This window comes from Coturnix japonica, chromosome Z (assembly GCF_054131305.1).
Source record: "Coturnix japonica strain WE chromosome Z, WE-NBRP24, whole genome shotgun sequence".
NCBI lineage: Eukaryota > Metazoa > Chordata > Aves > Galliformes > Phasianidae > Coturnix > Coturnix japonica.
This window is the reverse complement of record NC_140702.1, coordinates 3318305-3434830: the sequence shown is the minus strand read 5'-3', so window position 1 is coordinate 3434830 and position 116526 is coordinate 3318305. Positions and strand designations below refer to the sequence as shown.

At 46.1% G+C, this 116526-nt stretch overlaps 10 protein-coding genes and 4 long non-coding RNA genes across 21 annotated transcripts; 5 read left to right on the top strand and 9 right to left on the bottom strand.

The window, feature by feature from the left end:
* Positions 1–7688: 7688 nt before the first annotated feature.
* On the bottom strand, positions 7689–24224 carry LOC146753533 (uncharacterized). Of its 5 annotated transcripts, none has more exons than XM_085530595.1 (25): positions 23968–24224; positions 21870–22136; positions 20956–21225; positions 20072–20319; positions 19181–19442; positions 16319–16473; positions 14630–14736; positions 13493–13565; positions 13245–13365; positions 12980–13059; positions 12649–12774; positions 12299–12378; positions 11920–12031; positions 11520–11609; positions 11166–11270; positions 10830–10982; positions 10521–10672; positions 10106–10253; positions 9803–9940; positions 9507–9683; positions 9095–9250; positions 8842–8943; positions 8622–8724; positions 8324–8383; positions 7689–8057 (listed from the first exon to the last, which is right to left on the bottom strand). In XM_085530595.1, exons 9-25 carry the CDS (start codon positions 13345–13347, stop codon positions 7909–7911), a joined length of 2034 nt encoding a protein of 677 aa, XP_085386721.1. In that variant the 5' UTR covers positions 13348–13365; positions 13493–13565; positions 14630–14736; positions 16319–16473; positions 19181–19442; positions 20072–20319; positions 20956–21225; positions 21870–22136; positions 23968–24224; the 3' UTR covers positions 7689–7908. The 5 variants fall into 5 exon arrangements, with proteins under 5 accessions (XP_085386721.1, XP_085386720.1, XP_085386722.1 ...); XM_085530594.1 differs by having other exon boundaries at positions 21057–21225; XM_085530596.1 differs by lacking the exon at positions 16319–16473 and having other exon boundaries at positions 21057–21225.
* Positions 24225–25103: 879 nt separating this feature from the next.
* LOC146753532 (obscurin-like protein 1) lies at positions 25104–32089 on the bottom strand. 2 transcript variants are annotated; one of them, XM_085528144.1, is made up of 8 exons: positions 31804–32089; positions 31293–31555; positions 30785–31070; positions 29053–29319; positions 28617–28729; positions 27742–27895; positions 25869–26030; positions 25104–25244 (listed from the first exon to the last, which is right to left on the bottom strand). In XM_085528144.1, the coding sequence occupies exons 4-8, from the start codon at positions 29309–29311 to the stop codon at positions 25108–25110; spliced, it is 825 nt and encodes a 274-aa protein (XP_085384270.1). In that variant the 5' UTR covers positions 29312–29319; positions 30785–31070; positions 31293–31555; positions 31804–32089; the 3' UTR covers positions 25104–25107. The 2 variants fall into 2 exon arrangements, 1 of the variants encoding a protein (XP_085384270.1); XR_014939137.1 differs by lacking the exon at positions 25104–25244 and having other exon boundaries at positions 25868–26030; positions 27653–27895.
* On the bottom strand, positions 30354–38360 carry LOC146753531 (obscurin-like). The gene is made up of 9 exons (XM_085529380.1): positions 38063–38360; positions 37397–37663; positions 36424–36699; positions 34235–34510; positions 33078–33353; positions 32120–32138; positions 31403–31555; positions 30785–31022; positions 30354–30371 (listed from the first exon to the last, which is right to left on the bottom strand). The coding sequence occupies exons 1-9, from the start codon at positions 38271–38273 to the stop codon at positions 30354–30356; spliced, it is 1734 nt and encodes a 577-aa protein (XP_085385506.1). The 5' UTR covers positions 38274–38360.
* A 1587-nt stretch (positions 38361–39947) lies between these two features.
* LOC146753530 (uncharacterized) lies at positions 39948–46960 on the bottom strand. Its single transcript, XR_014940031.1, has 3 exons — positions 46607–46960; positions 45943–46109; positions 39948–40267 (listed from the first exon to the last, which is right to left on the bottom strand). It is a non-coding gene; the product is annotated as an uncharacterized LOC146753530 (long non-coding RNA).
* Positions 46961–48709: 1749 nt separating this feature from the next.
* Positions 48710–53886, bottom strand: LOC146753529 (rho GTPase-activating protein 32-like). The gene is made up of 12 exons (XM_085530593.1): positions 53768–53886; positions 53578–53655; positions 53313–53394; positions 52899–53042; positions 52723–52825; positions 52430–52562; positions 51854–51933; positions 51639–51746; positions 51234–51373; positions 50556–50757; positions 50049–50194; positions 48710–49717 (listed from the first exon to the last, which is right to left on the bottom strand). The coding sequence occupies exons 1-12, from the start codon at positions 53879–53881 to the stop codon at positions 49293–49295; spliced, it is 1755 nt and encodes a 584-aa protein (XP_085386719.1). The 5' UTR covers positions 53882–53886; the 3' UTR covers positions 48710–49292.
* Positions 53887–56525: 2639 nt separating this feature from the next.
* On the bottom strand, positions 56526–62103 carry LOC146753528 (obscurin-like). Its single transcript, XM_085530592.1, has 5 exons — positions 60561–62103; positions 60089–60350; positions 58830–59099; positions 57927–58193; positions 56526–56870 (listed from the first exon to the last, which is right to left on the bottom strand). Exons 1-2 carry the CDS (start codon positions 60892–60894, stop codon positions 60208–60210), a joined length of 477 nt encoding a protein of 158 aa, XP_085386718.1. The 5' UTR covers positions 60895–62103; the 3' UTR covers positions 56526–56870; positions 57927–58193; positions 58830–59099; positions 60089–60207.
* A 1629-nt stretch (positions 62104–63732) lies between these two features.
* Positions 63733–77845, bottom strand: LOC146753526 (obscurin-like protein 1). 2 transcript variants are annotated; one of them, XM_085530590.1, is made up of 7 exons: positions 76591–77845; positions 73588–73672; positions 72978–73105; positions 70738–71004; positions 65729–65995; positions 65292–65404; positions 63733–64576 (listed from the first exon to the last, which is right to left on the bottom strand). In XM_085530590.1, the coding sequence occupies exons 5-7, from the start codon at positions 65985–65987 to the stop codon at positions 64409–64411; spliced, it is 540 nt and encodes a 179-aa protein (XP_085386716.1). In that variant the 5' UTR covers positions 65988–65995; positions 70738–71004; positions 72978–73105; positions 73588–73672; positions 76591–77845; the 3' UTR covers positions 63733–64408. The 2 variants fall into 2 exon arrangements, with proteins under 2 accessions (XP_085386716.1, XP_085386717.1); XM_085530591.1 differs by lacking the exons at positions 72978–73105; positions 73588–73672; positions 76591–77845 and adding an exon at positions 71746–71906.
* LOC146753527 (shugoshin 2-like) lies at positions 68294–69221 on the top strand. The gene is given in 2 exon segments (XM_085530589.1): positions 68294–69019; positions 69022–69221. Coding segments are annotated over 2 exon segments (690 nt in total). The 5' UTR covers positions 68294–68379; the 3' UTR covers positions 69072–69221.
* Positions 77846–79434: 1589 nt separating the features above from the next.
* On the bottom strand, positions 79435–85200 carry LOC146753525 (rho GTPase-activating protein 32-like). Its single transcript, XM_085530588.1, has 12 exons — positions 85069–85200; positions 84881–84958; positions 84626–84707; positions 84212–84355; positions 83688–83790; positions 83395–83527; positions 82819–82898; positions 82352–82459; positions 81953–82092; positions 81267–81468; positions 80760–80905; positions 79435–80433 (listed from the first exon to the last, which is right to left on the bottom strand). The coding sequence occupies exons 1-12, from the start codon at positions 85180–85182 to the stop codon at positions 80009–80011; spliced, it is 1755 nt and encodes a 584-aa protein (XP_085386714.1). The 5' UTR covers positions 85183–85200; the 3' UTR covers positions 79435–80008.
* Positions 85201–90477: 5277 nt separating this feature from the next.
* On the bottom strand, positions 90478–94591 carry LOC146753524 (obscurin-like protein 1). Its single transcript, XM_085528877.1, has 3 exons — positions 93260–94591; positions 92597–92860; positions 90478–90681 (listed from the first exon to the last, which is right to left on the bottom strand). The coding sequence occupies exons 1-2, from the start codon at positions 93492–93494 to the stop codon at positions 92631–92633; spliced, it is 465 nt and encodes a 154-aa protein (XP_085385003.1). The 5' UTR covers positions 93495–94591; the 3' UTR covers positions 90478–90681; positions 92597–92630.
* A 5552-nt stretch (positions 94592–100143) lies between these two features.
* Positions 100144–104466, top strand: LOC146753523 (uncharacterized). 2 transcript variants are annotated; one of them, XR_014940030.1, is made up of 3 exons: positions 100144–100529; positions 101246–101392; positions 104027–104466. It is a non-coding gene; the product is annotated as an uncharacterized LOC146753523 (long non-coding RNA). The 2 variants fall into 2 exon arrangements; XR_014940029.1 differs by having other exon boundaries at positions 101246–101399.
* Positions 104467–104991: 525 nt separating this feature from the next.
* LOC146753522 (uncharacterized) lies at positions 104992–107365 on the top strand. Its single transcript, XR_014940028.1, has 3 exons — positions 104992–105232; positions 105443–105709; positions 106360–107365. It is a non-coding gene; the product is annotated as an uncharacterized LOC146753522 (long non-coding RNA).
* Positions 107366–107398: 33 nt separating this feature from the next.
* LOC146753521 (uncharacterized) lies at positions 107399–111184 on the top strand. Its single transcript, XR_014940027.1, has 4 exons — positions 107399–108356; positions 109684–109790; positions 110912–110984; positions 111112–111184. It is a non-coding gene; the product is annotated as an uncharacterized LOC146753521 (long non-coding RNA).
* Positions 111185–111531: 347 nt separating this feature from the next.
* On the top strand, positions 111532–113826 carry LOC146753520 (uncharacterized). Its single transcript, XM_085530587.1, has 6 exons — positions 111532–111650; positions 111914–111991; positions 112175–112256; positions 112527–112653; positions 112851–112996; positions 113316–113826. The coding sequence occupies exons 1-6, from the start codon at positions 111537–111539 to the stop codon at positions 113738–113740; spliced, it is 972 nt and encodes a 323-aa protein (XP_085386713.1). The 5' UTR covers positions 111532–111536; the 3' UTR covers positions 113741–113826.
* Positions 113827–116526: the final 2700 nt, after the last annotated feature.

Below are 116526 nucleotides of genomic sequence, written 5' to 3'. Positions count from 1 at the left end.
ACTGTTGGAAACATTGCCCTGCTCTGTCCGCAGAAAAGTACAAGGCAGACCTAAAAACAAGAGGTTGGTAACTGACCTATATATTAGGTCAATTCAATTTCAATATATGGAAAGGAATCCTAGCAACAGTCTGGAGGACTATGGCACAAGGCCATATTATATCAGGCTCTAGCAAATTTACAGGCAGTCACTGCACGAAGAGGTAGATTTGAGTTGCACATTATATGATTCCCACAAAGATTAAGGAAATCTGAAGCTTTCAATATATTTTTTTTTTAATTCTTTTTTCATTTCATTTTTTAAACACCTGACCCAGACCACAACCCTCACAGGAGCTGTAAAGACAACAGCATTAACCCGCAATGTAACTCTAATCCTAACCCTTACCCTGATTCTAAAATCGTCTCTAACTCCAAATGCAACAACAAAAATGATGCTACAAGTTTGTAGCAAAAGGAGCCTTAACCCTGATCATAATCCAAAAAACAATCATTAAGGTAACAATAATCTTTACCTTAAAAGTAATATTAATCAGAGCCCAGATGATGCCTGCATCCAATCAGAAGCATGCTTTGCATTATTTAAGAGTTGTATTTTTTCCAATGAACTCTCTCTATTATCACGTTTATAAAGTAACAGAGTCTGTTCTTTTTCTCCTGACACTGTGCCTTACTCCAGACATCCCCTGGAAATGACCCAGATAGGGCACCATCAAAGTAATGCTAATAGTAATGTCAGTCCTAAGGGTATCTCTAGCCTCAGTGTTAATGGGACGCTAACAACACGGACATCAATTCAATTATTTATTTATTGACAGACATTCACGTTTGCTACGTTTGGAGAAGTTTTTGTTTGTTTGCTGTGGTTTGATTTTTTTCTTTTTTTCCCCTTCCTTCCTCTTCCATCTTTGTACTCTTCCCCAACAAGTAGAACAACTGAGCGCACCACTGCTTGTGATGAAAAGTTGGAGAACTTTGCTTTTACCATAATATGCCTTGAAAGTGTTTGCAGCCTCATGATCTTTCTGGCTCTGCACAAACCTGCCTTCTCCAAGAGATTTTACTTTGAGATGTTGATGGCAGCTTGTAGTTTCCCCTTTTGGGAACCCTACTTGTCCTGGGCATCCTGATGTCTGAGTGGAGTCAGTCCTTGCTCTACAGCATCTTTCAACACCAAATATGCTGACCCCACTGCCAAGAGAACATTTCCTTGTAAAAAGCAACACAAAGAATTGAAGTCAGGGGTCATATTTGATATGGTCAATAAATCCATCCCTGGCTGACTTTCTTTATTAAGTTTCAGGCATTTTTAGTGAAAGAGTTATAATGTCTGCAATAAATTTTCTCTTGGTTTTCTATGTATTCAGATCTCAGTCTATGAAGAAGTAAAAGTGAATACAACTGAATTTACCATTGAATTGTAATATTTATTTCTTCTTCTGGTAGTATCTCTACTACCAGAGAATGATAAACAATAAATACTAAAATGAGAAAGCTGTAGCAATGATTCACTCAGATTTGTCATTCCAGGTTTTTGTCACTGATAGCTTTAAATTTCAGACCATTTCTTCCACTAATAATTTTGTACAATGAGTGTTATAATATCTCTTTTTGTTTAAACTCCATTCTTCTATTTTTTTATATGTATTTTATCACAATTCGTCTTTTCCAAAGTAAATCCATAGTTGAAGTCCTTCCTTATTCTCTTCTTATTCCCAGTACCTGGGTTCAGTCTTGAATTTCCTTTTTTTTTTTTTTTTTCAGGTCTGATCCCACATTTGATCTGTTTCTACTATTGTGCTGTGCCATTCTTGAGGAACCCCTGACTCTATTAAAAGTGTTCTTGATCCCTCTGGCTTCAGAACTCAACACCGTGTATTCTGTTATTGGTAAAAAATGGTAACTCTTATCTATTCAGCTACTTCACTGCTATGTGCATGTAAACAAATTGTAGGATTCCAGGAGTCTGGAATATTAGAATCTGATTTTGTGTATATACCCAATGATGCATTTATTTTGATCAAGACATTATTGTGACAATGTCCCTTGATAACGTGTTCTCCTGTTAATGAGATCACCTGGGCCAGTGATGGTAGAGATGACAGCTGTGCATTCCTTTCTAGGCTGTTCAGATGTTCCCTGCCTCATGTGCTGCCTCCAGTCACAAAGTCAAAGTAAACATCCATCAGCCCAGCAGCACTTCTCTGACTTTGCCCTTAGAATCACACTTGATTTACATTGGTGAATGGCATCAAACAAGACAAGACGAGGAAAAAAAGAATCATAGAATCATGGAAACATTAAGGTTGGAAAAGAGCACTAAGATATCTCTTGCAGCTGTTAACCCATCACCACCATGCCCACTAAGCCATGTCAGTGCCACATCTCCATGTTTCTTGAATGCCTTTGGGATCAGTGACTCCACTACCTCCCTCAAAGGCATCGTGGCTTTAGTAGAGGTACTCCAGCTACAACTGGAGACAGCTGGGACATTCTGCAACAGGATCAGGTTTCCTAAATTACAAGAGAGCTGAAAGAATCCTGAAAATGTGCTGAGAAGTTTCAGTGAACTTTATTCATACCCAGAAAAATCTTGTGTGTGAATGAGGGAAGATGTTTAGAGAGGTTATTCTGAATGGTCACGTTCAGGTGGGGGAGCATTATTGGATTGTTTCCTTGGATCCCAATGCAACGGCATCCCACAGAGAAATCCAAAGCAGCAGCTAGGAAAGGAAGCAATACAATTTCACTTCACTTTGTCTTGTTTTTCATGTTTCTCCTGTTTGTTTTCTGGTTTTGGAACAATGTTCCTAGAGTTTTGTTTGGCAGATAAATCTTTTACCTTCTTTATATTTGTCTGCTGTCGGAAACAACCTCAGGGGAATCCAACCAGCTCGGGGTCCCTCATTTCTTCAGAAGATGAAATAAGAAAACAAACAACAACAAAACAAATCTTCATAAGAGGTCTCTTCCATCCCTTTCTGCTGGGATATGTTTGAGGGCTGACAAAATTTGTGGAGAAATGGTCATCACTGAATATAGACCACTGGCTGTTGCAGGCAAGACAGCTCTCATTTCCAAGTAAACACATAAACTATAAAAAAATATTTTAATCCCTCTTTCCCATTTTTAACAAATTTCATGGCCTCTCACTTTTTATTCTGAAGGAATGTTTCATAGATCCTCACCTTTTGTTTTGAAGGAGACTGTTTTCCTTCTGGTTCTATGAACTGAGCCCTGCACTCAATTGTTTCATCCAATACTTAAGCTCACTCTTTTATTTGTATTTCTTTCTCCTTTCCCCTGTTAAGGATTTCATGGCTGCTCTCAGGTCACCTTGGAGCCTTTTGTACTCCAGGCTGAACAGCCCCAGCTCTTTCAGCCTGTCCTCATAGGAGAGGTGTTCCAGCCCTTGAATCAGTTCTATGGCATGTATCAGTGACCTGTCCATGCTCCAACAGGTCCATGTCTCTCCTGTACTGAGGACTCTGCATCTGGATGCAGTACTCCAGATGAGGCCTCATCAGCACAGAGTAGAGGGGCAGGATCGCCTCCTTTGCCCTGCTGGCCGTGCTTCTTTTGATGCAGCCCAGGATATGGTTAACTTTCTGTGCTGTGAGAGCACACTGCTGGCTCATGTTCAGCTTCCCACCAACAGGAACCCCAGGGATTTTTCGCCAGGACTTTGCTCAATCCTTTCAGGCATTTCCCTTCCACTGAAAGCTTGATCCAGGATCTGGCCTTGTTCATGTGCACGGTGCTTTCTCACTTCATTGTGTGCACGGTGATTTCCCAAATAAGTCCAGATTTGCAGCATTTCCTTTCCAAAAAGAACTGAAGGTGGGGAATAAAGTGGGGAGGAGAGAGATAGATTCCAGCTGTATCTGCTGATCCATCTTTGCCTCATAGCAGGAAATAATCAAACACCTGTCTTAGTTCCTGGTGCTGTGCAAAGAGGAGCTCCTCATGAAAGATGAATTTCTTCCTCAAGTTCTATTGATCACAATACCGGTCTGTTTATCAGCTTTCTGTTTTGGACCCCTCACTATAAGAAAGATATTGAGGCCTTAAATCTTGTCCAGTGAAAGGCAACAAAGCAGTGAAGGATCTGGAGCAAAATTAAGCTGGGCAGTTCTTTTTTTTTTTTTTTTTGAGAACCAAAGCAATGATATTTTTATTTTATTTCTTTATTTATTGCTTACATCCCACTGAATGCAGCAAGAATATTCAGAAATATAAGTGTGAGGTGCCACTTCTCTCTTGCTGGTGCAAAAGCAGATCAAACCTCTGCACATCAGGAACAAAAAGAGACAGATTTTGCAGAGCACTCCATAGCTGGGACTGCAGGAGGGCTCAGCCTGCTGTGCATAGCAAAGTTTCTCTTGTGTGCCTTGTCTCACTGCAGCTTTAAGGAATTCCCGAGGGGAGCTGCCTTAATAGCAAGTTGTACCACTTTTAAAGCTACATTTGTATCGCTCACACAGCAAGAGCTCTTGTCACATGGAAGCCATCGAATGAAAACACTGACATGGCAAGAGAATAAGGCGAGATAATGAGAAATTAAGAGCATGAAAAGTAAATGCTCTAGAAAAGCTGACACTTCATAACACTTCAAGTGAACACTTACCTGAATTTCAAAGTCGACCAATAAAAAAATATTTGCTTTTCTTATGTAACAGAAATAGATAAAGAATTCTGTTTGGATAGGAAAAGATTCCACTAGGCTGCAATTTACGTATGGATGCTCAATATTTAAGGAAATTGATTCTTTTACTTTGTAAAAGTGCTGTGCGTCACAGGGCAACCATGGGTCCTGTGATCCATCCTGCCCAGCCCCACAGCACGGGGCTCAGCTGTGACCCAGGAGCAGCCACCATCCTGTCCATGGCAGGGTGACCCTGCGCATGCCATCGTGCCCTCCACCAGGCCATGGAAACTGCATTTTCTTCTTCCCCCCCCCATCCCCAGAATGATAAAAGACAGACTCCATCAAGTCAATAGAGATGCTCCTGTTTCATGGTGTGCAGAAATTCCCACCCTGCAGTGGTTTGAACAAGGACTGGTGACACGAAACAAACGGGGCTGCAGAAAGCAGAAAGAAATTGCTCTGTGCTTTATGGGGCACATCCTGGAGCTCCTCTGAGATCCGAGTTCAGCACCAATGGGATCATGCAGAGAAATCCTTAAGTCCGAGTTCAAAAGTCGTTTCTTCAGTGACCAAAGGGAAGTGAGAGCGCATAAGGAGAGAATACCACTCCCAGGGCTCAACGCAGCCATTCCCCTGCAGCATTTGAAGCACGGACTCAGATGTGAATGATCCAAATCCTTTATTACAAGTTCTCACATCCATTATAAACCTTCACAAGTTTTTTTTTTTTCTAACATATCCAATCAGAGCCGTGAGTCCCTTCTTCTCCTTCCAGAGGTGTCCTTGGTTCTCAGGCTGTTGATCTGACTCCACAGCTGCTGCTCTGAACAGCTTTTCTTGTATTCCCACATTCCCCCACGAGCCCAGCGCGGGGCAGGGCAGGATGGAGCAGGGGATGCTCCAAGGGACCACAGGAGAGGTAGAAGAAAGCTCCAGTGTGAGACCAGGGCCTCGTCGGCCCCCTGAGCAGAGAAACATGAGCAGGGCAGCTGGAGAGGCTGCGTCCTCATTGACACTCCTGGGCTGAGCCTTCAGCCTTCTGAAGGGCTCCAGCCATGCACCATCGTTCTCTGTAGGATTGTCCTTCAGGTGTGCAGCCGTGGGGGAGTCGTGCAGGATCAGGGTCCAACCCGTCCACACTCCGCTCCTGGCACAACCATCTCCATCCTCACCCATCTGCAGCCCTTCCCCACCCCACTGCAGAGCAAAGTGGGTACCCAGGGAAGAGCAGAGGGTCAGCAGACGTTGCAGTTGGGATTCAGAGATCTCTGCAGGGAAGCTCAGGGTGAGCCAGGTCAGATGCGCAGCTCCGGCTGCTGCACAAACAAAAGAGAGTGGATTTCAGAGTCTTGCTGCCAAAATGCTCCCCAAGAACAGCAGGGGATGCCCAGCGCCAGGGAAGAGGGGACCCTGCATGGGGATATCCCAGAGAGCGGGCAGGGGACAGACTAAGACAGCAAGGTGAGAGGAAGGCACTGAGGGACCAGAAAGCTGCAAGATCCCCTCTGCCCTCTTCGCCCTCCAGGCTCCTGGCCCCACTCAGTGCAAACCCACCCAGGCCCAGGGATGACAAGTCAACACAGGGCACTCTCACCTCCTGCAGGATCTGGGGAGCACCAAGCCCGAGGCTCACCTGGAGGCAGTGAAGATGTGCTTGGAGTTGGTGCAGATGGCGTTGATGGGGCTGCCCTTTGAGCTCCCCAACTGGGCCGAAGTTATCCATGTTCCAGACTTTGATCACGCCTCCTTGGTACGCACTCAACAACATGGGGCAGCCAGGGATGAAGGCCAGGGTACAGACCCAATCTTTGTGTGCTCTTGGGATTTGCTGTAGGTACATGGCAGAGCAGAGATCACAATCAGCCTCATGCACTCAGCTGCAGGGCTGCAGATCATCCACTGCTGCCCCAGAGTCAATCCAAATCACCAAGCTGGACGCAAGACTTGGGGCCTGAATCCTCTTCTCAGAGAGTAACATAGCAACTGATGCTCCAAGCCTATGTCCCAAGGGGAAGTGGCAGTTCTGGGTGCCCTTCAGTACACACCCATAGGCACACAGAGCCACTTGGCACACACACTGCCAGATCCCCAGGCTGCCTTTCCAGGATAGCAGGACCTAGACCAGGTCCCTCAGCCTTCCTCCTTCCACACTTCCACATACCCTCGATCACAATTCCACATACCCTCTATTACACTTCCACATACCCTCAGTTACACTTTCTTATACCATCAGAACAGTTTGTCCCATTCAAACACCTTTAATACCATATAACGTTCCCTTAGCAATCCGTATTGTTCAGTTATAAAGTTACTTTCTCTTTAACCCTTTTTCCTTTGTACATGATTCCACTATTTATACCCTCAATCAATGATTCATACTGCATGTGATGTTATGATGTGGAATATGGACAGCAACAGCACAAAACCATGACACAGTGTTACCGACCCAACAGGCTCCGACCTTAGAGCCGCTCAGGGCTTTGCTAGCAGATCTCAGCAAGGAGGCTCCCACCTCCGTCTTCGGCACTCCATGGGAAGATTGTCGGGGTCACTGAGCTGCAGCAATACAACAGGGCTGGCAAAAATGTTCTTGGTTGGTGTGAGAGAACCTGAGCTGGGGCTCATCCAAGGAGATTCAGCGATCACAGCTTCTAGTCCTGCACTTCACACATAGCTCCAGGCAACAGCAAATTAACTGTCCCTAAACACTGCAAAAAGAGGATGGATCCAATTGGATGGCCCCTGAGATAGACAAAACTCACCACCTAACACAAAACACAGTCCTCTCACCTGCTGGTCAGCAAACAACAGAGCACAACACACACCAGCATCCAGGACTCGTGCAAAAAAAGAAGAAAAAGAAAAAGAAATTGCTAGATGGTGTTTCTCAGAAACACAGAAGCACAAGTCAACAAGAAGATAGCTGCAATTATTCTTGAAAACAATGTCCTTTGTTATCTTGATGTGGCCAGTGTTGAGCGAAGCAAACAAAGTCAACCCGATTTTCTTACATTCAGATTAATCTGCAAGGCACAAAGTAATAAAGGAATGATTTTTATTAATAAACTGAGTGTTAGCAGCTGTCAGAAGAATGAATGTGTCACACACAGAGGTAAATTCCCACAGCAAAACTAGATGTAACATTTCCTATCCGTGTTTCATCCTCACAGGAAAAGCCTTTCTTCGCAAGATCTTCTGGAAGAGAGATGGTAAGAGACATGAAAACTGAAGGATCCAACGTTAATGAACAAGAATTATCCCTCAGAAGGCTATGCAGGACCAGTGGAAAAGTGCTGGGAGCCTTCTCCGTGCTGGTGCCGCCTTCTGCCTTTGGTGTCTCAGCTTCTGGATGGTCTCAGATGCCACAGAACGGACTGTCAGATGGGGGTCATCTTCCAAAGGCTGAAGGGCTGCAACAGAAGGAAACAGAGCAGAGATGGGACCCCCAGTCTACAGAGAGCCACCAGCTTCCCCTCTGGGCCTTGCCAGCCCCACTCCTTGCTTTTCCTGGCCAGGAGGAGTACGGGAGACTGACGGGTCAGTGGAAGACACTGCTCAGGACTGCCATGAATGCTCCTCTGCCCCTGCAGCATTTCCTTGCAGCAGGGCAAAGCACAGCTGCATGCTGCCCAGCTCTGCCCCCAGCCCCAACACACACAGCACTGCCCTCACTCACCACTGCAGAGTTCATTCAGCATCTCCTCACTCTGCTCCCTGGCGTGCTTCCCAATCAGCCCTAGGGAAAGAGCTCTGTCAGACACCCACTCCCCAACATGCTGCCAGAAGCTCAGACCCCAACCCCGCCAGCCCAGCTGCTTCCCCTTCCATGCTGCAGGCAGGGACGACACCCGAGGGGGGACCTGAGCAAGGCACCCACTGTGGCTACCGGCATGGGCAGGCTGTACCTGGGGGCATCAGGGCTGTGCCTTCCTGCCAGGGCAGGGCCCAAAGAGGGACGCAGGGGTTGGGCTCACCAATGAATCTGACAGCCTCGCATCGCAAGGAGGCCTGAGAATCCTCCAGGTATGGCAGGCTCTGCTGCAGGTGGCCTTCCACTCCCTTTCTGTCCTGTTGCAGCTGAAGAAGAGCACAAGAGCATGGGGCTTGCAGAGCAGCCACAGCTGCTGCTGCAACCCCTCCTCCAGCATCCCCTTTCCCCCAGCAAAAAGGTGGGGGCTGTGAGATTGTCCTCACCAAACACTTCATGATCCCCACTGTGTTCTTCTGCCGGACCTGCTGCTTGAGCTCCTTCCACTTCAGGAACTTTGCACAGGACACAAGGGCTTCCCCAGATGCCTGCAGAACAACAGATGCAGGGACATGGCACCACACACACAGACACACTTCCCAGTGACTGAATGCTTGTTCAACTTGCTCTCAATTGCACATCACTGCTCAGCTGTCAGCACACCACTGCCTGCACAGTGCTCAGCTCTGAAATTCGTACCTGTGCTACGCTCGGGGTCTCGTCACTCATGTGAAAGAGCAGAGGGAGCAGGGCCCTGCGCACGGTCTTCTTCATGCTTCCCTTCTGAGACCACAGCACAGCGTCCATCACATCCCTGAAGAGGCGGATGGAACCTTCTCGCACTTCAGATGACGCCTGAGGGAGAACAGGAGGACGTCAGACCTCAGTAGCACACTCTCACTGCCCATGGTGAGCATGAGTGTAGGCTGAGCCCCAGCACAGGGGCCTGACATCACCAAGAACAACCAAGCTGCACTAGCAGGGACACGGCCAGCAGTGCTACAGAGCCCACAGGACATCTCATTCCTGAGAGCCCAGAGAAGGAAAGAAAGGAGAAGACGCTCCTGTCAAGCACCCACCCGCAGAGCTCAGCCTCCCACAACAGACTTACGTGATTAAAAAGAGGCAGGATCTTCTCAGCCAGCTCCAGAGCAAACGGACTGGCGTGCCTCTTCCCCAGATGGTGCATTGCATTCCTGAAGATATTCAGCACCTTCACAGTAATGGCTGTGTTGGCAAACAGCAGGTTCTCCATGACGCCTGGAAGCAGGGCCCGGATTTCAATTGCCTGTACAAAACACACAATTTCCTTTCCATCAGGAGGACAGATGCCAAGGGACAGTGTTGCCTATTGCCCCAGCGCCAGGCTGTCAACATGAGGCCTTCGTTTGACAAGGTCCTGCTCACCATCTCAGGTCTATCCGACAGCAGCACGAGACGTCTGAGCACCAGCCAGAGCACTGGCAGGCTTTCCACATTCAGAAGCTTCTGGAGCAGTGCTGGCTTACACAGCTCCTTCAACAGCTCTTCAGTGGGAGGCATCGCCTGAAACCAACACAGCAGTGAGAGGCAGGCAGAGGCAGCAGGACATCCTGCACCCTGCAGCTCCTGGCTGCTTTGGCAGCTCAAGGCAGGGCACTAGGGAGACACAGCCCAGCCTGAGCTACCAGTGCTCTGTAGGAGAGCACAGTGCATTGTCCAGTAACTCACAGTCAAGCGAAGGAGGCCCAACTCCTCTGTGCTGATGCTCAATATCTCACACAGCTGTTGGTCCTGTAGAACACTGCTGAGCTCATCCCAGATCCGCTTGGATGCTTCCAGCAGGGTCAGCACACTCTTCAGTATGTCCAGGGTAGTGCTATAAACAGAGAGCAATGCTGTGTCAGCAGGGCTGCCTTAGCCACAGCACCACGGCTCAGGCAGGAGCCTGATGGGGGACTCTGGGCTGCCATGGTTGGTATTGGCTGCTGCAGCCCTGAGCTGCCCACCAGCACTGGAAAGCACAGTGGGATGGAGGGCCTGCTCCTCGGGATGTCCTGCAGCTTTCCTTGGCTCTGGCACCCAGACCATTTCTGAGCCCTGCTCTTCACATGGAACAAACGTGTGGGGCTGTCTGGGCTGATACCTGTCATTCTGTGGGAGGTCGGTCAACACACTCCTCAGCACATCCCTGGGAAACTGGAAGGTCAGCACATCGAGCACTGAGAGCAGGATCTGCTGGACTGATGTGCTCTGGATCTTCAGGTTGGCGTGGATGAATCCCAGAATCTCTGGCACCTGTTGTGAGAACACAGGGAGACTGCTGCTGCCACTGGACTGCAGCCATTTGCCTCCCAGGCTGTGTTATTACTGCCCTTCCCACAGCTCTTTGCTGCCTTCAAATGGCTTCAGTTCCCAAGAGCTGTGGCAGGCAGGGTCGCCTCACTCTGCTTACATCCATCAGCCAGGTGCCAGGGTTTCTCCGAAGCACATCCAGCATAGTCTCAGCCCACTTCTTCTCATCAAAACCATAGTCCCCAATGATCTTCTCCAGGGTTACAAGGGCAATGTCTGTCCTCTGAGAAGGGGCAAGATTTTTTCCAAGGGGCTGCAGTAAGAAGGAAAAAAGGAGGGAAGGCATGTTAAACAGAATGAGAGAATAGCATCTGGAGCAGGATGAGCACAGGCCAAAGGAAGGATAAAGACCCTCCCTTCATGTCAAAAGCATTCTGAGGGTTCACACCTGAGCCGCAGCTTTTCTCACAGGTACACAATTTTCATGTCTCCTTACCTGCTGCCAGAAACTGCTGGTCATGAAGCCACTAAGCTTCCAGATGCGCCCCAAAGCCCTCTCACACACAGCCTGTGTCTTGGAGATGCTGAAAGGCAGCAGCACCTGTGAGGAGAGGAGCTGCTGGTTAGCCTGGGAGCTGCTGATGCCCACTGCAGGAGAAGCAGGTCTGCTGAGCTCCTGGCTGGAATCACAGCATCCATCCAGGCTTCCCCTGAGCTTAAGCCAAGCCCATCATGGGGCTACTGCCGCCAGGGTCCCTTGCCGGCTCCAGCTGCTGCCAGTGCCGTTTCCATGGAGTGGGATAAACTACTAGAAGGGAGCTCTGGGGGCAGAACTTCACAATAGACAGACCTCCAAGATTCCCTGCAGCCGACTCTTGACAGTGGCAATGGGACAGACATCTAGTACAGTCTGCAGCATGTCGTCCATAGCTTCCAGGGTCTGTAAAGAGAACAGTGGGTTGTGGAAGTCTTTCAGGGTTCCCTTTCATACCAAGGAGACTGCTGTGAACCGCTCTGGCTGCCAAGGAAGGATACCCACAGATCTGTGCACAGGGGCACCCTGCAAGGCTGCTGCACTCAGACCAGGCTACAACACAGGCTGTTTGCCAAGCCTAAGGCAAGAGTGAGAGGGGTGAGGGCAAGCAAGGCTGCCAATTCATCCCACAAACATCTTGATAGATCTCTGGACACAAGTAATGCAAGCGGCAGCCCAGAGGCATGGGGTCAACAGTAGATTGCCCAGTACATACCTGACTGTAGAGGGAAATGTTCAAGGCCCTGGCTGGAGGAAGATAGAAGACGATGCTGCAGCACACCTTGAAGAGATGGAGTATTTCTTCCTCCGTAACTGCATTCACAGTGCTGCAATTAGAGAGACACTGATGCTAGGAGAGGTGCCTGGGTGCTGAGGCAGGGGTGGAACAGGTCCTCCCCTGGGCAAGGCTCCCTGAGAGGGATGGGGAGCCCTGCCAGGAGGTGCCTCCTCCCCCACGGGGCTGCTCTGGGTCAGAGGACAGTCCTGATGTCACCAGCTTTGGGGCGAGGGCCAAGACTTAGCGGGGAGCTGCGTCAGGGCCACCAGGATGGTGCCCGGTGTTGTGCTGGCAAAAGCAGAGGCTGGGCAGGTACCTCAAGGCAGCAATGGTGTTCATGCAGCAGTATCTCAGGCCGGTGCTCAGCTGCTCCATGGGCTCCTCACACAACAGAACCTGCAAAGCACAATCAGGATGGCACCTGGCAGCTGCCAGCACCCAGCAACAGCAAACCTGCCACCGGCCGCTAGGGCCTGAGTCGCCCCAGTGGCCCTTGACAAACACTGGCACACTGGTGCTGCTGTCCACCTCCACTGCTGAGCTCTCAGCAGCACCTGGAGTCCCATCTGGGGCACTTGGGTGTCTGTGCATCATTTGCCTGCCTCCCTCTCCCCCTGTCCTGTCCTTCTCACAGGGTGCAGCTACCTGGGTGCCATGTCCCCTCACCTCAATCTTCTTGCACTGATTTTTCAGCAAGCAGAAGATATCATGGCTCAGTGTGAGGCCCTCCTGTCCAGCGGTGCTGCACAGTATGCAAATGCTGTTGAGGAACCGCAGCTTCTGCACCAGATCCTGGCAAGCACACAGAGACCGAGGAGAGTGAGTGGGGACAACCATGGCCAGGGGGACCAGGCGTTGCGGGGTGTGGAGCAGCACAGGACAGCTGCAGGACAGCAGCAGCTCTGCCCAGCCATCAGCCCTCCTGCAGCCTGAAGGCAGAGCCAGAGGGACCGTCTGGAGATGCAGGTATAGCCACGATGGAGATGGCTGCTCTTACCATTTCCTTGCTGATGCTGTTGGCTTGGATGAAATCCGCTGCCTCCTGTTCCACATCAGATAGAGGCAGCAATTCAGCATCTGAGCAAGGAGAGAGAGCAGTGCTATAGAGGGGCCAAAGGCAGGCAGGAGCAGAAGGAGCTCTGCCCTCTCCGGCCCTGGGCTCGCTCCCATGGCAAAGTCTGCCCGTGACAAGGGGTCCTGGTGTGGAGCAGGGGGCACTCGCTGCCCCAGCCCTGCCCACCCCGCTTTAGACCCTCACTCACCAGCATGCAGAGGGATGACCTCGGTCACTTGGTAGGGCTCCGCTGGAGATCTTCTGTCCTGGGGAGCCCCACTCTCCTCCCCGGCCATGCACGCGACGTCCATCACAGCAGCTGTGACGTGCTGGAACAGAACGGAAACACATTTCTGTTTTCTCTATTCACACAGCACAGTATGGGTACAATTCGTCAGAACTACCCTCGCATACCCTGCAGCAAAACGATGTGCGGGGACAAAATGTGGCACGTACCTGGCAATGAGATCACCTCAAGCTATCTGCAGCAGTTCCTTGTCGCTTTGCTGAGATGGAATGAGAGCAAAAGCTGCACCAAGGCAGTGGGCGGAGGGTGAGGAGAGGAGAGAGAAAGAGCAGGTCAGTGAGCAGGGCTAAGACAGTCATGGAATAAAACAAACAGCACAACCGTCCCATCCACTTGCTGCAAGACATGCTGAGTCTCAGGCTACGTGATGCCTGTCCGCCCAGCAACTTTACAATGCTTCCACTACTGAGCAAAGACAATGGAAGAAGCACGGGACAGGTGCCAACTTTACTGATACCCCCTTTGGAGCGTGTGTACCAGGGGAAAATTACGTCTGATGGTCAAGAGGAAGCAATACGGTGCTGTGAGCTCAAACAGCCAGCAGTTCTCAACACCTCACTGCCCACCCATCCATCCCACACCAGCTCAGCTTACCTACAAGCTGCTGCGCACGATGGTGTGAAGAAAAAAACACTAAAGGGACTAACTAAAGGCACTAACTAACTAACGGAACTAACTAACTAAAGTCACTAACTAACTAATGTCACTAACTAACTAAAGTCACTAACTAACAAACAAACAGAACTAACTAACAAACAGAACTAACTAACAAACAGAACTAACTAACTAACAGCACTAAAGGCACACGAACAACAAGACAACCAACCACTCCGACCACTAGCTCACCCACAAAGGAACACAGAACGCACCGCTCCTCCCCTCATTCCAGCCGCTTATGACATCACCAACGGCCAACAGCCTGGTCCACCATGACCCCCCACAAGGCGGGGAGCCAAGACCACGTGGTCACATCTGATTCCAACACGGCACCACAACATTCCAGGACTCAGTGTGGGCTTGGAATTCTATCCTGGTGTGGCAGCGCAATGGGAGGTGTTAGGGCACAGCTGAAGAGCTGACAGACAACGGACGTTTCCAAAGGAGGGTGCCAGATTAACTCTCAGCATTCTCTTGCGGGGCTCTTAGGGATGCTTCAAACCCATTTTCACTGCCTAGCTCATTTCTAGAAAGTCCAGTTGAGAAATGCTCACTTTGTCTGGGGAACGCCTCTATGCATCATGAATGAAAAATAAAATAAAATGGGCACGCGACCCTATGAAACTTACCTCTCTGCTCTTGCTGTCAGCCAGACACCTCAGATGAGCATGACGTGTCCCTGCTCCTGAATGAAGATCCACCCAAGTCTGTGTTCCTCTCTGCTCCATCTCTGGGTCTAAAAGAAACACAGACAGAGATGATTACAAGATCCTTTGTGCAGACGAAAGACAAGGGTGCACACGAATTCTGTTTAGAAAGAAATACTACAGTCCCAATGGACTGCTGTGGTAGTACTTGAATCCTCATTTGGGGCTGGAGCTCAACAGGTCAACACATCAGAAATAACACAAAGTGCATCTGGAAGACGTGTCCCAAAGCCCAAAAAATCCAACACGGGAGGGGGCTGGACAGTGGACCACAAGTGTCCATTTCCATTGCAGCACCCTGTAGAGAACAGCACCAATCAGCAGGCGTGACTCAATTCATTCACAAGCTGCACAATGACTCTGTTCCTTACATGATAAAGAAACACACAGGCCTGCAGGACCTTCCTCCACAAACCCCATTTGCAGGCCTTGCTCCGTGAGGATTGCCACCTGCCCTCCTGAGCAAAAACAAGCACTAAGAACGAGAGCAAAGCACACTGGATTCGTCCTGGCCTGGCCCAAGCCCCAGTCCTACCAGACAGACCCTGGGATGAAAACTACTCCACAAACACCAGATGGACACCAGCAAACAAGAAGTTGATCAGATCCAACCCCAAGCAAGCACCAAGCCTCCCCAGGAAGCTCTTTGCCATCTGCTTTGTCATCACTTTTCCTTTTCCTTTTCCTTTCCCTTTCCCTTTCCGTTTTCCCTTCCCTTCCCTTTCCTCCACACCTCAATCCCAAAGTTGTTTCCACACCTGCCAGCACGTGTTACCTCCCACCTTCTCATCTCACAGTGCTTCAAGAGCACCAAATTTGCTTCCGGGGCCCTCCTTCAACTCACTCTGCTAACACTCATGATTCAAATTACACAGAAATCCTAGCAGAAGTTCTCAGTGAGAACTGCACCTAACATTCCTCCTTCTACAAGCAAACAGGCCCAACACGTGGTCATAACAATGCCTGCATAAAGGAAGCAGAGATGGCACGGCAGGGCAGACGTACTCGGTGTGCACGTCTGAAGCCATTTGAGAACCTAGTCGCTCTTGCTGCATGACCCCTGACTTCTGTTAAAAGCTGAACGGTCCCCAGAGCACCTGTTTCCATCAGCTGCCACCATCCAAAGCAGCCAGCCTTCTTGCAGTCACCTGGCCCAAACATCCCTTTTGCTCTACACTTGATTCCAGCAAGAGATGGGAGCTCAGCACGCACACCATCCTTCCAACACCCCATCCCAGCAGCAAGGGATCACAGCGCTGGCACAGCTGAAACAAAAAGGGTGTGCGAGTTTCCTGTTAGCACTCAGTGTGAACAAATTTACCACTGAGCAACACCGTGAGCCCCCACTCACCTCAGCACAGGTCAACCTGCAACCCCAGCCATCCCCTATCCATGTGCACACGCACACCCGTGTGCCACCCTGCCTGCTTTGCACACCCCCATGCACGCACCCCATTGTGTGCCCTCCATTCCATTCACAGACATGTGCAAACCATTCCTGGTTACACGTACATGCCTACATCTTCCACAAACACCCCTTTGTGTGCACCTGTGTGCAACCCAACTCCTCAGCACACGCACACGTTTGTGCCACCATATCCACGCACTCACCACGTGCCCTCCAGCATCACTGCTGCCTCCTCTGGTACTGGACCCGCAGATGCTTCAGAGCTCATTAGCATGGACTTCCTTCCTCCCCTCAGCAGCTGCTCCTGCACTCACCTTCATTCCTACTCAGATACCAGCCGCTTCCAGCACCAGCTGACCTGCAAGACACAGAAAGGAAAGGTGGGAGTCATGCAAACGCACACCTCAAGGCTGCGTCACCACCACGTATGGCAGCCTCGGGAAGTCAGCTGCAACTACAGCCTTTGTCAGAATGGAAACAGGCACCGGCAATTAAGTGTGACCTCTGAACTCATTGACACCATCAGAAATAGGCAATGAAATTGCTCATTTTTCTGCAGGTGGTTACTTCCATATTCTTTCGCTTTTGGGAAATGATGGACATGGTATTGATGGACTCCAGCAAAATGACATCTACTTCATTGTAGGTGGCACAGGTGGGTGAGTGACACAAAAGATCTGTCCTTGGTTCCCAGCCCCTTTACTGGTTATCTCGGTGGCTTGCAGCAACTGGAACTTTCCCCCTTTTGGAAGTGTTCACCTTGGTGGCTGTTTTGCATTGTAATTCTTTCACTTGTGCCTGATGTAGATGATTCCACGGTGGTACCAGATGATGGAGACCAGGATTCCCACGATTGCCAATTGAGAAAGCTAAACAACCTGAGTTCCTCCCGACCCATATCATCGAAAATCTCAACCATAAAAAAGAGACGTCCTTGTATTCAAGCAAATGACTATGACTACTAATAAGACCATGCGTGTTGTTTTGTTGTATTTCCTGTGTAATCATGGGGAGGATATGAAGAAGTGGTGTAATTCATCCACTTCTGCACTTCAGGCACGAGTGAAATAGAGTGGCCCTGACCCCAGCCAGGGCAGGGAAAGGGACAATAGAGTATACTGGACTGTGCGGATTAGGTGGCCTGGCACATCACAATCACAGAAATATAAAGCCTTGTGGACACTGCTGCACAATGCACCTTAATGCCCTCAAGTCACCAAGGGACACAACCAATAGATATCCATGGAGTGACTGGGGGTTCCCAAGAATTGACTATGTTGGAGGCCAAAATAAGCCTCACTGGTAAAAACTGGCAAAAATACCCTATTGTGACTGGTCCAGAGGCTCCATGTATTTTGGGTATCGATTACCTTAGGATGGGGATATTTTAAGGATCCCAAGGGGTATCAATGGGTCTTTGGGATAGATCCTGTTTACACAAACGGTGTTAAGCAGCTGTCAGCTTTACCTGGTCTGTCAGATGATTCTTCTGCTGTGGGGTTGCTCCAGGTAAAAGACCAAGTGGTACCAATTGCCACCAAAGTGGTTCACAGATGGCAGTACTGCACCAATAGGGACTCATTGCTCCCCATTCACAAGCTATGGCCAATTAGAGAATCAGGGAATGATTAGCAAAACTCACTCACCTTTTAACAGCCCCATATGGCCAGTGCGTAAAGCCAGTGAAGAATGGAGGCTGACACTGGATTACCGTGGCCTGAATGAAGTCACACCTCCACTGAGTGCTGCTGTACCAGATATGATAGAACTCCAGTATGAACTGGAGTCAAAAGAAGCTAGGTGGTATGCCACCATTGACATTGCTAATGCCTTCTTTTCCATCCCATTGGCTGCAAAATGTAGGTCACAGTTTGCTTTTACCTGGAGAGCTGTTCAGTATACCTAGAACCGTTTACCTCAAGGGTGGAAGCGCAGCCCAACCATTTCCATTGGTTGATCCAAGCTGTCTTGGAACAGGGTAATGTTCCTGAACACTTGCAGTATATTGATGATATTGTCGTGTGGAGCCATACAGCAGCAGAGGTTCTCAAGAAAGTAAAACAGGTAATCCAAATTCTTTTGCAAGCTGGTTTTGCCATTAAGCGCAGCAAGGTGAAGGGGCCTGCCCAGGAAATCCAGTTCTTAGGTGTAAAACGGCAAGATGGGCATCGACACATCCCAGCAGATGTGATTGACAAAATCACTGCTATGTCTCCACCCACCAACAAGACAGAGACCCAATCTTTTCTGGGAGTAGTGGGCTTTTGGAGAATGCATGTCCCAAACTACAGCCACATAGTGAGCCCCCTCTATCAGGTAACACGGAAGAAGAATAATTTCTCATGGGGTCCTGAGCAGCAGCAGGCTTTTGAGCAGATAAAACAAGAGATAGCCCGTACCGTGGCCTTGGGGCCAGTACGGATGGGACAGGATGTAAAGAACATGCTCTACACTGCTGCTGGAGAGAAAGGTCCCACTTGGAGTTTGTGGCAAAGAGCCTCAGGAGAGACCCAAGGCCGACCCCTGGGATTTTGGAGTCGAGCATATAAAGGGTCTGAGGAGCGCTACACTCCAACTGAGAAGGAGATCTTAGCCGTGTATGAGGGGGTTCGGGCTGCTTCTGAAGTAGTTGGGACAGAGGTTCAGCTCCTTCTAGCACCTCGCTTGCCTGCAGCCCCCCCTGTCATGGACACAGGTAGATTTTTGTTTAAACCGTGACAACTACCCAGAATGCAGCATCAGGGAATTTTTGCCTAGAACTTTAGAGAACTATTTTTAACTCAGAAAGGTCAGAGATAGAAAGTTCACACTGATTTCTGGGTCACCAGCCTCACCGTACATCAGCATTTTTGGTTTTTAAATGATACATAAACTTCTCAATGGCACTGCTCTAGCTGGTAGTTCTTTCCCTTTCCATGCAGCTCGCTCTGTGCATGGCTCGTGAACCGCTATTCAGGCCAGACAGCTGCAGCCCCAAAGACCTGCCATAAATGTACAAATTCTACCAGGATAATGTCTTGGTAGTGGAGAAACAGGATGCGCAGTCACATGGCTCTCACACATACCTTGTACAACCAGCTTGGCTCTGGACTGGGCATCACCAATGTCACAGGTGTACACGTCACTGTCACTTTTCTCCAGATTTCTTATGGTCAGCTGCAGGTCTCGTCCTTTCAGTGCCATCTCGTATTTCCTGCCAGGCCTGAGCTCAGCAATGCCTTTCCTCCATATGACAGAGGATGAGCCTTTCTCGCTCTGACATGTAAAAACTGCAGTTCCACGTTCTTCAATTTGCAGATCTGAAAGTTCCTTAATAATTAGCATTTTCTGGAAGGAAAAAAGGGGAATGAGGGTGTAGGACAAAGGGATTTGTTACCACAACAAGTCCCAAGCATACAGAGGTGTCCTGAATCTCCTTTGCCCTCACTTCTAGAACATCACATAGAGATGAAAAGAGTCCAAGAAGACCACAGAGTCCACCCATTTACATAGGCTTGATCATTCCAGAAGATATCTGGAAAGTTTCATACCATTATACATGCGCTGGTAGGATCTCATCTGATCAACTGCATATAGTTTTGATTACACATATTCAATACAGACTAATTCAGATTGCCATCTTTTCTTGGCTCAATTAGACCCAAGATCATAGATTCATAGAATGATCACAGAATCATAGAGTGACCTGGGTTGAAAAGGACCTCAAAGATCATCTAGTTTCAAACCCCCTGCCAAGGGGCCACCAACCACCAGACCAGGCTGCCCAGATCCACATCACACTGGAGAATCATTCAGTTTCCAGATTATTTTAAGGAAAAGATTTTAATCCATCATATTTTCTGAAAACTAAGAATTGATCCCGCTCAAGGAAACAGAAGAGAAAAACACCACCCACAGGCTGCAGATATTTACCTCGACTTCTCTACATGCTATCCCCAGTGTGCTTTTCAACTCACCTTGCACAGTGACCCTGGCTTTTGTTTCAGAGTCCTCTGTCTCACAGGTGTACTCCCAGCTATCCTTGGCAGTAGAGTCATGGATGATCAGAATGGCCCCAGTTCCCTCCTGCTGCAAGTCGTACTTCTGGCTATTTCTGATTGCTTTGCCATCCTTGTACCACATCATGTTCACATCAGGTTTCGACAGCTCACAGCTGCTACTGCTGTCTTATCCTCCAGCTGTTTTGTTACCTCAGTAGGTTTTTCTGAAAGAAAACATGCTTTTTGAGTAACATACACTTAGGGTAGGATGCCTCTCTCAAAATACACGCATCTACATGCTGGAGATAAGTTAGAGAGGCACTTGCAACAGAGGCCATCCTACAGCCAGCAGTAATCTGCAAAGTACAGACAATAGAATTCCAGGCACCATTAATTCTCTCTTAAATCTACCCCATTGAGGATGATGAACCATGTCTGAAAACTGCCTCTTCCTTCTCTCCACTGATCACCCTGGGAGCCTCAGATGATGCTCTCAGATGCACATGTTCTAGATAGGAATTTGTTGTACAGCTAGATGATGTGAAGGCCATCCCTTCAGCTTATACTTAGAGGATATTTGCTCCCACCGTTCCCTCAACAGATCATTCCTGAATTACTGGTAATGGAACAAGGTGTAGTGAGATGCCCATTTCCAACACTACCCCAGTGTTTTGGGTAGTTCTCACATTTGTGTAAAATGGTTCCTCCTCTTACTTATTTTTAAGAGAAATTCTCAGTGCTTCAAGGTTCAAGTAGAAGGTTGCTATTCACTTTAACCATATTATGAGTTAGCTCTCACGACAATCTTATCAGAAGACAGCTGAAGGAATCAGACCTAAGAATCTCTCCCATCTCATTACCTTTCACAGACAGAGAGGCTTTGGAGGTTAGACCACGGGCAGTAAAATCGACTTCCCCAGCGTCAGTAGGAGTCACACTTTTGATAAGGAGAGTCTCTTACCAACCCACGTTAAAAGCTTTAAATCGTCCACCACTTTCCACTCTGCTTCCATTCAGTGTCCACATGAACTCATCAATGCTTTCATGGGACAGAATGCATTCAAAAGTGCAATCTTCTCCCTCCGGGATTTCAGTGTTTTTCAGCCATTTGGTAATGCCAATATTCAGCTCTGGAAGATAAGAGATGGGTTAGTATGAGGTTTATATGGAGAAAAGGCATTTGTGATTGATGTGAGTAGCAGTACTGGTGTTTTAACTCAGGATTTGCAGATCATGGCTGCGTTCCTCACTGATGTATTCTCTAAGACATTCTCCACTCAGAATTACCAGAAAGCTATAAAAAAAAAGAGACGTGAATCTCTTGGCTTTGCTCTGGAAGAACTACAAGGCGAGCAGCTCAGTCCATGGAGCACAATGAAGATTCAATGAGCTACAGAGGGAAAAACCTAACAGAGAGGACAACTCTAGGATGCTGCGTGAGAAAAAGGGTTTTGCCTATGACAAGAAATTAAATGTTTCTATTAGCTCATTTGTTACCATCCTACCCCTACTGGTGTTCAAACCATTTCTCCATTTTAGGGATGTTTAGAAAGGAAACATTTCCAGGACATTCTTGATGTGTTTGGTGATTTTCATGGCAAAAGGAGATACATTTACATCAAAAGCAATGGGAATTCTGCAGACATCACTGTGCTAAATTGCAGAAATACAGTTCTATTGTAGAAACTATTAAAGCTCATCGGGGAATAGGTGTAAGACATAGTGACCACACTGAATGTGCTTTCAGCACTCCTTTACTTTCCACAGTACTTACCCTGAACGCCGACCTTTGACTTGGCAACATCTGTGCCAATATCACGGGTATAGAATCCTGCATCTGACTTCTCGAGGTCATGGATAAGGGGACATAGGGTCTTCCCAGACTGTACCAGCTCATACTTGTTGCCAGAAGTGAGCACAACACCGTCCTTTTTCCACATTGGTTTGACCTTCTCTTTAGAGACTTCGCATTCCAATTTAGTCGCACCCCGCTCCTCATAAAAAACATCATTCAAACACTTCATGAAGACAGCAGGCTTCTCTGCAATTAAACAGGCAAAACAGAACAACGTGATACAAAAGTTGAGACATTTCCAGTTGCTTTCAGATTTTTAAAGAGGGATCAATAAATCTTTACCAGTACTGACGACACCAATGTAGAACCTAAAGCGGTTTCATGTCTGTTGACTGAATATGCTTTATGGAATTCTGAACTAATCAGTAAGAGAATACAGGGAACAGGAGGGACAGCCTGCATTGCCATGGGTGGGACTGATAGCATATGAAGTAATTGGGATGCAGCTCTTCTAAAGCTGGAGAGCTGGCATCGCCCTCACATGGAGCAGAGCTCATACAGCAGAGCTCAGTATTAAGAGGATAAGCTGCTAAACACTTTTGATTTTCCTGTTTTATTGACTCCCTTTATCTATCTTCTATTTCACACATCAGGTGTTTATACTGGGAAAAAAAACATCCACCAAATGCAAAAGAAAGGAGAAAGAGGAAAAACTTCAAACTCTGAGTGCATAGAGTAAAAGAGCTTAATTGCTGGGGAGAGCAGATTAGAATCAAAGTATCCTTAGAATTGGAACAGACCCTTAAAGGCCATCTAGCCCAGCTCCCCTGCAATAAACAGGGACATTCACAGCTAGATTGGGTTGCTCACAGCCTGGTCATTAGTCATTCCAGAGGCAAAACACACACTCTGAATGATCTCTCCCTGCAGTCATAAATCCTTGGAGACAACAGAACTGACACTGCATGTTACTGAAGCAGTAAAAGAAATTGCTCTTGTAACTCTCCTTGTGTTAAGTAAAATGATGATAAAAAGCAATGGAATGCTTTGGCAGGACACCAAAACCATCCTCCTTCGTTGATATCTGCTGCAATGGAACCTTCCACTGGAAGAAAGCCCCTGATGATTTGTCACCCCAGAGAGGTGAGCTTTAGAAGCAGGATTGCTGCACAATAGAATGAACTGGAGCTCCTTAGCATCTCTTACATCCAGGAGGGCTGTGATCAGACCCACCTATCACCTTCAGGCACGCGCTTTCTGACACCTTGTCTGACTTCACTGTCACTGTGCCAGCATCCTCAGGCTTAACCTGCTTCATTGTCAGTGTGCAGCAATTGCCAACATTCTTGATGTCATTGTAATTGTTGGTGTAAAGGAGGTTGCCATTCAGGAACCATTCAGAAGAAAGGATGAGGACAATTGGAAGAAGAGGAAAGTGTCTTGCGTCTATTCCATTCCAATTAATGTCATGTTCACAATGGTTCTTTGAACCACTCTAAAGATAAAACAAATGATTGTCTATAGGGAATGCCATTGACTACATTTCTATAAAGTAATACTGTATATTATCTACCAAATGCAAGGTCCAGCTCTTGTTCTGTGCTTATTAAATTGCTCCCAGTTGAGGCTTTTATTCAAGTAAGAGTGAGTTGAAAATATAACAAGTACTTTAGGATGTGAATGGAGACTCTTACGCTGGGGACAACAGCAGATAAAAAGCCTGGAAGTTTCTTTCAGATGAAATCAATGACAATGACAAACTGCATCAAATTTAGGTGCTACCAAACTTCAACTTGTCTAGTTCAGAAATACAATTAATTTCACCTGATTTGACTTCTTTGCTATAGCTAAGGACAAAACCTCAGCTCTGTAGATCTGAATAGTAAGCACATTACAAATATACAAGCAGATCTTTTACTGAGATGCAGCTGTCTCATTTAGTGTCCAACGACTTTGAACTGGAAATGGAGCAGACCCTCCAGACACACACACAATATTTCAAAGACCCCAGTGAAGGAAGACTGGACATTAATTAATTCTCCATCTTCATGATGTAAACCAAGCCAGGATATGTTACCTCTGACGAGCAGATTGGCTGTGGATTTGGATTTGCCAATTGAGAACTGAATGGTGCCTGTCATATCAGTGGTGGTTTTCGGTATGGTCAGCCGGTGGATGGTGCCTTCTTGCTGCATAATCAAGTTTCTGCCAGCCTGTAAGACTTCCCCACGTAGACACCACTTGGGAGGTTTCACAGAAGGAATGGATATCTCGCATTCAAATTTGGCTTCTTCAAGCTCAGTCACATCTTCATCACACAGCTCCTTTACTAGACTAATGCTCTTTAAGAAGGATGGAACAAGAGAAAGCAGAGATTTAGAAGGAATGTAAAAAACCCTTACATTATCACCCTACTTACTCACGTCAGCATTACTGCACATGAACACTACACCTATCAGCTCAAAATGCCTTAAAACATCATTAAACAAAGAATAGAAAGGAATGTTGTTATGAAGTCAGACAGTAAGACTGACAACCTGAAGAGAGCCCAGATCTTCTGATTCCCAGTCCAACATCCAAATCAAACCATGACCTTCCCATCCCGATATCAAACTCCTCACATTACAAGATGGAATAGAGCATCAGTGAAACACGGACATTCATAATTACTTTGATTAAATACAGCAACTTAGCTCGTAAAAACAAGTTTTCACCTAGTAAAGGTCTCTGTAGCTCAAATGTAATGACTCAACTTAGTAGAAATTCATCTTCTAGGATGTTCTTGCCCTTATAATTATAACAGTGGCAAAGCTGGGGACTGAACTCTTGAGCACTGTGCTAACTCAAATGTCTCCCTTTTCTTTATCACACTTAACATCATATATATACCCTAACATTGTATTTTAAAAAAACAAACAAACAAACAAAAAAAACTGTGCTCTTTTCGAACAGCAAGAGAAAGTGAAGAAGAAGTCAAGCTATATTTTTTATCCCTCAACGTTCAAACACAAATCTGAAGTCTAAAGGTAGAAAATCAACTTCCTAGGAAAATAATCTGTTTTACTTAGCAAAAGTAAATCCCAAAAGACAAGCTGGATATTTTGTGGGCAGAAAGGCAGGTAGGTAGGAGTTTTTATTTCTGTGAAAGGTCCTGGTGGTGTTTAACTTCCTTGACATTCGAGCAAAGGATGTTAGCTGGTTTATAACATAAGGTAATTTAAGCAAAATCGTCATCAGAAGCACAATTACCTTTAACTGTAAGATGGGCACGAGATTCTGCCTTTTCTGATACAGATTTTAATTCTGCTGCATCCTTGACTTGGACACGTGTGTAAGTCAGAGAGCAGGTCTTTCCTGAAGCAGAGAACCACAGAGTCACTAAGGCTGGAAAAGACCAATAAGGTCATCTAGTCCAACTGCCAACTCATTCCTACCAAACTGTGCTCTTGAGAGCAAACCCACAACTACACTTGGCTTCCTTGAGCAAAGAGCTCTGAGGCACATGGCCAGGCTGAGCATCATCCATCTGGTTTCACAGCATCAGTACCTGTTCTCTCATGTCAATTAAACCACCCATTCCCTTACATCCACATCCCCACCAAAGCGGAATCTAAACATGGCTTCTACAAGGACTAAACAAATGCGGCCACCGTCACCTTCAAAGTACCTGATACAGAAGGATCACACTCACTGTCAGACAAAACCTCTTTGGAGAGGTGAAGTGACTGACCTGTTCACCCCCACTTTGGAAAGAACTGCATTCATTTCCTACCTGCTCCTGGCAGTGTGGGATGGTGGGATAGCATCACACTTCCCACACTAAGCTTCCCACCATGTCACTTGTTCCACCCTAACCTCAGTCCCAAAACAAAAGGGGAACTCCCTTCTGAACCCTCTTCACTTCATTTCAGATGTCCTTTCTGCTTGATCTCCAACCCACCACCCACTCAGGAGAAAGATCCCCCTCTTACACCCTACCATCTTGTTGCATTCTGATGTTGTCATCAGCCTTCCGCTTGTTGTCATCTTTGTACCACTGGCTCTGAACCTCATCGTGTGAAATCTCACAGACAAAAGATGCACTCCCATATTCATTCACTTCCACATCTTCCAGTGGTTTAACAATCTTGATATCTCCAGCTGTGAAACAGTAGAGATATATTTGTCAGGGTATTTCCAGAAATGAGTCAAGCATCTTTTCCTTACACATATTTGCATAGAAAATAAGTAGGATTTTGTTTTATTCTAAACCATCATCCATTCCTGCGTCATTTCTGTCTTCAACACAGTAAATGCATTATTGCCCTTGAACTTAAACATAGACTTACTAGCTACAATGGAGCTCCCTGCAAACAGTTTTCATGGAAACCAGAATCTCATTTATTCTAAAACCTTTCAAGCAAAATTAAGGGTAGAAAAACAATAGAATTGAATGAATCTTTAAGGTCATTTAGTTCCAATCCCACTGCTATAGGCAGGGACACCTCCCTCCAGACCAACTCTTCTCCTCAGGGTCAAGGCTTCTCTCAAATCATTCTCCTCTAAGCCTGTACCTGTGCTTGGCATTGCCCTGACCCAGGTGCAGGGCCTTGTACTTGGCCACACTCAAGTTCATGAGGCTGCCAAGGGCCCACCTCTCCAGCCTGTCCAGGTCCCTCTGGGTAGCATCCCTTCCCTCTAGCACATCAACAGCACCGCTCAGCTTGGCGTCATCTGCAAACTTGCTGAGGCTGCATTTGATTCCACTGGCCATGTTGCCTACAAAAATGTTAAAGAACACTGGTAACAACACCACCCTCCACCTGGACACTCAGCTATTGACTGCAACTCTCTGAGTGTGACCATCCAGACAGTTCCCTATCCTGCAACTGGTCCATCCATCAAAACCATTTTTCTCCACTTTGGTGACCAGGATGTCATGCAGGACGGGATCAAATGCTCTGCACAAGTCCAAGTAGATGATGTCAGTTGCTCTCCCATTATCCACTGATGCTGTTACTCCATCATGAAAGGCCACCAAGTTTGTCAGGCATGGCTTGACCTTGATGAAGCCATATTGGTTACCACCAATCACCTCATCTTTATTTTCCAAACTATGCCAAGGAGAACTAGACAGAACTCTACAATGTCGTGTCACTACAAACCTGTCTGAACCATTGGCTTCTCTGCATGCTCATCACTAGTCTCTCCTTAGCTTGTGTGCCCACAATGTATGGGGAATGTCAGCAACAAATCTTACTTAGGGGACATCTTTTCTTCAAAATCCCTTGAACATCACACAATCCCTTTTAACTCTCCAGGTCTGCACTTACTTATGTCAGAATCAGCTCATATTTCTGTGCTACTGTTTCCCTTTCCTTCTGAAGGGCTTGGATACAACTTGGATTAACCTCAGGAGCAGAGTTCCTGCATAAAACAGCCAGTACTGAAACAGCAACCCAACCTGGCTGCAGTCTGAGAGAGAAAATGAGAGTTCACCAAACTCATGGGACAGGACAGATGTTCATGTTCATGCTAACACTGAACCCAAGTGGCCACATGAGGACAGCATCTAGTAGGAAATCAGAAAAAAGCATCCTTTCAGACGTCCCTTTGGAAGGTGGCATCTACCAGGGCACAGCAGACCCGTGTGTTCAGTAACCAGTCTGATACATCAGAGCCCCGTGATGAGCTACAAACTGGGGTTTAACTAGTGCAACACACGGAGGGAAAATCTGTCATAAGCATAAAGAAAAAAGAGAAAGGTATCCAAAATGACTAACCAAGAAATGCCCAAACTGCCCATGAAGCATTTCTTCCTGTGGTACAAAACACCACAAGAGGATTTATTTGCTCTTTCAGTTAAATATACCATGAATCTTTAGGGTAACTGACGTCTTGTCTTCGTCTGCTTTGCACGAGTATGTTCCCTGATCTTCATATTCACACTTGTGAAAAATGAGGCTTCTCTTATTTCCCTGGGAAGAAATGCCCACTTTTTTACTTTGACGCAGCGCCTTCCATTCCTAGAAGGGAAAATACCAAGTCAGATCTCCATTAGTCCTTCCATCTCTGCACTGAGCATAGGCAGCCTTCAGATCTATGCTTAATTCACCCGCTTCCCTAGAATTAATGGAACTGTGCTTACTGGAACATATGCTGAAGCTTAAGCACAGTGCAGTGTTTTCAACATGTAGGAATGGCTATAGAACATGCATAAATTCTGGCTGACCTATGACAGCTTAAAGCACTGTGGAAAACTGTCAACAAGCCCGTTTGGACATCACCTTGAATAAATGACGTTATCCCCAAGTAAGGGAAGGAACAGCTGAGCACCGCGGAGGTACACAAAGTGCCAGAGCAAATTCTCACACTGTCAGGTGCAAAGAAAACTCAGATTTCACCCTAAAACCCAGTTCACAACAAGGCTACAAAATCCTGGCTGAGAATTTCTGTGTTAGAGTTGAAGCTCAGCAATGTACTGTACTCCAACCAACAATATTTTGTGCAGCAAGACCTCAGGAGTTCACAAGAAACACAAAACAAACTTTCATTTCAACTTGATAAATGAACTCAGGACATAATAACAAAGAGTGCTGATCTGGGCAAGCAAAAGAGCATAAAGAAAAGGGAGCAGTGCAAAAGCTATCAAGCAAAAGCTCAGACTCGCATCCCTTGGAAGTGAAATTAAAGGCTCTCATTCATTTCCAGAGAAGTCAGAAAGGAAAATACCATTACATGCCATACCTTGAACCACTTGATGTCCACGTTGGGCCTGGACAGCTCACACTCAAATGTGACCTTGTCCTTCTGAGTGACGCTAATGTCTGCCAATGGTTTGCTGATTTTCACAGGCAGTTCTGAGAAGGAGAAAGAAGGATGTGGATTTAGTTGGGAATGAGGTCTCTAGGGGCATCTGGCATAAGGAATAATGAAAGGCAGTGCCTACTCTCCATGCTTACTAGAACTTGTCATTAACAACAAAAAAACCTATTGTTTTGAGCACATTATCATTACTTGTGCTAGGGACAACAATGTTACAACAATCCTCTTGATATTTCAGGGATACTCTGGTGGCAATGGCCCAGTGCAAAACATTCTTTGCAGCTGGAAGGAAAGCTGGTTCTGCTGTTCAAGTAATCTGGGACAGGAGCAGATAAGCACACCTTGCACCAACCAATACCTGTCACAGTGAGCCTCCCCGATGAATTCATGCCTTCTGCTTTAAAGGAAATGAGTCCTGCATCTTCAAGGCTCAGAGAAGAAAGTGTCAAGGAATGTTTCTTCCCCTGGACACCCATCGTGATATTTGGTGCAGGCTTCAGCCGCACGCCGTCCTTCTGCCAAGTCCCTTCCACATCCTCATGGGACACCTCCACCGAAAAGGTGACAGTTCCCTTCTCAGGGAATTCCAGGGGCTGCAGACCTTTCACCAGCTTCATCTGCCGCACTGAAAGACAACGGGGACAGGTTGGAGATCTCACACAAGCAGCTGAGAAATAGAATCATCAAAGGAATCAGACAAAGGTTTAGGTTGGAAGGGACGTTTGAGAAAAAAAAAGCCACCCAACCAACCTAGTCTTCACTCATCTCACCCTTCCCATCCAGCTGCTGCCTCACAAAAGGGGTAAAATAAAAACTCTCTTGGACTAGCAGAGAGATTTGCAATGAAGTAACTTAAGTAAGGATGGGAGACTGAAGGTGTTGGGGAAGACATCCAGGCTTTAGCTACAGGGCATGCACGCTGAATCACAAAACAAAGGCCAGTCAGAGAAATCAGAGCTTTGTCAGAATTAATGGGGTTGTTTCTACATGCCCACCCTATCTGCCAGTGTAAACCCTTCCAGTGAAAAAAAAGAAAGCTACATATAGGTGGGGAGAAATGTTGGTGAAATTATTTGTGATATTTTTGCTAATAATATGCTCAAAATCCTGGAGCAAGACTTCAAGTTAAGCAACTCAGTCTGTGTAAGTAGACTTACAGAAGGGAACCATAAAGCTTATGGAAGGGAACTGTCAAGCTAATCCACAGCTAAAACAGAGTAGAGACGAATTGCAGGAGCTTGTTTACTTTGCAGAAGTGTGAGCTTTAACCACTGCTGAGCTCCTAGTACAAAAGTCTGAACCAATGCAACAAACCAACCCGTCCATGTTGCACGAAAGAATGTACTGACACCACCAGAACACAAAATTCTATGGCTGAAAATACCCGCAAAAATCATCCAGCCCTTCTCCATTGCTCCAGGACATGCTCAGCTCTTTGTGCCCCAGATATTTCACTAACCTTTCCTGAAACCCACAGTGAAGGCTTCAAAGCCCCTCCAAATGACTTATCCAGTCATCCAACCATTAAAAAGCTTTTTTGTTGTATAACTTGCATCTTTATCATTGCAATTTAGGTCTATTATTTCTGCACAGAGAACAGATTGTTTGCTTCCACTTTCTAAGAGCCTTTTATGTACTCAAAGCCTGCTATCAAGCCTTTCAGTACCTGTTGATGACCTACACAGCAGCAATTGGTGGCAGGGGCTTTGTAGACAAAAATCAGATAGACCTTCAATTCTGTCCTTGTCCATTCCGTAGCAAACATGACAAAAGGATGCAGGAAATAGGACAGAAGTACAGGGCTACAGCTGAGACACCGTTAGCTTACTTGAAAGGAAAGCATCCATAGATAGATGCACTCTTGTGTTTTTATTTTTATTTTTTCTTTTAGCTCTGACTGCTTATAAAGATTATAAAGAGGGTTAGTGGTAAGACTGCCCTCTCTTTCACCTTCTTTCAAGCATTACAATGGTGTCCAAGCCCAGGGCTGTGTCTCCCTGCCCCCATGGCAAGTAGGGCTGGCAGTAGCCACTGTGATCATAGAGAAGACCTGAAACCAAGTTCAAATCACATCCAGTGTCTTTACAGACCTTGCAATCATTCCACTTGCTTTCCATATTGATCTTGGCTTGGCTCTTGTCGTCAGGACTCTCGCAGCAGTAAAAGTCCCTGTCTGCAAAGGAGATGTCCTTAACTATCAAGATATACTTTGTTCCCTCAGCTTTGATCTCTGTTTTTTCACTGGCCTTCAATACAATGCTGTTCCTCATCCACTTGACTTCTGCAGGCTTGGTCAGCTCTACCTCCAGGGTCACTGTGTCTCTCTCTCTTCAACAGTTTTAGGCTCCAGTTTCTTCTTGAATGAGACTGAGGCCTCTGATCAGTGAGAAAAAATAACAGTAAGAACACAGTGAATCCACCAAACAGTTTTTTTAGAAAGAATATAAACAGTGGTTCCAGTCCCAGTGCATTCAGGGGAACCCTATTTAAGGAAGCAAAATTCCATATCGTCACCATAATCAGAGGAAAGGCAACATGTGAAACCCACAAACCACAGCACCAGTGACAGCCTATCAATGGGGCATTACAGCCCCTTACCTCGGACTCTGAGATTGGCTGTGCTTTCTACGCCCTCAGCACTGGCAGAGATTTCAGCTGCATCTTCCAGTGTCAGATCGGTGATGGTGAGGCTGTGGTTGGTGTCCTACTGTGAGATCATGAGTTTCTTACTGGCTTCAATCTTGACGCCATTCCTGAACCAGGGGACCACAGCATCACTAGGAGAAACAGTGCACTTGAACACAGCCTCTTTGCCTTCTTCAGAAGCCACGTGGTTGAGACGCGTAACAAATTTCACCACCCTGTGAGATGATGGAGAAGAAGAAACCACTTAGCAGCACATAAAAGATGTGTCCCTAAGTGTATGAGCTCCTTTAAGTTTGAGCACCTTCAAAGAGCCAACAGAGTCCATGATTTTATTGGAAGCATCAGATTTTATGACTCGCAGTAAGTGATCACCATAACTCACACTCACATCTCCTGCCTGTAGAGGAGATCCTCCTTGCATCTACAAAGATGCAAAGAAGGAATAAAAAAATTCCCATCTCACCAGTTGTTTCCAACTTGAAGGTCATCTTCTGGCCAGCAGCCTCGCAGATGTATTCTCCAGCATCATTCTTCTCCAGCTGCTCCACAACCAGACGCCATGTTTTGCCCACAGATTCCATTCTGAACTTTCTGGAGGAGGCAAGCAGTCTTCCATCCTTGTACCATTTTACTCCAGTTGGATCTTGTGCTACTTCACAGCTGAGGCAGGCACTTGCTGTCAGGGCAGCACTCACCTCTTTCTGCACCTGCTCCTGGTTTATAAACACAGGTTTTGGCTCTGAAGGAAGAAAAGAAAAAGTATTGACTGAGGGACTGACATGTGAGCATCTTGCAGGTCTTTATATACAGGTTGGAACAGGTTTAGGTTACCACTTGTGCCCAAACTAATAGCCTTCACCAGAGAATATCAGCTCTTCTGTTGAAACTAAGTGTCAAATCTAGGCAAGAAAGAACCTAGGAACTGAAGGAACCAAGAGGGTCCTTGAACACCAGTCCCATGGTTGCAAGTCACTATGCAAACATATTGAACCCAAAAGAACATCTGTCCTGCAGGCAACCAAAACCTGAGTTCCTTTTACTTAAGACCCACTGTGAAACATCAAAACACATAAACATGTGATAGTCAAACCACTGGCTGCCTTTTCATGACCCAGAACAGTACTCCTGGCTTCCTGAACAGACTCCTCATGGCCTCTACCATTGCCACAACTGTGACTGTCAAAGGCACAAAGGAAATATGCTCACCAAAGCAGTCCTTTCTTCTTTGTGTGTGATTTGCAGATATCTATTTTACTTTGAGCTCTGGGAATAGTCAGCTCTACCAAGTCTCTTACTGTGAGTAGCAGACTCACCTATCCAGATGCAGCCTCCAACATAAAGGCATAGTAAAAAGGCAGTGTACTACTAGGAGAAGTTCCTGCTTCTCCTGCCATGAAAGGCTGCACGTACAACATGCACTCCAGCCTCACTGCACATACTTATCTTAGTCAAATGTTTCGGTGAACAAGAATTACAGTTTGGGATCACAGGCACAGGAGAGATTTGAATAATATCTTGAATATTGCTTCCACTGTACATATATCAGTAATTATTATTCTACAGACAGACTGAAACAGGTCTTTGTGCCATACTAAAACCAAATACTTTCTACAAACCCAGGCAATCAAGTATACGGAAAAATCCTCAGCACAGACTACTGCAACTGGATCACTGTATAATAGAAACTAGATTTTACTTGACTGTTCTCTGCTGTATTTCAGACAACACCTGTCTTACCTGTGACATGAATCTTGAAGGTGAGTTTCTGGCCAGCAGCCTCGCAGCTGTACTCCCCTGCATCTTTCTTCTCCACCTGGCTCACCACCAGCCGACGCTGTTTGCCCTCTGACTCCACCTTGAACTTCTTGCTCCAGGTGATCAGTTTCCCCTCCTTGTACCACTTCACCTCCGTCTTCTTCTGGGCCACCTCGCAGCTCAGCGTGGCATTTTCTGTTGGTGCAGCCTTCACCTCCTTGTCTACCTTGTCCTTGTTTGTAAACACGTCTTCTTTCTCTGCAGGGACATCACAACAGTCACACCGTTTTGCTGTAGTCTGTGGCAGAGCTTACTCCAGTTCCCTGTTTTCACTATACTTGCCCTTCACAGGGAGCATCGTGATGCCTCATTAAGAAAGGAAAATACCTTCCCTTCTATTTTGCCTTGGGAAATGATAGGCATATCATATCATATCATATCATTTCATATCATATTACATCATATCACAAAGCTAAACATTTCGCAGTCTGATAGCAGATTTGGACATGAGATTTAGAACACCTGCATGCACTGCTGAACCTCCTCCCTTCTCTTTTTTTCTTCTCATATCTCTCTACATTTCCAGTAAATCAGAAGGGAACGGCCCTCTAGAACAGGTTGCCCAAGGAGACTGTGGATGCTCCATCCCTGCAGGCATTCAAGGCCAGGCTGGATGTGGTTCTGGGCAGCCTGGGCTGCTGCTTGGCAACCCTGCACATGGGAAGAAGGGGGTTGGAACTGGATGAGCACTGTGGGCCTTTGCAACCCAGGCCATTTATCAGTCTGATTATTGGCATTTTCCACCTCATTGTGTCCTTCAAATTTTGTAACCAGATCTCTTCAAACACCTCCCCTTTTCTCACTCCTTGCATGCCCGGTGTGCGCTTGCACTGTAACCCTGCAGACACCAGCTGACTACAAGAGCTGCACAAGTTACCCTCCTTGCCTATGGTTTGTTGCAGTAATTCATTCCTGGATGGAAAAGCACATGTAGAAAAGTGTTGCTATGACACTAGATGACAAAGAAAGTCCTATAGCCAAAATGTTTTGCACCAGAGAGGCTGTCAGTTGATCCTCCAAATGCAAGACACACCAAATGAAGCGTTCCTTTATCTCTGGGATTCCAAGCATTTTCTCACCTCTGACTTTCACTTGGAATGTTGCTTTGTCATCTTTTGTTTCACAGCTGTAGCTCCCTTGGTCTTTCAGGGTCACATTTTTGACCATGAGCTTGCGCTGCGTCCCCTGGGAGATGATGGTTGTCCTCTGGTCCTGCTTCACCTCTGTTTGATCTTTCTTCCATACGACAGCTTCACTTGCAGCTGACACCTCACACACCAGCTCCAGGTCTTCAGAAGGACTGATGGATATTTCTGGAGTCGTTTTGGGCTTGTTGACAAAATTAATGGATTCATCTGAAGAGAAAAAGAGAAAGTGGTTTACATCCTGACTCAGGCTTATTCAGCACAGCATGAAGATACAGTTAGAACTGATTGTAATGTCTATGCTCATTACATCTGGGGGATCGAGTTTCACCTCTGGAGGTACTCACATACAAACATCTGCTTGATTCTCCTGTGTAAGGAAAGAGTAAGTTCTATGCAGACAGTTCTTATTTCTTCTAATCAATTCAGTATTCTGCACATGTTCTTCTGAAGCTAAAATGAAGGCAGCTAAGTAACGTGTTTGCAATGCATGAACAAACCTATTCAACACCTTGTCTCTAAGCTAACAAGCAGCGTTTGATGAGCACATCAGTATTTCATGCCCTTCATTCCATCCAGACACAACCTGCCTGAGGAGCAAGCTGATGGCTGTCAGCTACAGGCAGACCTAGCTTAGTATTGCATTTCTTAGAGCAACAACTGTTGCTTTCAGTCACTGAATATACCAAGGCCAATTGCTATGCCAGGCACATTTATGGCAGCAGTGAACAAATAATGAGTTAAAAATTGTAATAGACAGGAGCCATCTATTCTTTTAAAACTAGGTGACCAAAGAAGAACAGTCCCTCTAGAGTCAAGCTGTTAAGAACTAATAGCATCAATCAATAACACATAGATAGATAACTTCCCTGCCCTAAGACAGGTGCTGCCTGTGACCATTAGGTGCTCCTAATTAAGCCCTCTTGATGGCTTTTTTGTCTGAGCCATGTGACATTTTGTGATAGGAGTTACTGCTAGTGTTCCCTTCACCCTACACCAAAGTAGGAGGTATCCATTCTCAGGGAATCATGCAGGCTTCCTCTGGATTTGATGCTCAGAGACAGCCCCAGAACTTTTAAAATCTTAGCTTAGCTCTCATGCAATAATGTTCATCAAACAGTGCAACATGCCCCCTGGTAAAATCCATCAGGGCCACATCTCCACAGTTCCTGAACATCTTCAGGGATCCCACCACCTCCCTGGGCAGCCTGTGCCAGTTAATTCTGTGGGCAGACCTGCCAGTATGAAATATTATGCTAACATGACAAACAGAGAGAAGAAAAGCAAAATTCAGACTAGCTGACAAGCCTTGGCAGGAAGTTCTGCTCTCCATCAATTTAGTCCCATTATTCAGTTCTCTTTGGAGCTGTCTCCATGCCTCTCTGGAGTTTGTTCTTTGAGAAGAAGCAATTAAGTAAGCTCTCCAATGCCAAAGTGCATACACTACTCTAGGGCTTTGTTGTTTCTCCATGGATCAACAAGGGAGACAAGCCAGCAGAATATGATGAAGAGCCTCATGCATACTCAGTGTAAAAGAAAAAAAGGCAACTGTTGCTGGGAAGAAGGTGCATTTGCATTTGTGTCATCTGCAGAGGGTACTGCAGAAATGGAAAGTCTTCCACTGGAGCAAACAAAGGGCTCTCATTTATTGCAATCAAGGCCCAGCGTGTGGATCTCAGAGATCAGACCTAAACCCTGCAGCAAAACAGAGACCTGCGTGGGAAAGTTCAGTTTCTCTCTACATCTGTGTCAGAAAAAGCCCACCATGGAATGACAGCTAAGTGAACATCCCTGTGACTCTTCACAGGTCTCTTCTACATTTGGGATCACTGCTACAAAAGAGCTGTTTACATCATGTCTCGTGGCCACCCTGAGAGAAGAGCAGGAAGGCTGGGATGCTCTTTTTCCTATCTTTCCCTTGATTTCCTCTATATCTTATGGACGAATCACAGGACAGAACACAGAAATCAAATGGCTCTACAAAGCAGATTGGCCAGTTCAAGTCAAAACAGCCACTGAAAACACCCCAGATGCTGTCTGACAACAGCTGGACTGTCGGGGAGTCAGGTGAATGCAGTCTGCTGGCCCTGGGCAGGAAGAGGACAGCCCAGACTGTCACATACCTTTCACTGAAAGCTGATAGAGCATTTTATCCCCCTCACAGATGCACTGACAACTTCCAGCATCATCCATTGAGACGCTGTGAATTTTCAGGGTGTGCTTCTTCCCCACATTTTGCAATTCATATTTTTCACTGGCCTTGAGCTCCTTCCCATCCTTCATCCACTCCACAGTAGCGCCTGTGTCTGAAAGCTCAGCCTGCAGTTTGGCTTCCTCACGCAGCCGAGCGGAGATCTTTTCTACATCTTTGCTCTTATTGGTAAATCTCACTGCAGCACCTGTCAGGAGCAAAGGCCTCGTTATTTCAATTGATATCAGGCTAACGTGGTCAATGTTTGCTGCAACATCTCTGAAAAAGTATCACCTTCTGTTCCTGCACTCATCATTGTGTCAGTGCTGAGCAATTCAAGATATTTCATTTGGTCTTCTTGCCGGATTTACTAAGTAAAATTCAACCAAACATCTCCTTCTACTGATTAAGAATGCTCTAAACATGCTTCTGCAGAGGTTTCCACCCAATGACAAACAGCTCCTCCCATACTGAATGTTTATTTGTTCTATTTTGTCATGCAAAGCTGATTGATAGAGATATTATTGGCATGATTGCTCACCTACTTCTAAACTATTCCAGTGCAATCAGAAAGGCTGTCTGAACCTGGAGCTGAAAGTACTGCTCTATGGTGATGCAGTGGTAAACCTGGTGACTGAATGCACTGGCCAATAGCTGTGAACTGCAGACATTCATCAGCTGGCATGAAGCAATCTGGTTCAGATACCAAGCAGCTGGGTAGATTGGCTTACCCTACACTCAGTGCTATCATGTTTAGGTCATTACCAGGACTCACGTCAGTCCATGGGATGCAATTTCAGGTATTTGGTACAGTCAGTGAATGCCTGCAGCCCCAGTTCTAATCATCAGATCACAGCAACTATGCCTTGACTGTAAGAGGAAAGGAGAAGGATCAAAGCAAATACCTCTCACTCTCATCTTGCTGCTGACATCAACATTTTTGGCAACAAATTTCACTTCTGCTCCACCATCATTCTTGGTGATGTTCTTTATGATTAGGCTGTGAGTAGTTTGGGTTCTCTTGATGATGCAGGTCTCGCTTTCCTGTAAGACTTTACCACTGAGGTACCAAGTGCCGCAACACATTGTTGTAAGGTCAATAGTAAACATGGCATCCCCTCCAGGAACAGCTTCACCAGTTGTTAGGGGGGATTTCACAGCCAGGACTGGTTCTGAGGAAGAACAACATGTATGTCTTAATGCTCTTGAGATGCAAGTCTGGTATCTCATTTAGAGATGGAAGATTAAATCATAGGGACATTTTTACTTCTCCCTTTGCATGAGTGCTGGAAGAAGCACTTCTATGCTTCAAATCTGTTACAGAAACTTCTGCCTCTGGTACACGTGAGATATCAAAAGATAATAATATTCATGTCTCTGTCACAGAAACAGAACTTGTATCACATTCGTGGTAGCTGGAGGCTGGTAGGAGATAGGAGAACTAGGAATAAAGGAAAGCCTTTGGTGTGTTAATGCACTACTATCCTTAAAGTCAAAGGAAACATCTTTAGGGAACCAACACAGCTGCTCAGCACTCACTGACCCATTTCCATTGGGGTTTTTGTGCTTACCAAGGTGCACGCTCCCTGGGAATTCCAGAGACGGGCTCTGTCCATGCGCATTGACTGCAGACACTCGGAACTGATCATCAGCCTCTTCAGACAGATTGCTCACCGTGAACTCTGGGACGGGGACATGAGACTCGTGGCACCTCACCCAGGTGAAGCCAGTTAGTTTCTTGCATTCCACAATGTAGCCATCGATTGGAATGGGGAGGTGCATCTTCGGAGGGGACCATGCCAGCGTCACTGAGGTTTCTGTTTTATTTTTCACCACGGGGTCAACTGGGGGCTGGGTGGGAGGTTTTCTGGGAGCTGAACAGAAATAAATACAGAAATATTAGCATAAGGTCATTTGGACTGGAAAAGACCTTCACGATCAGCAGACTCAACTTTCAGCATGACCTACTGAGTCCCACCATTAACTACTGTGGTACCTGAGGACATACATGACAAGCTTATTCCTGCAGGTATTTGCATAGTGAATATATTCACCCTCTGGTTGCTTTGGAACATTTTAGAGGTTAAAATCCCATCAGACCTTTTCACTGTGTGCAGCCACTGATACAGGCAGGAGGCTGGGAATTACCTGATGGGCTCTAGTTACAGACTACTGACACAGTAAAGGATTGAGTTCATTTCATTTTGGCCATCAGAAAGATTGATGTCTGGTTTAAGTCACCCAATTATAATTTAAGACTCCAATTACAATCATATTGAGAACAGCACATTCAGGAGAACTCATCTCATCTTAATAAACCTGAATGAAATCACAGAATCATAGGATCACAGGAGGGCTTGGGTTGGAAGAAACCTTCAAGATCATCCAGTTCTAAACACCCTGCCATGGGCTGGCTGCCCACTAACCAGCTCAGGCTGCCCATCACCCATCCAACCTTGCCTTCAACACCAAGGACAGGCATCCACAGCTTCTCTGGGCAGCCTGGAATGGAAGCAATGAGCCACATGTTGAAGATACTCAAATATTCATGACTGTAAAGAGAGCCAAATACTCCATACATATTGCCTGCCATATCACCTCCTGGTCTGGACAAATCACACAGGTTTGACTCCATGTTTTACATAGTTAGCATTTTATATTTGTTCCAGTATGGAACTGTACAGCCATAGAATGGCCTGGGTTGAAAAGGATCTCAAAGATCATCCAGTTCCAACCCCCTGCTATGTGCAGGGTCGCCAGCCACCAGACCAGGCTGCCCAGAGCCACATCCAGCCTGGCCTTGAATGCCTGCAGGGATGGGGCATCCACAGCCTCCTTGGGCAACCTGTTCCAGTGCGTCACCACCCTCTGAGCGAAAAACATCTTCCTAAGATCCAACCTAAACCTCCCCTGTCTCAGTTTAAAACCATTCCCCCTTGTCCTATCACTATCCACCCTCATACACAGTCATTCCCCCTCCTGTTTATACGCTCTCTTTCATACTGCATACTGTTATCATTTTCATGACTTTTTATTGTGCAGCACCTTGCACAATGTGGTCTTAATTATATGTGTCCATACAGATAATGTTGCTAGTGCTGATAATCAGTGTTTATGTTTGTTGTTTCCTACCCTAGAGCAGGATCACATAGCACACTGCACTGTTCAGCTAGATCTTGTGTTGGGCTATTTTCAACTCTGTTTACCTATTTTTAGATTCTCATGGTGTGCTTCTACCTACACCAGTTTCTTTCTTTCTCAAGCCGATAGGCTTGCTTTTCTCAATAAATAAATAAATAAATAAATAAAAATAAAAAATTCTTGAAGTCAGCTCAGCCTCAAAAACAAGCATTAACAGGTGTTACAGATGGTAGGAAAATAAACATTTTTCCAAGGCTGTACAGGAGGACTTCTGAGGCAAAATTCAGCTCATATGTGTATTATCAAAGCTATGTGTTCCAGTTTTAAAAGGGCATTTTTAGAAGCCTGGTGAGTTATTTTACATTTTATCCTTTGTACCATATTCCTTCTCCCCAGAGCAAAATATTACCTGAACATATAAAAGATCTGTTATTTTTTAAAAACAAAAGCATTTTGTTCTTCTGGATTACTAGTTAATCTGTTTACTTGTTTCTCTACTGAAAGAATCTGGATGTTGCTCGCCTTCATTCTTTGTGACAGCATCGATAACGGCAGGATGGTTGGACTTAGAAGATCTTGTAGGTCCTTTCCAACATAGTGATTCTATGATTCATGACTGGCATTGGCAAGACTATCTGCATGGAGCAAAAAAGAATAATCAGTTGTGTCATTGACAAAGCATAAAAAGGTGTAGGAGGCATCTCTTGTAATGCACAGAGTGATGACATGTACCAAAACTGAATTTTGAGGTTCTTTTGGACCTTACACAAAGTACAGAACAAAATTGGTCTTATCTATTTTGAAAAATTACAAAACAGCAAGGTTCATGACAGAAGTTGACTGCATTGGTATTAAAATAAACACGAAGTCATTATAACTCAGTCTTAAAGTATTACTCTTTCTCCCCCCGTAATTATTTATCAAATTAAGTAGGTGCAAATATTCTTTCCTCATTCCACAATTTCTTATAAAACACACTCTCAAATTGTCTTCTGCCAGAGACATACAAACAGAACTAAGAGAGAATGGCATGTACTCTACAGAATTTGGGGGGCAAAGGAAGGAAAGATCTTTCAGCTGAGACCATATCCATCTTGTAAGGAAGTCCCTTGAATGGAAGAGTTCCATTTAAAAAAGTCCCTTCCCATCTTTCCTTTAGATCCCCATCAGGTGCTGGAAGATTCCCCCTGAGATATCTCTTCCCCAGGCTCAAGATCCCCAACTATCTAAGCCTATCCTCTTAGGGATGGTGTTCCAGCCCTCTTACCCTCTCTGCAGCCCTCCTCAGCACCTGCTCCAACACCTTAGTGTCCTTTTGTTGAGAACCCGCAAGTATCCCAGGTGGTGTCTCACAAGAGCAGAGCAGAGGGGCAGAATCACCTCCCTTGACCTGCTGGCCACACTTCTTTGATGCAAGCCAGGTATGGCATATCATTGATCTTCTGGGCTGCAAGTACACACTGATGGTCGTGTTGAGTCTTTTATCCACCAGCATTCCTAAATCCTCCTTCTCAGGGCTGATTTCAAGCCATTCACCATCCAACCTACATCTTTGGGATTGCCCCCAGCTCATGTGCAGGACTTCCTAATTGGTCTTGTTGAATCACAGAATCACAGAATCACAGAATTATCCAGGTTGGAAGGGACCTCAAGGATCATGTAGTTCCAACCCCCCTGCCTAGCAGGGCCACCAAACATACACATTTACTAGATCAGATTGCCCAGGGCCTCATCCAACCTGATCTTGAACATCTCCAAGGACGGGGCATCCACAACCTCACTGGGCAGCCTGTTCCAGGGCCTAACCACTCTTCTAGTAAAGAACTTTCCCCTAACATCCAACCTAAATCTTCCCTCCTTCAACTTAAAACCATTTCCCCTAGTCCTGCTATTGTCAGCCCTTTCAAAGAGTTTACTCCCCTCCTGGGAGTAAGTTCCCTTCAGGTACTGAAAGGCTGCAATGAGGTCACCCCGCAACCTTCTCTTCTCCAGGCTGAACAAACCCAACTCCCTCAGCCTGTCCTCATAGGGGAGGTGCTCCAGCCCCCTGATCATCTTCGTGGCCCTCCTCTGGACCCTTTCCAAAATCTCCATATCTTTTTTGTACTGAGGGCTCCACACCTGAATCTCACGAGGTTGGCATGGCTCACCTTTTAAGCCTGCCTGTGTCCTACTGGATGGGATCCCTTTGCTCTTGTAAGTCAACCACACCACTCAGTTTTCCCTTCAGGGTGCTGACTAGTGTTGAACTGTTGAACATGGCTCTGTAGGCATAGGCATGTTGCAATGATTCGTGTCTCTCTAGAAATGCCAGAGTGGCAGCATACATTTTCCAAATATTTTACTAGTTTCTCAGGATTTTGTTCTAGGTGCCTGCCTATACCATCTCAAACTCCTTGCCACTCATAAATATCTAGCTACAGGGCAGATTCCTAGAAGAGATTTGTTAATAGTTGTTTAATCTTATGCAAATTCTGAAACACATTTAGTAGGCATAGAAACATTAGTGTACTGGCTTGAACACTCCTGTTCATCACTCCCACACCCTGCTACAAGATTCCTCAAGCCTGAAGATGACTGCAATACTAAATACTAACACCAGACTAGCTTCATGGTCAGTGTTATACCATGCAGAAAAATGATAACCTTAATTTATCTCTCAGAAATAATACATAATGCAGCAGGGATCATATATATAGTGAGTAAGGTATCAAATAACAGGTTTCCATGAAAGAGCTCTGACTGATCTCTGAAAATGAAAAATGTAACATTGTGACCAGTAACTATTAAACTAATACAACTCTTATAGCAATTTACTTTTAACACATTCTGACCAGATCTCAACCCCTCCAGCCCCAAAAGGACTGTCATGACTCAGCCTAGCCAGGCAGCCATTCACTTACTCCCCAGCAAGTGGCTTGAGAGAGAAAGCTGAAACTATTCACTAAGTCAGAAAAGGAGAATGGAAACAAAAATTTATATATACACATGAATATATATATATACATACATATATATATATATACACACAAACCAACTGTACAATTACTCACCATCCTCTGACCAGCACCCAGTTAACGATATAACTTTTTGCAGACCAACACCCCATTGGTGATGCAAAGTCTTACCATCCACCAAGCACTTCCCAGTGAACTCCTCCACAGATTTATAGCCTTCTGCATGCTGTCATGTAGTATCAAATAACTCCCTGCTTAATTGAGGCCAGCTGTCTTGGCTCTACCCTAACCCCTGCCCTGTACTGTAAAGGCAGCAGCTCTTCCCCTGTAAGAAGACTGGCTTGGTCCCAAGAGCTCTCCCAACACTTAGCATTAACAAAAACATCACTGTGCTATCAACAGCTGAAACCAGAACACAGAACTAACAGCACTCGTCTGAAAAGCTATACTTGGGAAGTACAAAGCAAGATAGCCACTCAGAACTGACTGTAATTCTCTGGTTTCTGGACAATTTTCATTTAACCTTATCTTACAGTTTGCTGTAATTATAACGATGAAGTTCAGAGGTACAGACAAACACATAACTGGTAGCACCTCTGGAGTCCATACAGGAAAATGTTGGACAGAATTAACTGTAAGTTTAAAGAGGTACCAAAGGCAAGAAGTCATCTAGCATGGGCACCTCAGGCAAGAATGAACTCACTAGGACAAAACCACATCCAGTTTACTGATGCTACGACTACTTCAGCTTCAACTGTGGGGTGCACATGGAGAAAAGATATCAGAAATGCAAGGAAACGTTTTGTGTTTTTGTGGGCACTGTTTAACTAAGTGTACCTGTATTAAATCATGTTTCTCACCATGAAAACTGAGCTTTAGAATTGCTTTCACAGTAAGACTTTGCCTTTGGTTTGGATGAAATATGTTCTCACCTATTTCTGCAACTTAGATTCCTAATATTCAGATTTTAAAAGTAAGCTATTTTACTGTAATCTTAACATCATACTCAGTATTATGGACACATTGTGGAACACACTAGTACTCCTTAGGTCATTTGTGCTGATAATGCATAATTGATAACACAAGTAGATTGAAGTGGCAGGAATTTCAAATGATTTTTCAGTGCAAAATGTTTCCTGACACTACTTCTGTTCAAAAATAATCCATGCAAGCTGGAAAAAAATTCTATGCATGTAGAATTAAATTGCCAAGAAACTTCAAGACAAAGTAAAATAACTTTTTTAAATTATGCAAGCCCATAAAAGATATAATCAGCTGATGTCTTAAGATCAGTAAAAGTTATAATTTCAGAGCTTTGGTGATCACTTAAATAGTATCTGTTTTCTCACTTTCATTTATTTATTTGTTTGTTTGTTTTGGACTGGGAAATCCCAACTGGCAAAAATCTTGCCTACAGCTGATTTAACTTAGCAAATGTCTTTGAGCATTAACTATTTTATAATAAATAACAAAGGAGTTGCAAAAAGGACAGAGAAGTGTGAACATACATCTCTTCAAGAAAGGTGTGCTTAATTTTTCTGCATGTGCTGAATTTCCTAAGAACTTTCTTCCAGTCTTTCTCTGTACTTGACAAAGAATAAAATTATCGTTTCTGACCCCCCACTGTAGGTACTTCAAAGGAGATAAAAGAATTTTGTCAAAAATGGCTGCTCCTTCTTGTGAACAAATTGCACCACCTCCTTCCACAGGTCTCACTAAATCCTTCTGGAAACACAGTCCGAAGTCTCATACAACATTGCCATCTAGTGATGAAGTACTTGACTTACACTAAAAGAATATTAGACAGTCTTTGTGAAAAGAAAACTAATCAGGTTGTCTATCTTACCCACTCGGGACTACCTTTGAGAACTCTGTAAGCAACAAAGAAGTGATGAGTGTCACTTTTCTTCCCTGCATTCTTTGTACCACCCACTGCAATGAAAATGTGTTTTGAGATTAAAAATGTGTGTTCACACTCTGGAAATCTGCATCTATGTCTGCGTTATCATGCATAGAGTAATCTTCATCAGAGCGGAGGTAGAAGCTGCAGTATACAGGTTCAGAAGAAATAACCATGACTTGTACAAGAATTTTACCAGTGAGGTAGAAAAAAGGAAGTATTATCTTAAGAGATAAGGAAAAAGAAATTCCATTGATCTTGAAATAGAAGAGTTACTAGAGGCCAAAAAATAAATGAATCATTATATCTAACTCAAAATATTTTTGCATGTATATCTTAGTGTTATTAGGCCACTGTATTGCAAAATACAAGGTTAAATTTTTTTCCCCTCCAAATATATTTGAATGCAAATGAATGTTATTAAAGAAATATCAATAGCTTCCCAAACCCTCAATTAGATTTGTTACATACAAGAAACAAACTGCACAAATATGGTACCAAATTTGTAGAAGGCATTCATGCAGTACGAAATTATTTTCAGAAATAACTGAGAAAAAAAGCATAAAAAATTGCACCTTTTTATTTTCTTTTTAAATCTAATGTTGGTGTTTTTCTTTGATCCGATAAGGGGATTAGGCTCATTTCTGCCAGTGACTTCCCTGTAACCTTGGAATAACGTAAACTACTCTTGATGGACTCAGAAATAAGCAAGCTCCTGCAAATCAAAGACAAAGGTCTTCTACAGGAACGGCACACCTATTTCCTAACACTATATATTTTGTTTATTGACAGACAACAAGCTAAGATATCAGCACGAACAGATTGTGTAAAATACCCAACGCACTCGAAAGAGCATTCCAAAAGTGATGAACACAGAATGGAGAAAGAGGAGATGTTGTGAGAGTAAGCTAAGAGGACAAGCCCATAGCAACCTTCAGTCCTCGGGTCAGCTGACAGGCTTTGTAATATTTCTGTTAATACAGAAAGAGTAATAATTAAGTAAATTTTAGATGAGGAACCTTTCTGGCCTCAAGACAGTCACACAACTCTTCCAGTGGTGGAAAATGAGTTTATTTTATGGTCCAGTATAGAGAAAACGATTACTCTTGGAGGTCTTTACATTCCCTGGTTTTGTCAGTTAACCTCACTTGTTCAGCTTCTCAGAGAAGAAACTTACTAATTTTCTTTGCCACCAAGAAGTCAAAAACAATTATCAGGACTTGGGACACATGCATTATTCAGCTCATCAAATAAAAAAATAATCAGGATTTTAAAAATAATAAAAATAATTAAATATAAAAAATCAAAAGCTGACCTGGAGTACTTTTTGAAGGGTACCATTGTGAATAGTATATGCATAGAACTACATGGAAACCTTGCAGCAGGCAAGCTTCTGAGAGCTACCAAGCAATGCAACCTAGCAGAATTCAGAAGGGAAACCAAGAGAGCCTACCTGAGCTCCACTGCCTTGAAATGCTCTGTGCAGAGGGAAGGGAAAGAGGGGAAAACAAACACCGCTCTACATCCCTCTGAGCCAATAGACGCTTTGCCCTGGATTAGCTCTGGTGCTGCATAAGCTGGGCTTCCACAGCATGTGTTCAGGCGGTAATCAAGGCCTCCCTGGAAGAACAAAAAAAGAGAGAGAAACGTTTGCTTTAACAGAGTTTATGTCTTCTGGTCATAACACTTCAGAAGCCTCAGAGGCTTCTTCTCCTGTGTATATTTTCATTCATCTTAGATTTTGCTTTCATTCAATGTGACCTCACTAAGCAAATATTGTTTAAGACCACGAGTATCACATGTATGTGCAGATCTCAAGCTGCTCACTTATCTAGTACCCTTGGCATGATGCTTTATTTTCCTCAGCTGATCATCTAGATTGTGCCTGTTGATTCTGCAACAACAGCCTGTTGGTCTCGATTACCTGTGAGAGGCTCTAACTTTGGCCAGGAATAATCATTTGAGGATAAGTAATTCTCTTGGAATCAGTAAGGCAGTCTTCCCATTCTTTCTTACCATCACCCATCTTACATGTTAATAAAGGCTTCTGGAAATCAGTTTTAAGATCAAGGAACAATTCAGTTCAAGCATATGCAATCATAGGATCCGTACATCACCTGCAAAAGTCATTTTATTCTATCCAAAGGAAACATATTTTCTCTTCTCTTATTTCTTGCTGTGGACAGTGGTTCCCAGTCTACTCAAAGCTCGCTCGCTCTCGCTGTCTCAGAGATCTTCACTGACTGCTGGCAAGTTCCCATCTTCCAATATCCCAGGTGGGAAATACTAGCTTGTATCTGTTGGAAAGGACCTGGGGACTAGGAGGACAAGTGGTGAGAGACCACAGGCTGAATGCAAGCCAGCAGTGTGCTCTGACAGAAAAGAAGTACAACAAGATCATCAGCTGCATTAAAAAGCAGCACAACCAGACCAGGACAAGTCATTCCTGCTTCAACACTCACTGGACCACATCTACAATACTGTATCTGTTTTTGGCCAGGAAGGATAACAACCTGAAGCAAGTTCTGTGGATGACCTCCAGCCTGTGCAGGGGGCTGAAGCTCCCACTCAGAGAAGAGAAGCTGGGGAGAAAGATGTTTGTTCAGAGTGCAGAAGAACCTCATGGCAGCTTCTCAATGCCTACGGGGTGGGGAGAGGGGGTGCGTATGAAGATTGACTGAGGCTCTGGCCAGCAGGTCACGATGGGATAGTGACAGGAAACAGTCATACACCTAAACAGCAGACTAGATAGAAGGAAATAGCTTTCCAAGCACTGAAGTTATTACCCAGAGAGAACATGCAGCCTCATCCCTCGCAGAAGGTGATGATGAGAGTGGGAAAAGCTCTTGAGAAACTTGGTCTCACGATTCCCAGAGCAGCAGGTTCAGGCACAAATCTCTACAAGTCACCTCCACACCCAGTTCCTGTCCAAGCCCATAAATCCATCAGCTTCTCAGATGGAAGCCAGTTGCTTCTAAAACATACAGACAATGATTCATTTTTCAGAGGGGAAAGGTTCCTTAGATAGAGGGATTTCATAAGATGCCTAGGAAAATGCTCGTGCTGTAATTATTTGCTTTACTGAGAGATACCAGCAGCTTTAAAAATGCCATGCTCTAACCTATTGGTGAGGAAATATTCAAGCCTTCCAGTACCTAACCTGTGCTTCAAGACTTCAGTGACAGAAAATCCATTGGATGGGGCCAGAGGAATGCATCTCACCCCATACCCTCTGTACAGCCACCATTTGTTTAAAGGATCACTCTTCGTTGAGGCACAAAACTAGAGCAGGTTACACAACAGACTGACACCACAAGGGCTTCTCTCTAGATACAAACTGCAGCAAAGAGCATCACAAAAATGTGAAACCAACACTCAGATCAGATCTGTGTCTCTGCTCCGCTCATTAGGAGCATCATGTTTTACTCCCCTTTCAGAGGAAGATACTTCTTCAAGGATAACAAAATCCAACTCAGCTACAGAATACAGTACCACATAGCAATAAATATCTAACATTTCCTGTAAAGAAAGAATCCTAAGCACAAGACAATGAAGGATATCTGAGTTTCAGCTGGGACTGAATTATTTTTTTCAGTATCTGATATAATACTACATTTTCATTCTAGAGAAACAATGGAGATAGCGCAGTGATGCTTACAGTTGCTGCCAGGCAGCGTTGTACAGAGCCACAGTCAATCTCAGCTGAGAGCCCAAGGAAGTGAGAAGGAACAGAACTAGGACAGCTGACTTAAACTGGCCAAAGGATATTCCATACTATATGACATATTGTGGAAGGAGTTTTGAAGGGGGTAGAACTTCATGAAAATCTCTTCCACTACTAGGAGGCTAACTGGACACTGATTGGTAGGTAGTGAGCAATTGCTTTTGCATTCATCATAACTATTATCCTTTTCTCTGTCTCAGTAAATAATTCTATCTCAACCCATGAGTTCTACTTTGTGTTTTTTTTTCCCCCTTCAATTCTCTCCTGCAATCCACTGGAATGGAGTGGAGTACTGTAACTTTCTCTCCCAACAGAAAATGCGTAATGCTTTACTTAGAGGAAGAGGTAATCAGCACCATCAATTTCTAACTGGTTTCAAAAATTCCATTTCAAGTTTATCCAAATGAAACCTGACTTAGAGAACTGACAAGAGCTGTTAATCTATTCTCAGATTAATTCTAGAGTGGTGAGACAGACTGTTAGGCGTGCTGTTTCTGTACAAAGATGACACTTACCCGTTCCAACTGTTTCATGGAATTCCTAGTACTTGAGAATTTCCTCGTAGTCACTGACAGACATCCTGAATGTGCAAGAACTGAAGATCCTCCAAGCACGTGCAATGAGGAAGTGCCAGCAGTGTTCACATCCTAGTTAGGACATATTCTTAGAGGCAGAAGGGACACTCGTGGCAGATCCAGCAATGCTCATCTTCTCACCAAGGCGCATCCCCCTCACACCCAGCAACAACAAAACACAGTGCATGAAGCTGGCTTCACTTAGGTTAACAATATGGAACATCCCTCAGGGCTTTGTGCCACAGAGCAGTAGCAGGGCTGGACTACAGCTTTAGGAAGCAGTGGAAGCCTTTCCCTGTATGGTTACAGTGTCCCTGCACGCACCCCACAGCCAGAGCGTTGCAAGCTGAGCTGCCTTGATGTTTCTTGCACTCACCCCAATCTCTGCGAATGAAGACTCGGAATGCAGCCAAAGTATTGATTGAGCACGAGCGTGCCTTTATTCAATGAGACAAAGGAGGGCGTGAGTGGTCCAGGCTTTCAGATGGAACCAATCCTACGTTGTTATGGAGAGAGTGGCTCAGAGACGATGCTGCTGCCTGTAGTCTGGGACTCGTGGCCTGATTCTACACCCTCCTGTGTGATGCTCGGCTTCTCCTCAGTGACGCTGACCTGAGCCTGCCTGGTGGTGCTGCTGTTGAGGGACTCGGGCTCTGCTTGTGCTGGTGTGTCCTCAAATGGCACTGGGTCACAATCCATGCTGGTGTCTGAGGTGTCTGGCAGGCTCAGGTCAGCAGCTTCATCAGGGATAGCATGAATTATGGCTTGAAGCTGGATGATATTCTCCTCTCCAATGATGCATTCACATAGAATGTTGTCCTTTGAACTGCAGCATCCTGTGCTTCCTAACAGCTCTATATTGATGGAAGCACAGGATGCTGCATCATCATATGTCCTGCGTCTTTGGCTTACACAAGGGCTGGAGTCACCTAGGAAGAAGTAGATGCACAGTGGTTAGTGTCGAACGTTCACAGGATGAATCATGAAGGAGGTTCTTGCCATTTGGCTATGTATTGGTGGTGGGCAGAAGCAAACAGGCTTCTAGTAACAGTGTCACTGTCTTCAAAGTGATACTCGTGCATGTCCAGCTCTTGTGTTGACAAGAGACTCATTTGGGAAAGACAGGGGTCAACTGAAGATGACAGGCACAGGCTTGAATGCTAGGAGGAGGTACAAGCCCACTGAAAGCATGAATTCTACCTGTGTTGCTGACAAGCAGTGTTTTTGCTGGATTTGTTTTTGCTGGATTTGCTCGCTTACCTGCCAGGAGCACGACATCTGTTTCTGATGGCTCCCTGGCATTGCTCTGCAGTTGGTGTTCATCCACTGCTGATGGTCTGCGCAGGCACAAGCAAGAACACCAACTGCATGCTGGTGACTCCATCCTTCTTCTTGGACAGCTTGGTCTGGAGAGAGAAAACAGAGCATGCTGTCAGTCGTGGTGCAGGGTGAGGGAAGAGCTGCACCGAGCCCCTGCCAACAGTTCCATATTCCTGGCACTGCCTGCTTTCAGCTGAAACACAGCTTAGAAACGTGCTCTGTTTCAAACAGCAGAGGATGCTTCCATTCCTACAGCTCAGCCCTCAAGTCCTGCTGGCTACATTCCTCTCCACCATTTCGAGCAACATGAAGAGCATGTAAGCAAAGGCTCCACAGCCAGACAGGACAGGAGTTGGCAGGCTACATTATATATAATGGACAAAAAATAAACCAATAAGACAAACCAAACAAATGATGTTAGCAGCTGGAAAGCGAAGTCCTCTTTACCTTTCAGATGGAAAATTAATGACTGTGTGGAATCCGCTCGGTACAGCTGTGGAGTCATCCTCCATCTCGATGTCCCTGCTCCGTGTCAGAGTGGGAGAGCTGCTCTGGCCACGTCTCTGGGCCTGAGCCTCCTGCACTGTGAGCAGATTCATGGCAGGAGGAGACACACACACAGACATGGACCCGCCCAGAGAACTGTGCCCTGCAAGGGAAAACCACAGGTAAGACAGAGGATCAGAAAGCAGCAGCACAGCCATCCCAGTTCAGCATTTCTCTCAGACTTGCTTATCCGAGACACAGGAAGAAGAGGAGCTCAAAATAACCATGTGCTCAGAGGTATGCTCGTGGCAAAGGAAACAGCCACAATTAAGAGCAACTCACTATACTGAAACAGGCAAACAAAAACCCTAGAAAAACTCAGGGGCTGGGATTTCAGAAAGATTTGCTGCCACAATTCAATCAAGCTTCACCTGCTTGCAAAACATCTTAACAGCAGTGACAGTTCTCTACATGGAAGGTTTGGTTTTAGACACACTACGGATCCAAACAGAGGGCCATATTCAAATTTAAACCCTGAAGCCTGTTGTCTCCTCGACAGCAAAAGCATTTTTAAAGGTTTTGGAGAAGGCCTGGATTGGATCAAGGTGTCAGATCAAGCTAATGGAGGAAGACACTCACCCTCTCCCACGGCTCGTGTGGATTCGGAGCAGAAAAGGACATCTGTGTGGCTGATCATTAACTCGACCACATCTGTCTGCGTCTGCAGCTCCATGCAGGCAGCTTCATTGCTGGAGCAGGCAGAAGGGCTCTGCTGGGATCTGAAGAAAAGGCAGATCTTACAAGTCATTTCCCCAAGATCATTTCCCCAAGTCTGAATTTCTGTAGCCAAAAACTGTCAAGCTGGGCACTGGAGACTTCCGCAGTGGGCAAACAGCGATGCCACTAACGAAATTCTCCTGGATGATCAGGGACACAGAAGTCCCAGCTAAACAAGTGAGTAGAAACTGTCATCTCGAAATTGTGTCCCTGGGGATGGAGGAGAGCAGAACTAAGCATCGTGTTGAAACGGAAAAAGAAGTTTACCTTAAGAGGTTTGGAGCCCACACAATCGCTAAGTTCTTAGCGTCCATGCTGGTGTCGGAGCAGTTCCCGGCCAGAGTCGCCAGGTGTCTCATAAGGTACTCGAGGGTCCTGGAAAACAAGAGGGGCAGATGTTAACCACCAAATAGCAAGCCGTGCCGCAGTGCACAAAACAAACATAACTTCATCCAGCTCAGCAGACCAAGTGCAGCACTGACCTGTAGTGAGGAGCGGGCAGCTGCTGGATGGTGTCCTTCATTCTCTGCACGCGCTCCTCCTCTGCAGCACCAGCAGCGTCCTGGAAAAAGGCAGGAACGGAGTCAGACACCAGTCAGGCTGGAGAGCTGCCACAGGTTTGTGAACCATGGGGACATTGCGCTGGTGGTCAGCACCGAGGCAGACTCGATGCCTTCCAAGAGGCATCAGGGGAACACAGCAGCACGCAGCCTGTGCCATCAAGGCCAAGCAGTGCAAGCTCTGGGGGGCTTAACAGCCTGACTGCGCAGCGCAGCTCCTTGCAGCAGGCATTTGTCTCCAAGATGCTATTAACCCCATTCTACCAATAGTTGGGGAACAGCAAAGGAAAGGGAATTCTCACAAGCAAGGTGAATACCTTAAATAAGCACCTCCTGGCACCACCACAAGTGCCATCAGTGAGAGGCAGGATGTGGCAAAGACATGCCTCATGGGGCTAACAGAAAGAAGACCTCAGAGCTGGGGCACTGCTGCAACCACTAGCCAGGATGCACAGGGAACAGGTACGTGTCATTTCCAAGACATTGCCCTGAGCTTACCAAGAACTTGTCATACAGCTCCTCGGTCAGCAGCGGGTTTGGGAGCTCCCTGAAATACATTTTGCACAGGGAGCTCACGCTGTGAATGTCTTGGACGCTGAGCTCGGGAATCTGCTCTGTATCGAATTCATGGCTGCACAGAAAGACACAGAATTGGGCAGAGGGCTTTGAGAAAGACGAAAACAAGTCCAAAGCCACATAAAATACAGTCAAGAAAAGGAAGGGGTTCCTCTGAACGCCCGCAGCATGGCACGTGCCCCTACTGACAGCTGTGTCAGTCGCAGCACTCTTACCGTAGTCGCTGGATCTTGGACTTGACACCAGACAGGCGGTATATCCCCTGCACTACGCCATGAAGCTCAATGAATTGAGCACTGCTCTGCAGGACCTGGGGGACTACAGAACAAGAGCCAGCAGTTAGCTCAACTTGCCCAAAGGAGCAAGATCTCAGGAATGGGCTGTTCCTTACCATCACGGCCAGAGCGCAGAAGGTGCTCCCCCAGGTCACACCCAAACACCCCTTCCTTCTTCAGCTCCGGCTCCGTCGCTCTCCTGGGGCGGGCCTTCACCAGGGAGCGAAGGAAGGGGATGAGCTTGCCCCGTCTCCTTGGCACTGCACAACAAAACAAAGAAACCAGTTCATTTCAGGCTTGGATCGGTTGGACGAGGCCAAACATAATGCATTCAACAGAGCATGTAACAACGGGAAGAGCATTCCCAACAAGGACACTCAAGAAGAGATTTTCCCTATCTCTGGAGGTGCCCAAGGAGCTTAATGCAGTCCTCTTGCTAAGCTTGCTGTACTTGGGCATTAATGAACCCCCTTAAAGCCACATTCTGACCCCATTTTACTAACCCGCATTGTGAAATGTAAAATACGTACCAGGCTTTGGCAATGAATTGAGTAGGGACTCAGGAACTTTTCCACTGATGAGTTCCGCGCACTCACCAGGGAAAAGCCCAACCTGTAATAAGAACAAAAGACAGGTGGGTATTAGCGCAAGCCCAAAGCCAAAGGGAAGGTCCTCTGAAACCGACACAGGGCAACCGTTTGCATCCAGCAGACATCCTGTGCAGGCAGAGCAGCTCCAACCTGAGATTCCCGACTCTACTCAAGTTGTGCTCTCTAGTCGGAAACGTGTACCTACCTCAAAGCCACGCTTGCCTCTCCAAAAGGGGCTCTGCTCCTTTGGTGGCATATCAATAATGCTCACCAAATCTCCAACCTGCAAGAGATTGAAACATAAATCCCACATTCAGCAAATCTGGTAGGAAAACACAGCTCAAACAACTGCCTTCTTCTATGCATGACAACAAGGAACACCGGTAACTGCTTACCTCCACGGAGAGCTCACCCGGCCCCTGGGCGACGTAGGACTTAATAACATGGGCTGCCGCAATCGCTGGAACGTTAATCGATGACACAGCACGCTCCAGCTGCGGCTTCCGCATGTTATCAGCCTGCAAAACAGAGAACAGACCGTGGTCAGGAGCTGAGGACAAACCAGGAGGATTTCAAGGTGAGGAGCACATCTGCAGAGAAAGCTGCAGCAAATGCGCTCTATCCTTATCAGGAGCACTTCAGAAGGAGCTGCACATCTCATCACAGTTATTTCCCTTTCTGGCGTGCATTGCCAGGCCATGCAAAGATGCATCTCTCTCTACCCAGACTAATCAGCAATGGCACTGGCGCAGACAGCTGGCCAGGCCCTTTTTGGCCCGTTCTTTCCTGCAGGAGAGTACATCTGCAGCTCCTTCTAATGGCTCAACACAGGGAACAAAGACCAGACAGAGCTTCATACTGTACCTCCGTCGCCGCCACCTCAGGTTCCTGGCTGATCCCACTGCACGCGACGCCCATCACAGCAAGTGTGAAGACTCTGGAACAGAGCAGAAACACACTTCTGTTTTCTCTATTCACACAGCACAGTATGGACAGACTTCTTCAGAGCTACCCGCGCATACCCTGCGGCAAAACCATGCGGGGGGACAAAACATGGCACGTACCTGGCAGTGAGATCACCTCAAGCTATCTGCAGCAGTTCCTTGTCGCTTTGCTCAGATGATATGAGAGCAAAAGCTGCACCGAGGCAGTGGGCGGAAGGTGAGGAGAGGAGAGGAGAGAGAAAGAGCAGGTCAGTGAGCAGGGCTAAGACAGTCATGGAATAACACAGCACAACCGTCCCATCCACTTGCTGCAAGACATGCTGAGTCTCAGGCTATGTGATACCTGTCCACCCAGCAACTTTACAATGCTTCCACTACTGAGCAAAGACAATGGAAGAAGCAAGGGACAGGTGCCAACATTACTGATACCCCCTTTGGAACGTGTGTACCAGGGGAAAATTACGTCTGATGGTCAAGAGTAAGCAATACGGTGCTGTGAGCTCCGACAGCCAGCAGTTCTCAACACCTCACTGCCCACCCATCCATCCCACACCAGCTCAGCTTACCTACAAGCTGCTGCACACGATGGTGTGAAGAAAAAGTCAATAAAGGAACTAACTAACGGCACTAACTAAATGCACTAACTAACTAAAGTCACTAACTAACTAAAGGCACTAACTAACAAACAGAACTAACTAACAAACAGAACTAACTAACTAACAGAACTAACTAACTAACGGCACTAAAGGCACTAAAGGCACAAGAATCACAACGCAACCAACCACTCCGACCACTAGCTCACCCACAAAGGAACACAGAACGCACCGCTCCTCCCCTCATTCCAGCCGCTTATGACATCACCAACGGCCAACAGCCTGGTCCACCATGACCCCCCACAAGGCGGGGAGCCAAGACCACGTGGTCACATCTGATTCCAACACGGCACCACAACATTCCAGGACTCAGTGTGGGCTTGGAATTCTATCCTGGTGTGGCAGCGCAATGGGAGGTGTTAGGGCACAGCTGAAGAGATGACAGACACCGGACGTTTCCAAAGGAGGGTGCCAGATTAACTCTCAGCATTCTCTTGCGGGGCTCTTAGGAATGCTTCAAACCCATTTTCACTGCCTAGCTCATTTCTAGAAAGTCCAGTTGAGAAATGCTCACTTTGTCTGGGGAACGCCTCTATGCATCATGAATTAAAAATAAAATAAAATGGGCACGCGACCCTATGAAACTTACCTCTCTGCTCTTGTTGTCAGCCAGACACCTCAGATGAGCATGACGTGTCCCTGCTCCTGAATGAAGATCCACCCAAGTCTGTGTTCCTCTCTGCTCCATCTCTGGGTCTAAAAGAAACACAGACAGAGATGATTACAAGATCCTTTGTGCAGACGAAAGACACGGGTGCACACGAATTCTGTTTAGCAAGAAATACTACAGTCCCAATGGACTGCGGTGGTAGTACTTGAATCCTCCTTTGGGGCTGGAGCTCAACAGGTCACACATCAGAAATAACACAAAGTGCATCTGGAAGACGTGTCTCAAAGCCCAGAAAATCCAACACGGGAGGGGGCTGGACAGTGGACCACAAGTGTCCATTTCCATTGCAGCTCCCTGTAGAGAACAGCACCAATCAGCAGGCGTGAATCAATTCATTCACAAGCTGCACAATGACTCTGTTCTTTACATGATAAAGAAACACACAGAGATTCCTGACCAAAAAGTTGGGAGTTAAGAACGACCAAAGAGGTTCCTGTTCCTACGCCTCATCCTCTCACCCCAACTCCTGGATGATGCCCACAGGCTTCAAGTCAGCTCTCAAATCCATTGAACTCCAGTCACAGAACTCCATCAAAAAGGATGTCACACATGTGACACTTACATACATTTTGCATCAGAAACAGTGATGCCAGCAGGAGCAGAGAGGTGACTGTCCCCCTGTACCCAGCACTGGTGAGGCTACAACTCGAATTCTGTGTCCAGTTTGTGGCCCCTCACTGAGAAAAAGACACTGAGGCATTGGAACGTGTTCAAAGAAGGGCAACAAAGCTGGTGAGGGGTCTGGAGCACAATGGGGCCATATGAGCAGTGGCTGCAGGAGACGGGAATGTCCAGCCTGGAGAAGAAATGGCTCAGGGGAGACCTCATTGCTCTCTATAACTTCCTGAAGGGAAGTTGCAGTGAGCTGGGGGTCGATCTCTTCTCTCATGTCATTACTGATAGAACTAGAGGGAATGGTTTCAAGCTGTGGCAGGGGAGGTTCAGGCTGGACATTAGGAAATATTACTTCTCAGAAAGGGTGTCCAGGCACTGGAATGGACTGCCCAGGGAGGTGGTGGAGTCACCCACCCTGGGGGTGTTCAAGGAACGTCTGCAGAAATCCCTGCTGAAATCCTGACCTCTGCCACAGGTGGCTGAGTGACACAAAAGCTGTGTCCTTGGTTCCTGGCCTTACCTTCCCATGCCGTTCATCTTGCCTCTGCAGCTCCTGCTCTGAATAGTCTTCTTATATTCCCATGTGATGTACCGTGAAATACATCATTTATTGAGTCTGAACAAAACAGAAGACATTAATTGGAACTGTGAAGAAATGTTTTTTGCACTTTAGTTGGAGAATGTTCCATGCTATACCTTCTTTTCTCAATTGTAACACATGATTTTTTATAAAAAGAAACATAGCAAGTCAGCTTTTCAGTGTTTTCACCAAGTGTTGATGAAACTTGGTGAAATACAACTTCAGAAAAAGGTAATTTGAAAATTTAAATATTCTTTTCAGAATCTCTGCTATTAGTTACGGTTCCCATGTTCTGATTTGATGATGATTCTCTCAGAGCTGTTTTGTCCCTCCCCACCTCAAATGCACTTCAAGTGCTTTAGGAGCATCACTGGAATTTTGAGTAAACTTGATATATTTTAGCAAAGCTGCTACAGATGCATGACTGAAGTACTTTGTTGAAATATAATCTTGATTGAACGCTGAACAGTGTTATTTAATTATAATCCAGGTAATTAAATTAATTAAACCAAGGGAATCACCTCCCAGTCAGTCAGCTCCCACCAGGGAAATCGCTTCCCTGCCAAGCAGATGCAACCAACACAAGCTGCTACATCACTCTAGGGCCCCACTGAGTCTTCCCAAGGGGTCTCTAAAGGCTTCCCTGTTGACTTCTGGGAACCTGGGAACACTCACATGAAAGCCAGTGCCCCCTAATGTGCCCCAGAGGTTTTTCAGGGCCCTGCAATTAGCTCCACAGACATCCAGACATGCCCCAGAGCAAGTATGTGTGCTGTAGGGAGCCCAAGAGACATTCCAGAGTATCCTAGTACTCCTCAGTGTGCTCAAGGGTTCTTCACCTGTCTCTAAATATGCCATACTGGACTTTGTTTTCTCTTCTGGAGCCTTCCTTAGTTCTCAGCTTTGCTTTCTCATGCCATTTATCATTCAGTTTAGAGATTATTTTAACTAAAATATTTTAATCCACCATATTTTCTGAAAACTAAGAATTGATCCCGCTCAAGGAAACAGAAGAGAAAAACATCACCCACAGGCTGCAGATATTTACCTCGACTTCTCTACATGCCATCCCCAGTGTGCTTTTCAACTCACCTTGCACAGTGACCCTGGCTTTTGTTTCAGAGTCCACTGTCTCACAGGTGTACTCCCCGCTGTCCTTGGCGGTAGAGTCATGGATGATCAGAATGGCCCCAGTTCCCTCCTGCTGCAAGTCGTACTTCTGGCTTTTTCTGATTGCTTTGCCATCCTTGTACCACCTGATGCTCACATTTGTTGTCGACAGCTCACGGCTCAGGCTGATGTCCTGCCCTGCTGCTGCTGTCTTATCCTCCAGCTGTTTTGTTACCTCAGTAGGTTTTTCTGAAAGAAAACATGCTTTTTGAGTAACATACACTTAGGGTAGGATGCCTCTCTCAAAATACACGCATCTACATGCTGGAGATAAGTTAGAGAGGCACTTGCAACAGAGGCCATCCTACAGCCAGCAGTAATCTGCAAAGTACAGACAATAGAATTCCAGGCACCATTAATTCTCTCTTAAATCTACCCCATTGAGGATGATGAACCATGTCTGAAAACTGCCTCTTCCTTCTCTCCACTGATCACACTGGGAGCCTCAGATGATGCTCTCAGATGCACATGTTCTAGATAGGAATTTGTTGTACAGCTAGATGATGTGAAGGCCATCCCTTCAGCTTATACTTAGAGGAGATTTGCCCCCACAGTTCCCTCAACAGATCATTCCTGATTTACTGGTAACGGAACAAGCTGTAGTGAGATGCCCATTTCCAACACTACCCCAGTGTTTTGGGTAGTTCTCACATTTGTGTAAAATGTTGCCTCCTTTTACTTATTTTTAAGAGAAATTCTCAGTGCTTCAAGGTTCAAGTAGAAGGTTGCTATTCACTTTAACCATATTATGAGTTAGCTCTCATGACAATCTTATCAGAAGACAGCTGAAGGAATCAGACCCCAGAATCTCTCCCATCTCATTACCTTTCACAGACAGAGAGGCTCTGGAGGTTAGACCACGGGCAATAAAAACGACTTCCCCAGCGTCAGTAGGAGTCACACTTTTGATAAGGAGAGTATATTTCCAACCCATGTTAGAAGCTTTAAATCGCCCACCACTTTCCACTCTGCTTCCATACAGTGTCGACTTGAACTCATCAATGCTTTCATGGGACAGAATGCATTCAAAAGTACAGTCTTCTCCCTCCTGGATTTCAGTGCTTTACAGCTGTTTGGTAATGCCAATATTCAGCTCTGGAAGATAAGAGATAGGTTAGTATGAGGTTTATATGGAGAAAAGGCATTTGTGACCGATGTGAGTAGCAGTACTGGTAACTCAGGATTTGCAGAACATGGCTGCGTGCCTTACTGATGTATTCTCTAAGACATTCTCCACTCAGAATTACCAGAAAGCTATAAAAAAAAAGAGACATGAATCTCTTGGTTTGCTCTGGAAGAACTACAAGGAGAGCAGCTCAGTCCATGGAGCAGAATGAAGATTCAATGAGCTACAGAGGGAAAAACCTAACAGAGAGGACAACTCTAGGATGCTGCGTGAGAAAAAGGGTTTTGCCTATGACAGGAAATTAAATGTTTCTATTAGCTAATTTGTTACCATCCTACCCCTACTGGTGTTCAAACCATTTCTCCATTTTAGGGATGTTCAGAAAGGAAACATTTCCAGGACATTCTTGATGTGTTTGGTGATTTTCATGGCAAAATGAGATACATTTACATCAAAAGCAATGGGAATTTTCCAGACATCACTGCCCTAAATTGCAGTAATACAGTATCCTTAGAATTGGAAGAGACCCTTAAAGGCCATCTAGCCCAGCTCCCCTGCAATAAACAGGGACATTCACAGCTAGATCGGGTTGCTCACAGCCTGATCATTAGTCATTCCAGAGGCAAAACACACACTGAATGATCTCTCCCTGCAGTCATAAATCCTTGGAGACAACAGCATTGACAATGCATGTTACTGAAGCAGTAAAAGAAATTGCTCTTGTAACTCTCATTGTGTTAAGTAAAATGATGATAAAAAGCAATGGAATGCTTTGGCAGGACACCAAAACCATCCTCCTTCATTGATATCTGCTGCAATGGAACCTTCCACTGGAAGAAAGCCCCTGATGACTTGTGACCCCAGAGAGGTGAGCTTTAGAAGCAGGATTGCTGCACAATAGAATGAACTGGAGCTCCTTAGCATCTCTTACATCCAGGAGGGGTGTGATCAGACCCACCTATCACCTTCAGCACTTTCTGACACCTTGTCTGACTTCACTGTCACAGTGCCAGCATCTTCAGGCTTAACCTGCTTCATTGTCAGTGTGCAGCAATTGCCAACGTTCTTGATGTCATTCTAATTGTTGGTGTAAAGGAGGTTGCCATTCAGGAACCATTCCACGTCCTCGTCATCATGGGACAGCTCGCAGGAGAAGGCAGCAGAGCTCTCTTCTTCAATTTCCACATCCTGCAGGTGCTTCGTCACTTCTACATTGCGGCCTGTGGGGAAACAAGGTGAACTGTTACCACTGTTACTATAAATCATACTGGTCTGTGGTAGAATGGTTGGACTAGATGATCTTTGTGTAATCTTCTCAATGAAGATTATACATTTATAAAGTTAGCAGGAGAGAACGGCAGAAATCAACCTCAAGAAGAGAAATCTGAGGTGAAATAGGACATGGAAAAGGCCACCCTCCCTGCTCATACCTTCAGCTGTCAGCGTGGCCTCAGTCTCTGCAGTTCCTGCCTTGCACTTGTACACACCAGCATCATCGGGCTTCAGCTTCAGAATCTTGAGCTCTGCTGAATGCTTATCCCTCTTGATCTTGTACTTCTCAGAGGGCTCGATGGGTGTGTGGCACTTGAACCATTTCACAACCTTTGCAGAAGGCCTGAAGTCACAGGACAGGATGACAGAATGAAGTTCCAAAGCTGTCTTGTCCTCCAACTTCCTGGTGATTTGTATATCGTAATCTCCAAAGCAGGGGTGGAAGAGAAGAAAGGATGAGGACAAGTGGAAGAAGAGGAAAGTCTCTTGCATCTATTCCATTCCAATTAATTTCATGTTCACAATGGTTCTTTGAACCACTCCAAAGATAAAACAAACGATTCCCTATAGGGAATGCCATTGACTACATTTCTATAAAGTAATACTGTATATTATCTACCAAATGCATGGTCCAGCTCTTGTCCTGTGCCTATTAAATTGCTCCCAGTTGAGGCTTTTATTCAAATAAGAGTGAGCTGAACATTTAACAAGTACTTTAGGATGTGAATGAAGACTCTTACGCTGGGGACAACAGCAGATAAAAAGCCTGGAATTTTCTTTCAGATGAAATCAATGACAAACTGCATCAAATTTAGGTGCTACCAAACTTACACTTGTCTAGTTCAGAAATACAATTAATTTCACCTGATTTGACTTCTTTGCTATAGCCAGGGACAAAACGTCAGCTCTGTAGATCTGAACAGTAAGCACATCACAACTATTCATACAGATCTTTTACTGAGATGCAGCTGTCTCATTTAGTGTCCAACGACTTTGAACTGGAAATGGAGCAGACCCTCCAGACACACACACAATATTTCAAAGACCCCAGTGAAGGAAGACTGTACGTTAATTAATTCTTCATCTTCATGATGTAAACCAAGCCAGGATATGTTACCTCTGACGAGCAGATTGGTTGTGGATTTTGATTTGCCAATTGAGAACTGAATGGTGCCTGTCATATCAGTGGTGGTTTTCGGTATGGTCAGCCGGTGGATGGTGCCTTCTTGCTGCATAATCAAGTTTCTGCCAGCTTGTAAGACTTCCCCACGTAGACACCACTTGGGAGGTTTCACAGAAGGAATGGATATCTCGCATTCAAATTTGGCTTCTTCAGGCTCAGTCACATCCTCGTCACACAGCTCCTTTACTAGATTAATGGATTGCTCTTTAAGAAGGAAGGAACAAAAGAAATCAGAGATTTATAAGGAATGTAAAAAACCCTTACATTATCACCGTACTTACTCACGTCAGCATTACTGCACATGAACACTACACCTATCAGCTCAAAATGCCTTAAAACGTCATTGAAAAAATAACTGAAAAAAAGGAATGTTGAAAAGAAGTCCGACAATAAGACTGACAACCTGAAGAGAGCCCAGATCTTCTGATTCCCAGTCCAACATCCATATCAAACCATGACCTTCCCATCCCAATATCAAACTCCTCACATTACGAACTGGAAAAGAGGTTCAATGAAAGACGGACATTGATAATTACTTTGGTAAAATATAGTAACTTAGCTCTGAGCAAACCCACAACCACACTTGGCTTCCTCGAGCAAACAGCTCTGAGGCACATGGCCAGGCTGAGCATCATCCATCTGGTTTCACAGCATCACTGCCTGTTCTCTCATGTCAATGAAACCATCCATTCCCCCACATCCACATCCCCACCAAAGCAGAATCTAAACATGGCTTCTACAAGGACTGACCGAATGCGGCCGCCGTCACCTTCAAAGTACCTGATACAGAAGGATCACACTCACTGTCAGACAAAACCTCTTTGGAGAGGTGAACTGACTGACCTGTTCACCCCCACTTTGGAAAGAACTGCACTCATTTCCTACCTGCTCCTGGCAGTGTGGGATGGTGGGATAGCATCACACTTCCCACACTAAGCTTCCCACCTGTCACTTGTTCCACCCTAACCTCAGTCCCAAAACAAAAGGGGAACTCCCTTCTGAACCTTCTTCACTTCATTTCAGATGTCCTTTCTGCTTCATCTCCAACCCACCCCTCACTCAGGAGAAAGATCCCCCTCTTACACCCTACCATCTTGCCGCATTCTGATGTTGTCATCAGCCTTCAGCTTGTTGTCATCTTTGTACCACTGGGTCTGAACCTCATCGTGTGAAATCTCACAGACAAAAGATGCACTCCCATATTCATTCACTTCCACATCTTCCAGTTATTCTAAACCATCATCAATTCCTGAGTCATTTCTCTCTTAAACACAGTCAATGCATTACTGCCCTTGAACATAAAGACAGACTTACTAGCTAAAACTGAACTCCCTGCAAAAAGTTTTCATGGAAACCAGAATCTCATTTATTCTAAAACCTTTCAAGCAAAATTAAGGGTAGAAGAACAATAGAACTGAATGAATCTTTAAGGTCATTTAGTTCCAATCCCCCTGCTATCGGCAGGGACACCTCCCTCCAGACCAACTCTTCTCCTCAGGGTCAAGGCTTCTCTCAAATCATTCCCCTCTAGGCCTGTGCCTGTGCTTGGCATTGCCCTGACCCAGGTGCAGGGCCTTGTACTTGGCCACACTCAAGTTCATGAGGCTGCCAAGGGCCCACCTCTCCAGCCTGTCCAGGTCCCTCTGGGTAGCATCCCTTCCCTCTAGCACATCAACAGCACCGCTCAGCTTGGTGTCATCTGCAAACTTGCTGAGGCTGCATTTGATTCCACTGTCCATGTTGCCTACAAAAATGTTAAATAACACTGGTCCCAACACCACCCTCCACCTGGACACTGAGCTATTGACTGCAACTCTCTGAGTGTGACCATCCAGACAGTTCCCTATCCTGCAACTGGTCCATCCATCAAAACCATTTTTCTCCACTTTGGTGACCAGGATGTCATGCAGGACGGGATCAAATGCTCTGCACAAGTCCAAGTAGATGATGTCAGTTGCTCTCCCATTATCCACTGATGCTGTTACTCCATCATGAAAGGCCACCAAGTCTGTCAGGCATGGCTTGACCTTGATGAAGCCATATTGGTTACCACCAATCACCTCATCTTTATTTTCCAAACTATGCCAAGGAGAACTAGACAGAACTCTACAATGTCGTGTCACTACAAACCTGTCTGAACCATTGGCTTCTCTGCATGCTCATCACTAGTCTCTCCTTAGCTTGTGTGCCCACAATGTATGGGGAATGTCAGCCACAAATCTTACCTAGGGGACATCTTTTCTTCAAAATCCCTTGAACATCACACAATCCCTTTTAACTCTGCAGGTCTGCACTTACTTATGTCAGAATCAGACCATATTTCTGTGCTACTGTTTCCCTTTCCTTCTGAAGGGCTTGGATACAACTTGGATTAACCTCAGGAGCAGAGTTCCTGCATAAAACAGCCAGTACTGAAACAGCAACCCAACCTGGCTGCAGTCTGAGAGAGAAAATGAGAGTTCACCAAACTCATGGGACAGGACAGATGTTCATGTTCATGCTAACACTGAACCCAAGTGGCCACATGAGGACAGCATCTAGTAGGAAATCAGATAAAAGCATCCTTTCAGACGTCCCTTTGGAAGGTGGCATCTACCAGGGCACAGCAGACCCGTGTGTTCAGTAACCAGTCTGATACATCAGAGCCCAGTGATGAGCTACAAACTGGGGTTTAACCAGTGCAACACACGGAGGGAAAATCTGTCTTGAGCATAAAGAAAAAAGAGAAAGGTATCCAAAATGACTAACCAAGAAATGCCCAAACTGCCCATGAAGCATTTCTTCCTGTGGTACAAAACACCACAAGAGGATTTATTTGCTCTTTCAGTTAAATATACCATGAACCTTTAGGGTAACTGATGTCTTGTCTTCGGCTGCTTTGCACGAGTATGTTCCCTGATCTTCATATTCACACTTGTGAAAAATGAGGCTTCTCTTATTTCCCTGGGAAGAAATGCCCACTTTTTTACTTTGACGCAGCTCCTTCCATTCCTAGAAGGGAAAATACCAAGTCAGATCTCCACGAGTCCTTCCATCTCTGCACTGAGCAAAGGGAGCCTTCAGATCTATGCTTAATTCACCCGCTTCCCTAGAATTAATGGAACTGTGCTTACTGGAACATATGCTGAAGCTTAAGCACAGTGCAGTGTTTTCAACATGGAGGAATGGCTATAGAACATGCATAAATTCTGGCTGACCTATGACAGCTTAAAGCACTGTGGAAAACTGTCAACAAGCCCGTTTGGACATCATCTTGAATAAATGATGTTATCCCCAAGTAAAGGAAGGAACAGCTGAGCACCGCGGAGGTACACAAAGTGCCAGAGCAAATTCTCACACTGTCAGGTGCAAAGAAAACTGAGATTTCACCCTAAAACCCAGTTCACAACAAGGCTACAAAATCCTGGCTGAGAATTTCTGTGTTAGAGTTGAAGCTCAAGACTCTACACCAACCAACAATATTTTGTGCAGCAAGACCTCAGGAGTTCACAAGAAACACAAAACAAACTTCCATTTCAACTTGATAAATGAACTCAGGACATAATAACAAAGAGTGCTGATCTGGCAAGCAAAAGAGCATAAAGAAAAGAGAGCAGTGCAAAAGCTATCAAGCAAAAGCTCAAACTCTCATCCCTTGGAAGTGAAATTAAAGGCTCTCATTCATTTCCAGACAAGTCAGAAAGGAAAACACCATTACATGCCATACCTTGAACCACTTGACATCCACCTTGGGCCTGGACAGCTCACACTCAAATGTGACCTTGTCCTTCTGAGTGACGCTAATGTCTGCCAATGGTTTGCTGATTTTCACAGGCAATTCTGAGAAGGAGAAAGAAGGATGTGGATTTAGTGGGGACTGAGGTCTCTAGGAGCATCTGGCATAAGGAATAATGAAAGGCAGTGCCTACTCTCCGTGTTTACTAGAACTTGTCATTAACAACAAAAAAACCTATTGTTTTGAGCACATTATCATTACTTGTGCTAGGGACAATCATGTTACCACAATCCTCTTGATATTTGAGGGATACTCTGGTGGCAATGGCCCAAGTGCATAACATTCCTTGCAGCTGGAAGGAAAGCTGGTTCTGCTGTTCAAGTCATGTGAGACAGGAGCAGATAATCACACCTTGCACCAACCAATACCTGTCACAGTGAGCCTCCCCGATGAATTCATGCCTTCTGCTTTAAAGGAAATGAGTCCTGCACCTTCAGGGGTCACAGAAGAAAGTGTCAAGGAATGTTTCTTCCCCTGGACACCCATCGTGATATTTGGTGCAGGCTTCAGCCGCACGCCGTCCTTCTGCCAAGTCCCTTCCACATCCTCATGGGACACCTCCACCGAAAAGGTGACAGTTCCCTTCTCAGGGAATTCCAGGGGCTGCAGACCTTTCACCAGCTTCATCTGCCGCACTGAAAGACAACGGGGACAGGTTGGAGATCTCACACCAGCAGCTGAGAAATAGAATCATCAAAGGAATCAGAGAAAGGTTTAGGTTGGAAGGGACGTTTGAGATCATCCAGTTCCAACCCCCCTGCTGTAGGCAGGGATGCTTCCCTCTACACCAGATTGCACAAAGCCCCATCCAGCCTGGCCTTGAATGCTTCAATAGCATCAGGACTTCCAAAACAAGTTACTTCCCTCTTCCGCTACCAGGTACAATATCTGCCAATTAAGCAACAGCCTTTGCAAAGAAGAAAACTGGTTCATAACCAGGTCCAAGGGTGCTCTTAAATGGATCCTTCCAGATGGAAAAAACATTTCAGGTGGCCTCCTAGATTTTACCCCTTTTTGTGTTGCACACAAGACTGAAAAAAAAAAAAATTACTTTTGCAAAGTTCTTCTTGTCATAAGCAAACAAACATTTGGGGAATGGTAGAATGGGGTAAAATTTACCTTCACGTCAAGAAATTTGAAATTTCACTCTCATGTTCTTGGTGTGCTTTCTGCTATAGTTATTTGGACTAATTAAGCTTTTCCCTGATGAAAGCCTAAAAGTATATCACAAGAAGGACCAACTTACCCTTGACCTTTTATTTGTCTTATTCAAGCATCTCCTCCTGGCCATAACTGACAATAAAATATTCAACCAGACTACAGGTTTGAGCAGCTGAGTTGTTTCTAGGATCTCCTGCAATCTTAAGCTTGGAACACACACTTGTCTTTTGAATAAGTGTCTTTTATAGTGCAGTAAAACAACAGGTTTTCACATGGCTGTTCCTCATCTACCTTGCTCTGAAATCATTCTCAAACCATGCGGGATCAGTCCATGGAGAAGGGGAGGAGAGAGGAAGGGAAAGGGGAAGTCCACGGTTCTCTAATATCAGGCTTCTTAGCCTAAAGCTCAACAGCAAATAGCAGTCCATTTCCCCACATTGCTAGACTCCGAGCATTTAAAGAACATCAGCTGACCTCATTATGAGCTCTAACATAGCCAAAGGAATTAATATATTCAAATCTATTGGAATATGGAGCATAACTTCAGACTTCTGCTGTTAAACTCTCACTTCTATCATAAACCAGGGTAAGAGTTCAATGCTGTTTTAGATGGAGGACTCATATTTTAAATAACTCATCTCATTAAGGCTTGGATTCCCTACTACAATTAGCTAAATTCCAGTTTGGATCATGCTTCACCTTGGATCACTTAGGGCTTCAGCCACTTAATGGAACTAACTCAGTTAAAGGTCAGGGGTAAAAAAAAAACTCTCTTGGACTAGCAGAGAGATTTGCAATGGAGTAACATAAGTAAGGATGAGAGACTGAAGGTGTTGGGGAAGACATCCAGGCTTTAGCTACAGGGCATGCATGCAGAATCACAAAACAAAGGCCAGACAGAGAAATCAGAGCTTCGTGAGAATTAATGGGGTTGTTTCTACATGCCCACCCTATCTGCCAGTGTAAAACCTTCCAGTGAAAAAAAGGAAAGCTACATATAGGTGGGGAGAATTGTTGGTGAAATTATTTGTGATATTTTTGCTAAGAATATGCCCAAAATCCTGGAGCAAGACTTCAAGTTAAGCAACTCAGTCTGTGTAAGTAGACTTACAGAAGGGAACCATAAAGCTTATGGAAGGGAACTGTCAAGCTAATCCACAGCTAAATCACAGAATCACAGAATCACAGAATTACCCGGGTTGGAAGGGACCTCAAGGATCATGTAGTTCCAACCCCCCTGCCTAGCAGGGCCACCAAACATACGCCTTTACTAGATCAGGTTGCCCAGGGCCCCGTCCAACCTGGTCTTGAACACCTCCAAAGACGGGGCATCCACAACCTCACTGGGCAGCCTGTTCCAGGACCTAACCACTCTTCTAGTAAAGAACTTTCCCCTAACATCCAACCTAAATCTTCCCTCCTTCAACTTAAAACCATTTCCCCTAGTCCTGCTATTATCAGCCCTTTCGAAGAGTTTACTCCCCTCCTGGGAGTAAGTTCCCTTCAGGTACTGAAAGGCTGCAATGAGGTCACCCCGCAACCTTCTCTTCTCCAGGCTGAACAAACCCAACTCCCTCAGCCTGTCCTCATAGGGGAGGTGCTCCAGCCCCCTGATCATCTTTGTGGCCCTCCTCTGGACCCTTTCCAAAATCTCCATATCTTTTTTGTACTGAGGGCTCCACACCTGGACACAGTACTCCAGATGGGGCCTCACAAGAGCAGAGTAGAGAGGGACGATCACCTCCTTATCCCTGCTGACCACCCCTCTCCTGATGGAGCCCAGGATCCCATTTGCTTTCCAGGCTGCCATCTTTCCTTAGGCGTGACGAGGGGCTGCTGTCCCGCCGGGAGGGGAGCGATGGCATGTCGGAAGGCCTCCGAAGCTTCCTTCGTCCTGAGCGATGTACGAGAGCGGATGCGGGAGAAGAAAAACGGTGTCCTGAGGGCCGCTAAGTTGAACGCCTCAATTGCGTCAAAAATCAAAACTAAAATCATCAACAACTCCTCCGTTATTAAAGTTTCCCTAAAGCACAACAATAAAGCACTGGCAATGGCCCTCAATGCAGAGAAAGCTAATGCACAGCAGTTTGCCAAGGAGAAGGTCATCTTGCAGATGGAGTTGGAGCAGTGCCACTTCCAGAATGCTTCTCTGCGAAATAAGCTCTGCTTCCTGAATAACGTCTTCAAAGAACTAGAAAACCTTGTGGAGTCAGTGAAGGTGGCTCGGCTTTCTGAGGTCCCTACTAGTCCTTTATTCCTGTCTAATCGCCAGAAGAACAGCATGACTGAAGATAGCTGGGCTGATGATATTGCTGATGATCATCTTCTGAGCACTGCAGCAATGCCACTGAGGGTACCCATTTCAAAGCCAAGAAATTTGAGACAGCAAAGTGGCAGTTCCACAGCAATGCAGAAGTCCTCATTAGGTCTTCAGACTTGTGCTCCTGATAAGCCCCTGGAAACTTTGTCTGTTTCTGAAGATGCTTTGCCACCACAGTTTGCTGGGAAGACTCAGTCCCACCAGGAAGAAAATGGGAAGAACCAGAGTGAAGGAATGGGAGCGCAAGAGGCTTTTCTTGACTCATGTCCCTCCAGAGAGTCCTTGTGTGCTACCCAACAAAATCACAACAATTTGTTAGCACCTGCCTGGGAAAGTTGTCCACTTCTGTATGAAGATGAAATGGTGAAGCGCTTCTGTGATCGTCTCTCACAAGGGCATGTTACACAGAGGAGAAAACATTCCACTTGGTTTGCAGCCAGCACTCAGTCTTCAAATGTTGATATCATCCCACATGTTGCTTCAACTCGGGCAACCTGGTGTGGTATTACAGAGGATAGCAGCAACTTCAGTGAGGACAACGTACAGCCACAACTCAAATCTCCCAGCTCACTGGCTTCACCTACTGAAACCACTGTTAGTCCCAATAGAAGACTTCCAGTTAAAGAAGCTTTTTGTGATCAGCTACAGGCTGAAGAAACTGGGTGTAGTGTTGAAGTAGATTCCACCTCTAATGAGGTCATGGAGTCCATTCCTGTAAAGATTAGAAGTAAAGTTAAACGTAAAACTGATGAGATAAAGACTGTTAAAAAAATAAGTGCAGGAAGAAAGAAAACAAATGTGATTAAAACCAGTGCAAAAAATGGTCCTGATATACCCCAAAGCAAAGAGAAAAACCAAAATGCAGAGAAGCCTCTTTTGTCAGAAGTTGCATTATGGTCTAATAGGTCAGAGGCTTCTGATATGGAGCAGAAGGCTTGTGTTGGAGCTTTGGACTTGAAAAATAGAGGCTCTGGTGTGGTACAGTGTTCACGTTCTCCTAATAAGGTCAGTATCAGCTAGAACAGAGTAGAGACGAATTGCAGGAGCTTGTTTACTTTGCACAAGTGTGAGCTTTAACCACTGCTGAGCTCCTAGTACAAAAGTCTGAACCAATGCAACAAACCAACCCGTCCATGTTGTACGAAGGAATGTACTGACACCACCAGAACACAAAATTCTATGGCTGAAAATACGCGCAAAAATCATCCAGCCCTTCTCCATTGCTCCAGGACATGCTCAGCTCTTTGTGCCCCAGATATTTCACTAACCTTTTCTGAATCCCACAGTGAAGGCTTCGAAGCCCCTCCAAATGACTTATCCAGTCATCCAACCATTAAAAAGCTTTTCTGTTGTAGAACTTGCATCTTTGTCATTGCAACTGAAGTCCCTTATTTCTGCACAGAGAACAGATTGTTTGCTTCCACTTTCTAAGAGCTTTTTATATACTCAAAGCCTGCCATCATATTATATATGAGCACCTTCAAAGAGCCAACAGAATCAATGATTTTATTGGAAGCATCAGATTTTATGACTCGCAGGAAATGAGTAACTCACTTAACATAACTCACACTCACATCTCCTGCCTGTAGGGGAGATCCTCCTTGCATCTACAAAGATGCAAGAAGAAAAGAGGCAAAGAAGGGGTAAAATAAATCCCATCTTACATTTGGGATGCTTAATTCCAGCCTTGAAGGCTGATTTGCCCACTTAACAGCTGTGCTCTTCAGAAGCAGTTGCTCCACAGCTATTTATAGAGAAAGACAAGTTTTGTACTTGGTTGTTAACACAGAGAACAGCATAAACACACAAATAAACTCAGCTCTGCAGTGTTGTAATGGCTGATGAGGGAAGCCAAGGATCCTTCCGCACTGTCAGCCTTCATTTCCAGAGACATACCTTTGGGGGTGATGGTAATGCTGCTCTTGTCATCTCTGGACTCACAGAAGTACTCTCCCTCATCCTCAGCCCGGATCCCTGTTATTGTCAGGGTTCTTCTGACCCTTTCCTCATCAATCTGGAAACGTTTGCTGGGTTTGATCTCAACTGCATTCCTGCGCCACACCACCTTCCCTTTGGCATGGCTCACTTCACAGGTTCAAGTGACACTGCCTCCAATCTCAGCATTAACAGCTTCGAGCTTCTTGGTGAACTTCACTGGGATTTCTAAGATGCTTTTTAGTTCTTTTCTAAGAGGAAAGAAAAGAACTATGAGAATGCACAAGTTAACAAACGTGTTCTACAAAACCAAATAAAAAACCCCATGAACAGACAGACTCAGGGATCAGGGCAGGCGGAAAGAAACCCAGAAGATAGAAATCTGGAGATATTATCAGCATGGAATTATATTATCATTATATTTCTGCAATGTAAGAACAGTGCCTTAAAGAGGCTTAAATACTACCTTCCAGTGTCTCTAATCTTCTATCTAATGAGATGCATGGTGGTTTTTTGCTGCTATTGTCGGTTGGTTGGGATTGTCTCTTGTTGCTGCTTTGACTGTTCTGTTTTTTAACATCAGAGTCTAATTTGCCTGACTACCATTAAAAATCTGTACAGAGGTAAGAACCCCAGCAGCCACATTTGTATTTCATGTCACTGGAGACACAGCCAATGGAATCAGAGATCTGGGAATGTGACACATACAACCTGTTGACATGACCTGCTAGCAACCACTCCCATGCAGTCACAGCCAAAGGGAGCTGGTGGGGTGCATGCCAGCTGCAGATTTCTCCAGTGTAGGTGTCTGAAGGGACACAAACCCCATGCTACATCCTCCTCATCAGCTCTGACATGCTTAGCAGAGTCAGGAAGAGCTGAGGGTCTGAACACACCCTACCAACTGCTTTAGGAAGAGATAGAAACTGGGTGATGACAGTGAAGAGCACACACTAGAAAAGAACCCACCATAGTCCCTGAGCTCTCAAGTGGGCAGCAGAGGACAAACTTGGATCTCTGGAGGCAAGAAGGTCTTTTCTGGTCTATGCTGGGGATGCTACAGCAGCTGCAACATCAAATCAAGAGTAAAGGTTGGAACAGCTTGTAGAATAGACCAATCTTCTTCACTTCATCCTCCCATAAGAAAAGAGCAGCTGTAAAAAAGGACACAACTTGCAGGCTTCTACCTCCTTACCTTTCACATCTAGAATTCTAAAACTAACTGAGAAGTATTAATACGCTGAGTATGGCCTAAGTAAGGCATATTTTCTATTCATTCTACTCCCAATCTCTTGGCCTCTTCATCTTGTACAACACTTTGCCACAGAACTGGGCAGTTCTGGGACACACAGCAGCAGGGGATTGTCTTAATCACCTTCCTCCCTATCTCTTTCTCTGCTCTTCAGAACATCCCATGCCTGCTTTCAGCTTCTGCTCACTGACACAGATCAGGTGATGAGGTGTGCAAAGATGAACAAAATCTATATAGAAGTTCCTTAGTCAAAAATATTCCACAGCCACATTTTCACCTCACTACCACTACATTAAAAAGGAGAATCCAATTAGTGGTGTGGGTCATTGATGTTGTTCCAGGGGGAATTGTGGCTGTTCCATGCCCACAGGGTAGAAGACAGACAGTCTTCCTGTAAGCCACATAAACAGCTGCTTAGTGCTCCCAAAGCGAATATCAGCTCTTCTGTTGAAACAAAGTGTCAAATCTAGGCAAGAAAGAACCTAGGAACTGAAGGAACCAGGAGGGTCCTTGAACACCAGTCCCATGGTTGCAAGTCACTATGCAAACATATTGAACCCAAAAGAACATCTGTCCTGCAGGCAACCAAAACCTGAGTTCCTTTTACTTAAGACCCACTGTGAAACATCAAAACACATAAACATGTGATAGTCAAACCACTGGCTGCCTTTTCATGACCCAGAACAGTACTCCTGGCTTCCTGATGGAAGGTTGGGAACATGCAGCCAAAGGGACAGGATCAAAGGCCTCCCTGAAATCTAGAAAGATTACATCCTTTGCCTTCATACACTGAGTGGGTGGCCTTATCATAGAACAAGATTTGATGACCAAGACTGGTTGCACACGTGCTCCCTCACCGATGTTTAGGCCACCAGACTGTTTACCCGGGCAGAGCTTCAGCACACAGAGGCATTTTGACCAGAACCTTGTGCTGAACTCTAAAACTTACCCCCAGGCTTCCTGACTGTGTGGTACTGGCACGTCCTGTTTGGGATGGAAATCTCAAGGGAATGTGCTTGCCACGAGCCTTCTTAGACTGAAGCAAGAGATAGGTTGCCACAACTGGTCGTAATTCCACTAGAAAACAAGAGGATTTAGATCTCATCAGAAACATTGTCAGTACAAAGAAAAGTTCTGCATGTCTGCCATATTTTCCCGTTGATGTGCAACCTTCACGTCTGATCACATTAGGGTAGTTTCAGGCCTCAGCTGATTCACACAATATGTCTGAGATCAAGAAGCAGACTACGCTCGTTTTTGCTTGAAAGTTAGTGTATTGTACAACTGCTGGAAGAGAAAACTACAGCTGGTGCCAGAATCTCTCTACTGAAGTGAATGGCAAAGCTCCTACTAATTCAGTTTGTACAGCATTTCAGCTGGACTCCAATTTCTGGGGGCAAGTTTCAGCCCAGCTCCAAGGAGCATCGACATTCAAACCTGAAAGGTTTGAAATATTTCATGTTTGAGAATAAGTGAGTGTTAGAGTCTGTTCACACAGTAAGGTTATTTACTGTAGGAGTGGGCTTAAATACAGAGAATTACTGACATACGTTTCTTACCTCTGATGTTAATGCTGATCTACTCTCTCTTCTCTTGTTGTGAAACACAGAAAGCTGTTACACAGTCTTCATCAAGGTGTCCCAGCTGTAAGAATAAGACCTATACTGAGGAAACAGCTTTCAAGTCATCTCACAGCCCAATCTCAGCATGGTAGTGTTCTGCTGTGCAGCAGTCAATAATTAGCCATGATTTCAGATTCTTTTTTAAATAGTGTTATGGCTACATATTACAAGGAGTAAACAGAAAGAGTCGTCCAACTTCAGCAACTAGTCCCTCTGTGGCAACAGGTCCTGAGTTCTGAATTGAAGTACAAAAGCCTGTCAGCAGATGAGACCTTTTACTAGAGCAGAAGTGAAGCTTCTGTCTCTTCTTGATTCCTAGTTCCATGGCGTGCACAGCATGCTGTGCTGCATGCACAGCACAGCTGTTCTGCAGAGCAACAGTGGCACCCAGTGACCAACAGCAGCCATTGTCTGCAAATACACAGCAACTGCCCAGGATCTGCAGCAACAATCTCCCCACACACTCCACTTCACACAGACACTATGACCCTGATTAGACTCGAGCAGCAGACTTAAAACAAGTCAGAGTTTTAGATTCCAGGATATTTGAGGTTCTATAATGTGTGAAATTCAGTTACACAACAGTGCCGAGGTGCCTGCGTTTCAAGCAACTTTCAGATCACAGCCATGTAAAATAAAAACAAATTCAGTGCAGAAATAGCAAGCCTGTAACTTAATACCCATGAGATTATCAATTTTTATACTGCATTCTCATTAAGTTCTCCGAAAGGAAACACAACTAACTGTTGAATTCTGAAGGCAACCTGTGGGGTCCTACATTACCTCCTGATTCTGGAAGAGGAAATTCTAATAGCAAATGCAGAACTTTGCTCTTCGTAGACATGAGAAGAGCTGGCATTTAGGAACATTCATTTCTGGGAAATCAAATGATGTGTCTCTATTTTTACTACAGATAGTATAGGGAGCAGCCAGTTGAAGAACCAGATACAAAAACTGCAGCCCATTGGCAAGAAAATACTTCTCCTTAAAGACTGTATGATATCATGGTATAGAATCAAGCTACAGTGCCACATAGGCCAACGAAGCGTAGAACCAAATCCACAAAATACTGGTAGACAAAGCAGCAAAAACAGGGACAATATTCAGCAGACAGGCCTTTCTACCCACAGCTCAGCATGTTCTGCCATCCGAAAAGCAAGGCCTCTTGTCAAGCTCAGCTATTTCCCTTCTCAGTGTATTCTAGCACCACTGATACCCACTGGTATCCTCCTGTAGAGTGCCATCATATTGTCATCATCCAAAGGGAAAACCCACACAGCAGAGCATACAGCAGTACACCCATGCTCCAAATATCCGCATGAAAAACAAAAAGAGAAGCATACAAACCTGAAGCACCTCAAATGGCTTCCTGACAGACTGGATTGTCTGCCCTTGCCAAAGCCCACATATAGCCCATGAAAAGCTGGCTCTTTCCCTCAGAAAAAAAAACTTTATCGTCCTAGAGAAAGCATATAACCCTCATTCAATTGCCCTTCCGCTCAGCTTAGAGCACTACTAAAACCAGCATCTTCACGTTAGCTCATCACACTGCTGCAGTTCCTTTTACAAGGATTTCACTGGCAAAAATGAAATCAAAGCCGTCACAAGGGATTTAGCACAGTTACGTGTTACTGGCTACGAGAGCTGTCAGCACAGTCACCTGTCAGGCTTTGCTGCTGTTCTCTTTATGTAGAGGCACAACAAGGTTCAGACACCTCACAGTGCAATTCTCACTTGGACTGTAAAGAAAAAGGAGGCTTGAAAAGCAACGTGTGGAAAACAAAGAAACAAGAATTAGAACAACAGTGGGGCCATGGCACTTGTAGGAATTGCTCCGCCTTTAACAGCAGAGCGATTCAAGAAGGATGAGGGCATTGCAAACCAGACCAGTTTGGACAGATTAACAACTGCAAGTAGTGGGTTCCAAAATTCCAGACATGAAATCAAAGCTAGAAAAACTCTTCACATTTTCAGGTCTCAATTTTTAGTACATTGTGCATTACAGTGCAAACAAGTCTTCACATACAACTTGGAAGCTAAAGACAAGTCTGACAAAACAGACTGCACAAAAATGATGGATAATTAACAGAGCAAATTGCTCTTTCAAAAACAGAGTTTATGTCTTCTGGTCATAACACTTCAGAAGCCTCAGAGGCTTCTTCTCCTGTGTATATTTTCATTCATCTTAGATTTTGCTTTCATTCAATGTGACCTCACTATGCAAATATTGTCTAAGACCATGAGTATCACATGAATGTGCAGATCTCAAGCTGCTCACTTATCTAGTACCCTTGGCATGATGCTTTATTTTCCTCAGCTGATCATCTAGATTGTGCCTGTTGATTGTGCAACAACAGCCTGTTGGTCTCGATTACCTGTGAGAGGCTCTAACTTTGGCCAGGAAAAATCATTTGATGATAAATAATTCTCTTGGAATCAGTAAGGCAGTCTTCCCATTCTTTCTTACCAGCACCCATCTTACATGTTAATAAAGGCTTCTGGAAATCAGTTTTAAGATCAAGAAACAATTCATTTCAAGCATATGCAATCACAGGATTTGTACGTCACCTGCAAAAGTTATTTTATTCTATCCACAATCTCATCCTACATACAGATCCTTAGAAGGTTCGTTAGGCACACCAACCCCATGCTCCTATTGCAGACCCTTGCATAAGACAGGTGATATACCTACAAGATTATCTACAGCTTAGACTACGAAAACAGGGAGTCTAGCTAGAGAAAATTATCTACCTGTGCTTCTGAGCAATCTGTTAACCACTCTCACACAGTTCAGGCCATTCCAAACAAGATGCAATGACATGTCAGCCACAGAAACAGCTTGATTTTAGGGTGTTTGTTTGGACAAGCCCCTGTTGCATACGGTGGTCAAACATGCATTACTTGGGGGCACACTGTATTTGATTTAACAGATACTCTTACCTTTGGCTTTGCACAGAGTCCAAAGTCTATCAGCTTCAAATTGTCAATCAGCAGATTTTCCCGGTGGATGAGAAAGCAGTCAGGAATGATTTCCACCCAAGTGCCCAAGGAAACATATTTTGTCTTCTCTTATTTCCTGCTGTGGACAGTGGTTCCCAGTCTACTCAAAGCTCGCTCGCTCTCGCTGTCTCAGAGATCTTCACTGACTGCTGGCAAGTTCCCATCTTCCAATATCCCATGTGGGAAATACTAGCTTGTATCTGTTGGAAAGGACCTGGGGACTAGGAGGACAAGTGGTGAGAGACCACAGGCTGAATGCAAGCCAGCAGTGTGCTCTGACAGAAAAGAAGTACAACAAGATCATCAGCTGCATTAAAAAGCAGCACAACCAGACCAGGACAAGTCATTCCTGCTTCAACACTCATTGCACCACATCTACAATACTGTATCTGGTTTTTGGCCAGGAAGGATAACAACCTGAAACAAACTCTGTGGATGACCTCCAGCCTGTGCAGGGGGCTGAAGCTCCCACTCAGAGAAGAGAAGCTGGGGAGAAAGATGTTTGTTCAGAGTGCCTTCCAGTAGCCTTAGATAGAGGGATTTCATAAGATGCCTAGGAAAATGCTCGTGCTGTAATGATTTGCTTTACTGAGAGATACCAGCAGCTTACAAAATGCCAAGCTCTAAGCTATTGGTGAGGAAATATTCAAGCCTTCCAGTATCTAACCTGTGCTTCAAGTCTTCAGTGACAGAAAATCCATTGGCTGGGGCCAGAGGAATGCATCTCACCCCATACCCTCTGTATAGCCACCATTTGTTTAAAGGATCACTCTTCGTTGAGGCACAAAACTAGAGCAGGTTACACAACAGACTGACACCACAAGGGCTTCTCTCTAGATACAAACTGCAGCAAAGAGCATCACAAAAATGTGAAACCAACACTCAGATCAGATCTGTGTCTCTGCTCCGCTCATTAGGAGCATCATGTTTTACTCCCCTTTCAGAGGAAGACAATTCTTCAAGGATAACATAATCCAGCTCAGCTACAGAACACAGTACCAAATAGCAATAAATATCTAACATTTCCTGTAGGGAAAGAATCCTAAGCACATGACAATGAAGGATATCTGAGTTTCAGCTGGGACTGAATTATTTTCTTCAGTGTCTGATATAATACTACATTTTCATTCTAGAGAAACAATGGAGATAGCGCAGTGATGCTTACAGCTGCTGCCAGGCAGCATTGTACAGAGCCACAGTCAATCTCAGCTGAGAGCCCAAGGAAGTGAGAAGGAACAGAACTAGGACAGCTGACTTAAACTGGCCAAAGGATATTCCATACTATATGACATATTGTGGAAGGAGTTTTGAAGGGGGTAGAACTTCATGTAAATCTCTTCCACTACTAGGAGGCTAACTGGACACTGATTGGTAGGTGGTGAGCAATTGCTTTTGCATTCATCATAACTATTATCCTTTTCTCTATCTCAGTACATAATTCTATCTCAACCCATGAGTTCTACTTTGTGTTACTTCTCCCCCCTTCAGTTCTCTCCTGCAATCCACTGGAATGGAGTGGAGTACTGTAACTTTCTCTCCCAACAGAAAAATAAAAACACATTCATTATTATTTATGGAAGACTGAATGCAGTTAATGCTCACTGGTTTGAGGTCTCTGGGCATAACCCTGACTGTGAACAGAAGCAATTGCTGAAACAATCTGTCAAAAAAAGACTGGAGCTTCCTCTTCCGAAAGGCGGTCCTTAGAAACAATGCAATCAAACAGCTTCCCTGTAAGATAAGGTTATCTGAAAATGCATTTAGAGAGTATCAGTGAAAGATAAGTAACAATGACAGCACAGAAAGCAGAAACTATTTCTTACCTCTAAGACTATAAATATTTCTTTGACGTCTCTCTTACATGATACAATGTGCAAACACGTTGATGACTTCAGTTCTTCATGGCATCAATTTCTGTTTTAGCATGAGGCAAGTCATCCTTAAGAGACCATAAAAGCAAGCGATGAAATCGCTAACTACTGTGACATACCAGGTACCACATCTGACTGCTGTGGAACAGAACAAGCACATATGGGACAGTACACAATTCAACATCAACTCAGCAATGACTGGCATCACTCCCATAGAAATTCTGAAACAGAGCTGTGAAAACTGAAAAGAAAAACATTCAGCATTTTCATTGGCATTTTGGTAAAGTTACTGTAATAATATAACAATAATGTAATGTAATGTAATAACGTAATAACTTCCTCCATTTTACAGCCAGAGAATACTGCCCTCTGAACAACCAGCAACAAGATTTGTGGTGCTCTGTTAAACTTTTTCCAGCTCTACAGCATCTTTCAAAAGGCAATGGGACCAGTAGGCTGCATTCGTATGTACCATCCCACCTGCCCCCGTGTTCTAGAGAACTCCACAACTCCAACAGAAGATATTATCATATTTAAATGCCTTTTGGCTTACCCCTAAAGTAACTTTCTACATGATTTTTACTGCAACATTTTCACCAGTAAGAAGATGCCGCCCGAGTTTTACTTTTGCAAAACCACCTACAATTCAAAACACAGATGCTTAAAGTTGAGCGTGAATTCTTCTCTAATATAATACAACAAGTAAAGCAGAGTACCTAGCATTGGGTGTAATGTTTTAATTAGAGGAAGAGGTAATCAGCACCATCTATTTCCAACTGGTTTCAAAAATCCAATTTCAAGTTTATACTAATGAAACCTGACTTAGAGAACTGACAGGAGCTGTCAATCTATTCTCAGATTAATTCTAGAGTGGTGATGCAGACTGTTAGGCGTGCTGTTTCTGTACAAAGATGACACTTTCCCGTTCCAACTGTTTCATGGAATTCCTAGTACTTGACAATTCCCTCGTAGTCACTGACAGACATCCTGAAATGTGCAAGAACTGAAGATCCTCCAAGCACGTGCAATGAGGAAGTGCCAGCAGTGTTCACATCCTACTTAGGACATATTCTTAGAGGCAGAAGGGACACTCGTGGCAGATCCAGCAATGCTCATCTTCTCACCAACGTGCATCCCCCTCTCACCCAGCAACAACAAAACACAGTGCATGAAGCTGGCTTCACTTAGGTTAACAATATGGAACATCCCTCAGGGCTTTGTGCCACAGAGCAGTAGCAGGGCTGGACTACAGCTTTAGGAAGCAGTGGAAGCCTTTCCCTATATGGTTACAGTGTCCCTGCACGCACCCCACAGCCAGAGCGTTGCAAGCTGAGCTGCCTTGATGTTTCTTGCACTCATCCCAATCTCTGCGAATGAAGACTCGGAATGCAGCCAAAGTATTGATTGAGCACGAGCGTGCCTTTATTCAATGAGACAAAGGAGGACGTGAGAGGTCCAGGCTTTTAGATGGGACCAATCCTCTGTTGTTATGGAGAGTGTGGCTCAGAGACGATGCTGCTGCCTGTAGCCTGGGACTCGTGGCCTGATTCTACACCCTCCTCTGTCATGTTCGGCTTCTCCTCAGTGATGCTGACCTGAGCCTGCGTGGTGGTGCTGCTGTCAGGGCACTCGGGCTTTGCTTGGGCTGGGCTGTCCTGGAAAGCCACAGGGTTGCAATCCAGGCTGGTGCCTGAGGTGTCTGGCAGGCTCAGGTCAGCAGATTCAGCAGGGATTGCATGAATTAGAGCTTGAAGGTCGATGATATTCTTCTTTCCACCGCTGCACTCACATAAAATAATGTCGTTTGAACTGCAGCATCCTGTGCTTCCTAACAGCTCTATATTGATGGAAGCACAGGATGCCGCATCATCATCTGCCCTGCATCTTCCGTTAACACAAGGGCTGGAGTCACCTAGGAAGGAATAGATGTACAGTGGTTAGTATTGAGCATTTGCAAGATGAATCATGAAAGAGGTTCTTGCCATTTAGCTATGTAGTGGTGGTGGGCAGAAGCAAATAGGCTTCTAGCAACAGTGTCACTGTCTTGAAAGTGATCCTCGTGCAGGACTAGCTCTTGTGTTGACAAGAGACTCATTTGGGAAAGACAGGGGTGAACGGTCAACCAAAAATGTCAGGCACAGGCTTGAAAGCTAGGAGGAGGTACAAGCCCACTGAAAGCATAAATTCTACCTGTGTTGCTGACAAGCAGTGTTTTGAAAGCTGGATTTACACCCTTACCTGCCAGGACCACGACTTCAGCTTCAGAGGGCTCCCTGGCGCTGCTCTGCAGTTGGTGTTCGGCCACACTGGATGGTCTGTGCAGGCAGAAGCACGAACACCAACTGCCAGCTGGTGACTCTGCCCTCCTACTGGGAGAACGTGGTCTGGAGAGAGAAAACAGAGCATGCTGTCAGTCGTGGTGCAGGGTGAGGAAAGAGCTGCACCGAGCCCTTGCCAATTGTTACCCGTTCGTGGCAATGCCTGCTTTCTGCTGAAACACAGCTTAGAAACACGCTCTGTTTCAAACAGCAGAGGATGTTTCCATTCCTACAGCTCAGCCCTCAAGTCCTGCTGGCTACATTTCTCTCAAATATGTCAAGCAAGATGTGGAGCATGTGAGCAAAGGCTCGACAGCCGGACAGGACAGGAGCTGGCAGGCTCATATATATATAACGGACAAAAAATAAACCACTAAGACCCACCCGACCAATGATGATAGGGGCTGGAAAGGGAAGTCCTCTTTACCTTTCAGATGGAAAATCAATGACCGTGTGGAATCTCCCTTGTACAGCTGCGGGGCCCTCCTCCATGTCGATGTTGCTGCTTTGTGTCACTGCAGGAGAGCTGCTCTGGCCGCTTTTCTGAGCTTGGGCCTCCTGCAGTGTCAGCAGCTTTGCAGATGGAGGAGACACCCACACAGCCTTGGGCCCAGGCAGAGAACTGTGCCCTGCAAGGGAAAACCACAGGTAAGATCGATGATCAGAAAGCAGCAGCACAGCCATCCCAGTTCTGCAGTTCTCTCAGACTTTCTCATCCAAGCCACTCAAAGAAGAGGAGCGCAAAATAACTCTGTGCTCAGAGTTATGCTTGTGGCAAAGGACACAGCCATAATTAAGAGCAACTCTCTGTATCATAACAGGCAAACAAAAAGCCTAGAAAAACTAGGGGGCAGGGATCTCAGAAAGCTTTGTTGCGACACTTCAATCAAGCTTCACCTGCTTGCAAAACATCTTAATGGCAGTGATGGTTTTACCCATGTAAGGTTTGGGTTTGGACACTCTCAGGATCAAGGAGTCGGGCGCCATATTCAAACCTAGGCTAAGAAGCCTGCTGTCTCCTTGACAGCAAAAGCATTTTCAAAGGTCTTTTAGAAGGCCTGGATTGGATCAATTTGTCAGATCAACATCAAGCTAAAGGAGGAAGAAGCTCACCCTCTCCCACGGCTGTTGTGGAGTTGGAGCAGAATAAAACATCTGCGTGGCTGATGAGCAGTTCTACCACAGCCGACTGTGCCTGCAGCTCCATGCAGGCAGCTTCATTGCTGGCGCAGGCAGACGGGCTCTGCTGGGATCTGAAGAAAAGGCAGATCTTATAAGTCATTTCCCCAAGATCATTTCCCCAAGTCTGAATTTCTGTAGCCAAAAACTGTCAAACTGGGCTCTGGAGACTTCCGCAGTGGGCAAACAGCGATGCCACTGACGAAATTCTCCTGGATTATCAGGGACACAGCAGTCCCAGCTAAACAAGTGAGTAGAAACTGTCATCTACAAATTGTGCCCCTGGGGTTGAAGGAGAGCAGAATTAAGCATCATGTTGACAAAGAAGTTTACCTTAAGAGGTTTGGAGCCCACACAATCGCTAAGTTCCTAGCATCCATGCTGGTGACGGAGCAGTTCCCGGCCAGAGACGCAAGGTGCCTCATAAGGTACTGCAGAGTCCTGGAAAACAAGAGAGGCAGATGTTCAGCACCAAAAAGCAAGCCGTGCTGCAGTGCACAAAACAGACCTCCATTCATGCTGGTTGTTGTCATTGCTACCACCCTGAATATGAAGTAGATAAAATGTTCCCGGTGCCACCATGCTGCAGCACCAAGACCCACAAAGCACAGCCGCAGCCAACGGCTGCACCACCGTGCCACCATGCAAGGAACTGACCCAATCAATTGACCCAATGCAGCCTTCAGCCGCTGCAGCGTGCACAGGCATGATGTTGCAGGTGTGAGACAACACCTGGAATCGCATCATTGACCTCTTAAATGCAGCAGGGCTGAGCTCAGCAGACCGAGTGCAGCACTGACCTGTAGTGAGGAGCGGGCAGCTGCTGGATGGCATCCTTCATTCTGTGAACCCGCTCCTCCTCTGCAGCACCAGCAGCGTCCTGGAAAAAGGCAGGAAGGGATTCAGACACCAGTCAGGCTGGAGAGCTGCCACAGGTTTGGGAACCATGGGGACAGCGCGCTGGTGGTCAGCACCGAGGCAGACTCGATGCCTTCCAAGAGGAATCAGGGGAACACAGCAGCACGCAGCCTGTGCCATCAAGGACAAGCAGTGCAAGCTCTAGGGGGGTTTACAGCCTGATTGCGCAGTGCAGCTCCTTGCAGCAGGCATTCGTCTCCAATTTGCTATTAACCCCATTCTACCAATAACTGGGGAACAGCATAGGAAAGGGAATTCTCACAAGCATTGTGAATAGCTTAAAAAAGCACCTCTTGGCAGCACCACAAGTGCCATCAGTGAGAGGCAGGATGTGGCAAAGACATGCTTCATGGGGCTAACAGAAAGAAGACCCCAGAGCTGGGGAACTGCTGCAACCACTAGCCAAGACGCCGAGGGAACAGGTACGTGTCATTTCGAAGACATTGCCCTGTGCTTACCAAGAACTTGTCATACAGCTGCTCAGTCAGCAGCGGGTTCGGGAGCTCCCTGAAATACATTTTACACAGGGAGCTCACGCTGTGAATTTCCTGGACACTGAGCTCGGGAACTTGCTCCGTATCGAATTCATGGCTGTAGAGAAGGACATAGAATTGGGCAGAGGGCTTTGAGAAAGATGAGAACAAGTTCACAGCCACACAAAATACAGTCAAGAAAAGGAAGGGGTTCCTCTGAACACCCGCAGCATGGCACGGGCCCCTACTAACAGCTGTGTCAGTTGCAGCACTCTTACCGTAGTCGCTGGATCTTTGATGCCACACCGGACAGGCGGTATATCCCTCGCACCACGCCATGCTCCTCAACGAACTCAGCGCAGCTCTGGAGGACCTGGGGAACTACAGAAAAAGAGCCAGCGGTTAGCTCAGCTTCTTACTCATGTCCTGGTTCAGGCAGCGCCCTTCTCACATCCCGTCCTCTAAGCCCAGCCGGGCTATCGCTTGCTTCCTCCAGAGAGGAGAAAGCTGGCAGAGACAGCTGTGAGGAAACTGCACAGAGATGTGTTCTTGGCTTTCCAGAAATGCCACGACCTATCAACAGCCTGGAGAAAGTAATTCTGGCAAAGCCACAAACACTGCAAGTCCCATCACAGCTCCCTCGAGAATCTAAAGACTAGAAAAGCTAGGAAAAGAGTGCAGGATGCTCTCTGTTGCCACAAGGCTTCCTACATTTTCAGGCTGAAACAATTACTAAATATCATCTCCCTTTCACATTTAGATACACAACAGAGGAAGATCTCAGGAATGGGCTATTTCTTACCATCACGGCCAGAGCGCAGAAGGTGCTGCACCAGGTCACACCCAAACACCCCTTCCTTCTTTGGTTCAGGCTCCGTCGCTCTCCTGGGGCGGGCCGTCACCAAGGAGCGAAGGAAGGGGATGAGCTTGCCCCGTCTCCTTGGCACTGCACAACAAAACAAAGAAACCAGTTCATTTCAGGCTTCGCTCGGTTGGACGAGGCCAAACATAATGCATTCGACAAAGCATGTAACAACGGGAAGAGCATTCCCAACAAGGACGCGCAAGAACAGATTTTCCCCATCCCTGGAGGTGCCCAAGCAGCTTAATGCAGTCCTCTTGCTAAGCTTGCTGTACTTGGGCATTAATGAATCCCCTGACAGCAACATTCTGACCCCATTTTACTAACCCGCATTATCAAATGTAACATATGTACCTGGTTTTGGCAAGGAATTCAGGAGGGACTCGGGAACCTTTCCACTGATGAGTTCCACGCACTCACCAGGGAAAGATCCAACCTGTAATAAGAACAAAAAAACAGGCGGGCATTAGCCTGAGCCCAGAGCCAAAGGGAAAGTCCTCTGACACCGACACAGGGCAACCGTTTGCATCCTGTGCAGGCAGAACACCTGCAACCTGAGATTCCCAACTCTACTCAAGTTGTGCTCTCTAGTCGGAAACGTGTGCCTACCTCAAAGCCACGCTTGCCTCTCCAAAAGGGGCTCAGCTCCTTTGGTGGCATGTCAACAATGCTCACCAGATCTCCAACCTGGAAGAGATTGAAACGTCAATCCCACATTCAGAAAATCTTGTAGGAAAACAGCTCAAATGACTGCCTTCTTCTATGCATGACAACAAGGAACGCCTGGAACTGCTTACCTCAAGGGAGAGCTCACCCGGCCCCTGGGCGACGTAGGTCCTAATAACATGGGCCGCTGCAATTGCTGGAACGTTCAAAGATGACATAGCACGCTCCAGCTGCGGCTTCCGCATGTTATCAGCCTGAAAAACAGAGCACAGGCCGTGGTCAGGAGATGAGGACAAACCAGGAGGATTTCAAGGTGAGGAGCACATCTGCAGAGAAAGCTGCAGCAAATGCGCTCCGTCCTTATCAGGAGCACTTCAGAAGGAGCTGCATGTCTCATAACAGTTCTTTCCCTTCCTGGCGTGCATTGCCAGGCTATGCAAAGATGCATCTCTCTCTACCCAGACTAATCAGCAATGGCACTGGCGCAGACAGCTGGCCAGGCCCTTTTTGGCCCGTTCTTTCATGCAGGAGAGTACATCTGCAGCTCCTTCTAATGGCTCAACACAGGGAACAAAGACCAGACAGAGCTTCATACTGTACCTCCGTCGCCGCCACCTCAGGCTCACGGCTGATCTCACTGCACGCAGCACCCATCACAGAAAGTGTGAAGAGCTGGAACAGAGCAGAAACACACTTCTGGTTTCTCTATTCACACAGCACAGTATGGACAGACTTCTTCAGAGCTACCCGCGCATACCCTGCGGCAAAACCATGCGGGGGGACAAAACATGGCACGTACCTGGCAGTGAGATCACCTCAAGCTATCTGCAGCAGTTCCTTGTCGCTTTGCTCAGATGGAATGAGAGCAAAAGCTGCACCAAGGCAGTGGGCGGAGGGTGAGGAGAGGAGAGAGAAAGAGCAGGTCAGTGAGCAAGGCTAAGACAGTCATGGAATAACACACACAGCACAACCTTCCCATCCACTTGCTGCAAGACATGCTGAGTCTCAGGCTACGTGATGCCTGTCCACCCACTGTGGTGGGTGCATTTACAATGCTTCCAGTACTGAGCAAAGACAATGGAAGAAGCACGGGACAGGTGCCAACTTTACTGATACCCCCTTTGGAACGTGTGTACCAGGGGAAAATTACGTCTGATGGTCAAGAGTAAGCAATATGGTGCTGTGAGCTCAAACAGCCAGCAGTTCTCAACACGTCACTGCCCACCCGTCCATCCCATGCTGGTTCAGCTTACCTACAAGCTGCTGCGCACGACGGTGTGAAGAAAAAAGCACAAAAGGCACTAACTAAAACCACTAACTAACTAACGGCACTAACTAACTAACAACACTAACTAACTAACGATACTAACTAACTAACGACACTAACTAACTAACGACACTAACGACACTAACTAACGACACTAAAGGCAATAAAGGCACAAGAACAACAAAGCAACCAACCACTCCGACCACTAGCTCACCCACAAAGGAACACAGAACGCACCGCTCCTCCCCTCATTCCAGCCGCTTATGACATCACCAACGGCCAACAGCCTGGTCCACCATGACCCCCAACAAGGCGGGGAGCCAAGACCACGTGGTCACATCTGATTACAACACGGCACCACAACATTCCAGGACTCAGTGTGGGCTTGGAATTCTATCCTGGTGTGGCAGCGCAATGGGAGGTGTTAGGGCACAGCTGAAGAGCTGACAGACACCGGACGTTTCCAAAGGAGGGTGCCAGATTAACACTCAGCATTCTCTTGCGGGGCTCTTAGGGATGCTTCAAACCCATTTTCACTGCCTAGCTCATTTCTAGAAAGTCCAGTTGAGAAATGCTCACTTTGTCTGGGGAATGCCTCTATGCATCATGAATTAAAAATAAAATAAAATGGGCACGCGACCCTATGAAACTTACCTCTCTGCTCTTGCTGTCAGCCAGACACCTCAGATGAGCATGACGTGTCCCTGCTCCTGAATGAAGATCCACCCAAGTCTGTGTTCCTCTCTGCTCCATCTCTGGGTCTAAAAGAAACACAGACAGAGATGATTACAAGATCCTTTGTACAGACGAAAGACACGGGTGCACACGAATTCTGTTTAGCAAGAAATACTACAGTCCCAATGGACTGTGGTGGTAGTACTTGAATCCTCATTTGGGGCTGGAGCTCAACAGGTCAACACATCAGAAATAACACAAAGTGCATCTGGAAGACGTGTCTCAAAGCCCAGAAAATCCAACACGGGAGGGGGCTGGACAGTGGACCACAAGTGTCCATTTCCATTGCAGCTCCCTGTAGAGAACAGCACCAATCAGCAGGCGTGAATCAATTCATTCACAGGCTGCACAATGACTCTGTTCTTTACATGATAAAGAAACACACAGAGATTCCTGACCAAAAAGTTGGGAGTTAAGAACGACCAAAGAGGTTCCTGTTCCTACGCCTCATCCTCTCACCCCAACTCCTGGGTCATGCCCACAGGCTTCAAGTCAGCTCTCAAATCCATTGAACTCCAGTCACAGAACTCCATCAAAAAGGATGTCACACATGTGACACTTACATACATTTTGCGTCAGAAACAGTGACGCCAGCAGGAGCAGAGAGGTGACTGTCCCCCTGTACCCAGCACTGGTGAGGCCACAACTCGAATTCTGTTTCCAGTTTGTGGCCCCTCACTGCAAAAAAGACACTGAGGCATTGGAACGTGTTCAAAGAAGGGCAACAAAGCTGGTGAGGAGCACAATGGGGCCATATGAGGAGAGGCTGCAGGAGATGGGAATGTCCAGCCTGGAGAAGAGGTGGCTCAGGGGAGACCTCATTGCTCTCTATAACTTCCTGAAGGGAGGTTGCAGTGAGCTGGGGGTCAACCTCTTCTCTCGTGTCATTATTGATAGAACTAGAGGGAATGGTTTCAAGCTGCAGCAGGAGAGGTTCAGGCTGGACATTAGGAAATATTACTTCTCAGAAAGGGTGTCCAGGCACTGGAATGGACTGCCCAGGGAGGTGGTGGAGTCACCCACCCTGGGGGTGTTCAAAGAATGACTGGATGTTGTGTTGAGGGACGTGATTTAGTGGGAGCTAGTGGTAATAGGAGAACGGTTGGACTGGATAATCGTTTAGGACTTTCCCAACCCTGGTGATTCTATGATTCTGTGATTCATACGCTAAGAAGCAAGGAGAGGCTCTTTTGTTAAATCTTTCAGTAGAGAGAAGAGTTGATATTCGCTTCTCCTGACAACAGAAACACGGTACCAGCTTTCTAAGCCAACCCACCTACAGCAGGCAGACAACGCATATGTAAAGGAGCACGCACATCCCCTCCGACATAACTTGAGACGACAACCCACCTTCAGATCTCTGTGCATTTCCCTTGTTTCACACCCATGCAGCCTCGCTGCAGCTCCATGGGTCTCACACAAGGCCTACAGGACCTTCCTCCACAAACCCCATTTGCAGGCCTTGCTCCGTGAGGATTGCCACCTGCCCTCCTGAGCAAAAACAAGCACTAAGAACGAGAGTAAAGCACACTCGATTCGCCCTGGCCTGGCCCAAGCCCCAGTCCTACCAGACAGTCCCTGGGATGAAAACTACTCCACAAACACCAGATGGACACCAGCAAACAAGAAGTTGATCAGATCCAACCCCAAGCAAGCACCAAGCCTGCCCAGGAAGCTCTTTGCCATCTGCTTTGTCATCCCCTTCCACTTCCCCTTCCTCTTCCCGTCCCCTTCCCCTTCCCTCCACACCTCAATCCCAAAGTTGTTTCCACACCTGCCAGCACGTGTTACCTCGCACCTGCTCATCGCACAGAGCTTCAACAGCACCAAATTTGCTTCCGGGGCCCTCCTTCAACTCACTGTGCTAACACTCATGATTCAAATTACACAGAAATCCTAGCAGAAGTTCTCAGTGAGAACTGCACCTAACATTCCTCCTTCTACAAGCAAACAGGCCCAACACGTGTTCATAACAATGCGTGCATCAAAAACAAGCAGAGATGGCACGGCAGGGCAGACGTACTCGGTGTGCACGTCTGAAGCCATTTGAGAACCTAGTCGCTCTTGCTGCATGACCCCTGACTTCTGTTAAATGCTGAACGGTCCCCAGAGCACCTGTTTCCATCAGCTGCCACCATCCAAAGCAGCCAGCCTTCTTGCGGTCACCTGGCCCAAACATCCCTTTTGCTCTACACTTGATTCCTGCAAGAGGAGGGAGCCTGGCACGCAGACCATCCTTCCAACACCCCATCCCAGCAGCAAGGGATCACAGCGCTGGCACAGCTGAAACAAAAAGGGTGTGTGAGTTTCCTGTTAGCACTCAGTGTGAACGAATCTACCACTGAGCAACACCGTGAGCACCCACTCACCTCAGCACAGGTCAACCTGTAACCCCAGCCTTCCCCTATCCACGTGCACATGCACACCCGTGTGCCACCCTGCCTGCTTTGCACACCCCCATGCACGCACCGCATCATGTGCCCTCCTTTGCATTCACAGACATGTGCAAACCATCCCTGGGAACACCTACGTGCCTACACCTTCCACAAACACCCCTTTGTGTGCACCTGTGTGCAACCCAACTCCTCAGCACACGCACACGTTTGTGCCACCCTGTCCACGCACTCACCATGTGCCCTCCAGCACCCAAGGTTTGCAGAGATGCTCCAGATTGAGCCAGGGATGGAATATCACAGTGCTGGGACATGATTGATCACTAAGGAAAACACTTGGAAACACATTCAATCTGCAGAAGCTGTAATTACTGGGCACAGTCAGCTTTCCTATGGCTCAGCTGGAGTAGGAGGGTGCTCTCACACATCTGCTCAGGTGCTTCAGCTGAGACACTTGCACAATACTGGGACCATTCTGATGGAAACTGTGTCTTCAGATATCATGGTTAAATCCATCCAAAATGATCAAGCGGAGCCTTAGCTCTTGAGCAGCACTTCTTCCCCACCCTTCACTACTCCAAGCAGCTCCAACAAACTTCTCAGAAGAAATCCAGGCCAGCACAGACCTGGCAGACCAGAACCAAGTGCAGCTGGTGGGACGGCAGTGCCCACTCCTTGCTTCCACCCTGCTCCAGCAGGTTAAGGAGTCTGAGCCTCACTGGCCTTTGACAGCTCAAGACTTTCAGCACCTCATGCCAACATTTCTCACTAAGATACACCTCAGGCATTGAATTCTCTTCTCACTACCTCCTCCCAGTCCTTCCCTAGGAACAGAAACCATTCAGATTCTACAGCAAACTACAGCATCTGCACTGCAAGAGCACACTGAACCACCAGCAACAGTGAAACATGGTTTTGGAGAGTGGGTTTGAAAACACACCTTTAGACAGCTGTCTCCCTGTAGCCAAAAGGAAACCAAGCAGCAAAAGAAGAGTCCAGCCTGAAACATGCTCATGCTACTAGCCCAGGTTTTTCGCAGTCAATGCAGAATCCATCCTGCTCTTGAGGTAACAAATGACCAGTGGGTCTCCCCTTGCTCCACCCCTTCTCCTTCAAAGCCAAAAAAAGAAAGAAAAAACAAGCAGAAGAAACCCAGACGTACCTTTCCACACACAGAGCAGAAAGTGGAACAGCAGTTGTCTCCTTCCTGAGACATGGTGGGGAGCATCCCAGAGGAAGCCCAAGTTCTTTGCTTCTCTCCACAGGGACTTCAAGCACTCTTGGCAAGAGCTGCTTTGGTTCTTTCTTCAACTGCTTCCATCACCAGAATCTCCTTTGGAAAAGGAACACTACAGAAAGAATCAGCAAATGAAAAAGAATGAGCAATAACCACTTTCCCAGCTTTCTTCTGACATGCAATTTAGACTCTCAATTCTGGCAAGGTCTTAAAATCAGCTGGTTACAAGAACTGTCCCCAAATATATCCAGCTTCTGTACAGCTGCCGTTATTTCTGACAGCGAGTGTAATCACAGAATCATAGAATGGCCCGGGTTGGAAGGGACCTCAAGGATCATGAAGATCAATCACCTCCCTGTCCCTGCTGGCCATCCCCTCTTCTGATGGAGCCCAGGGGACCATTTGCTCTCTGAGCTGCAAGAGCACGCTGAAGGCTCACGTTCTGTTTTTCATCCACCAGGACCCCCAGGTCCTTCTCTGCGGGGCTTCTCTTAAGGACTGCTCCTCCCAGGCTGTAGAAATGCCTGGGATTCCTCCAGCCCAAGTGCAAAACCTTGCACTTTGCTGTGTTGAACCTCATTAGATTCACCTAGGCCAACCTCTCGGCTGAGCTCCCTCTGAATGGCATCCCTTCCTTCCACTGCATCAGCCGCACCACTCAGCAAACAGCAGAGGGTGCACTCCATTGCATCATTGGTGTCACTGATAACCATGTAAAAAAGCACTGGTCCCAAGAACTGGTCCTGAACACCTCCAGGGATCCCACCACCTCCCTGGGCAGCCTGTGCCAGTTAATTCTGTGGGCAGAACTGCCAGTATGAAATATTATGCTATCGTGACAAAGACAGAGAAGAAAAGCAAAATTAATACTAGCTGACAAGCCTTGGCAGGGTGTTTTGCTCTCCTTAAATTTATACCCATTATTCAATTCTCTTTGGAGCTGTCTCCATGCCTCTCTGGAGTTTGTTCTTTGAGAAGAAGCAATTAAGTAAGCTCTCCAATGCCGAAGTGCATACACTACTCTAGGGCTTTCTCGTCTCTCCATGGATTAACAAGGGTGACAAGCCAGCAGAATATGATGAAGAGCCTCATGCATACTCAGTGTAAAAAAAAAAAGGCAATTGTTGCTGGGAAGAAGGTGCATTTGCATTTGTGTCATCTGCAGAGGGTACTGCAGAAATGGAAAGTATTCCACTGGAGCAAACAAAGGGTTCTCATTTATTGCAATCAAGGCCCAGCGTGTGGATCTCAGAGATCAGACCTACACCCTGCAGCAAAGCAGAGATCTTTTCTACATCTTTGCTCTTATTGGTAAATCTCACTGCAGCACCTGTCAGGAGCAAAGGCCTCGTTATTTCAATTTAGATCAGGCTAATGTGGTCAATGTTTGCTGCAAGATCTCTGAAAAAGTATCACCTTCTGTTCCTGCACTCATCATTGTGTCAGTGCTGAGCAATTCAAGATATTTCATTTGGTCTTCTTGCCGGATTTACTAAGTAAAAAACAACCAAACATCTCCTGCTACTGATTAAGAATGCTCTAAACATGCTTCTGCAGAGGTTTCCACCCAGTGACAAACAGCTTTTCCCATAATGAATGTTTATTTGTTCTATTTGGTCATGCAAAGCTGATTCATAGAGATATTATTGGAATGATTGCTCCCCTACTTCTAAACTATTCCAGTGCAATCAGAAAGGCTGTCTGAACCTGGAGCTGAAAGTACTGCTCTATGGTGATGCAGTGGTAAACCTGGTGACTGAATGCACTGGCCAATAGCTGTGAACTGCAGACATTCATCAGCTGGCATGAAGCAATCTGGTTCAGATACCAAGCAGCTGGGTAGACTGGCTTACCCTACACTCAGTGCTATCATGTTTAGGGCAAAACCAGGACTCACGTCAGTCCATGGGATGCAATTTCAGGTATTTGGTACAGGCAGTGAATGCCTGCAGCTCCAGTTCTAATCATCAGATCACAGCAACTATGCCTTGACTGGAAGAGGAAAGGAGAAGGATCAAAGCAAATACCTCTCACTCTCATCTTGGTGCTGACATCAACATTTTAGGCAACAAATTTCACTTCTGCTCCATCATCGTTCTTGGTGACCTTCTTTATGATTAGGCTGTGAGTAGTTTGGGTTCTCTTGATGATGCAGGTCTCGCTTTCCTGTAAGACTTTACCACTGAGGTACCAAGTGCCACAACATTTTGTAAGGTCAATAGTAAACATGGCATCCCCTCCAGGTACAGCTTCACCAGTTGTTAGGGGGGATTTCACAGCCAGGACTGGTTCTGAGGAAGAACAACATGGATGTCTTAATGCTCTTTAGATGCAAGTCTGGTATCTCATTTATGGATGGAAGATTTAATCATAGGCACATTTCTACTTGTCCCTTTGCATGAGTGCTGGAAGAAGCACTTCTATGCTTCAGATCTGTTACAGAAAGTTCTGCTTCTTGCACATGTGAGATATCAAAAGATAATAATATTCATGTCTCTGTCACAGAAACAGAACTTGTATCACTTTAGTGGTAGCTGGAGGTTGATAGGAGATAGGAGAACTAGGAATAAAGGAAAGCCTTTGGTGTGTTAATGCACTACTATCCTTCAAGTCAAAGGAAACACCTTTAGGGAACCAACACAGCTGCTCAGCACACACTGACCCATTTCCATTGGGGTTTTTGTGCTTACCAAGGTGCACGCTCCCTGGGAATTCCAGAGACGGGCTCTGTCCATGCGCATTGACTGCAGACACTCGGAACTGATCATCAGCCTCTTCAGACAGATTGCTCACTGTGAACTCTGGGACGGGGACATGAGACTCGTGGCACCTCACCCAGGTGAAGCCAGTTAGTTTATTGCCTTCCACAATGTAGCCATCGATTGGAATGGGGCGGTGCGTCTTCAGAGGGGACCATGCCAGCATCACTGAGGTTTCTGTTTTATTTTTCACCACAGGGTCAGCTGGGGGCTGGGTGGGAGGTTTTCTGGGAGCTGAACAGAAATAAATACAGAAATATTAGCATAAGGTCATGTAGGCTGGAAAAGACCTTCAAGATCAGCAGACTCAACTTGCAGCATGACCTACTGAGTCCCACCATTAACTACTGTGGTACCTGAGGACATACATGACAAGCTTATTCCTGCAGGTATTTGCATAGTGAATATATTCACCCTCTGGTTGCTTCGGAACATTTTAGAGGTTAAAATCCCATCAGACTTTTTCACTGTTTGCAGCCACTGATACAGGCAGGAGGCTGGGAATTACCTGATGGGCTCTAGTTACAGACTACTGACACAGTAAAGGATTGATTTCATTTCATTTTGGCCATCAGAAAGTTTGGTGTCTGGTTTAAGTCACCCAATTATAATTTAAGACTCCAATTACAATCATATAGAGAACAGCGCATTTAGGAGAACTCATCTCATCTTAATAAACCTGAATGAAATCACAGAATCATAGGATCACGGGAGGGCTTGGGTTGGAAGAAACCATCAAGGTCATTAAGTTCTAAACACCCTGCCATGGGCTGGCTGCCCACTAACCAGCTCAGGCTGCCCATCACCCATCCAACCTCGCCTTCAACACCAAGGACAGGCATCCACAGATTCTCTGGGCAGCCTGAAATGGAAGCAATGAGCCACATGTTGAAGATACTCAAATATTCATGACTGTAGGGAGCCAAATACTCCATACATATTGCCTGCCTGGTCAATGGTATTAAAATGCCAACAACAGACTCATCCAGCTCATTGAAAATGGTGTGAACATGGCGTACAGGATTCTTCCAGCAGCTAGTTAGATCTGCAAAGAGTAAAAATAGGAATTCTCAATGCGATACAGTTTTCCCTCATAACATAAATAGACGCATAACTGTTTTGGGGTGCACTGTTACCAGCCTGTCAGTTGCTGTTGGTCAGTGCTAGATGCCAAACGTCCCACTAACATAGCATGAAGCCAAAAGCTAGATGCTGGAATCAGATCTCCTGACCTTACCATCAGAAATTGAGATGTCATATTTTGCTCAGAGGTGCCTGCTTGTAGGAGGGACAGTTTCCGAGCTGTTTCTACTCCAGGATCCAGCTCAAGATTCAGAATTTAAACAGCAGTCAGAAATTAAACTGAGCTTTGTCACATCCATCAAATAGAAGGAGTGGTTGGGTTCTACAGCTTTCCAAATAACTTAGAAACTGGTACAACAATCAGATGCCGACCTTTTCTTTTTGAACTTGTTAATACATAGAGCTTAATAGCATCAGAATGCCCCAAGCACTTCAGATAACACGACAGCTGTAAACCCTTCTTTAAGGATTCCTTTGTTTAACCACTGAGTAACTGTAATTCAGTGGTGCTGCTGGGAGAAGGGAAGTCCTAATCTTCCCAGATGGTGAATAGAGTTGATGTTCACATGCAGACTGGTGCTGCAGCAGAGCCAGAAACCACTCATTTGGGAAACACAGCACCAAGAAAATAATGGGAATAGCTTCATAAAATCAGGCAGCTTCACGCAAATTTCCCTCTGATCATCACAGTGGCCCTCCTTTGGACCCACCCCAACAGCTCCACATCCTTCCCAGGCCTGGACACAGTGCTGCAAATAGGGCCTCACAAGAGCTGAGCAGGAGGGGACAATCACCTCCCTCTCCTGCTGGCCACCCCTTTTTCAGTGCAGCCCAGAATACACATGGATCTATCTTTTTCATACAGATATTCCCATAGATGTACATATATATACCACACCTACACCCCCTTAATCTGCTACAACTCCATTCTCCTGCTCCTGGGATAACGCAGAAGGGCTGAGACCTTCCAGCTGCTTCCACCCAGGGTCACACAGCAAAGCCGACCCTGCAGGAGTCTGCATCATTCTTTGCATGGCATTGCTAAGAGGAAGATCCCCCCCTACCCTTGGCTCTACACTCCAGGTGCTGTCTGCCATCTGTAAAGCCACCACAGCTCTCCTACTGGAGTTCCCATCTGCACAGTGACAGCTTGGTTTCTTCTTACTGTCCAAACAGCCACAGCCTCAGTGCTTCTCAAATCTCCCCTTTTCAGCTGATTTCCTCTTTCTAGTGGCTGGGCAATTCCTCCCTCTCACAGTCATCCCTCTGCCCCACTCTATGCCCACAGACCCACAGAGGGCACACAGAGCCAGCCCTGTCCCAGCAGCTGCTGCTTCACATCTGACAGTCTCAGGAGCTGAGATCCAGGCCGAGACAGCACTGCCCAGACATGGTTTGTAGGACGTTTGTGAGAGGAAATAGAGACTCCCTAGAGACCCCCACAGCCCCTGCACAGCTCTATAGAACAGTCTGATAGAACTACCTCTAGTAGAAGCAATCTCCACACAGAGATCCTTTCCCAGTGGCACTCAGCCCTTCAGTGGGGTCTAAGAGAGCTGCAGCCAGACTCAAACACAACTGCTCACACAGCTCAGCTGCCTTCACCTGTGCTCCTGACGCTGACACATTGCAGCCCCACATCCCCCTCTGCCCCCCCACAGCCCCACACCCCCCTGTCCTCCCCACACTCCCCATCAGCCCATCCCACCTCAGTGCTGCCTCTGTCTCTTCTCTCCTCTCCCCGTCCCAGCGCCGGCCTCCCCCGGCCTCCCATTGGGCAGCGGCAGCTCCGCCGGCTCCGATTGGCTGAGCCGCAGTGTGCGGGAGTGGCCGTTGTGGCAGTTGTGTTTGAGTCTGGCTGCAGCTCTCTTAGACCCCACTGAAGGGCTGAGTGCTTCTACTAGAGGTAGTTCTATCAGACTGTTCTATAGAGCTGTGCAGGGGCTGTAAAGGGAGCTGAGGGGGACTGTAGGGGGGATATGGGGCTGTGGTGGGCCATAGGAGGACTAGGGGCTCTAGGGGGCTCTGAGGGTGTGTAGGGGTTGTGGGGAGCTATTGGAGGATATGGGCAGGTATGGGGCTTTAAGGGGTGGTGTATGGAGAGATAGAGGGTTGTGGGGGCCTTAGGGTGATATGGGGCTACTGGGGGCTGTCGGGGGCAAATATGGGGAGGAATATGGAGTTGTAACAGATTTGGGGGTGTAGGTGTGGTATATATATATCTATATATATAGATCTGTCATTGTCTTCATTCGAAGAAATCTGAAAATTAGGAGTCCCAGCTGATAGTAAAGACTACCCAGAGGGATGGGATGACCATATGGACTGTAGAATGTGTGATAAACACTGTAAAGCAGTGTTGCTCCGGGAAATGGCCCAATACGACACAGAAGCAGCTTTAAATATCTTCAGTCACAAGCTGTTCATATCTAATGTCTATTTTACCCAATGTTTTCCAGTTCCTGAAGCAGAAGATGCCTTTATCAACAAGCAGAAGGTGCAAGAGGTGAAGGCTGCACCAACAGAAAATGCCACGCTGAGCTGCGAGGTGGCCCAGGAGAAGACGGAGGTGAAGTGGTACAAGGAGGGGAAACTGATCACCTGGAACAAGAAGTTCAGGGTGGAGTCAGAGGGCAAACAGCATCGGCTGGTGGTGAGCCAGGTGGAGAAGAAAGATGCAGGGGAGTACAGCTGCGAGGCTGCTGGCCAGAAACTCACCTTCAAGATTCATGTCACAGGTAAGACAGGTGTTGTCTGAAATACAGCAGAGAACAGTAAAGTAAAATCTAGTTTCTATTATACAGTGATCCAGTTGCAGTAGTCTGTTCTGAGGTTTTTTCCCTAGACTTGATTGCCTGGGTTTGTAGAAAGTATTTGGTTTTAGTATGGCACAAAGACCTGTTTCAGTCTGTCTGTAGAATAATAATTACTGATTTATGTACAATGGAAGCAATATTCAAGATATTATTCAAATCTCTCCTGTGCCTGAGATCCCAAACTGTAATTCTTGTTCACCGAAACATTTGACTAAGATAAGTATGTGCAGTGAGGCTGGAGTGCATGTTGTACGTGCAGCCTTTCATGGCAGGAGAAGCAGGAACTTCTCCTAGTAGTACACTGCCTTTTTACTATGCCTTTATGTTGGAGGCTGCATCTGGATAGGTGAGTCTGCTACTCCCAGTAAGAGACCTGGTAGAGCTGACTATTCCCAGAGCTCAAAGTAAAATAGATATCTGCAAATCACACACAAAGAACTAAGGACTGCGTTGGTGAGCATATTTCCTTTGTGCCTTTGACAGTCACAGTTGTGGCAATGGTAGAGGCCATGAGGAGTCTGTTCAGGAAGCCAGGAGTACTGTTCTGGGTCATGAAAAGGCAGCCAGTGGTTTGACTATCACATGTTTATGTGTTTTGATGTTTCACAGTGGGTCTTAAGTAAAAGGAACTCAGGTTTTGGTTGCCTGCAGGACAGATGTTCTTTTGGGTTCAATATGTTTGCATAGTGACTTGCAACCATGGGACTGGTGTTCAAGGACCCTCTTGGTTCCTTCAGTTCCTAGGTTCTTTCTTGCCTAGATTTGACACTTAGTTTCAACAGAAGAGCTGATATTCTCTAGTGAAGGCTATTAGTTTGGGCACAAGTGGTAACCTAAACCTGTTCCAAGCTGTACATACAGACCTGCAAGATGGTCTCATTTCAGTCCCTCAGTCAGTACTTTTTCTTTTCTTCCCTCAGAGCCAAAACCTGTGTTTATAAACCAGGAGAAGGTGCAGAAAGAGGTGAGTGCTGCCCTGGCAGCAAGTGCCTCCCTCAGCTGTGAAGTAGCACAGGATCCAACTGGAGTAAAATGGTACAAGGATGGAAGACTGCTTGCCTCCTCCAGAAAGTTCAGAATGGAATCTGTGGGCAAAACACGGCGTCTGGTTGTGGAGCAGCTGGAGAAGAAAGGTGCTGGAGAATACATCTGCGAGGCTGCTGGCCAGAAGATGACCTTCAAGTTGGAAACAACTGGTGAGCATTCGCTTTGGGAGCACTAAGCAGCTGTTTATGTGGCTTAGAGGAAGAGGAAGTGAGCCATGTCAAAGGGAAGGTGGTGTAGTGCAGGAATGCAGTTGAGATCAAACCCAGCAAACGTTTCCAGATTGATGAGGAAGGGGTCAGAAGAACCCTGACAATAACAGGGATCCGGGCTGAGGATGAGGGAGAGTACTTCTGTGAGTCCAGAGATGACAAGAGCAGCATTACCATCACCCCCAAAGGTATGTCTCTGGAAATGAAGGCTGACAGTGTGGAAGGATCCTTGGCTTCCCTCATCAGCCATTACAACACTGCAAAGTTGAGTTCATTTGTGTGTTTATGCTGTTCTCTGTGTTAACAACCAAGTACAAAACTTGTCTTTCTCTCTAAATAACTGTGGAACAACTGCTTCTGAAGAGCACAGCTGTTAAGTGGGCAAATCAGCCTTCAAGGCTGGAATTAAGCATCCCAAATGTAAGATGGGATTTTTTTTACCCCTTCTTTGCCTCTTTTCTTCTTGCATCTTTGTAGATGCAAGGAGGATCTCCTCTACAGGCAGGGGATGTGAGTGTGAGTTATGGTGATCACTTACTGCAAGTCATAAAATCTGAAGCTTCCAATAAAATCATTGACTCTGTTGGCTCTTTGAAGGTGCTCATACATAACATGATAGCTGGTTTTGAGTTATACAACAAAAAAGCCTTTAATGGTTGGATGACTGGATTAGTTATTTGGAGGGGCTTTGAAGCCTTCACTGTGGGTTTCAGAAAAGGTTAGTGAAATATCTGGGGCACAAAAAGCTGAGCATGTCCTGGAGCAATGGAGAAGGGCTGGATGATTTTTGCGCGTATTTTCAGCCATAGAATTTTGTGTTCTGGTGGTGTCAGTACATTCTTTCGTGCAACATGGACGGGTTGGTTTGTTGCATTGGTTCAGACTTTTGTACTAGGAGCTCAGCAGTGGTTAAAGCTCACACTTGTGCAAAGTAAACAAGCTCCTGCAATTCGTCTCTACTCTGTTTTAGCTGTGGATTAACTTTACAGTTCCTTCCACATGCTTTATGGTTCCTTTCTGTAAGTCTACTTACACAGACTGAGTTGCTTCACTTGAAGTCTTGCTCCAGGATTTTGGGCATATTCTTAGCAGAAATATCACAAATAATTTCACCAACAATTCTCCCCACCTATATGTAGCTTTCCTTTTTTTCACTGGAAGGTTTTACACTGGCAGATATGGTGGGCATGTAGAAACAACCCCATTAATTCTCATGAAGTTCAGATTTCTCTGACTGGCCTTTGTTTTGTGATTCTGCATGCATGCCCTGTAGCTAAAGCCTGGATGTCTTCCCCAGCACCTTCAGTCTCCCATCCTTATTTGAGTTACTCCGTTGCAAATCTCTCTGCTAGTACAGGAGAGTTTTTATTTTACCCCTTCTGTGAGGCAGCAGCTGGATGAGAAGGGTGAGATGAGGGAGGACTAGGTTGTTTGGGTGGCTTTTTTTTTTTTTTTTTTTTTTCCTAAGAGCCAACTGGGAATCAAAGATCCCAAAAATTGAAGACGAACTGTGTCATATAGAGCAGGGTTTGTCAAATCACTGGCATGCACTGTTAGGACATCTTCTTCATCAACATATTCCGGACTGAGAGTTGTCACAAAATTCCGCTCTGTGTCCCAAAATGTGCACTTATCACTTCTATTGGCAGTTATGCCAATATTCTATTGGCAATTATGTCAATAATGCATATAAGAATGTTTTGCACTGGGCCATTGCCACCAGAGTATCCCTGATATATCAAGAGGATTGTTGTAACATTATTGTCCCTAGCACAAGTAATGATAATGTGCTCAAAACAATAGGTTTTTTTGTTGTTAATGACAAGTTCTAGTAAGCATAGAGAGTAGGCACTGCCTTTCATTATTCCTTATGCCAGATGCTCCTAGAGACCTCATTCCCAACTAAATCCACATCCTTCTTTCTCCTTCTCAGAACTGCCTTTGTAAATCAGCAAACCATTGGCAGACATTAGCATCATACAAAAGGACAAGGTCACATTTGAGTGTGAGCTGTCCAGGCCCAACGTGGACATCAAGTGGTTCAAGGTATGGCATGTAATGGTGTTTTCCTTTCTGACTTCTCTGGAAATGAATGAGAGCCTTTAATTTCACTTCCAAGGGATGAGAGTTTAAGCTTTTGCCTGATAGCTTTTGCACTGCTCTCTTTTCTTTATGCTCTTTTACTTGCCCAGATCAGCACTCTTTGTTATTATGTCCTGAGTTCATTTATCAAGTTGAAATGGAAGTTTGTTTTGTGTTTCTTGTGAACTCCTGAGGTCTTGCTGCACAAAATATTGTTGGTTGGTGTAGAGTCTTGAGCTTCAACTCTAACACAGAAATTCTCAGCCAGGATTTTGTAGCCTTGTTGTGATCTGGCTTTTAGGGTGAAATCTGAGTTTTCTTTGCACCTGACAGTGTGAGAATTTGCTCTGGCACTTTGTGTACCTCCGCAGTGCTCAGCTGTTCCTTCCCTTACTTGGGGATAACGTCATTTATTCAAGATGATGTCCAAACGGGCTTGTTAACAGTTTTCCACAGTGCTTTAAGCTGTCATAGGTCAGCCAGAATTTATGCATGTTCTATAGCCATTCCTACATGTTGAAAACACTGCACTGTGCTTAAGCTTCAGCATATGTTCCAGTAAGCACAATTCCATTAATTCTAGGGGAGTGGGTGAATTAAGCATAGATCTGAAGGCTGCCTATGCTCAGTGCAGAGATGGAAGGACTCGTGTAGATCTGACTTGGTATTTTCCCTTCTAGGAATGGAAGGAGCTGCGTCAAAGTAAAAAAGTGGGCATTTCTTCCCAGGGAAATAAGAGAAGCCTCATTTTTCACAAGTGTGAATATGAAGATCAGGGAACATACTCGTGCAAAGCAGCCGAAGACAAGACGTCAGTTACCCTAAAGGTTCATGGTATATTTAACTGAAAGAGCAAATAAATCCTCTTGTGGTGTTTTGTACCACAGGAAGAAATGCTTCATGGGCAGTTTGGGCATTTCTTGGTTAGTCATTTTGGATACCTTTCTCTTTTTTCTTTATGCTTATGACAGATTTTCCCTCCGTGTGTTGCACTGGTTAAACCCCAGTTTGTAGCTCATCACTGGGCTCTGATGTATCAGACTGGTTACTGAACACACGGGTCTGCTGTGCCCTGGTAGATGCCACCTTCCAAAGGGACGTCTGAAAGGATGCTTTTATCTGATTTCCTACTAGATGCTGTCCTCATGTGGCCACTTGGGTTCAGTGTTAGCATGAACATGAACATCTGTCCTGTCCCATGACTTTGGTGAACTCTCATTTTCTCTCTCAGTCTGCAGCCAGGTTGGGTTGCTGTTTCAGTACTGGCTGTTTTATGCAGGAACTCTGCTCCTGAGGTTAATCCAAGTTGTATCCAAGCCCTTCAGAAGGAAAGGGAAACAGTAGCACAGAAATATGAGCTGATTCTGACATAAGTAAGTGCAGACCTGGAGAGTTAAAAGGGATTGTGTGATGTTCAAGGGATTTTGAAGCAAAGATGTCCCCTAGGTAAGATTTGTGGCTGACATTCCCCATACATTGTGGGCACACAAGCTAAGGAGAGACTAGTGATGAGCATGCAGAGAAGCCAATGGTTCAGACAGGTTTGTAGTGACACGACATTGTAGAGTTCCGTCTAGTTCTCCTTGGCATAGTTTGGAAAATAAAGATGAGGTGATTGGTGGTAACCAATATGGCTTCATCAAGGTCAAGCCAGGCCTGACAAACTTGGTGGCCTTTCATGATGGAGTAACAGCATCAGTGGATAATGGGAGAGCAACTGACATCATCTACTTGGACTTGTGCAGAGCATTTGATCCCGTCCTGCATGACATCCTGGTCACCAAAGTGGAGAAAAATGGTTTTGATGGATGGACCAGTTGCAGGATAGGGAACTGTCTGGATGGTCACACTCAGAGAGTTGCAGTCAATAGCTCAGTGTCCAGGTGGAGGGTGGTGTTGGGACCAGTGTTATTTAACATTTTTGTAGGCAACATGGACAGTGGAATCAAATGCACCCTCAGCAAGTCTGCAGATGACACCAAGCTGAGCGGTGCTGTTGATGTGCTAGAGGGAAGGGATGCTACTCAGAGGGACCTGGACAGGCTGGAGAGGTGGGCCCTTGGCAGCCTCATGAACTTGAGTGTGGCCAAGTACAAGGCTCTGCACCTGGGTCAGGGCAATGCCAAGCACAGGCACAGGCTTAGAGGAGAATGATTTGAGAGTAGCCTTGACCCTGAGGAGAAGAGTTGGTCTGGAGGGAGGTGTCCCTGCCGATAGCAGGGGGATTGGAACTAAATGACCTTAAAGATTCATTCAGTTCTATTGTTCTTCTACCCTTAATTTTGCTTGAAAGGTTTTAGAATAAATGACATTCTGGTTTCCATGAAAACTGTTTGCAGGGAGTTCAGTTTTAGCTAGTCTGTCTTTATGTTCAAGGGCAGTAATGCATTGACTGTGTTTAAGAGAGAAATGACTCAGGAATTGATGATGGTTTAGAATAACTGGAAGATGTGGAAGTGAATGAATATGAGAGTGCATCTTTTGTCTGTGAGATTTCACACGATGAGGTTCGGAGCCAGTGGTACAAAGAGGACAACAAGCTGAAGGCTGATGACAACATCAGAATGCGGCAAGATGGTAGGGTGTAAGAGGGGGATCTTTCTCCTGAGGGGGTGTGGGTTGGAGATGAAGCAGAAAGGACATCTGAAATGAAGTGAAGAAGGTTCAGAAGGGAGTTCCCCTTTCGTTTTGGGACTGAGGTTAGGGTGGAACAAGTGACAGGTGGGAAGCTTAGTGTGGGAAGTGTGATGCTATCCCACCATCCCACACTGCCAGGAGCAGGTAGGAAATGAGTGCAGTTCTTTCCAAAGTGAGGGTGAACAGGTCAGTCAGTTCACCTCTCCAAAGAGGTTTTGTCTGACAGTGAGTGTGATCCTTCTGTATCAGGTACTTTGAAGGTGACGGCGGCCGCATTCGGTCAGTCCTTGTAGAAGCCATGTTTAGATTCTGCTTTGGTGGGGATGTGGATGTGGGGGAATGGATGGTTTCATTGACATGAGAGAACAGGCAGTGATGCTGTGAAACCAGATGGATGATGCTCAGCCTGGCCATGTGCCTCAGAGCTCTTTGCTCGAGGAAGCCAAGTGTAGGTGTGGGTTTGCTCAGAGCTAAGTTACTATATTTTACCAAAGTAATTATCAATGTCCGTGTTTCATTGAACCTCTTTTCCAGTTCGTAATGTGAGGACTTTGATATTGGGATGGGAAGGTCATGGTTTGATATGGATGTTGGACTGGGAATCAGAAGATCTGGGCTCTCTTCAGGTTGTCAGTCTTATTGTCGGACTTCTTTTCAACATTCCTTTCTTTCAGTTATGTTTCCAATGATGTTTTAAGGCATTTTGAGCTGATAGGTGTAGTGTTCACGTGCAGTAATGCTGATGTGAGTAAGTAGGTGATAATGTAAGGGTTTTTTACATTCCTTCTAAATCTCTGATTTCTTTTGTTCCTTCCTTCTTTAAGAGCAATCCATTCATCTAGTAAAGGAGCTGTGTGACAAGGATGTGACTGAGCCTGAAGAAACCAAATTTGAATGCGAGATATCCATTCCTTCTGTGAAACCTCCCAAGTGGTATCTACTTGGGAAGTCTTACAGGCTGGAAGAAACTTGATTATGCAGCAAGAAGGCACCATCCACCGGCTGACCATACCGAAAACCACCACTGATATGACAGGCACCATTCAGTTCTCAATTGGCAAATCCAAATCCACAGCCAATCTGCTCGTCAGAGGTAGCGTATCCTGGCTTGGTTTACATCATGAAGATGAAGAATTAATTAACGTACAGTCTTCCTTCACTGGGGTCTTTGAAATATTGTGTGTGTGTCTGGAGGGTCTGCTCCATTTCCAGTTCAAAGTCGTTGGACACTAAATGAGACAGCTGCATCTCAGTAAAAGATCTGTTTGAATAGTTGTGATGTGCTTACTGTTCAGATCTACAGAGCTGACGTTTTGTCCCTGGCTATAGCAAAGAAGTCAAATCAGGTGAAATTAATTGTATTTCTGAACTAGACAAGTTTAAGTTTGGTAGCACCTAAATTTGATGCAGTGTGTCATTGATTTCATCTGAAAGAAAATTCCAGGCTTTTTATCTGCTGTTGTCCCCAGTGTAAGAGTCTTCATTCACATCCTAAAGTACTTGTTAAATGTTCAGCTCACTCTTATTTGAATAAAAGCCTCAACTGGGAGCAATTTAATAGGCACAGGACAAGAGCTGGACCATGCATTTGGTAGATAATATACAGTATTACTTTATAGAAATGTAGTCAATGGCATTCCCTATAGGGAATCGTTTGTTTTATCTTTGGAGTGGTTCAAAGAACCATTGTGAACATGAAATTAATTGGAATGGAATAGACGCAAGATACTTTCCTCTTCTTCCACTTGTCCTCATCCTTTCTTCTCTTCCACCCCTGCTTTGCAGATTACCATATACAAATCACCAGGAAGTTGGAGGACAAGACAGTTTTGGAACGTCATTCTGTCATCCTGTCCTGTGACTTCAGGCCTTCTGCAAAGGTTGTGAAATGGTTCAAGTGCCACCCACCCATCGAGCCCTCTGAGAAGTACAAGATCAAGAGGGATAAGCATTCAGCAGAGCTCAAGATTCTGAAGCTGAAGCCCGATGATGCTGGTGTGCAGAGACTGAGGCCACGCTGACAGCTGAAGGTATGAGCAAGGCGGGTGGCCTCTTCCATGTCCTATTTCACCTCAGATTTCTCTTCTTGAGGTTGATTTCTGCCGTTCTCTCCTGCTAACTTTATAAATGTATAATCTTCATTGAGAAGATTACACAAAGATCATCTAGTCCAACCATTCTACCACATCCCAGTATGCTTTATAGTAACAGTGGTAACAGTTCACCTTGTTTCCCTACAGCCCACGACGTAGAAGTAAGGAAGCACCTGCAGGATGTGGAAATTGAAGAAGAGAGCTCTGCTGTCTTCTCCTGCGAGCTGTCCCATGATGACGAGGACGTGGAATGGTTCCTGAATGGCAACCTCCTTTACACCAACAATTACAATGACATCAAGAACGTTGGCAATTGCTGCACACTGACGATGAAGCAGGTTAAGCCTGAGGATGCTGGCACAGTGACAGTGAAGTCAGACAAGGTGTCAGAAAGCGCGCACCTGAAGGTGATAGGTGGGTCTGATCACACACCTCCTTGATGTAAGAGATGCTAAGGAGCTACAGTTCATTCTGTTGTGCAGCAATCCTGCTTCTAAAGCTCACCTCTCTGGGGTGACAAGTCATCAGGGGCTTTCTTCCAGTGGAAGGTTCCATTGCAGCAGATACCAAGGAAGGAGGATGGTTTTGGTGTCCTGCCAAAGCATTCCATTGCTTTTTATCATCATTTTACTTAACACAAGGAGAGTTACAGGAGCAGTTTCTTTTACTGCTTCAGTAACATGCAGTGTCAATGCTGTTGTCTCCAAGGATTTATGACTGAAGGAGAGATCATTCAGTATGTGGTTTGCCTCTGGAATGACTAATGACCAGGCTGTGAACAACCTGATCTAGCTGTGAATGTCCCTGTTTATTGCAGGGGAGCTGGGCTAGATGGCCTTTAAGGGTCTCTTCCAATTCTAAGGAACTCGTGCCTGAAGTGCAGAAGTGGATGAATTATACCACTTCTTCATATCCTCCCCATGATTACAGAGGAAATACAGCAAAACAACATGCATGGTCTTATTGTTGTCATGTGCTTGAATACGAAGACCTCTCTTTTTTATGGTTGAGATTTTTGTTGATATGGGTCAGTAAAAACTCACATTGTTTAGCTTTCTCAATAGGCGATCGTGGGAATCCTGGTCTCCATCATCTGGTACCACCGTGGATTCATCTACATCAGGCACGACTGAAAGAATTAAAACACAAATCAACCACCAAGGTGAACCCTTCCAAAAGGGGGAAAGTTCCATTTGCTGCAAGCCACCGAGGTAACCAATAGAGGGGCCCTGATCCCCCTTGTGCCATCAGGATGCTCTGGCGCGGTATGTGCCTCAAACTCAAAGCTCCTTCCCACCTCCCAAGGAAAAGCAAAGCAACCCAAGCATCTCCAGCAAAGCTGCCCAGCAGACAGCAGGGAATGCAAACAGCTTCTGGCTGCTCCCCTGCACTCCTGTCCTAAGTAAGTGACCATACGGGGACTGGCTGGGAAATCAGTGCATGACACACGTGAGTGTGCACAGGGTTGTGCAAAGCAGTGGGGATCCGTGTGTGTGTGTGTGTATGTGTTTGTGTGTGTATTTGTGCATGGATGGTGATGCACACACATTTGTGTCCATGAGTGTATAAACCAGTGGGGTTGCTCAGGTGTGTGTAGGTCTGTGGGTATGTGTGCAAGGACGAGCATGCACATATATGTGTGTGCACAGGGGTGTGCAGAGTGTTGGAGCTGCACAAGGACATTGTGGTACCGGTGTGTGCGTGCACTTTGGGAGTGAAAGGAAGGGGTTACACATGTGTCTGTATGTGTGTGCACAGGGCTGCACTAAGGGATGTGGTTGTGTGAGTGTGTGTGAGCACATGGATAGTGCATGGATGCGGTGGCACAAATGTATGCTTGCACATGGGTGTGCTGAGGAGTTGGGTTGCACACAGGTGCACACAAAGGGATATTTGTGGAAGGTGTAGGCACGTAGGTGTTCCCAGGGATGGTTTGCACATGTCTGTGAATGCAAAGGAGGGCACACAATGCAGAGTGTGCATGGGGGTGTGCAAAGCAGGCAGGGTGGCACACGGGTGTGCATGTGCACGTGGATAGGGGAATGCGGGGGATACAGGTTGACCTGTGCTGAGGTGAGTGGGGGCTCACAGTGTTGCTCAGTGGTAGATTTGTTCACACTGAGTGCTAACAGGAAACTCACACACCCTTTTTGTTTCAGCTGTGCCAGCGCTGTGATCCCTTGCTGCAGGGATGGGGTGTTGGAAGGATGGTCTGCGTGCTGAGCTCCCATCTCTTGCAGGAATCAAGTGTAGAGCAAAAGGGATGTTTGGGCCAGGTGACCGCAAGAAGGCTGGCTGCTTTGGATGGTGGCAGCTGATGGAAACAGGTGTTGTTGTGACCATTCAGCTTTTAACAGAAGTCAGGGGTCATGCAGCAAGAGCGACTAGGTTCTCAAATGGCTTCAGACGTGCACACCGAGTACATCTGTCCTGCCGTGCCATCTCTGCTTCTTTTTATGCTGGCATTGTTATGACCACGTGTTGGGCCTGTTTGCTTGTAGAAGGAGGAATGTTAGGTGCAGTTCTCACTGAGAACTTGTGCTAGGATTTCTGTGTAATTTGAATCATGAGTGTTAGCACAGTGAGTTGAAGGAGGGCCCCGGAAGCAAATTTGGTGCTGTTGAAGCTCTGTGCGATGAGCAGGTGGGAGGTAACACGTGCTGGCAGGTGTGGAAACAACTTTGGGATTGAGGTGTGGAGGAAAGGTAAGGTGATGAAGGAGCTGATGGCAAAGAGTTTCCTGAGGAGGCTTGGTGCTTGCTTGGCGTTGGATCTGATCAACTTCTTGTGTGCTGGTGTCCATCTGGTGTTTGTGGAGTAGTTTTCATCCCAGGGTCTGTCTGGTAGGACTGGGGCTTGAGCCAGGCCAGGGCGAATCCAGTGTGCTTTACTCTCGTTCTTAGTGCTTGTTTTTGCTCAGGAGGGCCGGTGGCAATCCTCACGGAGCAAGGCCTGCAAATGGGGTTTGTGGAGGAAGGTCCTGCAGGCCTTGTGTGACACCCATGGAGCTGCAGCGAGGCTGCATCTTTGTAAAACAAGGGAAATGCACAGAGATCTGAAGGTGGGTTGTCGTCTCAAGTGATGCCGGAGGGGATGTGCGTGCTCCTTTACATATGCGTTGTCTGCCTGCTGTAGGTGGGTTGGCTTAGAAAGCTGGTACCGTGTTTCTGTTGTCGGGAGAAGCAAATATCAACTCTTCTCTCTACTGAAAGATTTAACAAAAGAGCCTCTCCTTGCTTCTTAGCGTATGAATCACAGAATCATAGAATCACGAGGGTTGGGAAAGACCTAAAAGATCATCCAGTCCAACCGTTCTCCTATTACCACTAGCTCCCAATAAATCACGTCCCTCAACACAACATCCAGTCATTCCTTGAACACCCCCAGGGTGGGTGACTCCACCACCTCCCTGGGCAGTCCATTCCAGTGCCTGGACACCCTTTCTGAGAAGTAATATTTCCTAATGTCCAGCCTGAACCTCTCCTGCCGCAGCTTGAAACCATTCCCTCTAGTTCTATCAATAATGACACGAGAGAAGAGGCCGACCCCCAGCTCACTGCAACCTCCCTTCAGGAAGTTATAGAGAGCAATGAGGTCTCCCCTGAGCCACCTCTTCTCCAGGCTGGACATTCCCATCTCCTGCAGCCTGTCCTCATATGGCCCCATTGTGCTCCAGACCCCTCACCAGCTTTGTTGCCCTTCTTTGAACACGTTCCAATGCCTCAGTGTCTTTTTTGCAGTGAGGGGCCACAAACTGGACACAGAATTCGAGTTGTGGCCTCACCAGTGCTGAGTACAGGGGGACAGTCACCTCTCTGCTCCTGCTGGCATCACTGTTTCTGATGCAAAATGTATGTAAGTGTCACATGTGTGACATCCTTTTTGATGGAGTTCTGTGACTGGAGTTCAATGGATTTGAGAGCTGACTTGAAGCCTGTGGGCATCACCCAGGAGTTGGGGTGAGAGGATGAGGCGTAGGAACAGGAACCTCTTTGGTCGTTCTTAACTCCCAACTTTTAGGTCAGGAATCTCTGTGTGTTTATCATGTAAAGAACAGAGTCATTGTGCAGCCTGTGAATGAATTGATTCACGCCTGCTGACTGGTGCTGTTCTCTACAGGGAGCTGCAATGGAAATGGACACTTGTGGTCCACTGTCCAGCCCCCTCCCGTGCTGGATTTTCTGGGCTTTGAGACACGTCTTCCAGATTCACTTTGTTTTATTTCTGATGTGTTGACCTGTTGAGCTCCAGCCCCAAATGAGGATTCAAGTACTACCACAGCAGTCCATTGGGACTGTAGTATTTCTTGCTAAACAGAATTCGTGTGCACCCGTGTCTTTCGTCTGCACAAAGGATCTTGTAATCATCTCTGTCTGTGTTTCTTTTAGACCCAGAGATGGAGCAGAGAGGAACACAGACTTGGGTGGATCTTCATTCAGGAGCAGGGACACGTCATGCTCATCTGAGGTGTCTGGCTGACAGCAAGAGCAGAGAGGTAAGTTTCATAGGGTCGCGTGCACATTTTATTTTATTTTTAATTCATGATGCATAGAGGCGTTCCCCAGACAAAGTGAGCATTTCTCAACTGGACTTTGTAGAAATGAGCTAGGCAGTGAAAATGGGTTTGAAGCATTCCTAAGAGCCCCGCAAGAGAATGCTGAGAGTTAATCTGGCACCCTCCTTTGGAAACGTCCGTTGTCTGTCAGCTCTTCAGCTGTGCCCTAACACCTCCCATTGCGCTGCCACACCAGGATAGAATTCCAAGCCCACACTGAGTCCTGGAATGTTGTGGTGCCGTGTTGGAATCAGATGTGACCACGTGGTCTTGGCTCCCCGCCTTGTGGGGGGTCATGGTGGACCAGGCTGTTGGCCGTTGGTGATGTCATAAGCGGCTGGAATGAGGGGAGGAGCGGTGCGTTCTGTGTTCCTTTGTGGGTGAGCTAGTGGTCGGAGTGGTTGTTGACTTGTTGTTCTTATGCCTTTAGTGTCGTTAGTTAGTGTCGTTAGTTAGTTAGTGTTGTTAGTTAGTGTTGTTAGTTAGTTAGTGTTGTTAGTTAGTTAGTGTTGTTTGTTAGTGTTGTTAGTTAGTTAGTGTTGTTTGTTAGTTAGTGTTGTTTGTTAGTGTTGTTAGTTAGTGTCGTTAGTTAGTTAGTGCCGTTAGTTAGTTAGTTAGTTAGTTAGTTAGTTAGTTAGTGACTTTATTGCCTTTTTCTTCACACCGTCGTGCGCAGCAGCTTGTAGGTAAGCTGAACCAGCATGGGATGGACGGGTGGCCAGTGAGGTGTTGAGAACTGCTGGCTGTCGGAGCTCACAGCACCGTATTGCTTACTCTTGACCATGAGACGTAATTTTCCCTCAGTACACACGTTCCAAAGGGGGTATCTGTAAAGTTGGCACCTGTCCCGTGCTTCTTCCATTGTCTTCTTTGCTCAATTTTGGAAGCATTATAAAGTTGCTGGGTGGACAGGCATCACGTAGCCTGAGACTCAGCTTGTCTTGCAGCAAGTGGATGGGACGGTTGTGCTGTGTGTGTTATTCCATGGATGTCTTAGCCCTGCTCACTGACCTGCTCTTTCTCTCTCCTCTCCTCACCCTCCGCCCACTGCCTCGGTGCAGCTTTAGCTCTCATTCCATCTGAGCAAAGCGACAAGGAACTGCTGCAGATTGCTTGAGGTGATCTCACTGCCAGGTACGTGCCATGATTTGTCCCCCCCCATGGTTTTGCCACAGGGTATGCGCGGGTAGATCTGAGGAAGTCTGTCCATACTGTGCTGTGTGAATAGAGAAAACAGAAGTGTGTTTCTGCTCTGTTCCAGCTGTTCACACTTGCTGTGATGGGTGTCGCGTGCAGTGGGATCAGCCGTGAGCCTGAGGTGGCGGCGACGGAGGTACAGTATGAAGCTCTGGCTGGTCTTTGTTCCCTGTGTTGAGCCATTAGAAGGAGCTGCAGATGTACTCTCTTGCAGTAAAGAATGGGCCCAAAAGGGCCTGGCCAACTTTCTGCGCCAGTGCCATTGCTGATTAGTCTGTGTTGAGAGAGATGCATCTTTGCATGGCCTGGCAATGCACGCCGAGAAGAGAAACGATTGTTGAGATGTGCAGCTCCTTCTGAAGTGCTCCTGATAAGGACGGAGTGTATTTGCTGCAGCTTTCTCTGCAGATGTGCTCCTCACCTTGAAATCCTCCTGGTTTGTCCTCAGCTCCTGACCACGGCCTGTTCTCTGTTTTGCAGGCTGATAACATGCGGGAGCCGCAGCTGGTGCGTGCTGTGTCATCTTTAAACGTACCAGCGATTGCGGCGGCCCATGTTATTAGGAGCCACGTCGCCCAGGGGCCGGGTGAGCTCTCTCTGGAGGTAAGCAGTTCCAGGCGTTCCTTGTTGTCATGCATGGGAAAGTAGTAGAAGTTGTGAACGCAGCAGGAATAGTCTCAGACACCTTTAGTATATCTTGCGAGATGAAGCTTCGAAGGTTCTGTTGCAGCTTAGACTTTTTCTGGGTTGGGAGGAGTTTGCTGTCAAGCTTGAGGGTATTCTGCAGCACACAAGAAGGCAGTTATTTGAGCTGTTCTTTCCTGCCAGCTGTGCTGAAGCTGGGATTGATGTTTCATCTTTTGCAGGTTGGAGACATCGTGTGCATTGTTGATATGCCACCAAAGGAGATGAGCCCCTGGTGGAGAGGCAAGCGTGGCTTTGAGGTAGGCACACGCTTTCGACTATAATTTCAACTTCAGCAGAATCGGGAATCTCAAGTTGGAGCTGCTCTGCCTGCACAGGATGGCTTCTTGCCATGAACAGTTGCCCTGTGCCGATGTCAGAGGACCATCCCTTTGGCTCTGGGCTTGCGCTAATGCCCACCTGTCTTTTTGTTCTTATTACAGGTTGGTTTTTTCCCTGGTGAGTGCGTGGAACTCATCAGGGGAAAACTTCCTGAGTCACTGGTCAATTCCTTGCCAATGCCAGGTACGTATTTTACATTTGACAAAGCGGGTTAGTATAATAGGGTCAGAATGTGGCTTTCAGGGGGTATGTAAATGCCCAAGTTCAGCAAGCTTAGCAAGAGAACTTCATTAAGCTCCTTGGGCACCTCCAGGGATGAGGAAAATCCGTTCTTGTGTGTCCTTGTTGGGAACGTAATTCCTGTTGTTACGTGCTCTGTCGAATGCATTGCACTCAGCCACATCCAACTGAGCCAAGCCTGAAATGAACTGGTTTCTTTGTTTTGTTGCTCAGTGGCAAGGAAACGGGGCAAACTCATCACCCGCCTTCGTTCCCTGGTGAAGGCCCACCCCAGGAGAGCAAAGCAGCCGGAACCAACGACATTCTCTGGATCCATGTCCTTGCTTGACATCGTTGAGAGGTATTTAGCCAGCAGGACTTGAGGGCTGAGCTGTAGGAATGGAAGCATCCTCTGCTGTTTGAAACAGAGCGCTTTTCTAAGCTGTGTTTGAACAGAAAGCAGGCAATGCCGGGAACAGGCAGCAATTGGCAAGGGCTCAGTGCAGCTCTTCCCTCACCCTGCACCACGACTGACAGCATGCTCTGTTTTCTCTGCAGAATGAGTTCTCCCAGTAAGAGGGCAGAGTCAGCAGCTGCCAGTTGGCGTTCCTGCTTCTGCCTGGGCAAACCATCCCCTGTGGCCAAACGCCAACTGCAGAGCAGTGCCAGGGAGCCCTCTGAAGTAGAAGTCTTGGTTCTGGCAGGTAAGGGTGCAGATCCAGCTTTCAAAACACTGCTTGTCAGAAACACAGGTAGAATTCATGCTTTCAGTGGGCTTGTACCTCCTTCTGGCGTTCAAGCCCATGCCTGACATCTTTGGTTGACCCCTGTCTTTCCCAAATGAGTCTCTTGTCAACACAAGAGCTGGGCCTGCACGAGGATAGCTTTCAAGACAGCGACAGTGTTGCTAGAAGCTTATTGTCTTCTGCCCACCACCACTACATAGCCAAATGTCAAGAACCTCTTTAATGGTTCATCTTGTGAACGTTCGACACTAACCGTTGTGCATCTGCTCCTTCCTAGGTGACCCGAGCCCTTGTATATCCCCAAGACGCAGGGCATGTTACGATCATGCATCCAGTGATTCCATCAATGAAGAGCTGTTGAGAAGCACAGGATGCTGCAGTTCTGATGAAAGCCTTCCATATAACATCAGTTATGCAGAGAAGAATGTCATCGTTGTTGAAGCCCTCATTCATCCTATCCCTCCAGAAGCTCCTGACCTGAGCCTACCAGATGCCACAGTTACAAGCCTGGACTGTGGCCTGGTGCCTTTCCAGGACAGCCCAGCCCAAGCGCAGCCCGACTGCCTTGACAGCAACACCTCCAAGCAGGACCAAGACAGCGTTACTGAAGAGCAGCCGAGCCTCTTGGAGGGGGACTTGGAGTCAGGCCTCCAGTCCCAGGCACCAGGCAGCAGCTCAAGCTCTGAGCCACTTTCCCCTTAACATCAGAGGACGTGTCCCATCTTTACCCCAGACCTTTCATTCCGTCCTTTCTCCTATTGAATAAAGGCACGCTCGTGCTCAATCAACGCCTTGACTGCATTCCGAGTCTTCATTTGCAGAGTTTGGGATGAGTGCAAGAAACAGCAAGGCAGCTCGGCTTGCAACGCTCTGGCTGTGGGGTGCGTGCAGGGACACTGTAACCATACAGGGAAAGGCTTCCACTGCTTCCTCAAGCTGTAGTCCAGCCCTGCTACTGCTCTGTGGCACAAAGCCCTGAGGGATGTTCCATATTGTTAACCTAAGTGAAGCCAGCTTCATGCACTGTGTTTTGTTGTTGCTGGGTGAGAGGGGGATGCACGTTGGTGAGAAGATGAGCATTGCTGGATCTGCCACGAGTGTCCCTTCTGCCTCTAAGAATATGTCCTAAGTAGGATGTGAACACTGCTGGCACTTCCTCATTGCACGTGCTTGGAGGATCTTCAGTTCTTGCACATTTAAGGATGTCTGTCAGTGACTACAAGGAAATTCTCAAGTACTAGGAATTCCATGAAACAGTTGGAACGGGTAAGTGTCATCTTTGTACAGAAACAGCACGCCTAACAGTCTGTCTCACCACTCTAGAATTAATCTGAGAATAGATTGACAGCTCTTGTCAGTTCTCTAAGTCAGGTTTCATTTGGATAAACTTGAAATGGAATTTCTGAAACCAGTTGGAAATTGATGGTGCTGATTACCTCTTCATCTAATTAAAACATTATGCACTTTCTGTTGGGAGAGAAAGTTACAGTACTCCACTCCAATCCAGTGGATTGCAGGAGAGAATTGAAGGGGGAAAAAAAAACACGAAGTAGAACTCATGGGTTGAGATAGAATTATTTACTGAGATAGAGAAAAGGATAATAGTTATGATGAATGCAAAAGCAATTGCTCGCCACCTACCAATCAGTGTCCAGTTAGCCTCCTAGTAGTGGAAGAGATTTTCATGAAGTTCTACCCCGTTCAAAACTCCTTCCACAATATGTCATATAGTATGGAATATCCTTTGGCCAGTTTAAGTCAGCTGTCCTAGTTCTGTTCCTTCTCACTTCCTTGGGCTCTCAGCTGAGATTGACTGTGGCTCTGTACAACGCTGCCTGGCAGCAGCTGTAAGCATCACTGCGCTATCTCCATTGTTTCTCTAGAATGAAAACGTAGTATTAAATCAGACACTGAAGAAAATAATTCAGTCCCAGCTGAAACTCAGACAATAACTTGTGCTTAGGATTGTTTCCCTACAGGAAATGTTAGATAATTACTGCTACTTGGTACTGTGTCCTGTAGCTGAGCTGGATTTTGTTATCCTTGAAGAAGTATCTTCCTCTGAAAGGGGAGTAAAACATGATGCTCCTAATGAGCGGAGCAGAGACACAGATCTGATCTGAGTGTTGGTTTCACATTTTTGTGATGCTCTTTGCTGCAGTTTGTATCTAGAGAGAAGCCCTTGTGGTGTCAGTCTGTTGTGTAACCTGCTCTAGTTTTGTGCCTCAAGGAAGAGTGATCCTTTAAACAAATGGTGGCTGTACAGAGGGTATGGGGTGAGATGCATTCCTCTGGCCCCATCCAATGGATTTTCTGTCACTGAAGACTTGAAGCACAGGTTAGGTACTGGAAGGCTTGAATATTTCCTCACCAATAGGTTAGAGCTTGGCATTTTGTAAGCTGCTGGTATCTCGGAGTAAAGCAAATAATTACAGCACGAGCATTTTCCTAGGCATCTTATGAAATCCCTCTATCTAAGGCTACTGGAAGGCACTCTGAACAAAGATCATTCTCCCCAGCTTCTCTTCTCTGAGTGGGAGCTTCAGCCCCCTGCACAAGCTGGAGGTCATCCACAGAGTTTGTTTCAGGTTGTTATCCTTCCTGGCCAAAAACCAGATACAGTATTGTAGATGTGGTGCAATGAGTGTTGAAGCAGGAATGACTTGTCCTGGTCTGGTTGTGCTGCTTTTTAATGCAGCTGATGATCTTGTTGTACTTCTTTTCTGTCAGAGCACACTGCTGGCTTGCATTCAGCCTGTGGTCTCTCACCACTTGTCCTCCTAGTCCCCAGGTCCTTTCCAACAGATACAAGCTAGTATTTCCCACCTGGGATATTGGAAGATGGGAACTTGCCAGCAGTCAGTGAAGATCTCTGAGACAGCGAGAGCGAGCGAGCTTTGAGTAGACTGGGAACCACTGTCCACAGCAGGAAATAAGAGAAGAGAAAAGATGTTTCCTTGGGCACTTGGGTGGAAATCATTCCTGACTGCTTTCTCATCCACCAGGAAAATCTGCTGATTGACAATTTGAAGCTGATGGACTTTGGACTCTGTGCAAAGCCAGAGTTAAGAGGATGTGTTAAATCAAATACAATGTGCCCCCAAGTAATGCATGTTTGAGCACCGTATGCAACAGGGGCTTGTCCAAACAAACACCCTAAAATCAAGCTGTTTCTGTGGCTGACATGTCATTGCATCTTGTTTGGAATGGCCTGAACTGTGTGAGAGTGGTTAACAGATTGCTCAGAAGCACAGGTAGATTATTTTCTCTAGCTAGACTCCCTGTTTTCATAGTCTAAGCTGTAGATAATCTTGTAGGTATATCACCTGTCTTATGCAAGGGTCTGTAATAGGAGCATGGGGTTGGTGTGCCTAAGGAACCTTCTAAGGATCTGTATGTAGGATGAGATTGTGGATAGAATAAAATGACTTTTGCAGGTGACGTACGGATCCTGTGATTGCATATGCTTGAACTGAATTGTTTCTTGA

Excerpts from the sequence above, each read along its gene's own strand:
- LOC146753533 (XM_085530595.1), bottom strand. The coding sequence starts at position 13,347 with ATGGACGTCGCGTGCATGGCCGGGGAGGAGAGTGGGGCTCCCCAGGAC. Across the intron at positions 12,775-12,979 it reads ACAGCATCAGCAAGGAAATG|GATCTGGTGCAGAAGCTGCG; the intron begins GTAAGAGCAGCC and ends TGTGCTTGCCAG. Across the intron at positions 10,673-10,829 it reads CTGGCACCTGGCTGATGGAT|GTGCCAGAGATTCTGGGATT; the intron begins GTAAGCAGAGTG and ends TTCTCACAACAG.
- LOC146753532 (XM_085528144.1), bottom strand. The coding sequence starts at position 29,311 with ATGAAGCTGGTGAAAGGTCTGCAGCCCCTGGAATTCCCTGAGAAGGGA. Across the intron at positions 28,730-29,052 it reads GGGGAGGCTCACTGTGACAG|AACTGCCTGTGAAAATCAGC; the intron begins GTATTGGTTGGT and ends TCTCCTTCTCAG. Across the intron at positions 26,031-27,741 it reads AGTTACCCTAAAGATTCATG|CTGGAGATATCAAGATTGTT; the intron begins GTATATTTAACT and ends ACTGTTTCACAG.
- LOC146753531 (XM_085529380.1), bottom strand. The coding sequence starts at position 38,273 with ATGCACCTCCCCATTCCAATCGATGGCTACATTGTGGAATGCAAGAAA. Across the intron at positions 34,511-36,423 it reads CTATCAGCTTTCAGTGAAAG|ATGAATCCATTAATTTTGTC; the intron begins GTATGTGACAGT and ends TTTTCTCTTCAG. Across the intron at positions 31,023-31,402 it reads AAGAAACTCATGATCTCACA|AGAGAGAGACACAGTGACCC; the intron begins GTAGGACACCAA and ends AAACTGTTGAAG.
- LOC146753529 (XM_085530593.1), bottom strand. The coding sequence starts at position 53,881 with ATGCGGAAGCCGCAGCTGGAGCGTGCTGTGTCATCGATTAACGTTCCA. Across the intron at positions 52,826-52,898 it reads TCTGCGCTCTGGCCGTGATG|TCCCCCAGGTCCTGCAGAGC; the intron begins GTAAGGAACAGC and ends CTTGTTCTGTAG. Across the intron at positions 50,758-51,233 it reads CACACGAGCCGTGGGAGAGG|GGCACAGTTCTCTGGGCGGG; the intron begins GTGAGTGTCTTC and ends TTTCCCTTGCAG.
- LOC146753528 (XM_085530592.1), bottom strand. The coding sequence starts at position 60,894 with ATGCAAGAGACTTTCCTCTTCTTCCACTTGTCCTCATCCTTTCTTCTC. Across the intron at positions 60,351-60,560 it reads GGCCACGCTGACAGCTGAAG|GCCGCAATGTAGAAGTGACG; the intron begins GTATGAGCAGGG and ends GTTTCCCCACAG.
- LOC146753526 (XM_085530590.1), bottom strand. The coding sequence starts at position 65,987 with ATGAAGCTGGTGAAAGGTCTGCAGCCCCTGGAATTCCCTGAGAAGGGA. Across the intron at positions 65,405-65,728 it reads GGGGAGGCTCACTGTGACAG|AATTGCCTGTGAAAATCAGC; the intron begins GTATTGGTTGGT and ends TCTCCTTCTCAG. Across the intron at positions 64,577-65,291 it reads TGGATGTCAAGTGGTTCAAG|GAATGGAAGGAGCTGCGTCA; the intron begins GTATGGCATGTA and ends TTTCCCTTCTAG.
- LOC146753525 (XM_085530588.1), bottom strand. The coding sequence starts at position 85,182 with ATGCGGAAGCCGCAGCTGGAGCGTGCTATGTCATCTTTGAACGTTCCA. Across the intron at positions 84,959-85,068 it reads CGGGTGAGCTCTCCCTTGAG|GTTGGAGATCTGGTGAGCAT; the intron begins GTAAGCAGTTCC and ends AATCTCTTCCAG. Across the intron at positions 82,899-83,394 it reads AGCTGTATGACAAGTTCTTG|GACGCTGCTGGTGCTGCAGA; the intron begins GTAAGCACAGGG and ends GCCTTTTTCCAG.
- LOC146753524 (XM_085528877.1), bottom strand. The coding sequence starts at position 93,494 with ATGCTGGCATGGTCCCCTCTGAAGACGCACCGCCCCATTCCAATCGAT. Across the intron at positions 92,861-93,259 it reads CCCAGGGAGCGTGCACCTTG|AACCAGTCCTGGCTGTGAAA; the intron begins GTAAGCACAAAA and ends GTTCTTCCTCAG.
- LOC146753520 (XM_085530587.1), top strand. The coding sequence starts at position 111,537 with ATGCGGGAGCCGCAGCTGGTGCGTGCTGTGTCATCTTTAAACGTACCA. Across the intron at positions 111,651-111,913 it reads CGGGTGAGCTCTCTCTGGAG|GTTGGAGACATCGTGTGCAT; the intron begins GTAAGCAGTTCC and ends CATCTTTTGCAG. Across the intron at positions 112,257-112,526 it reads CAATTCCTTGCCAATGCCAG|TGGCAAGGAAACGGGGCAAA; the intron begins GTACGTATTTTA and ends TTTGTTGCTCAG.